The sequence below is a fragment of the Streptopelia decaocto genome (assembly GCF_964273445.1).
Source record: "Streptopelia decaocto genome assembly, chromosome: 1".
Taxonomy (NCBI): Eukaryota; Metazoa; Chordata; class Aves; order Columbiformes; family Columbidae; genus Streptopelia; species Streptopelia decaocto.
In genome coordinates this window covers 26,331,706-26,475,884 of record NC_138663.1, presented here as the reverse complement: position 1 = coordinate 26,475,884, position 144,179 = coordinate 26,331,706, and the positions used below count along the sequence as shown (strand labels likewise).

Genomic DNA, 144,179 nt, shown 5'->3' with positions numbered 1-144,179 from the left:
ATGGATTCTAGCTTTAGGCTAAAAGGCAGAATAACCTTGCTTACAGATACTCTTGAGCAGCAGTTGACAACAGTATTTCAAAATGCTTACCTTAGCCACATAGGCTTCAACCCTGTTTCTTGATAATAATGTGCTCCCAGCTAGGCTTAGGAAGCTTTCTCCTAGACTCAGACTTCCGTTAAGTGCCAAATTGTTGCCAAGATGTTCCCGTTCGGTTGAATACAGAATTGGACTTGCAGCCACACCTCCACTGACGATGCTGCTTCCGATGACCGATTTGTTTGTATGGCGTTCCTGAAGGAGATGCGCGTTGGCTTCTGCGAGTTTCTCATTAGCTCTGAAACATTCAGAAGCATACAAAGAATGACCTGTGGGAGGAACTCTTCCACAAAGTTAACCTCCAGGTCTTTGGCTATTATTTGACTTCTGAAAGTAGAAGGGATTAAGACCGTCCAAAACAAGAATATAATTTGATCCGAGGTTTTTTTGGAGAGCCTATTTCTAAGAAGTCACATTACCTACGAGGACCAGCAAGTTACCAACACTTTGGACTTGTCAGCATTAGGGCTTCAAAGCAACCTGTGAATGCCGTGTGTTTACAGCGCTTCTTCTGAAAGGCATGTCATGTGCCTAAGAACTCTGGGCTCTCTCTCTGAGCTCAAACCTCAGACATGGTGCTAAAATGGAATCCAGAAAAGATTTCTTTTGCTTTTGCTTCACAGAATCAAATTCTGCTGCCTGAAGAGCCTGTCATTCAAGCACCAAGTTTATCTTTTCTGACATACACAGAATAAGAGGAGGAGAGTGTTAGAGATTAGTAAAAAGGCTGCCTGTTAAAGCACAAACAACTTAAAAAATCCCCTAGTAATGCCATGATCAGTGGTGTTATTGCTGGAACACTAAAGAGAAATTAAGACAGTTCTAATAAAGGGGAAGGGTCTTAAGGTACTTTCCTCACAATACACCATCTTATGTGTACATATCTAATACTAAGCAGATATAGAAAAAGGACTTTAGGAGGAAAATGTATGAGGAAAAAGTATCTTACTACCACTCCAAAAAAGCGTGGACTTACCTTTCCAGTTTATTTGCCAGGCATCTTCTAATTTTTACTTCCTCCAGATACAGCTCTTTGTACCTTTTTGCTTCTGCCTGCGTGAATTCTTTTTTAAATATATTGTCTTGTTGAATATTTTGTATCTTGTCCAATTCAAATTCAAGTTCTCTAATCCTGTGTTTCAGCTGTTTTCTCAGGGAAGCGTGATGACTGGCTCTGATCTGTTCTAATCTGTCCTGGGAGGCTGCCTGCATCTGAAGGAGATAATGCACTTTGAACCACTGCAAAGAAAACAGAAGACTCCCCACCGCTCAGTTTCTTGTACGCAATTTTGAGGGCCCACCTTTGCTCAGTGAGGCAACTGTGCCTCCTCACTACCATCAGCAATCAAGGCAGAACTCTGGAACTACCACGTTACATTGCTTTTTTCATTCCAAAAGAAACCCCTTCTTAGAACCATTACTTATCAAAGCTACTAATCAAAAGAACACTGTCTCTGTAGGACAGGGCATATAGAAAAGGATTCCGCCAAGAAATTATGAGGATCCCTCACCTCCACCCCCTGTACAACTTCAGTGACTTCTTTTCTGAGCGCTTTCCCCTGGACAATGACAAAGCAGGACCTGTATGTCTGGCCATGACAACTCTAAGTGTCAATATTGAGTTCAAGGATGAACAGTAAGAACAAGGCCAGACAGTGATACCGCCCAGGAACTGCAAAACAGAAAGCCACCCTGGGCAAGCTTTGCATTCAGCGCCCTGCAGGCACGTTACTCACACGTGAAAGCACCATTGCCCAACCGTATTTCCCGTCTTTGCTGAAGGACAGTAGGAGAAGAAGTACAGCACTAACACACAGAATCAGGAACCAAAAATAACAAACTACAAAATTATCACCACAAGAGAAGTATATAATTGAGACTACAGGCACACACAAGAAATTCACTTACCTGCAAAAATAGATTGACTTCTTGTAGTTTTTGTCTTATTTCTTGTTCGGCTCGTTCTTCCACTTCTTTTTTATATTGTTCTATAAGGTTGTGATCCACCATGCTAGTCTTTAATTGATGTTTCAGGTTAGCCACCACTTCCATCAGCTGGCATTTGCTTGTCTCCAGTTTACGACGGTTCTCACGCATGGTGGACAACTCTTCTCGCAAATCTTTATTTTCAGCTTCCAGCTGCTTGCATTTTTCAGACTCTGCCTCCAACTGCTGGGAAAGTTTTGCAACCTGCAGACAGCAAAGAAAGAAAAAAGAAAAAAAAACAAAACAAAACCAAAGAACAACCAACCAACCAAAAAAAAAAAACCAACCAAAAACAACAAAAAAAAAGCAAACAGGTCGATACATTTGAGTGGAATAGAACTTGCTGATTCCGTTCAAGTATAAAGAATGCAAGTAGACATGAAGCTTTTAGTGGCATTCTCTAAGAAAAAAAAAAAAAAGTCTACTGATACACAGAAGGTCATGAACACCTTAGCACAAAGGCTTAGATAAAAAAATCCTCAGGGTGTACAACTTTCTCAAGTGTCCTTACAGAGTAGGTGAAACACTGCGTCTCATGACAGAAGCTGACATGGTCTCATGGGCAACCTCTGACAAAACTGCCAAGAAAAGATTGGCCTCCTAAGTTCAGTCTCCTCTCAGTTTTCAACCACAGATCTCCCTGCTGCCCACAACATTCATTCTGTCCATTATCTGCCATGGTTTAACTCCAGTAGGCAGCTAAGAAGCACACAGCCACTTGCTCATTCCCCACTCGTGGCATGGGAGAAATAATTCATCAGGCAAATCATGCTGATGAACACAAGTATCTTGCACACCACAACACAGATACAAAACACAGCAGCAGGGGAATGAAGAAATTCACAGCCTTTTCCCTTGAGGCTGCCTTGCCCTAAAACCAGAAGGGTATTTGTCAGCTGCACTGTGCCTACACAGCCCACCTGATATCACAGAGTGGCTGCAGCTGGAGGGGACCTCTGGAGATCATCTAGTCCAACCCACCTGCTAAAGCAGGTACACCTAGAGTAGATCACACAGGAATGTGTCTTGTTTTCATCAATTAGCTGCACACAAAAAATTCAAAGACTAAACCAGTCATTCATCAAAGCCAGTCAGGTACCTGCTGATGGTGGTGGTCCTCTGCAGCTGCCTGTGTTGTCCGTAAGCTAGTTATTAAGTGTTCCAGGAGGTTATGAATCTACGGAAGCATTGTAAGAAACAAGACAACACTCCATGACTTTCCAGGCTGAAGTTTACACCTCATTACCAGAAATGAATATTACATATACCTCTTCACACCTTTATTCCTATAGCATTTACAACCAGCACCAATGATCAAAACAGCCTTAGTTTGATGCCGCTGTAAAATTGTTAGCAATCATCACCTCTGCCTTCTGGTTTATGGAAAGAGAACATCATGTGGGATATGAAGAATCTTCAATGAAAACAAGTATTAAGCTTTTCCCACCCACAGTACATTTGAAAATCATGCCCTGTTAACCAAAGGGGAAGGACCAGCACTGTGACTCCCTTCCCTCCTTTGACAGTATCAGTACGTAGTTCAACTTTCACACCTAGTTATTTTCAAAATCTCTTCAGCACTAACAGCTGGAGTCATAGCAAGAAGCCGAGCTCACTGGTTACAATACAAAAATCATTTGCTTCATAAAGGTCACTGACGAAAGCACCTTCTCTGAGCTAAAATTAACCACTGCATAGAGGCACTGGGAAATTCCAAGGCTCACAATGAGTTCTGCAAATGATACCACAGGCATTCCTCTTCACTGCTTCATGGAAACACATACCAAGTGGCCAAAGGAAAAGCAATCCAGCACAGCAGATGTCCTGGAGTATAATTTTTTGTCCCGGTCTGATGATGCCAGTCAGGCCCCTGGCACAAAGTGCTTGGCAGCAATATCCCTTGTGTGATTTCCGTGAGTTAACTTGATGAGTACCTTTAATAATACACATTGCCACAAGCGCCTGGAGCAGCATCTGATGTCACAACAGGTCTAACGCAGACAATAGTGACACCAGCATATTTGTGCCAAATCCTTACCTCTCAGAGGTAAGAAGCCTGTATTCGGAAGAACACAGGAACTGAACTCCCCTAGGCTCTCCAGGAAAACCTCATCCTAACAGTTCCCAACAGAAATAGTTAACTAGCCTTGGGAGCTCACAAAAAGGGAAATTATTGTATTATTGTATCGTATTATTGTATTAGCCTCAGAAGATGCCAAGAGGAAGCCCTCGACTTCTTTTGCTTTATTTTCCAAGGCAATCTTCCACAACTGCAAAATCACAGCAAGAATCCACAGTAGTCAGGTGAGCTTGTGTGGAGAGGAGTCAACTACTGCTGAAGAATACAAGTACTGCGTGTGTGTATGCACACCCTCTCCTCCAAGAACCATCATCATTTCAAGTACATTCAAACCTTGGCTTCTACTGGCAAATGACCACAAACTGTCTTACTGCAGCATCTTCAAACTGGCCTCTCCCATCCCTACACTGATTTCTTACAGCACATTTCTAAGCACCAACACTGCTCTTCCAAGCCTTTCAGTGACTTGTAACACTCTTTTTATTGTATCTGCTTGTTTGCTCCTCCACTAAAAATATGAATTGAAAAGTTCATCCATCTCCTAAAGTGACTTCACCACTCCCTCATAATAGATTAACATGACTTCTGATTAGATCAGGCCTCTATACTTCAGTGGTCATAAGAACACTGCCAAAGGTGGCCCCTGCCTCAGAAAGTAGCTTACAGTGCATTTGCAAGAAGGCTGCTTAAGGATGGCAAATTAGAGCAGGGCCAAAGAAGGGAGAGAAGAAGAGATAAAAAAATAAAGAAAAGCAAACAAACCCCCCAAACAAAACAAAAGCAACCAACCAACAACAACAACAAAACCCCAAAACCAAACCCAAACAAATTATATGCAGAATAAGCTACAAGAGCATTCAGAATTGACAGCATCTGGTGGCAGGGGAGGGAAAAAAAAGCAGAGACAGCATAAAAAAGCCCAAATGCAGCAGTCCAGGATTCCTAGCGTTCGTCAGAAACCAGACAACCTGCTTGGCCAAACCAAACAAAATAACCTATGGACACATCAGTTTATTTTGCAAAGCAACTTAGGAAACAGAAACCTTTTTCCAAGTAAGGACAGAGCATTCCCATGTCAAAGACTTGGACAGTAACTTCATTAAGCCTCTGACATAGATTGCTTTTTAAGAGCATCAGCAAGTTCCTGCTGCAGCTGTCTGATCATGCCCTAGTGAAACAGGTAGATGAGCATGAAGAAGGTTACAAGAACCTGAAATATGCCTTCACTTATTTGATTATACAATTAGACCTACCTTCAGATTGAACTCAAAGGTAGGAACTCTTGCCTGCCACCAGCAGGCATCTGCACAGATGGTGACCTCTCTTCATCCTACTCAGCTGAGCACCTCCAAACTATCAGCAGCTGTTCATGAGGACTTGTGTTTCCTCATACATACAAAAGGCTCAAGTATTAATCTTCTTGGAACAATACACCAGCACATGCTGCAATAATGTATTTTTTTTTCTAACAAAAGGCAACGAAATCTGTTGCAATACAAGAGCGATAGTTCGACTGCAGATATTACTCTGATGACCAAAGGCAGGACTTTGTATTAGATTGTCCTTTGTTCTGTTTGTCCATTACACAAATATAGTGCTAGAGTTAGGCTAGGTTACGACTGGACTCGATGATCCTGAGGGTCTCTTCCAACCGAAATGATTCTTTGATTCTATAATTAAATGAATACATCTATGTGAAAGCTCTTTTGAGATACACTTTAAGTACATGTTCAAGCACATCCTTTTGCAGTCTTCTTACTGAATTTATTTAAAAATAACGACTGCCTTTATACTGGCAGATTAGATTTACAAAAGTCTGGATGCACTCTCCCATTACCTACAGGTCCCCTACCTCCCTTCCTACCCCCTATATCTCCCTGCCTTTATTCTTTTCCACCACTTTACTCAACAAAAAACATCTGCATGCAGAAATGGGAGCAACACATGGGTCCTGCATGTTTAAGGGACATAATTTTATGCTAGTGCTCTGCATAGGAGCATGTTTCATATTCATGTACTGTGTGAATTTGCAGAAAGACAGTTTAGCAGATGTCCTAATGAGTCTTCTGTCCAGTTAATTAGTCTTTCACAGAGTCACAAAGAAAGAACACATTTAAATATGGCCACACATCATAAAACAGAGAATAGGAAGCTTAGGTCAGTGTCTGAAATGAACTTCTTGAGGACCAGGCAGGACCCTTAGAACCCCCAAAAAACATCCATAAATTAACACTGGACACTACTAATACTCTTCAATTTTGATAGCAACATATGGAAAAGCATTTTTTTTTTTTTTTACTGTAGGACCTTAATATAAATTCATCCCCCACCGCTTCACTTGTCTGCATCTTCATTTCTCAGCCCTTGCATATTGGATTGTTCTTCCCTTTATACCATTCTTACTTGTGTCATCAGTGCAATACATAGATAAAACCCATTAAATAATTAAAATAATTCCAGAGGGCAAAAATGGACTAAAGAAAAGGTGAAAAAAGTTCTAGAGAAGAATCACCTTTCTTGATCAAAGCTTAGACCTAGATACCTGTGTTCTGTTCACTGCTCAGATCTGAGCAGTAACATCCTGTTCGCCAAAACCTTCCATAATTCCAAGAGAAACAAGGCAAACCGGAATAAAACAGCATTATTTGAGCCCATGCACATAACTTATACCTGATACATTTTAGAAACGTAAAAGAATTTCAAGAACTGACAAACTTTAAATTGTTCTTTGTAAGCGTATACTTTACCTCTCTTTCTACTTTGTCAGTCTCATATTTAAAGACTTGTTCTCTTAAATCGGTACACTTGGCATTTAATTCCTTGTTTCTCTCTTCCACTAGATAAACTGGCTTTTCAGTATCAGCTCTGAGTTTGTTTTCCTTCACAAATGCCTTCTTAAAACTTATCCTTTTGCATTACTGAAAGTCAGCTATACAACATAATCATCCCTGGAAAGCCGTCTTTTATTTTTGCCGTTTATTATATATTTTTTATATCTATCTATCTCTCTATCTCTCTATCTATCTATCTATCTATCTATCTATCTATCTGTATATAACCTTTTTTCCACATAAATGTTTTCAGCCTACATTTCTATTCCTACAGCTTTGCTGCCCAATAATGCAAGATTGGTGAGGAGATGAATTGTAAATATGCCCAAGCGACTGCAGCTGGTGTGTAGAAAAGCACATAGATCACAGTAATTTTGTTTTGGCCTTGTGTGCTTGACAAGTAGAACCCTCTGTGGTTGGATAAAATAGGCCTGCGAGAAACTCAATGGCACCTTATCAAATACGCCTGAGATTCCTGCTTTGTTGTGAGAAAGATCAAAGCACATAAAAACTACGCCTGCTTCCATCCTTATAATACAGGTGAAACCAGCAGGTTTGCAGATCTTCTAGCAAGGACTGACCTCTGCAGTGCCAGCGTCCCCACTTGTGGACCAGTGCTGGTTGCTTGGGGGCCTTTTAGAGATCACCCCCATGAGCGAGAGAATGAAAACAAATTTACTCTTTGCATTTCATCTGTGGTTTGTGGTTGCCTCTGTGACTTCCTTGTGTTGGCTCACACAACAGCCAAGAACAAATAATTCTTCCAAGCACTGCATATTTGTAGTAAATTTAGTTAACTCTTTTCAGGATTATTTTTATACAGTGCTTATGATGGCTTTTTCTCCTCCAATTATTCTATCTATAGAGAGTTTAATCCACTGCTGATATTCCTTCACAAAATTTTAGCAGGTGGAGGTGCAAAAGGCATACTTGAAGTAAGTCCGATAAAAGAATAAGTCATTAAAAAAACCCAAGAAAAACCAAAACAAGCAAGTAATGGGAACACAAAGAGTAAGCGCCAAAGAACTTTCTTCCCGGTCACATTCCCTTGACACAAGTAGCTCGTGTTTCAATGCTAGAAATCTTAAGAAGTGACGACAAAATATCTATCAAATGAAAAATAACAAATAGCTTAAGGGAAGCTAATAGAGACACTACGCTGTTTCTACTTGCATGTACAATTCAGGTACGTATAGGACCAACGCTACGTTCCAGAACTTCAAAGGCATAAGGGAAAACAGGAAAGGTGTGTACAAAGTTAAGTTATGCTGGTGAACTGTAAATAATCCATCAAGAAGCAGAAAAAGTTATACAGTATCTGTTATGACTTTAGAGCAAACATGGCGAAATTCAATTAAATTGGAAAAAAATCTGCTTACCTCTGCATTTTTTTCAATAGTTCTTCTTGCCTCCTCCTCTAGTTCCTTTTGCCTCCAAAGGTGGTGGTTCAAAATCTCTTCTTGCAGGGCTCTGGCGCTCTTCTCCTGAGAGAGCTGTCTCCGTGTCTCATCACACTCTTCTTCAACCTACAGAAATACAATTAAACTACTTGCATCTTTAGAAAAATCAGAGCTAGCAGTATCTTCACATTCTCCTTGGTATCCTGGCAAATAGTTTTGCTTCTCAAGTCATGATAACCCTTCTATAAATAATCAATTCTAATTTTCTTCTGAAAAAATGAAGGAATACAAAATGTCTTATAGTAATTTAGAAAAAGAACTGGTTGTCAGGCTTTGCCTGAAATACAAATGAAAACTAAATTTTCAAAGAGAGAAGAGGGATCATGAACTTGCAAAGAAAAACAAAACCAAACCCACCCCACAAACAAACCACCAGACCATCTGTGAACCAACTGTTCCCAACTGCCCTCAAAATTTGGCAAGAGGTATCCAATGCCTCTGGCATGAACAAACTGCCTCCTTTCTTTAGGCATACTGGAATCCAATTCCAATTAAAAAAGAAGCAGTAAATAAGAAGACAAATATGGAACTCATTTAACATACCTGTTTCAAGAGCTTTCTCAGTGTTATTAGCTCCATTTCCACATTCCTTGAGCGTAACTCAAGTTGCTGCTTCTCCTCCATTTCTTTACAATATTGATCTTCTTTCTTTCTGAGTGTTTCACTTGTTTTCTCATATAGAGTTTCCACTCTGAGCCTCTTTTCCTCTTCTTGTTTCAAAGTACGCCTGGGATTTAACAAGAGTATTTGAGAAATAAAGCACCAATAGAAAAAGTTACAGCTCCCCTACCTCCCTACTTACCCGCTATCTACTGCCTTTATTCTTTTCCACCACTTTTCTCAACAAAAAACATCTGCATGAAGAAATGGGAGCAACCCGTGGGTCGTGCATGTTTAAGGGACATAATTTTATGCTAGTGCTCTGCATAGGAGCATGTTTCATATTCATGTACTGTGTGAATTTGCAGAAAGACAGTTTAGCGGATGTCCTAATGAGTCTTCTGTCCAGTTAATTAGTCTTTCACAGAGTCACAAAGAAAGAATACATTTAACTATGGCTACACATCATAAAACAGAGAATAGAAAGCTTAGGTCAGTGTCTGAAATGAACTTCTTGAGGACCAGGCAGGATCTTAGAACCTCCAAAAAACATCCATAAATTAACACTGGACACTACTAATACTCTTCGATTTTGATAGCAACTTATGGAAAAGCAATTTTTTTTTTTTTTTCATATATAGGAGCTTAATATAAATTCATCCCCCACCGCTTCACTTGTCTGCATCTTCATTTTTCAATCCTTGCATTTTGGATGGTTCTTCCATCATTCACTACTTTCTCTTTGAGGATCCCCTTGTTCTGCATATCTTCCAGTTGCTGACGGAGTAACAGGTTTTCACTCTGGAGGTGGGCCAGTCGCTCCTGCATGGATTCCTGCTTTATTATGAATTTGCTTACTTGATCTTTCTCAAGTTGTCGAGCATGATCACATTCCTTTGCCTGACTCTGGGCTTGACTTAATTCTTTTTGTGTCATTTCCAAAAGCAATGTTTTTTCTCTGAGCATTTGTTTCAACTGGTGAAGCTCATTTTCTAGACTATTAGCCTTGCTTTCAGCTTTACTCAGCTGCTGAGACAAGCTCTTGTTGGTTTCTCGCACATCAGAGAGGTCACGCTGGAGACTGTCTTGCAAGCAGAGCCATTCATCGCGCTCTCTCTGAAACGTTCGTTCGACATCACTTTTTGATGACTGATGACGTTCGAGTTCTTGAACTGTAGTGTTCAGGCGGGAGCGAAATGATTCCATTTCTGTCTCTAGTCTGTCTTTGCTTTCTTTCGTCTGCTCGAGTTTGGAACTTAGCACTGCAGATTCTGTCTTTAATAAGCTCAGTTGTCCATTGTACTGAAAAAGTGTTTGTGCTAAGGCTTCCTCGTTCAGTTTAAGTTGCTTTTTGAGATCTTCGTTTTTTTCTTTTAAGGTCTCATTTTCCTCTAAATATTTTCCTTCTTCCTCCTGATGCCTAAGTCTTACTTGATCCAATTCTACTCTTTACCTAGTAATCTGTGGGTGATTTGAGTGATTTTCTTGAAGTTAATGGACATTGTATGGAATTGAACTGAACAGGCCTCTGAGGCCTATGTGTCCAGCAAGAGAGCAAGAGAGCAAGAGAGCAAGAGTCGAGCAGCCTACGTGTCGTGCGTGACTGTATACAACCTTGGGTAAAACAAAAGAAAAACTGTCTAGTGAAGAAAAGAATCAGCAAGTCAGCGATAATATAGATACATTTTGTTTAATATTAGAGTTTATGTAAGAATTGTATAGTCCAATCACCTATTAGTTTGCGGCGCATGAACAGCAGCTATTGACCAATTACAAGTAGCCTTCTGATGCATGGACAGCGCGTGGACAGGTCAAAAAGATATTTAAGGAGAGTTATAACAAGTAATAAACGGCTTCGCTTGAATTCATATTGGATTGTGTGGAGTCCATGATTCTTCGCCCTCGCAGTAATCTCATCTTGTAGTAACTGATTTTTGTACAACAGATCCTTTTCTCTCTCCGTGTCAGATTCCTGAATGACAGGGAACATAAATAAATAGCCAGTTGGGAAATGAACATACAAACCCACTTCAGCACTAAACTGCATTTTAAAATTTCTAATACTGAAGCATGACTGAAACAGGTCTCGCTGAAGGGCTTCAGTCTTATTGCCCTGCTGCTGGACTGTGGCTTCCAACTTGGCTTTTTCCATTTCGAGGCTTAAAAAGAAATAAAGGTCTTGTTACGGAAATCCAGAACACCACTTGTGAAAGAACAGCGTGAAATAACATGATTGAAACCAAAAGCATCCTTGAAAATTGTCTATGAACTTGTTGTGATGCAACAGGCTCTCCTGTTTTTTTTCAGGAGTCCGAGAAAGCAAGAGACATCTGGCTTCACTGAGTTATTCTCTTACCGTTGCACACGTTCTTCCAGTTGTTTTATGGCTGTATTAGCCCCAGAAGATGCCAAGAGGAAGCCCTCGACTTCTTTTTCTTTATTTTCCAAAGCAATCTTCAAGCCATGAACACGATGGTCTGACTGAAGATGCTCTTCTTCCAACTCTCACAACTGCAAAATCACAGCAAGAATCCACAGTAGTCAGGTGAACTGGTATGGAGAGGAATCAACTACTGCTGAAGAATTCAAGTACTGCATGTGTGTATGCACACCCTCTCCTCCAAGAACCATCATCATTTCAAGTACATTCAAACCTTGGCTTCTACTGGCAAATGACCACAAACTGTCTTACTGCAGCATCTTCAAACTGGCCTCTCCCATCCCTACACTGATTTCTTACAGCACGTTTCTAAGCATTGACACTGCCCCTCCAAGCCTTTCGGTGACTCGTGACACTCTTTGTGTGACAGGCTTTCCATACCTCAGTTTCAACCCCGTCCAATTCCTTTTGCAAGCGCAGAGTCTCTTCCTCCAGTTCTCTGCATTAGTCCACAGTAGCTTCCAGTGAAGCTTCTGACATAGTTTGCTTTTTGAGAGCATCAGCAAGCTCCTGCTGCAGCTGTGTGACCAAATCCTAAAGGAATGTTGGTACATGAGCATGAAGAACTTGATAAGAACATGAGAATAGGAGATGTGCGTTTACATCTTAGGTTACATATTTAGGTCAGTCTTCAGAGTGAATTCAAAGATAGGAAATGATGCCCACCACCAGCAGGCACCTGCAAAACTGATGACCCGTCCATCTTTCTCAGCTGAGCATTTCCATGCTGCAAGAGGGAAGCAGGCAGGAAACTTGGCTGCTTCTGTGCTATCCTCAAAATAAAACTCAAAGGCCAGTTGCTATGAGCCCCTGGTCATTTGCTTGACCTGCCTTTGTCCCAGTTCTAACTCAACAGCTGGTCTAGAGCACAAGTATTTCAAGGGCCTCCAGTTACAAATGTGTGGCAGCCAATGAGGTACATAAGCCCAAGAGCAAGCGCACCAAGGGGGACCCTGCTGCATCCCTCACAGAAAATACCTCGAAATTACCAGGTGGTTCAGCATCTTCCTCTTGCTCTGTTCCGCCTGCTAGCAGGGTACCTGAGAAAGGAGGTAAGAAGTTACACACTCGGAGTGTTTATCTCGCTCTGCTTTTTCCTATCATCCAAGCCCAGCATCCAAAGGATGAGGAAGAGCATCTTCAGAGATTACCTAGTATATGCCTATTCCAGGCTGACTACAACATGCATGTTTCTACACAGGTCTGTGTAAAGAATCCTGCCAGATGCCTCTCATTTAATGCATAGGCCATATGTTCCGCTTAGAAGGGCCTAAAGTTCCACATACCTTCATTAGTGGTGATCTCCTGAAATTGTCTGCAAGGTTCAGCTGGCAGTTGGCTTGGACTAGAAATCTAACGACATCCACGTGGCCATTTTCGCAAGCAAGATGCAGAGGCGTCCTAAGAATTAAATTCATGAGCATAACATAGACAATGGAAGAAGGAAAGCTGTGTCACCAACCAGGCCTGGGGACCCTGCCCAGACTCTGCTGCTGCCACTTGCAGCTGCTGCAGCCCTGCACTGGTCACCCACGGGGCAGAAGGGAACTGGCGATGCCTGAGCAACACAAAACAGACTTGCACGGAGATCACGGGAAAGCGACAGGACTTCCAACAGCATTGGAGCCAACCCAGCAGCTACAAGCAATGAAAAGCTCTGGAGTTCAGTCTCCCAGCTGACAAGACAAATCTCACTTCTCAAGCTTTAGCTTGAATGTGATCCCAGACAAAGCTTTAAGGGCGGACGCTTCTACATGGCACCCAAAAGCTGTCAGGGGGTTGTCTGCGCCATGCTGCTCGCTGGAGCAGTCAGCTCTGCATCGTAACAAACTCTTTGTGCTGGAGAGGGGGCTGCTGAGGAGGAGCGGGGCTTGGCTCAGAACCTCCCGCCTGCCATCAGCGGCCTACAGCCCCTCACCGCTTCTCCTCGTCTTGCCGGTCGATGTCAAACTTCTTCGGCCACCAGGACCACCACCTCAGATAGGCCAGGTCGCCGTGGGGAGCCGCGTGGTGCAGCCTGCCCAGGTGGGTGCTGGTGGTGGTGGTGGCAGCGCAGGGCTGCCCAGAATGGCTGCCGGAGGGTGAGCGCTGCCGCTTCTTGCTGAAGAGCCCCATGACCCTCTGCATGCCAGCGGTGCAAGCATGGACTGCTGGGAGCAACCAGCAGGAGGAGGCACCCAGCGAACTCTTCTGGGCTCTGGGCAAGGACTAGGATGAGGACAAGGACTAGGACAAGGATGAGGGCAAGGACAAAGAGAAATTCAAGGACAAGGGTGAGGATGAGGATGAAAACAAAGTGGAGGCACAGGGAGACGAGCTCTCCCCAAGCAGTGGCCATGGCCTGGAGCACCAAGGTGGGCCAAGGACACACCAATGCTCCCAGCGCAGGAAGTGCTGCCACTACCACAGCGGCGGTGACCTTCTTGGGCAACCTTTGCCAGTGCTCTGTCACCCTCTCAATAAACATGCATTTTCTGCTGTTCAGAGGGAACCTCCTGTGTTTCAGTTTGTGCTTATTGCCTCTTGTTGTGTCACTGCGCACCACCTTCAGGTATTTCTAGACACTGATGAGATTCCCCCGGAGCTTTCTCTTCTCCAGGCTAAACAGTGGCAGTTCTCTCAGCCTTTCCTCAAGTGGGATGCTCCGGTCCCTAATCAACAATGTGGTCCTTTGTTGGACTCTCTCTGGTATGTCCATGTCTCTTTGTACTGAGAAACAGAACTGGACACAGTACTCCCCTCACCAGTGCTGGGTAGAGTGGAAGTACCACCTCCCTTGACATCCTGACAATACTTTGTCTAAGGCAGCCCCATAGATCATTTTCCTTCTTTGCTTCAAGCACACATTGCTGGCTCAAGGTCGACTTGGTGTCCACCAGGACACCTAGGTACTTTTCTGCAGTACTGCTTTCCAAGTGGGTGTCCCCCAGCATGTACTGGTGCCTGGGGTTGTTCCTTCTCAGGTGCTGCACGTGGCACTGTCCTTTGTTGAACTGCAGGAGGTTCCAGTCAGCCCATTTCTCCAGCCTGTCAAGGTCCCTCTGGGTGGCAGCACAACCCTCTGGTGCATCAGCCAGTCCTCCCAGTTTTGTGTCATCAGCAAATTTGCTGAGGGTACACTCTGCCCCGTCATTCAGATCGTTTGTGAAGATTTTGAACAGGACTGGACCCAGTATTGACCCCTGGGGTACACCACTAGTCACTGGCCTCTGAGTAGATGTTGCACCCTTGCATCACCACCCTTTGTGCCTGGCTGTTCAGTCAGTTTTCAGTCCACCCTGTTGTCTGCTCCTCCTGCCAGTGTATGCCACAGCTTGTCTATGGGGATCTTATTGGTGATAGTTTCAAAGGCTTTTCTGAAGTTGATATCCAGATAGACAACATCCACTGCTCTCAGAATGTTTACGAGGCCAGTCTTTTCATCGCAGAAGTTTATCAAGCATGACTTTCCCTCGTTGAAGGCATTCTGACGTCTCCTGATGATTTTGTTGTCTGTCATGTTCCTGGAAATGTTTTCCAGGACTAGCTGCCCCATCACTTTCCTAGGGATGGAGGTGAGTCTGAGTGGTTTGTAGTTCCCTGTATCTGCCTTCTTGCCCTTCTTGAAGATAGGAGAGACTTTTCTTTCCTTCCGTCTTTGGGCACTTCAATCCACTGGCCATGATTGATCAAAGGTGACAATCAGCAGCTTCCTCAGCACTCATGTGTGCATCCTGTGAGGGCTCATGGTCTTATGTATGTCCAGTTTGCTGAAGTCTTCTTGGACCTGATCCTCTTCCACCAAGAGTACATCTTCCCTGCTTTAGATTCTCCCCTGGTCTCCAGGCCCTGGGATTCCTGATGGCTGTCCTCGTTCGTAGAGTGGAGGCTCCTAGTCATGGGAGCTATCCCACCATGTCTCTGTGATCCCAACAAGCTCATCGTCTTGCAACAGCAGGTAGATCTCTAACCCATCACCTTTATCCCCCCAGACTGTGTTCATTAGCATACAGGCACTTCAGAGAGGCACCCCAGCAAGTTGAGTTCCTGGAGAGGGTTTAGGGGGTTTCTCCAGAGTGGTTTGTCAAAGCTGTAGTGCTTATGTATCTCCTTCCATTTGAAGACATGGGTACTGGTTAGATGGCTGCTGCTACGGCTACCTGGCCAGACCTGGAACACGACCATCGCTCTGTACTTCCAGGTGTCCAAATGCACAGTAGGATACGGAAGGTACCGAAGTATGAAAATGCAACAGCGTGTGAAATTACATCATACTGAACAAGTCTAACTATAAGCGGATCGGTGCAGCTATGAATGGAGAAAATAAGGAGATACTAGGGTGATGATGAGCTGGTGTTTGTGAAGGGGTTCTGTAAGGGGCTGCCACCTCCAGCAGCTCCTGTGCCAGGAATTCCTCCTCCTCAGCCACACGGTGGGAAGCTCAGGACTGAGCTTTTGTGTTGCTAAAGGGGTCAGCACAAGGAAGGCTGTTAAACCCAAGAAGTATGGAAAGGGCATTTTGTGGTGGAGAAAGTTAGTGGGTGCAAAAAGAGGACCACTGTGTTCTGTAGCACTGTGCCGGATGAAATGAAGCTTACCAGTAACACAGTCCTTTGTAGCACACCTGCTGGGATGTATTGAATGATTCCTTGCTGCCATGGAACTTGCGTACCTTGCAGTCATTCTGCCCCCAAGGACAGCTTGTTTTCTATTCACAGAGATGCAATGGTAGTAGAAATCACTGCCCAGCCTGGTGTTCAAAGGAGACGGTGCCATATAGATGGGGACGACAGACTGGGGAATTTGTTCCTCCATATGTTTGGGAAACAAATCTTACAACACCATCCCTGTGGTGGTTAGTGTTTGGTGCTACTGTTTTCCCAGGTGACTCCCACAGCGCAGTATGTCCCCAGGCCTAGGGTGGGTGAGGTGATTTGTCGTGTGTTAAGCCTCTGTCCACATCACGTGGTGTGTCCCATAATCACTCCACAAGACAACAAGGAGTCTTGTGGAGTAAATCTTTCTGAATAGTGAAGGATTTCTCCCTGACCCCTTCTTTTGCATCTCCTCAGGGCTTTACAGTTTCTTGCAGCCAGACAAGCTTCCCCATGCCCCATGTGGAGGCTCCAGCCACAGCCTTTTGTCTTTTTGTTTTGGTTTTTTTTTGGGTTGTTTTGTTGTTGTTGTTGGTGGTGGTGGTTTTCTTTTTTTTTTTTACAACCCATCTGAAACAGTATTTTTATTGAAACAAACATGTAGTCCAGTTTAGCTGAAAAACAGGTCACCAGTGAAAGCTAATATAGATACTCTTTTTAATATCATTCCTTTACTTTCATAGGAAAAATAAATGGGATTGAAACCAGAAGGTGGACATAGAGTGAAGGCCCTGTTTTAGTCATTCTAAAACAGAAAGCTAGAAAGCAGTTTGTTGATTAGAATGATGACATAAGTCTCTGGATTTTTTTTTTTAAGTGGAAGAGAGTTCTTCAGTAGCGTTACAGATGCAGAAAAGCAGCGTTATATCAATCAGTCTTAGCTTCCCTGATGCGTAAATTATAAGGAATACTTTATGTATCAGGGATTCACAGATGAAAAGCCAGATGTGCCAGAAGGTGATATCTGTACAGATCAAGCCTTGAGGTGGGAGAGGGAAAATGTACCAGGCTTAGATTAAAAACATATGACAGAAGATAGTGAAGAGCCAGGCACCTGTCCAGAAATCCTGTTCCGATAGCCTCTTCCAGTGTGCTGTGTTCTGTTGTAGGGTCCTTTTCAGGGACTTTTTTTTTACTATAATGGCAGAAATGTTGACATTTGCTCCAGTAGCAGCATTTACCCTGAAGAAAATAAAAGCTCCGCTGACAAAGGTAGAAATCAAAGTTGAAAACACAATAGCATTCAGACTTCTGCCAAGAGCTTCTAGCTAGTGCTAAAGCCTGACCTTATCTAGGCGGTGATATCTTCCTTCCTGCAGCCTTGCAGCACGTTCCCGGAACTCTGGAACTTGTGTTGAACAACATGCTGCTGCCGTTCAGCATTACATCACTAATGGTGCTACCTGGTGCCAACAAGTTTCATTCAATGCTGAACTTCTTTCCTGCCACTTGCACTTTTCGATAAAAGCTGTTTGTTACTTGAGGGAGCACAAGGGCATGTGCATGTGTGGCAGGATGCAAACCCCCCTCTCTCCTCCTCCCTCCTTCGATATGGAAGGAGCAGACACAGCTCCCTCTCTCTCTGCTCTTGGAGGCTGACAGCTTTGGTTTGTCCCCAGAGCCCCCTGGCCAGGACCCTTAGGAGAAGGGAGTGCCGAGGCGCCAGGGAGCCACTGGGCGCCCGCGGCCAGTGTGGGGGATGTTTGGAGGCTTCAGGGGCACCCACAGCCAGCGTGGGGGTGCAGAGAAGCTTCTGGAATGCCCACAGTCAGATCTGATCAGCCAATAAAAAACAGGACTCTCGTCGAGACTCCGCCCATTGTCGCGGGTCGCTCGGAGCACGAGCGAGATGCTGCCGCCGAGCGCCCCCCCCGGGATGGAGACTCCGCTTGCCGTGCCCGCACGGGTGTGAGTAAAACTTCTCCTCGCAGGATTGCGAATGTATTTACTTTCCATGCACATTTGCACGCGTAACTTTCCGTGCTCAATACGAGCACGTGTAAATTTAATCCTCGCATAATGGTGGGTGTATTTTCCTCCTGTGCTTCCACATAAGCACGTGTAACTTTCCATGCACGTTTGCACGTGTATTTCTCCTCGCAGGATTGCGAGTGTATTATAAATTTACCCTCGCAGAATCGCGAGTGTGCACTTCCCGTACTCAAGACGAGTACGTGTATCCCTTTAAAATAATCCCACACCGTGTACAGGCAAGTGTGTACTCCTCCCGGACTCAGAGACGGCTCCGGCATTGTTTGGGTGAAGCCGTGTGCATGCGCTCTGTGGACCGCCTGTTGTATTAGTTGCTGCCCCTTAATAATTTTCCTCAACTGATATCCGAACCTGTATTTAAGTCACTTTTGGAGCGCTAAAACCCTGTTTCTCACCGGTTTAATAAAAGTCGTTTTGGACCCTGTTGTCCCTTAAACTAACCTCGGGGTGCCTCCGTGACAGCAGGTACCAGTTTTGTCCACTGAAACATCTTCAGCAGTTGTCCCATCATCTTATTTTTGGTTTATGCTCTAGATTTATCTTGAATGTTTATTTTTCCAGCAGTGGTGATTCCAGTGCTCTGCATAGAAACTGCAGTGGAAATTATACAAGTGGAGTAATCGAAGAAGCTCAGTTTGAAGTAGTGAAATCCATACAAAAATGAAGCAAGCAGGATAGAATCCTGTTGAACGTGCGCAAAGTTAGGTTTTATAGCAACGCTCGTTATAGTGGAGTTCTTTTTAACAGAAATACAGTTAGTGTGCATGTCATTCATATTATGAGAAATTGTGAGAAAACATTCTCAGACATATGTTAGGGCACTAACATTTCATATGGAACCTTCTTATCCTAAAATATAATTTTAAAATGATGGCTCTTGCTTTGGATTTTTGTGCTTAAATCTTTGGGAATTCTCACTTGTATAATTTCAGAGTTCAACTCGGCTTATGATGCAGATGGACGCCACTGTGGATGAACGTTGGGATGTTTCTGCAAACCGTAGTGTCCTCAGTCAGATACAGGCCATAGATTGTCAAAGCTGTATTCAAAGCAATATACATACAAAAGACCAGGAAAAGAATGTAGCAATAAAAACTCTAGCCATTTACCAGCATTTCAAACTCAGTTTATGGCATTTCCAGGGAATAAAAACAGTTCTTGCCACCCGCCACTTAAATAGCACTTCATCTACACAATTTCATGTACACAGGCTGGATCTACGGGACTTGTGTTTTGCTGGGAGTTGCGGTGCTGAACAGAAGCCAAGGCAGGAAGTGATCACGGCTGAGGAGCTGATGCCGATTGAAAATGTGTGATGCTGCCGAGGAAATATCACACAATAGAACCTCAGTTAGTTTGGAAATAGATTTCAAACCCAGGGCACGTGAAGATGTAAACAGTCAATAGGACTGGGGCCCACCTTGCTGCTAACAATTGGATCATTAGTAGTAGGAGGGTGCAGAATGATTTCCATCATTAAATTTCAAGTGCAAAGTGCGTGAAAGCGTGTGCCCATCGACGCCAAACGGAAACAGCCTTCTTGCTTTTTGCCGTGTTTCTTCTGCTGCTTGTCCTAACTCATCCTGGATACAAGAGTCAGGTGTAAGTGCACCTTAAATCTAGGAAGTGCTAATGCTCAACATCTTTGAAAAAGCAAGCTTAAGCTTATTTTGTGTAACTAAAACGCGGTAGGATTGCTCTCTGGAATTGCACTTCTGATTAGTAGGGCTGCTTCCCTGAAAAGTCATCAGCTCACATTCCATTAAAAATTGTCAGGATCTGAGCGGCAACAGTCTCTGATGAGAAATGGAAAAGAATTAAAATATTTGGTAAGGTTAGCTATTGTTATAATTTAAGTGACTATTGTTATGTGGTGAAGGGGTTTTATCTAGAGACTGGTTTAACATCTTGCATAGTTTATAACATCCACCGAGTAATTTTGGAGTTTATGCTCTTTAACTTCTAATTCCACCATTTTTCAGAAGCCCAGCCAGTGCAGAAAGCAGTAAGAAAGACAAACGTGAATCTGAGAGTCATAACATTTTATGTGTGGATAAGACATGTATGACGCTCTACAACCATGTTGTGTATGGTGGTAGTTTTGGGTTCTGTTCTAGTGATGCTTTTTCTGAGTTTCAACAGCAAAGCGCAGGTGCCAGCAGAACTGCCCTTAGCTGAAGGGGAATTGCCGGATGACCACACCGCTAATCACAGAATGTCAGGGATTGGAAGGGCCCTCAAAAGATATCTAGTCCAGTCCCCCTGCGGAGCAGGAACACCTAGATGAGGTTACACAGGAACGTGTCCAGGCGGGTTTTGAATGTCTCCAGAGCAGGAGACTCCACAACCCCCCCGGGCAGCCTGTTCCAGTGCTCTGTCACCCTCACTGAGAAGAAGTTTCTTCTCAAATGTAAGTGAAACCTCTTGTGTTCCAGTTTGCACCCATTACCCCTTGTCCTGCCATTGGCTGTCAGTGCCACGCTGCAGCGCACAGATGCACCCAGGGCAATGCCCTGCAGCAGCTTGGGCCTTTGGGCAGCTGAGCATTATTTATGGAAGCACTGAGGCTTTCATGCACTCTGCTGTGAGCCACCTGAGCCTCAATAACTTAATGGAGAGAGAGAGAGAGAGACTTCTGAGGGATCCATCAATTTTCCCTGTGCTTCTGGTATGTGTTTTTGTCTGTTTGCTCCTGTCTTCATGCCCAGAACATCTACATGTCTTCTGTGTCCAAAGTGAAAGCTGATTTTTCGCACAGTGACTCGGGCCCCTCAGATGGCAGATGGCAAAATGCAGGTGCAGGATTTTGCTTAAGGAATAGAGCTAGAAAGTAATACAGCCAGTCATTTATAGAGAGGAGATTAAATTCAGCCCATGTTTAAAGTAACTTCTTCCTTGCCCCAAAATAAATGGGTAATAAAAAAAAGTCCTTTTATTCTGGAAGAAGGATCAGCTCCATTATGGATGTCAGGAAGCAAACCCGGTTCTAAAGCCCAGCTTCTCCAAAATGTTGGTGCATTTCCAGGATACAGCCCTGCAACTCATGAAAATTAGAGGACAGCATAAACCAATTTGTGTTTCATAACGGTAAAAACAGTAAATACAAAGGCACATTGTTGATGGAGTTCATCTGAAGAATTGTATGGAAAAGGGAGCTGGATTGGGCCTGTGTGGTTCAGGATTCCTTGGTAAGTGATTTCTGCTGTGGCTGCCTAGCTGCTGTGAAAGGCCTGCTGGCTTTGTACTGGGAAATACAGAAATATTCCAGCATGATTGATGCTCTTTTGTGAAAAGCCATTAAAGAGGAACATTTGGGTTGGATAAGAACTGTCTGTTCATTCCTGCAACAGGAATGTGGTTGTATGCACAGCGTTTTGATAATACAACTGAGAGAAAAAGTGACTGGCATTAGAATTCATGTAGAGGCCACCAGTGTTTATAAATGTGAAGGGGAGGTTTTTTTTTGTTGACAAAGATGCCTAGAGCTCCATTCTACATGCAGACACCGCAGTAGACATCTGGGAATGGCCCTACGAGGTGGGAGCAGAATTTGTGCTCCCTTAAGTGGCAAGGGAAGATCAAAAGTGAAAATTGTGCTTGTCATTTGTGATCCACCGCTGTGCCCATAAGGCCTAACTGGTATGTGGTCCAAATTATCCTGAGTAAAGCATGGACTGCCCTCTTGCCTGTGTAACAGTAACTGTGCTAATTGTGCTTGTAGCAGTGATCAATAGTGATTAATTATTATTATTAATAGGTAGTCGAAAGGTCAGCTATAACAGCACCCTCAGCTAAAGCAGTGCTTAAGGGTAGGGAACGGTGGTGCTATCAGTGAAAAGCAATTTGCATATTCACCGTTGGCAGTGTGTCAAGAAATACAGTTATCAACTTGATTTGCGGGTGCAAACAGTGAACACCATCTGCTGCTGTCAATATATAACGGAGGGTGCAAGGAAGCCTAAGTCAAACTGCTGGTACAGTAAAAGCTGAAAAACTGGTTATCAACCCCTTGTCCTCAGGGCCTTTTCCAGCTCTCCTGATACCTCGTGCTGCTGTGCTTCAGGCTGTCATTTAGAAAGGGTCCATTGCAATGCTCATTTCCAGAGTTTTCTCAAACTAACTGCACTAGGAAAAGGCATGCAAAGACATTATAACTATAAGCAGATGAAGACGTCTTTCACACTGCTATTTCTTTAAGAATTCTGAACTGTTAATCTGGTTTAGAAGTTAAAAGAAATCAGTGAGCAAACAGCAACATTAACAAATACTGGTAGGAGGAAAGATTGGGACAGCCACAAAGAGTGTAAATTGACACCAGTCAAAGGTCTTCTTGCCCATTACTTGGGGTTTTATGGGTAAATAATGGGGACAAGCAACATAGTGCTGAGACACCTGATCCCTGTGCACGCTGGAAGGGGTTGAGGCACTGAGGCAGAGTTGTTGGGTTATGTGATGAAAGCTCTTCTGCTTGCGCCCAAGAAAGGAGGCAGAGAGACCATGGTGGTGGCAGCAGTGGGGGTGGGCAGGGACAGGAGAATAATAAGTGGTGGCATTTGCCAGCATTTCATGGCTACCAGAAGCTCAGCCACTACCTTCTGCCCAGGGAACGGGGGTGGAAACAAAAGTCAAGAAGGAGAACAATAAAACAAAGATGTACTAGATTACAAATTTTATTAAATATCAAGTTGTAATGAAATACTGGAATTAAATACAGTGTATTAGCTTCACAAACGTATTCATATAAACAGGAACAGGGTATTGGCTTCACAAACATGTATTCATATAAAGAGGAACAAGGTCACAGCAGTGTTCATTGCTTTCCTCACTGCCTGTTAACTCAAGTCCTTGAATTAGTGGGTAAAAACTCCCGCTTTTTTCCAGTCTTAGTTCATCTCAGTACAACCATTCTTTCTCACAATTGGGACTTCGTTCTCAAATCTTTTGATCACAGACAGGACGTAACAACTGGAGATCTTCAGTAACAACAAGTAACTTCCTGAAATAAGTAAAACTGTTTGTTTTATTGACACAAATGTCCCACAACATGGGTTCACATCTGGGCTACAGCCACTGTATCATCAGCTGGTAGCAGCAACAAAAAGATTGACTCTCCTATCACACATGTTTCTGAAAGTACCGAGGAGACTGAAAGTTGATATATTAACATTTCTTTTTACCCCCATATGAAGTGTTTCAGGTGCACCGCAAGTGTTGATGTAAGAACTACGAACATAGCAGCAATTTTTAATTCAGTCAGCTGGTCGGAGCCAGCCCAGCGAGAGCCAGAGCCGGCCAGGTTCAGCCGACCACGAGGTTCAGCAGATTAGGAAGCTCAGAGGGAAACGTACAGGGACACCACAGCCCCTCCCCTTGCCTTGAAAAAGCCTTTGGGAGGGAAGCGACTAGTCGCTGCCCACCACGTGCAGGGAGGAGCAACCAGCTTGTGTAGCGGGTGAGTCCCACCCACACTGTGCTGCAGCAGCGGGTGTGGTAGCTTGCGCAGCAGGGTGCAGAGGGCACTTGTTGCTTGTCAGCCCCTCTAACTTATTGCCAGCGTCCCAGACTGCTGATGACCATGGTCACCTCCAGAAGGAGAGCTTGTCTCAAACAGACTGTGGCAACGCAGACGGAGGTTCTGTCCCGAACAGTGGCTGTTCAGGTCTCCGGCTGCAGGGAGTGCCAGAGCCTGCTGCTGCCGGGGGAGGGAGGCCAGCACTCCACCTGTGTGAGGTGTGAGCAGGTGCAAGATCTGCTCGACATGGTTGTGAAACTTAAGGAGGAGGTTGAGACACTGAGGACCATCAGGGAGTGCGAAAGGGAGATCGACTAGTGGAGTAACACCCTGACGTGCCAGTCGGAAAGACCCCAGAAGGGTACCCCCCAAAAGGAGATGGACCTCCTGCCCTCTCGACAGAGGCGGAAGTCCGGAGACAGCCCACACAAAAATCAACATACCAAAAAGACCACGTAACAACTTTCTCGGCACTACTATACACACAGAGTAATTATAAAGCTAAGGTGCATAAAGTGCCAGCAAAGTGCCCTGTTCTCCAGCTCGAATACTGGTAAAACTTCCATTTCATCAGCAGAAACATTCACTGCATCAGGACTGAAGCAGCAGGCTCAAAGCACATCACATAATGCCCTAAGCATTGAAATAACACTGAGAACACTGAAAACACAAAGTATTAAACAGAACAAAGGGAATGCTTTTGTTAAAACGCAGAATAAGAGTAGAGCAAAATAATCCATCTACCTTAGCAAGAAACATCTGACAGTTCTGTCAAGCTCAAGAATCAATATTCGTCAATCTGCTAGTCAGAAAAAAAAATAGATATGGTTTTTATTGCAAGTGCAAAATAAAACTTTGCATCAATAAACCAACAGGTAAGTGCAATGTGCTTGACATCCATTTAATAGACTTAGAACTTATATTCAAACCGCAATAAACACGTTTGCATTCAAACTGCAATAAACACATTTTCACATCTGAACCATGGGATGGGAAACCAGAGTGGATTTCCAGAGCCTTTCCCTAGTAGATCATATAATTTTTGGTTAAAACATCACGGTACTCCTGTATTGCCCTGCAAAGTGGATCCTGGTCAACATGGACATTTTTTGAAGATCTATCAGTGGATCCCACAGGAGAAGCTCCAGTAGATCCAGTTTCAAGCGCAGCAGTGGCTGGGGAGAAAAGAGACAAGATTGCTGGTGTTACTTTTCCAGTAGACACAGCCAAATAAATCACTGTAAAAACATTAGGGGTAACTGAAGAAACTACAGTCCAGAAAGAGGTTTGAAAACTTCCAAAGGAACATACCAATGAAAGGGCCAGGCACAAAGGAAGAAATACTTTTTGTTGTTTTTTTCCCCTCATGTGCTTATCAGTCAGCAGTATTTCTAAAGCTGGTGAAAGCAATTCCAGAGGTTCCACGCTGAACATCTTCAGGGAATCCACCTGGTTACGCCAGTGCTGAATTCAGCCCCCTGCAGGCCTCTTCAGCATCAAGTGTCTGTTTTCCTTAAATGTTCAAACCAGTAATTTACTGGAACGCTACTCCTAAAAACCAGCTTCTGCATTCACTGTGACAAACTGGAAAGAATCTGGCTGTGAAAACACCAACGCTTGTCCAGCGCAGCCAGGTCAGGACAAGTCTCCCAGCCTGGCACCTTCTCTGAGGGGCATTTCTGTAACTCACCCTGGCAAAACCCTTTTTCCTCCATGAAAACACATAATCCGTGAAAGCAAAGACACCTTTGCCATCTTTCTCCAGCCACGTTTTTTAGACAAGGTGCCCAAACCAAGCACACTTTATGTCTCCTGTCAGACGCACAACTACGTTCAAAACGCACGCGGACACGATGCAATGACTTTGTGTCCATTCAGACACATGGAAATAGCTCTGAGGCCACAGCTGAACACTCTCTGTGTGATTCAGAGCACACAGAAACAGAAGGAAACGTTCTCAGGGCCTACTTGCTTTCAAATAGCACCAGTCACTGCAAAGTGGTGACTCTGGGGGACCACTTATCATGAAGAGGTGAAATTCCTCTTTGGACACCTGGCCTCATATTATAGAGCACGTATTTTATGCTATGCATTACAAGTATTGAAACTCGTGTGTGCCTAAACACTACGGAATCAACTTTTCCTAAAGAAAGGGTGTATTTTGTCACTGATTATATTCTTCAAAAAAGACTGCAAGACATAAGCTACAAATAGAAGCAATGAATAGTCGACAGCAAACATTAAGAACTAACAGCAGGGAACGTGTATGGTGTGGTTTAGAGCTGAATGCAGTTGAGGTACAGGGAAGAAGTAGTGATGGCCAAAGTTATGAAAATCTTATCCCAGGGCTGTTTTTATGTTTGATGTTTGTGCTTGAGGATTAACACTCGTGAAAGGTGATTTTAGCTTAAGCTGAGTGGATCTGTGTGGGGCAAATGAGTTAGTTGTCTTTGTGCCTTTTTTTCAGGCAACCGCATAACTTCCTGCACAATATTCTGGTGAGCAGGAAGGTCTCACATTCAAGTCTAAACTGGAAAGCTAGCAGAAAAAAAGTAAGAAAATCTGTGCTTAGAACAGGAACGTCACAGCTTCCAAGCCATTCTTTTCAAGAGTTAGGAACAGTCATCTTTTTCCTTCAAAACATGCCTGATATAATGACACATTACCCTGTTCAATTTCTTTAGTGATTCTTTCATCCAGTTCCTGTCGTACCTAGAATTATACAGAAAATATATAGTTAATATTTTAACAGCTACATTTTTGTAACACTAAAGCTCTAGAACATTCTTAAAACCCAAACATAACATGAAAAAGCCTTAAAAGATCCTAACAAATAAAGACGTCTTGGTTTGGGGTCTGATTTTTTAATGAAGAGAAACTCTTGGTCAGGCAGGTTGTAACATTCCCATTACTGAGCAACATTAACTAGCACAAAACAATCTGTAGCTCACCTGCTGGATTATAACTGGGCATTTAAAAAATATACAGGAAGAAAGCACAGGGGAATTATTACAATGAAGGTCTGGCTAAAGTCTGTCATCAAACACATGAGCAGAGTGTCAGCTAAATGCTGAGATATGCACAGAGATCATCCAAAGAACAAATTCAGTCAAGGCTCCCTTCTGGAACTTCCTAAGAGAAGAGGCACAACAGCAGCTGCTGCAGGATTGACATGTCCTATTGTATAGAAAAAAGCATGCCCCAATATTCTTTTCTCCATCTTAAGATGGAAAATGGAAAGAGCTCCTACAGATCACGCCGAGACTTTTCTCTATTGTTATTGCAAATATCATGACATACATATATAGAAAACATAAACCCACACATTTTTCTTGACACCTTTGTACCAAGAAAAGATAGCAACAGCTACAGCTTCCGCACAGCAAGTGCTGTGTATTTTATTATGTTACCAAAATCAAGTTGGACCACTAGAAAGGAGCACTTACTCGTTTCTCCCCTAGAAGGGGGTTATTGGTACCAATTAACTTATTCTCACTTAGGATTCTGACTTCAAAGTCTTCGTAAGAAGAAATAGGATCTTTCAAAGAGTCATAGTCCAAGCACTATATGCCGTTGTTTACATTTGATGAAATGTGTGACTCATACATCTTTTCCCATCAGGACTATGACACATGGAAGTGAATTTTGAAATAGATACCACGCATCTTCCATGAAGATGCTGAAGGGCTTGGACCCGGTGAGCTATGTGGGGAGGCTGGAGAGCTGCGATTGCTTCTTGAGTGGAGTAGAGAAAGCTCAGGGGACCTCATCTATGTGTATAAATAGCTGGTGGGGGAGTTAAGAAGATGGAGCCAGACTCTTCTTAGTCTTGCCAGGTAAAAGAACAAGAGGAACGGGCACAAATCGAGATAGAGGAAATTTCATTTTAACATAATGTTTTGTTTTTCCGAATTGTAAGTGTGGTCCAACACTGGAACAAGTTGCCCAGAAAAGGCTGTGGAGTGTCCATCCTTGGAGATGTACAAAACCTGTCTGGACACGATGGCTCACCCTGCTCTCAGTAGGGATGGGGTTGGACTAGATGACCTTCAGAGGCCACTTCTATTCTCACCCGCTCTATGGTTCTCATCTTATTAGTGAATTCCTGGGGGAAGAAGTATTTTATGAAATGAGGAGGCTATCTAGCAACATACCAACAAAAAACAAAACCAAGCAGAAAAAGAACTGAAACACTGTACAATGTTCCCAACAGGCCACAGAGAGCAAGAGCCTCGGGGGCGAAGCACTCTGCAGAGCCTCACAAGAGGAGCAGCAACAGGCAGTAACTCCAAGGGCCAGAGAAGTGGAGGGGAGGGCCCTCTCTCCAGCGCTACAGGGATGACTGTGACCAAATACACCAGCTCCTCCAGGAGAAGAACCACTCAGTGGTACTTTGTTGGAATAGCCAGTGCCTTCGCCGCTAGAAGAGGGGAGCACAGAGCTGAAAGAACAACAGAAAAGGTCCCCCCAAATCCCCAAGCCTCTGTTTTCAAGCAGGTACAAGCAGCAGCAAAATCCTGGGGAAAAAGAATCCCCTGACACACAAGAAGGGTAAACTGGCAAGAAGGGTAAACCAGACTACTCCTATGGTTTAAAGAAGTTCCATTATAACAGATGAAATCCACACACTGTGATCTTACAGACGGTTAACTACCACAGAAGCCATAACATGACAAACACATAAGGCATGAAACTACTCTGCAGCAGCCATTCCTTCACTTGGACAAACTAACAGGTTCAAAATATTTGCAGTATGAGGAAAATGTGAATGCATCAGTCAGTTTTAATCAAAACCGAGCAGCAGGAATAGACAAAACATTTCCAGTATAAAATAGCAATCAACATTAAACGATAGTGGCTACAAACCTTGTCATGTATCTGGCTGCAGAGAAGAGAGAGAAGAACAAATTTTTTATTAAGGAGCTGAAGAAGAAAGAAAAATGGCCTTAAGTTCAAAGGTCTTCAGGGAGTAATAAGAACATGGCCTACATGTAAATGAAGTGAAAAAAGCAAACCATACAAAGACTGCTACAATACAAGAGTGCCGATGGAAAATGAAATCAGAAAAGGAACGGAAATTGAGAGAACAGGAGGCAGACATTCCCTTTCTCATATTGTGTTGGAAAACTACTTTCACAAATCCATTAATTCACACTGGTTGCAGCTAGCAGAGTTCACTATTATTTTCTATGTCAAGACACCCACTTGAATTTGCACCACCCTTTGGCACAGCTGTTTGGATTTAAGCTTGACATTTGTTAAACCTAACAACGGGATTCCACTCCCCAAAATCACCTTTCAGCAGACATTCCTTGCCTTAGTCTCTGGACTAAGGCAGCAGCGCCAAACTATGAGACACAGACCATTAACAGTCCCTCATATTTGTGTTTCATCTGCTTGATTCAGCTGGTGACATGCCAATTCGTGAGTAGTTTGGGAATGAGTAGACCATATAATCAAAAGACGAAAAGGCCCTGTCAAAGATCTCTGTACTGCTGTAAGGGACGGGCAATACACACGTACATCCTTCTTAGGACAAGTCCTGCTATGAAACAAATTTCAGCCCACCTCCCTCCAGAAGACAGTGAACTGCCAGCTGCTAGTCACTGTTCCTAATTACAGGCACAGAATTTTTCAAGTGCTTGTAATTTATTCCTCATTTCTGGAGCTCTAATAAAAATAAAAACAACGAAAAAACCCAAAGGCATTGGCACATGATGGGGATTTTACTGTCAATGAGGTTGTGTCGATATGGACTTTTTCATATTTTTCAAGATACTTGTGCATTTCCATTTTAAGGTTATTAATGTCTGTAGCATATATATTTAATAAGGGGGAAGGGGCTATACTCTAAAGGAACACCTTTTTTTTTTTAAGAAAAAATGCTCATTTTTTGCTTAGCTTGCAACATGACAATTATCAAAACATAATGCTATATGCATGATCACTGACATTCACCTCTCACGTTAAGCAGTGCTTTAGCAAAACTGCAATCTTTCAAGCCTTTAAACTCCAAATTCCTAACTACGTCTAAAAGATGCAACTGTGCCCACTTGCCAGAGGAACACTTCTTCCTCTTGTTTGCAATCAGCATCATTTACCACAACTTTTTCCAACACAGACAAAGAATTAAAAGCGATATTTTGAATAAGAGCAGTGTGAAGTATTTTCCCCTCCTTGCCCTTGAAGCTATTTCAAAGCTTTTGCACAAACCCAATTTACATAAACATCCTCCGCTTACGAATGGCATCTCTGCTGCTTCAAAGAGCCTTTCTCACCTTGAGTAAGCTACTGGGAGAAACACCAAATCCACACAGAGTGCTCTGACTAAAAAAAAGAAGTCCAACATGCCTACCTGAGGCACGCTGCAATTTAGGCTCCTTAACTCCCTGTCAGGGTGAGCTTCAGTGGCAGGAGCATTTGGAATCTCCAGCCAAGAGACTGAATTTAAAGGCAAGCTGCTCAGCTTGAATTTAAAGGCAAGACAAATTCTGTAGAAGGTTACTTGAAAAAAATCTGAGGCATAACTAAAGCGAACAATGAAGAGAAGGCCTGGAGTCAGAGAAACTCTTCTGTCGTTAAATAACCTGGTGAACAGGCAGAGTACAAGCAGCACAAACGGCAAAGCACCTCAAAACAGACTGAAACGGTCATCTCTGAATTCTTTCCTCATGCTCCAAACTTGTCTCCTGACTGGCACAGGATTCCTGCAGAAATGACAGCACAGACTGTGCATCTGGTAATTTTGCATTTGGAAACTCAATGAGATTCACCCCCCATTATTGCCTGCAGAGGGATACAGGCAGTTTTTCCCTTTTGTTACTTCCCGACTTAAAGCCTTATTTTCCAATTCAGTCCTGTTTTGTTAGATGCACGTGTCAGAAATCCTGGAATTTCAGTTCCTCAGAGGTATGGTATAGTTTCAAACACTGCTCACATCATACTGCACCCAGTTGAGGGAACTTAAGCAGCAGTCCTAAGTGAAATACCTACTTAGATGCATGTCCTCTAGCAACCCCTGCACCTCTCAGAACCCTGTTTTTCTGAAAGAGAATATCAGGTTTTAAGGCTTTATTGAATAAAATGGACATTGAGTGACTTGAGGCTACAGACAGTGCTACTCCAATGAGTCTCAGTTGTTCCCTAACTAGTGATTACAGAAAGAAATATCAATGAAAGGATGTGCAGCTGGATTTAGTAACAGGGAAGATAAATTCATCGAGTCCCAGAGACCAGACTTCTGCTTTGATTGAGGGAGAATATGCATGCTGAGTTTCTCTTTAGCATTTCTACCTGTTTTCCAGCTTTTTCTAAGAAATGAATAAGTTCTCTGAGGTTTCAGCAAGAGTTATACTCGCATTCATTCAAGGAAGAAAACTTTAGAATTTAATACTATATTAGAAGTCAAAATGAATCCCAAGAAGACAAACTGTGTATAGTAAAAGCCAATTATCCTCAGCTCCTCTGATGACAACAACCAACCTAAAATTTGCTGTAGGTAGCAAACGAGATCAGAGAGAACTAAGTCCTATACCTGATATCAGCAATTGGAGACTGGGGAAATGTCATACATATCTTGGAAAGTCTGCTCAAGGCTGAGGGTATTTTTTTCATTCTGTTTTTTAAAACTTTCCAAGTGACACCTCCAAACGCAGTATCAAAACCTAAACGCGTTCCCCAGCACAGCAATCCATCACAAAATGGAAGATGCTGTTGAAGTCAGGACACCGCATGAGAACAGTATCACCATTCTCAATCTCATGCACGCTTTCCTTCGAATCAGCTCAAATTTCTTCCACAAGTAGATTTGGGAACTATTTTTCACAAAATGTTGAAGCAGCCCATACAAAGATTTGAAATATGTATCTGCATATATTAGCAACTGGATAAAACCAATGAGCTATGAAAGAGCCTTTTAAAACATTCAATTTCTGTAACATACTTAAGGGAAACTAGGAAGCTAGTAAAGGTGTCTATCTTGAGACTGACAAAACTTTGAGATGCCCAGAGAGCTCCAGTTTCTTCTGGAAAATTACAACGGAAAGGACTATCTGAAGAGTGGCGCTGTAATTCAGTTAAGAAGCACCAAGTACTCCCGCTTCTTTCCTTTCACTGTCTTTTTTTCCCTGTTTCTTCTTTTTCAAAAAAGGCACAACTGGCAACACTCTTCTTTTCAACTAGGGCAGCTTTGTTCCTAGAAGTGGGATGGTTTTCTCCTTTGCCTTTTTCTTCTTTTAGCCTCTTGCACCCATCTCTGTGCTCTGTGCTTTTTTTTCCTCACTTGTCCCTTGCTCCCTGCCCGTCTTGTTCCGGCCCTCTCCTTATTTCACTTTTGCAGCGCGTCCCTGAATTTTTTCTCCTTTCTACTGCTTGCACACCGAACAGCCCCCGCAGATGGTGCAGTCCTAACTACAGTTTGGACTAATGAGTTTTTTGACCTCAGAACCACATTCTCAGTGATACAGAAAAATTGGTCTCTAGCTGCCACTGCTATGCATAACCTACACTGCTTTGTGCCTTTTTTCTCAAACCAGGTGCACACTGTCTAAATGAGTTCTTTCCAATATGGCTGGGAGCACTGAACTGAGATGGACTCAGAAGTGAACGAATACTTCTCACAATCATTCAACAACTGAATATGCGGGGGACACAACACAGACTGAACAGAGAAGCTCGTCCATGCCTCAGTCCTCTGCTAGGTAGGAAACTGATTACAACTATTGACATCTGGTTTCCAAATCTCATTACATAATGTTCACCATTCTGTGAGGGATCTGCTGTCACAGTGACTGCTGATGGCAGGGCAGACTTCGACCAGAGGTATTGCAGGGGTTGCGGCATTGCTGCAAAATTAGGAAGTTGTGAAGACTTCCTGAGGAGTTGTTAATTTTAGCTTTTTATGTAATAACACATAGCAGGAACTAAAGACCAAATTACTCCTATGCATAGTATACATCCTGCACTGAAGGATAAAGTGGTCCTGCTCATATCACCCTATTTTGAAGCATCCCTTTGGTGTTAATGTACTAAACAAGTTCCACTGAAGAAATTGGTAGAATGAAGATGACTGAAGAAGGAAAATGTTTTGGGAAGAAAGATGTCTGATGGGATTTTGCACTCATCCTCAAGTTAGCCATTTTAAGTAGGTCATAGACACTATACATGAACATTTAATGAAGGGATTAGTTGGGAACTTCCTATGCCATGGTATTCTTTATCACAGTTTCTCTTGTAAAATAATGTAGTAACACAGTTCATTATTTAGATTTCCGTAGTTTTCAGTCTTTGAGCAGTCTTGGGTATTTGTACAACCCTGATGACCAGAAGTCTTCACTTCTACCATGTATAGTTCTGTACTGTTTGGGGGATTAGCAGTTGTTTTGGCTTATTAGACCATATGGTTTGGAACTACAAATGGATTCTAGCTTTAGGCTAAAAGGCAGAATAACCTTGCTTACAGATACTCTTGAGCAGCAGTTGACAACAGTATTTCAAAATGCTTACCTTAGCCACATAGGCTTCAACCCTGTTTCTTGATGATAATGTGCTCCCAGCTGGGCTTAGGAAACTTCCTCCTAGACTCAGACTTCTGTTCAGTGCCAAATTGTTGCCAAGATGTCCCAGTTCAGTTGAATACAGAACTGGACTTGGAGCCACACCTCCACTGACGATGCTGCTTGCGATGAGAGATCTGTTTCGATGGCGTTCCTGAAGGAGATGCGCGTTGGCTTCTGCGAGTTTCTCATTAGCTCTGAAACATTCAGAAGCATACAAAGAATGACCTGTGGGAGTAACTCTTCCACAAAGTTAACCTCCAGGTCTTTGGCTATTATTTGACTTCTGAAAGTAGAAGGGATTAAGACCGTCCAAAACAAGAATATAATTTGATCCGAGGTCTTTTGGAGAGCCTATTTCTAAGAAGTCACATTACCTACGAGGACCAGCAAGTTACCAACACTTTGGACTTGTCAGCATTAGGGCTTCAAAGCAACCTGTGAATGCCATGTGTTTACAGCGCTTCTTCTGAAAGGCATGTCATGTGCCTAAGAACTATGGGCTACTCTCCTTTTCCCAAGGAAAGCTCAAACCTCAGACATGGTGCTAAAATGGAACCCAGAAAAGATTTGTTTTGCTTTTGCTTCACAAAATCAAATTCTGCTGCCTGAAGAGCCTGTCATTCAGGCATCAAGTTTATCTTTTCTGCCATACACAGAATAAGAGGAGGAGATTATTAGAGATTAGCAAAAAGGCTGCCTGTTAAAGCACAAACAACTTAAAAAATCCCCTGGTAATGCCATGATCAGTGGTGTTATTGCTGGAACACTAAAGAGAAATTAAGACAGTTCTAATAAAGGGGAAGGGTCTTAAGGTACTTTCCTCACAAATTTGCCATATTATGTGTACATATACACTGCTAACCAGATATAGAAAAAGGATTTTAGGAGGAAAATGTATGAGGAAAAAGTATCTTATTACCACTCCAAAAAAGCGTGAACTTACCTTTCCAGTTTATTTGCCAAGCATCTTCTAATTTTCACCTCCTCCAGATACAGCTCTTTGTACCTTTTCACTTCTGCCTGCGTGGATTCTTTTTGAAACATATTGTCTTGTTGGATATTTTTTATCCTGTCCAATTCAAATTCAAGATCTCTAATTCTGTGTTTCAGCTGTTTCCTCAGGGAAGCGTGATGACTGGCTCTGATTTGTTCTAATCTGTCCTGGGAGGCTGCCTGCGTCTGAAGGAGATAATGCACTTTGAACCACCGCAAAGAAAACAGAAGACTCCTCGCAAGTCAGTTTCTTGTATGCAATTTTGAGGGCCCAGCTTTACTCATTGAGGCAACGGTGCCTCCTCGCTACCACCAGCAATCAAGACAGAACTCTGGAACTACCACGTCGAACCATTACTCATCAAAGCTACTAATCGAAATAACACTGTCTCTGTAGGACAGGACATATAGAAAAGGATTCCGCCAAGAAATTATGAGGATCCCTCACCTCTACCCCCTGTACAACTTTCTCAAGTGACTTCTTTTCTGAGCGCTTTCCCCTGTACAATGACAAAGCAGGACCTGTATGTCTGGCCATGACAGCTCTAAGTGTCAATAGTGAGTTCAAGGATGAACAGTAAGAACAAGGCCAGACAGAGATACCGCCCAAGAACTGCAAAACAGAAAGCCACCCTGGGCAAGCTTTGCATTCAGCGCCCTGCAGGCACGTTACTCACACGTGAAAGCACCATTGCCCAACCGTATTTCCTGTCTTTGCTGAAGGACAGTAGGAGAAGAAGTACAGCACTAACACACAGAATCAGGAACCAAAAATAACATACTACAAAATTATCACCACAAGAGAAGTATATAACTGAGACTACAGGCACACACAAGAAATTCACTTACCTGCAAAAATAGATTGACTTCTTGTAGTTTTTGTCTTATTTCTTGTTCGGCTCGTTCTTCCACTTCTTTTTTATATTGTTCTATAAGGTTGTGATCCACCATGCTAGTCTCCAAACGATGTTTCAGGTTAGCCACCTCTTCTATCAGCTGGCATTTGTTTGTCTCCAGTTTTTGATGGTTTTCATGCATGGTGGACAACTCTTCTCGCAAATCCTGATTCTCAGCTTCCTGCTCCTTGCATTTTTTAGACTGTACCTCCAACTGCTGGGAAAGTTCAGCAACCTGTAGACCGCAAAAAAGAAACAAACAAACAAACAAAAAATAAAAACAAAAACAACAACAAAAAAACCCCAAACAGATCGATACATTTGAGTGGAACAGAACTTGCTGATTCAGTTCAAGTATAAAGAATGCAAGCTGACTAGAAGCTTTTAGTGGCATTCTCTAAGAAAAAGAAATGCCTACTGATACACAGAAGGTCATGAAAACCTTAGCACAAAGGCTTAGATAAAAAAATCCTCAGGGTGTACAACTTTCCAAGTATCCTTACAGAGTAGGTGAAATACTGGGTCTCATGACAGAAGCTGACATGGTCTCATGGGCAACCTCTGACAAAACTGCCAAGAAAAGATTGGCCTCCTAAGTTCAGTCTCCTCTCAGTTTTCAACCACAGATCTCCCTGCTGCCCACAACATTCATTCTGTCCATCATCTGCCACGGTTGAACTCCAGTAGGCAGCTAAGAAGCACACAGCCACTTGCTCATTCCCCACTCGTGGCATGGGAGAAATAATTCATCAGGCAAATCATGCTGATGAACACAAGTATCTTGCACACCACAACACAGATACAAAACACAGCAGCAGGGGAATGAAGAAATTCACAGCCTTTTCCCTTGAGGCTGCCTTGCCCTAAAACCAGAAGGGTATTTGTCAGCTGCACTGTGCCTACACAGCCCACCTGATATCACAGAGTGGCTGCAGCTGGAGGGGACCTCTGGAGATCATCTAGTCCAACCCACCTGCTAAAGCAGGTACACCTAGAGTAGATCACACAGGAATGTGTCTTGTTTTCATCAACTACATGCACACAAAAAAATCAAAGACTAAACAAGTCATTCATCAAAGCCAGTCAGGTACCTGCTGATGGTGGTGGTCCTCTGCAGCTGCCTGTGTTGTCCGTAAGGTAGTTATTAACTCTTCCAGGCGGTTATGAATCTATGTAAGCATTGTAAAAACAAGACGACACACCATGACTTTCCAGGCTGAAGTTTACACCTCATTACCAAAAATGAATATCACATATACCTCTTCACACCTTTATTCCTATAGCATTTACAACCAGCACCAACAATCAAAACAGCCTTAGTTTGATGCCGCTGTAAAATTGTTAGCAATCATCACCTCTGCCTTTTGCTTTATGGAAAGAGAACATCATGTGGGATATGATGAATCTTCAATGAAAACAAGTATTAAGTTTTTCCCACCCACAGTACATTTGAAAATCATGCCCTGTTAACCAAAGGGGAAGGACCAGCACTGTGACTCCCTTCCCTCCTTTGACAGTATCAGTACAAAGGTCAACTTTCACACCTAGTTATTTTCAAAATCTCTTCAGCACTAACAGCTGGAGTCATAGCAAGAAGCCGAGCTCACTGGTTACAATACAAAAATCATTTGCTTCATAAAGGTCACTGATGAAAGCACCTTCTCTGAGCTAAAATTAACCACCGCATAGAGGCACTGGGCAATTCCAAGGCTCACACTGAATTCTGCAAATGATAGCACAGGCATTCCTCTTCACTGCTTCATGGAAACACATACCAAGTGGCCAAAGGAAAAGCAATCCAGCACAGCAGATGTCCTGGAGTATAATTTTTTGTCCCAGTCTGATGATGCCAGTCAGGCCCCTGGCACAAAGTGCTTGGCAGCAATATCCCCTGTGGGATTTCCATGAGTTAACTTGATGAATACCTTTAATAATACACATTGCCACAAGTGCCTGGAGCAGCATCTGATGTCATAACAGGTCTAATGCAGACAATAGTGACGCCAGCATATTTGTGTCAAATCCTTACCTCTCAGAGGTAAGAAGCCTGTATTCGGAAGAACACAGGAACTGAACTCCCCTAGGCTCTCCAGGAAAACCTCATCTTAAAAGTTCCCCACAGAAACAGTTAACTAGGCTTGGGAGCTCACAAAAAGGGAAGTTTGTGACCAGCTTACTGATGCAGAGGTTTGCTGGTCTCCCTGAAGGGCTTCGATCTTATTGCCCTGCTGCTGGAGTGTGGCTTCCAACTTGGCATTTTCCATTTCGAGGCTTAAAAAGAAATAAAGGTCTGGTTATGGAAATCCAGAGCACCACTTGTGAAAGAACAGTGTGAAATAACATGATCGAAACCAAAAGCATCCTTGAAAATTGTCTATGAACTTGCTGTGATGCAACAAGGCTCTCTTGTTGTTTTCACAAAGTCCCAGAAAGCGACAGACGTCTGGCTTCACTGAGTTATTCTCTTACCGTTGCACATGTTCTTCCAGTTGTTTTATGGCTGTATTAGCCTCTGAAGATGCCAAGAGGAAGCCCTGAACTTCTTTTTCTTTATTTTCCAAAGCAATCTTCAAGCCATGAACACGGTGGTCTGACTGAAGATGCTCTTCTTCCAATTCCCACAACTGCAAAAATCACAGCAAGAATCCACAGTAGTCAACTACTGCTGAGGAATTCAAGTACTGCGTGTGTGTATGCACACCCTCTCCTCCATGGACCATCATCATTTCAAGTACATTCAAACCTTGGCTTCTACTTGCAAATGACCACAAACTGTGTTACTGCAGCATCTTCAAACTGGCCTCTCCCATCGCTGCACTGATTTCTTACAGCACATTTCTAAGCACCAACACTGCTCTTCCAAGCCTTTCAGTGACTTGTAACACTCTTTTTATTGTATCTGCTTGTTTGCTCCTCCACTAAAAATATGAATTGTAAAGTTCATCCTTCTCCTAAAGGGCCTTCACAACAAAGATTAACATGATTTCTGATTAGATGAGGCCTCTATACTTCAGTGGTCATAAGAACACTGCCAAAGGTGGCCCCTGCCTCAGAAAGTAGCTTACAGTGCATTTGCAAGAAGGCTGCTTAAGGATGGCAAATTAGAGCAGGGCCAAAGAAGGGAGAGAATAAGAGATTAAAAAATAAAGAAAAGCAATCAAACCCCCCAAACAAAACAAAAGCAACCAACCAACAACAACAACAAAACCCCAAAACCAAACCCAAACAAATTACATGCAGAATAAGCTACAAAAGCATTCAGAATTGACAGCATCTGGTGGCAGGGGAGGTAAAAAAAAGCAGAGACAGCATAAAAAAGCCCAAATGCAGCAGTCCGGTATTTCTAGTGTTCATCAGAAACCAGACAACCTGCTTGGCCAAACCAAACACAATAACCTATGGACACATCAGTTTATTTTGCAAAGCAACTTAGGAAACAGAAACCTTTTTCCAAGTAAGGACAGAGCATTCTCATGTCAATGACATGGACATTAACTTCATAAAACATTGCAATTCATTCACACATTAAATCTATTCTGTTGAAGTTTTTTCTAGGGTTTTGAGAACAACAATCACTCCTACTTTCAACAGCCACCCTTAGATTTAGTCATATAGTTACAGATATGATGTACCTTGGTTTTAACCTTTTCCAATTCCTTTTGCAGGCGCAGCTTGTCTTCTTCAAGGTCACTGCGGTAACGTGCAGTAACTTCAAGTGAAGCCTCTGACATAGATTGCTTTTTAAGAGCATCAGCAAGTTCCTGCTGCAGCTGTCTGATCATGCCCTAGTGAAACAGGTAAATGAGCATGAAGAAGGTTACAAGAACCTGAAATATGCCTTCACTTATTTGATTATACAATTAGACCTGCCTTCAGATTGACCTCAAAGGTAGGAACTCTTGCCTGCCACCAGCAGGCATCTGCACAGATGGTGACCTCTCTTCATCCTACTCAGCTGAGCACCTCCAAACTATCAGCAGCTGTTCATGAGGACTTGTGTTTCCTCATACATACAAAAGGCTCAAGTATTAATCTTCTTGGAACAATACACCAGCACATGCTGCAATAATGTATATTTTTTTTTTCTAACAAAAAGCAACAAAATCTGTTGCAATACAAGAGCGATAGTTCGACTGCAGATATTACTCTGATGACCAAAGGCAGGACTTTGTATTAGATTGTCCTTTGTTCTGTTCGTCCATTACACAAATATAGTGCTAGAGTTAGGCTAGGTTACGACTGGACTCGATGATCCTGAGGGTCTCTTCCAACTGAAATGATTCTTTGATTCTATAATTAAATGAATACATCTATGTGAAAGCTCTTTTGAGATACACTTTAAGTACGTGTTCAAGCACATCCTTTTGCAGTCTTCTTACTGAGTTTATTTAAAAATAACAACTGCCTTTATACTGGCAGATTAGATTTACAAAAGTCTGGATGCATTCTCCTATTACCTACAGCTCCCCTACCTCCCTTCCTACCCCCTATATCTCCCTGCCTTTATTCTTTTCCACCACTTTTCTCAACAAAAAACATCTGCATGCAGAAATGGGAGCAACACATGGGTCCTGCATGTTTAAGGGACATAATTTTATGCTAGTGCTCTGCATAGGAGCATGTTTCATATTCATGTACTGTGTGAATTTGCAGAAAGACAGTTTAGCAGATGTCCTAATGAGTCTCCTGTCCAGTTAATTAGTCTTTCACAGAGTCACAAAGAAAGAACACATTTAAATATGGCCACACATCATAAAACAGAGAATAGAAAGCTTAGGTCAGTGTCTGAAATGAACTTCTTGAGGACCAGGCAGGACCCTTAGAACCCCCAAAAAACATCCATAAATTAACACTGGACACTACTAATACTCTTCAATTTTGATAGCAACTTATGGAAAAGCAATTTTTTTTTTTTTTTAATGTAGGAGCTTAATATAAATTCATCCCCCACCGCTTCACTTGTCTGCATCTTCATTTCTCACCCCTTGCATTTTGGCTAGTTCTTCCCTTTATACCACTCTTACTTGTGTCATCAGTGCAATATATAGATAAAACCCATTAAATAATTAAAATAATTCCAGAGGGCAAAAATGGACTAAAGAAAAGGTGAAAAAAGTTCTAGAGAAGAATCACCTTTCTTGATCAAAGCTTAGACCTAGATACCTGTGTTCTGTTCACTGCTCAGATCTGAGCAGTAACATCCTGTTTGCCAACACCTTCCATAATTCCAAGAGAAACAAGGCAAACCAGAATAAAACAGCATTATTTGAGCCCATGCACATAACTTACACCTGATACATTTTAGAAACATAAAAGAATTTCAAGAACTGACAAACTTTAAATTGTTCTTTGTAAGCGTATACTTTACCTCTCTTGCTACTTTGTCAGTCTCATATTTAAAGACTTGTTCTCTTAAATCAGTACACTTGTCATTTAATTCCTTGTTTCTCTCTTCTACTAGATAAACTTGCTTTTCAGTATCAGCTCTGAGTTTGTTGAAAATATCATTAAACCGGTCCTGCACATCATTCACTACTTTCTCTTTGAGGATCCCCTTGTTCTGCATATCTTCCAGTTGCTGACGGAGTAACAGGTTTTCACTCTGGAGGTGGGCCAGTCGCTCCTGCATGGATTCCTGCTTTATTATGAATTTGCTTACTTGATCTTTCTCAAGTTGTCGAGCATGATCACATTCCTTTGCCTGACTCTGGGCTTGACTTAATTCTTTTTGTGTCATTTCCAAAAGCAATGTTTTTTCTCTGAGCGTTTGTTTCAACTGGTGAAGCTCATTTTCTAGACTATTAGCCTTGCTTTCAGCTTTACTCAGCTGCTGAGACAAGCTCTTGTTGGTTTCTCGCACATCAGAGAGGTCACGCTGGAGTCTGTCTTGCAAGCAAAGCCATTCATCGCGCTCTCTCTGAAACGTTCGTTCGACATCACTTTTTGATGACTGATGACGTTCGAGTTCTTGAACTGTAGTGTTCAGGCGGGAGCGAAATGATTCCATTTCTGTCTCTAGTCTGTCTTTGCTTTCTTTCGTCTGCTCGAGTTTGGAATTTAGCACTGCAGATTCTGTCTTTAATAAGCTCAGTTGTCCATTGTACTGAAAAACTGTTTGTGCTAAGGCTTCCTCGTTCAGTTTAAGTTGCTTTTTGAGATCTTCATTTTTTTCTTTTAAGGTCTCATTTTCCTCTAAATATTTTCCTTCTTCCTCCTGATGCCTAAGTCTTACTTGATCCAGTTCTACTCTTAACCTAGTAATCTCATCTTGTAGTAACTGATTTTTGTACAACAGATCCTTTTCTCTCTCCGTGTCAGATTCCTGAATGACAGGGAACATAAATAAATAGCCAGTTGGGAAATGAACATACAAACCCACTTCAGCACTAAACTGCATTTTAAAATTTCTAATACTGAAGCATGACTTCAAAGATGAGAGTGAAATTTCAGGTAATACACAAGCTACTCTATGAACCCATGTACATGTACAATGTATGCACACAATGGAAGTGTAACATACCCTTAAAACGTAAGTGAACATCCCAAACATGCAATACATTTTTTCTTAAACCAGCAACCAAATAATAAAATTATTTAAAACATCTCATAAATAAAGCTTTTAAAACCACAATGTTTTCTTTAATGTGCATGCCTTTAAAATATTGCCTTTAAGGCTAATTTAGCTGTGTTACAAATCTCGCAAAAACAAAGCTAAAAAAGGGTATTTTCCTTCTCAAACGCCTTATTAAAACTTATCCTTTTGCATTACTGAAAGTCAGCTATACAACATAATCATCCCTGGAAAGACATCTTTTATTTTTGCCATTTATTATGTATTTTTATATATATATATATATAAAAAATATATATAAATATATATATATAAATATATATATATATGTATATAAGCTTTTTTTCCACATAAACGTTTTCAGCCTATATTTATATTCCTACAGCTTTGCTGCCCAATAATGGAAGATTGGTGAGGAGATGAATTGTAAATATGCCCAAGCGATTGCAGCTGGTGTGTAGAAAAGCACATAGATCACAGTAATTTTGTTTTGGCCTTGTGTGCTTGACAAGTAGAACCCTCTGTGGTTGGATAAAATAGGCCTGCGAGAAACTCAATGGCACCTTATCAAATACGCCTGAGATTCCTGCTTTGTTGTGAGAAAGATCAAAGCACATAAAAACTACGCCTGCTTCCATCCTTAAAATACAGGTGAAACCAGCAGGTTTGCAGATCTTCTAGCAAGGACTGACCTCTGCAGTGCCAGCGTCCCCACTTGTGGACCAGTGCTGGTTGCTTGGGGGCCTTTTGGAGATCACCCCCATGAGCGAGAGAATGAAAACAAATTTACTCTTTGCATTTCATCTGTGGTTTGTGGTTGCTCCTGCGATTTCCCTGTGTTGGCTCACACAACAGCCAAGAACAAATAATTCTTCCAAGCACTGCATATTTGTAGTAAATTTAGCAAACTCTTTTCAGGATTATTTTTATACAGTGCTTATGATGGCTTTTTCTCCTCCAATTATTCTATCTATAGAGAGTTTAATCTACTGCTGATATTCCTTCACAAAATTTTAGCACGTGGAGGTGCAAAAGGCATACTTGAAGTAAGTCCGATAAAAGAATAAGTCATTAAAAAAACCCAAGAAAAACCAAAACAAGCAAGTAATGGGAACACAAAGAGTAAGCGTCAAAGAACTTTCTTCCCGGTCACATTCCCTTGACACAAGTAGCTCGTGTTTCAATGCTAGAAGTCTTAAGAAGTGACGACAAAATATCTCTCAAATGAAAAATAACAAATAGCTTAAGGGAAGCTAATAGAGACACTATGCTGTTTCTACTTGCATGTACAATTCAGGTACGTATAGGACCAACGCTACTTTCCAGAACTTCAAAGGCATAAGGGAAAACAGGAAAGGTGTGTACAAAGTTAAGTTATGCTGGTGAATTGTAAATAATCCACCAAGAAGCAGAAAAAGTTATACAGTATCTGTTATGACTTTAGAGCAAACATGGCGAAATTCAATTAAATCGGAAAAAAATCTGCTTACCTCTGCATTTTTTTCAATAGTTCTTCTTGCCTCCTCCTCTAGTTCCTTTTGCCTCCAAAGGTGGTGGTTCAAAATCTCTTCTTGCAGGGCTCTGGCGCTCTTCTCCTGAGAGAGCTGTCTCCGTGTCTCATCACGCTCTTCTTCAACCTACAGAAATACAATTAAACTACTTGCATCTTTAGAAAAATCAGAGCTAGCAATATCTTCACATTCTCCTTGGTATCCTGGCAAATATTTTTGCTTCTCAAGTCATGATAACCCTTCTATAAATAATCAATTTTAATTTTCTTCTCAAAAAAATGAAGGAATACAGAATGTCTTATAGTAATTTAGAAGAAGAACTGATTGTCAGGCTTTGCCTGAAATACAAATGAAAACTAAATTTTCAAAGAGAGAAGAGGGATCATGAACTTGCAAAGAAAAACAAAACCAAACCCACCCCACAAACAAACCACCAGACCATCTGTGAACCAACTGTTCCCAACTGCCCTCAAAATTTGGCAAGAGGTATCCAATGCCTCTGGCATGAACAAACTGCCTCCTTTCTTTAGGCATACTGGAATCCAATTCCAATTAAAAAGAAGCAGCAAATAAGAAGACAAATATGGAACTCATTTAACATACCTGTTTCAAGAGCTTTCTCAGTGTTATTAGCTCCATTTCCACATTCCTTGAGCGTAACTCAAGTTGCTGCTTCTCCTCCATTTCTTTACAATATTGATCTTCTTTCTTTCTGAGTGTTTCACTTGTTTTCTCATATAGAGTTTCCACTCTGAGCCTCTTTTCCTCTTCTTGTTTCAAAGTACGTCTGGGTTTAACAAAAATATTTGAGAAATAAAGCACCAATAGAAAAAGTATATTCCACATTATGAACTTGCAGAGACAACTCAAGCCATGAAAATGTTAAATTTTTTCAGTTTTCATATTTTTACTGCCATTTCTAATGTTTTAAACAACTCTAACTTCATTCCCTTATCCATGGTATCAAACAATTCATTCAAAAGGAATTTGTTGTCTTATCAGATGAAAGCATCCAACTTTTACTATGATTTCTTTACATTCTCTTAATATGCTGAGCATTGCCTCCATGTCATGGATTTAGTGATTGCAAGTCATACTGATGAAGCAATATGCCACCTATTTGTGAGAGACCCAACAGTTTTTTAGCAAGCCTTCTCTAAGTCGGAAACAATTGCTGACCAGAAGAAAAGCAAGCAGTTTCTCTTTCCTCAAGAATGAGGTCAGTATTCAAAAACAGACTTAGAAATGCATAGGGTTTAAGCTTAATACGAGTAAAACTAGTTTTATACCTCAAGGGACCTATATCTAGGAGAAAGAACGGCAATTTAATTTGGAAGCTCATTTATCACGAAGCCTTAGGGAATGTCAACTTTTTTACTAACTGAAACAATCAGCAATAAGCACCAACATGGTATAAAATGGTTCATGGTGTGTCCATGGAAACCAAACAAGGAAGCAGTTCTATGTTTGTTAATTATTCTCAATATTCTTCTGATATCCTTGCAACAGTCACACAAAAGTATTCACATAAAGAGCTGCCAATTCAAAATTTGCTTTAGAAATTCTGCAAAACAAGTATTAGCAACCACTAATAAATTATTTGAAAGACTGACAGTAACAATTTGTATTTGCATGGTTTATATTGCAAGGAAAAAGCTTTACATACAATTTTTAGTGTAATTTCACAAAACTGATAGCTTCTACAAGTGTAAAATTAACATTACACCTAGACTTTCTTTAGAATGAAAATGTTTATTCTTTGTAGTCGATAGATATTGGAGAATTTTGAGTCATCACAAGGGGGTCTTCCTTCCCAAGTGCTGGGCTCTGCATTTGTCCTTGCTGAATGTCCTCTGGTGCTGCTGGCCACTCTTGTCCGAAGTGATGTGAATGTGATTAAAAACCCCCACCATCCAGGTCTAGCTCAGGAGTATGAGGGAAGGGGCAATCCCAAATTTCACCTTTCCAATAAACAAACAAGCAAGCAAAAAAATGCTCTCAGCTCTGCTCTGAGTCGCACTCTAGAGTTACCAGAATTCCTAATATTATATACCAAGAGAAGCTGCAGAGATGTCATGCAATTCTCTCTCTTATAAACCTCATTTTCCCATAGGTGCTCTCTTTTCCTCTCTGGCTATTAAAAAAAAAAAACAGAAGTCTAAACAACATCCAGAAGTTTTTACATGGAGCAAATAGCCAGGCATTTTTCCCCTTGACATTGTGTCCCTTATAGCAAAAAACCCAAACACAGAAGACTAGAATCTTTTCATCCTATCGCCTGTACCATCAGCATCTTCTGAAACAGAAACACCGACAAGATAACACATTATCAGAACACAAGGTTACATACTTAAGACTTTCAATATCATTCTTCCATTCTTGAGTCTCTTCTGCTCTTAATTGTGATGACTCCTTTTCACTTTCCAGTTTTCTTACTTCTCTCCAGACAGCCGAATATCGATTTTTTTCGTGTTCTATTATCCGTTCATACTCAAGAAGTATGTTTTGAAGTTTCAAGAAAATAGCAGAACCTATTTGGAGACAGAAAAAAACCTCCAAAGCTGCACATATGCACAAATACTTCCCAATGTATACATTATTTAATGCTTTTACTGCACTGGGTGTAGGTGGTGAGGTTTTGGTAGTGGGAAGACTGCAGGTAGTGGGGAGGTCTCTGTGAGAAGATGCCATTTTTGCATAGTTTAATAGATATAGTGATGCCTATTCTTATATAACGTTGTGTGTATATATGCAAGCATCTTATGACAGTTGATTTTATATATATACACCTATATATAAGTATTTAAGCAAAGCCATTATTTTCCTGCACTATTTGTAATTAGCTATTGAGGGGATATAAAGAGGATCTTGGTAGCTATCAATGATGGCATTAGGAGTAGCTGAACAGTACTTTTCAAGAACCTGCTTCTCCAGCTCTGATCAGACAGAGAACCAATGATAAAGGCATGTTTGCTGAAAAGACAGGCAGACTTCTAAGCTTAGGCAAGATAATTTCACATCTTTTGAGAGTGATCTCTAATCATAAAGAACTGTTAGATCAAAATATAAAACTAAAATAGCATACAAAGCAATCGTGTTTGAAAAGAGGAACTTGTAACAGCTGAAGACAAAGTGACTTGAAAACATACCCGTATGATCCACATGAAGCTGTTCTAACAGCAGCATCGCCTCTTTGTAGGTTGAAGTCGGTAACTCAGCATCCGCTGAAGTTGTGTCAGATGAACGAGCTAAATCACGGTCAGCAGTTACATCCATTTGTGTGCTGACCTACAAAGAACAAAATATTTTCTGTATACAGCTATATACTATTACACATCATTACAAATGCATGAATGATGCATTTCCCTCATTCACAGTCCATAGATTTGGCTCAAATATTACAAAGCTGCATACTAGCAGTAATTTGTGCATCTGGTTGATCACTACATAAACACTGTTCCCATCTAAGTGATTGAAAGCTGACACAAGCTATTTATCAAGACATTAATTTTACATTACCTTGTTCTTTTCACTCCCTAGTTTTGCTGCAGGTCTGGAAAACAGAAACATAAGTATTCAGTACTGGAATATTTATATTGCATTATGAACAATATCTAAGGTTGCTCTGAAACTTAACGTCAGTAGTGAATTAAACTAAAAATTATTATGAGAATTTTGTTAGATGGAATTGAAGACTGAAAAAAAATTGTGTAGTATTATGTCTATTGGAAGGCTATTTTTGCCACGAGAAATTAAGCAAATAGCTGAAATTACTATTCTCTGCACTTCACCCAAGGTGACAGAAATCTTACAGCTACAGATATATAGAGAGAGATATGCAGATACAGAGTTAGGTGCATTTGCTATTTAAATCTAGAGGTTCAGCTCTTTTCAGTATTGAGAATCCTTCTCTTACAGGTCAAAGCAGCCTAATTTTGGATTCTCTGGTGTACTGGGTCTGGCTGGGATGGAGTTAATTTTCTTCATAGCAGCTCGCACACCGCTGCGTGTTAGATTTCTGACCAGGGCAGTGTTGATAACACACCAATGCTTGAGCTGTTGCTGGACAGTGCTTGGACAGCATCAGCACCTACTGTTTCTCACTTTGCCTCCCGCAACAGTAACTTTGGGGCGAGCAAGAAGTCGGGAGGGGATAGAGCTGGAAAAAAAAAAATAATTCAAAAGGTAGAAAGAACTAAGATGCCTGCAGTGGAAGAGTAATCTTAGTCTCTCCTCTCTCTTTTGGAAAAGATAAAATATATATATTTATGCACACACACACACTCACACTCAGGTAATTATTCAGAATTTGTGCACGTCTGACCTTATCATTAACTTGGCTGGTATGCTCAAAGCACTCTAAGCTAAAAACAAGTGGTTTTGAATACAAAGGGCATCAGGTAGTATTGTCATATGAAAGAATAAGAATCATTGTGCACTCCGGTTTACAAAACTTCCCGTTAGCTTTTAGGTCAACCTTTATCATGAAAAAGTTTTATTTACAATATTCCTTCTATTCAGTACCTTCTTCCATCTTGAGATGTTTCACTGAAAGTGCTGTCATCCAGTACTTGAAAATGATTCCCAGTAGAAGAGCTCATCTGCTGATCAGCCTTCTTCTTTGAAGCCTGTCTTTTATTTTTCTTTGAAACTTTGGCATTCAGGGAAAGTTTACTACATAAGAGAGAGAGAGAGAGAGAGAGAGAGAAAGAGAGAGAGAGAGAGAGAAAGAGAGAGAGAGAGAGAGAAAGAGAGAGAGAGAAAGAGAGAGAGAGAGAGAAAGAGAGAGAGAGAGAGAAAGAGAGAGAGAGAAAGAGAGAGAGAGAGAGAAAGAGAGAGAGAAAGAGAGAGAGAAAGGGAGATCATCAGCTGAGTAGCTTTACAGAAAAAAGCCCTGTGTAACAGATGTACTTAAGATGCTGCCCAGAAACAACGGAGATGAAAAATACCTATGACAAAATACAGAGTTGACTCCAAAGACCCTGGAAGACAAGTATTTTAATAACCTTCCCCTAGGAACGAGCAAGAAATGTGGAATGTGAGCTAGATTCAGGTAAGCTGAAACATATTTCATATCCCCACTAGAGGAAATACGTAGAGCAGAGATGCCTTTGAAGGACAGATAGGAAAAAAACTGCCTGGTGGCAGAAGATACAGAGAAGGCAGAATTACTGAATGCCTTCTTTGTCTCTGTCTACTCTGCCGGAGGCTGTCCTGGGGAGCCCTGTACCCCTGAGACACCAGATGAAGCCAGGTCAATGGAGGAGTTTGCTTTAGTCGATGAAGACTGGGTTAGGGAGCAATTAAATAGTCTGGACATTCATAAATCCATGGGTCCAGATGGGATGCATCCGCGGGTGCTGAGGGAGCTGGCTGAAGTCATTGCTGGACCGCTCTCCATCATCTTTGCCAAGTCTTGGGAAACGGGAGAGGTGCCCGAGGATTGGAGGAAAGCAAATGTCACTCCAGTCTTCAAAAAGGGCAAGAAGGAGGACCCAGGCAATTATAGATCGGTCAGCCTCACCTCTGCCCCTGGGAAAGTAATGGAACAGCTTATCCTTGGTGCCATCTCAAGGCATATCAGGGATAAGAGGGTCCTTAGGGGCAGTCAACATGGCTGCACCAAAGGGAAGTCGTGCTTGACCAACCTCATTGCCTTTTATGAGGACATAACAAGATGGATGGATGATGGCAGAGCGGTGGATGTGGTCTACCTTGACTTCAGTAAAGCCTTTGACACAGTCTCCCACAGCATCCTCACAGCTAAGTTGAAGAGGTGTGGTCTAGACAACAGAGTAGTGAGGTGGGTTGCAAACTGGCTTAAGGAGAGAAGCCAGAGAGTGGTAGTCAATGGTGCAGAGTCTAGTTAGAGGCCAGTATCTAGTGGAGTGCCTCAGGGGTCAGTACTGGGGCCAATATTATTCAATATATTCATTAACGATTTGGACGAGGGAATAGAGTGTACTATCAGCAAGTTTGCTGATGACACTAAGCTGGGAGGGGTGGCTGACACACCAGAAGGCTGTGCTGCCATCCAGCGGGACCTGGACAGGCTGGAGAGTTGGGCGGGGAATAACCTAATGAAATTTAACAAGGGAAAGTGTAGAGTCCTGCATCTGGGCAGGAACAACCTGCCCAGGTTGTCCTTCAAGAAGGACAGGGAAGGGCAACCAAGATGATTAAGGGAGTGGAGCACCTCCCTTATGAAGAAAGGCTGAGGGAGCTGGGTCTCGTTAGTCTGGAGAAGAGGAGACTGAGGGGTGACCTTATTAATGTTTATAAATATATTAAGGGTGAGTGCCATGAGGATGGAGCCAGGCTCTTCTCGCTGGCAAACAATGATAGGACAAGGGGTAATGGGATCAAGCTGGAACACAAGAGGTTCCACTTAAATTTGAGAAAAAACTTCTCAGTAAGGGTGACAGAGCACTGAAACAGGCTGCCCACGGGAGTTGTGGAGTCTCCTTCTCTGGAGACATTCAAAACCCGCCTGGACATGTTCCTGTGCGACCTCACCTAGGTGTTCCTGCTCCAGCAGGGGGATTGGACTAAATGACCTTTTGAGGTCCCTTCCAATCCCAGACATACTGTGGTACTGTGAAAGAGCATCTGGACTTTATGAAAACACCAACTGCATGAAGATCACTTAAAATAATCTAGAAAAGGGAGAACGCGAAGTAAACTGTAAGTTCCTATTTCCTGGTTGGCCATTTCCTACAAAAATAAGTAGGGAGTTTTTCAGTCTTCAGCTCTGCTTTTGAAGACGCGTTTTGCCTCGGTATTGACAAGGAAATCTGCAGGAATTTGTTTGTTTGTTTGTTTTTGAGCACGCAATAAATCAATACATTTGAACCTCCATTATGAGCTCAGTTTTTAATTTTTTTTAATTTTCTTTTGTTTTTTCTTAAATTTTTGAGAAGCAGTGGACTACTCGGCATGGCTTTCGGCATTGAGGAAACTACTTCAGCTACTACAATATTCGAAAACCTAAAAGATACTTAGAGTAGTACTACAAATAAAAATTAGACATTATTTCCTTAGTTTACCCTTTCATTGGCATCTTGATGCATCTCGACCTCTCCTCAGATGAAAAATTCTTTTCGTCTTTGACTTCTGCAGTGTTTCCAGTCTCAATTTTCGAAGAGTCCTTCTTCCTTAGAGTAACCTTTTGTTTCATTGGCTGATCAGTAATGTTGCCTGGTGGTGGATTTAATTTATCAAGATCTTCCTGGTTTGCCATCACCTCAGTTCTGAAACATCTTAATTTGCTTTTTTCCTTCTCAACCTACAAAAAGAAAGTTAAACTGCATGTATTTCTCAGTATTTCTAGAAGAAACACCATACTCAAGACTGAATAATTCAGTGTTTACCTCCGAAATCACATACAAAGAAAAAAAAATAAAATTCATACGGAGAAGCACTTTCACAAAATTACACTACAAAGTGTGTTAAGCCATTGAAAGTACTTTGAATTCACTCATGATTAAAGAGATAACAAAAACACAGCCCTTAGAAAGAAAACAACAGTGTTTTTTAAAACACGAACAACAAAAAGTGAAAGCATTACTGATGGACAAAGAGCTAGAAGGACTGCACAATGTTAGCTGTAAAAACACAACAACAAAAATCACGTGGAAGTGTGCGGGGCTACTGTCTCCTTAATGAGGGTAAAAAGAATAAAGATCCCAAATGCACAGGCAGAAATGGTTTCACAGCAAACAGGAATTTTGGCCAAGGACAAGGAAGACACACCGTGCAGAAACCACAGCAAATCAATAGATCATTCAAGACCCTGTTCAGAAGCTATTTTCATTCTTTGATTCAGAATCAGAATTGACAGCACTGTGCGCATTTCTTTTTCTGGCAAAGAAGTGAGAATTATTGACACTGGAACTGAGTGCCACCTACTGTTGAACTGGAACAGTAACACAGACTGTTTTCCAAAAACGGGGAAAAAGGACAACTCTCCACTTCTCTCTGTATTCATAACTAATGTATTTCCATTAAAACAAAACCCAATTTGCACAAAGCATCTTCCCTTAATGATGAATAGCTGAAGTGAACAGGACCATTGATATGGAGAAAGACTAAAGAATGAGGAGTAGCAGGTGAACTTCTACCTCTTTTTGCAGCTGTACCTTCTCTTTCTCCAAAGCCAGGAATACTATTTGCAGCACTCCTACCTTACTCTTAAATCTTTCCATATCTTGTTTTAGTTCTTCATCAAGATTCTTTTTCAGTGTGCCACACAACGGCTGAGCATTTGCAAGAAGACTTTCAATTTCTGTTTCTCCTCTTTTATGACTGTTGATAAGGCACTCCCTGGGAACATCACCATTAAATCCAGAGTTTTTTCCAAGTTTCCTTTCTCTTACAAAAAGTGCATTTTCATCGCTTGTAGAAACACATTGTATTTTAGGAAGAACAGTAGAAACATCATCCAAAATACTTGTGTTTAAGTTACGTCTTGGGGAATATTCAGGTCTTCCCATTACATTCCAAATACTTCCATTTTCATTCTCCTCCATTTCCATCGCAGGCCTTTTCTCTTCCTCTCCTTTGGCTAGAGGCACCTTTATATTATCTGTATGGATTGTGCTGTCGTCTTCATCTGTACTCCAGCTGCCTTCCAGATTTGCATTTAAGTTATTTTGATCAGGAAGGACACCAAGACTTGGAATGACAATTTCCATTTTGGATACTTTGCCACCTCGCTTAAGTTTAAGATCTCCAAATTCACCTTTATTTTCTAACTTCTTATCTGATTCTGTTGCATGAGATGAAACAACACCAGAACTCTTCACTTCTGACATTTCTCCCGCAAGGGAAGTAGTTTTCCGAGTTTCATTAATTTCACCAAACAGCTGCTTCAGCTCTGCTGTAATACTTTTAAAATTTGTTTTCAATTCTCTTTTCTCACTTTCAACCCACATTCTTTCGTATCTTTCTTCCCAGGGTTTTGGACTTAACTGCTTGTCAGCACTGTGCAATTCCTCATTTGCCACTAGGGCTTCCTGAGGTGGAATTTCTGCTTTGTCAGTCTGATTTTCCCATGCTGTTTTCTGTGTCAAGTTGATAGTTTCTAAAATATATTTACCCTTAAGCAAACAGGTACAGATAGAAAGATTACCAAGGAAAAGGAAGTTACAGTCAATCTAGGTAATTTCTGTTGCAAACTCAGCATTCAACAGAAATAATAGAAATAAGAAAGTTTGAAAGCAATTTTTATAATAAAAAAATTGAGTGACACTAAATTAAAGGTTCACTGAATCATCATTTTCTTAAAAATGCAAGGACCTACTGTAGTTTCTCTTGGACTAGATATGTTTAGATCTTGGATTAGATTCATTTAGACATTAAGGTTGCTTTTACCTTTTATCCTGCCTGCTTTCCGTATGTGGTAGCAGTTATCAAAATGCAATTCATTTTTTCACATTGTATTGCTTTATTACCATTTTTCATCACAACTGCCTACATTTTCTCACCCTCTTTCCTCCACCATTCTCCGCTGTCTGACATTTTACAGTCCCCTGCCAGCTAAGCTAATACAGCCTGGATGAACATGACAAGCTTTCCACTGTCCAGCACATGCAGAACTGGCAGAGTTAGGACTATATCTTCACCCAATATTCAGAAATATTAAATTCCATTCCAAGCTCCAAAGAGAAGCATTAATTAGGGAAACCTGTCCATTCCTTCCCTCATCCCCCAAAAAATCAGGAACCCAAGCTTGTATGGAAACCGTACCATGCTGTCGCAGGTCCACCCCAGCCCATCTCCCTGACCCCACGCTCTGTTCCTCAATAGCTCCGACTGCTCCAGTCATCTGTCACCCTCCTCCCAACATCCTCACTCCCCATGTGTCTCCTTAGCTCCTGGTGCCTTCGCAACAGGGCCTGCAGCCTTGGGGTCCCCATGGGCTAAGACCATCCAACTCCTCGCTCTCTCTTCTCATTAGCCAGGCCCTTTTCCCCCCCTATACAAATTCCTCCTTCAGAAAAGGGCAGGAGCACCTCAACCAGTCACCACTTGTCTCAGCCTCTCCATTCCCAAGCTCATTGCCCAACTACTACCAGCTTACAGTAGGCTTCAGTTCTCTGCTCTGCCTGTTAAAATTAAGCATGTCCCTCTTTCATGGTGCCTGGGTGTGGGGTGGAAATCATTTGCTCCACTGTCCCTCGAGGTGGTACAGAAGATTCGAGACCTCTCTATCCAGCCCTGTCCTGTACGCCCAACACGAACAGGATGCCTGCCTTATTCTAGAATGTCCTCTGAAAAAAACCAAACCCACAACCTTTTCAAACACTTATTACCATGGTCAAACAAGCATGTATTTTGCAGAGGCAGAGAAAGGATCAGAAAGGTCACCATATTTCAAGTGGTTTTGCTTGATCTTTCTCTCACAAAGAGGAAGAGCAGGCATGTTTAACCAAGCAGATAAGCATATAATAGACTAATCTCCCTCTTCACTTGAATGAGCATTTTGTATAGGGAAAAAATGCATGACTGCACTGTTTGTCAGCACTGCACAAAAGGAAGAATACCGGTCAAAATATAAGCAAACCAGCTGGAAACAAGTCAGTATAACAGCAAGCATCCAACATAATGACAAAGGTTTTACCCCACCCTTAGAAGATTGTATCCAAATTTACTTCAGACTGTAAGACAACTTTCATCTACAGGCCTCTCTCTTCAGCATTATTTACTGACTGTAAGGTTTTTTTTTTTTACCTTGGTGTATAATACAATCAACCAGTTCAGGCTCTAATTCAAAATATTTTGTTTTACATACTAGCATCTCATCATTTTCAAAGGCATCCTTGTTGTCTTCTTTTTCAGCTGCTGATGACATACGACAGGTAGATCCCGAGTCCTCACCTACAGCGAAAAATAGAAGCACTTTTATAACAAGCATGAGTTAGGATTAGTTATTTACACCAAGAGTACATCTTGAATCATCACATTTGTGAGAAAAATCTTAACGCAAACTAACACATCCCCTCAAATCTGGGAGCTCCTAGAGATAAAACTATCATCATACAGATTCAAGATGCATCTGTGTGAATGCCTTTCTTCCAGGGCATTTTAGTTTTTAATGTATAAAGAAAATGTGCCAAAGAAATCGATATACATGGTCACAAATAACAAAATTCCTGTTTCTTAAAGGTGCGTGATATCCCTCTCTCTTTCTCTCTGACACACTGTGTGCTGTGCAGCAACTGGCTACATTCCACCAGCAATTTTAACCTCCCTGTGTGTTGTGCACAGAAAATCACAAGCAACGAAATCACAGCCCGAAATCAGTAAGGCCCCAGGTTTTCTCCATGCATGAAACAAATCTGTCTCTAGACGTGGATCTGGAACGAGTATTTCAGTCAAACTGCTGCCTCATCTCTTGCAGAAGAAACAAGTGAGGCACAATCAAAGACGGGCCTGTGAAATACCGAGAAACATTTCACTTGTACTGTTGAAAACTGGATTCACCTTTCCTCTCCCAGAATCTCTAAGGAATATTGGACAAGTCACAAACACCTCAGAAGAAGTCACTCAGTCTGAGCTCCCCATTATGGGGTGTCTGCCTTGAATCTCTGTTACATCTGAGAATTGGACTCCAAATAGTCCCAGACACAATTTAGAAGCAGCAACTCATTGCCACTGGTTTTGTGGAAGGCACACAACACTCTGAAGTCTCAAGTATTCAGAAAGAAACAAGTCCCAGCAGCTTTAGTGTGGCACCTAAAAACAGAGATGGAGGCTTTTCACCTTGAGCACTCTGCACCTCCTTTCCCTCTCCACAATTCTATGGGTTCTATACAACAGCCTTTCTATAAACAAAGCTTCACTGCTAAAGAGGTACACAGTATTCTTCCTACAGCAAAAGTGATCAAGACAGGCAGAAAATAGGTATTGTCGTAAGAATACAAAAGGGTCCAATATTAATAACTCACAGGGCCAAACTCACTTCTGGCATTTTCTGCTTTAAGTGACTCGTTTTGCAAGTTCCATTTCTTGAAAGGGATTACATTAGATAGAAACTTAGAGTCACAACTCATATGTCTGAATTGGGAACCTAAGCTCCTCAGTCAGTCATATAGGTTTCCAGAGGTCAATCCTAACCTCAGGTTGCACAGTGTGAAATAAAAATCTTCTCCTCCCACCTCAGTCACTGATGGGTGCAATTTCCTGGATTTTTTGTAAATTTATTTTTTGGGTATTTTAACATAAGGCATTTCCCAACACACATTAGTCATTACTGAGCTGATAGCACTTATGTCAGAGTTGTTATGATGATCTATTGATGAACTATTGATGACTATAATGTATTTCAGACAATCTGTCAGGTATTAAAGATAATAATAACGATACTTGATTATCTAAGGATAATATTCCATAAGGAAAACAGACACTTTTACTCTGCAATCCTGAAAAACAAGAAAAAGTCAGATTTAGCCTTTCCTGATGCTTATAGATATCCCAGTACCAAGCTGTTCGCTGGTGCAGATGAAGGCTCCAACCAGTAGTACAAATAAAGGACAGATGTGCAGGTAGTCAAGGACCATTTGTAGATGGCAGATAGGTACCGTAGGGAGTGTTATAAATTATCAATACCAGGACACCTGGAATAAGTAAACACTTAGCTTCTATACAAATAACATCTATAATCTGGAGGTCAAAATCTTCATTTCCTCCAACAGTTATGCATAGTTTTTGTAGATGGGTCTTTGTCCCTCTTACTAGCATTGTAACATGGCTGGATAACTGGAGCCAGCAAGTCCAGCTATGGCACATGCTCAGGGAACCGCAAATATCAGGAAGGGTTTTTTTGAGAAACTGGAAGGAAAGCAAACTTCAGGACTCCCCTGAAAAGGGGAGATGACAGCAGGTATAGAGGAGGAAGCCCACATCATGGAAGGGTATTTGCAGTGTTGAATGGCAGACCAGAGGAGGAGCACACACATGCACAGAGGCGTATTTCAGTAGACCTTCTTTTCCCAGAACACCTTGCTAGAACCATTAATTTCATATTAGGAAAAAAACATGCCAGTACAATGTGTCTGGCCACAAAAAAACCCAAAACACTACAGAGACTGCTATGAATACCTTCAATATCGTCTGCATCTCCTAAAACTAATTCCTTCAAGAGATCTGCAAAACAAATAAATCAGATGCTTTATTAAATACTCCTCTCCAGAAAGATTATGAAGCTAAACCCAGAACCACATGAACTAAACGTTACCTGATTCCTGCTGCCTTTTTTTAGGAGAGGTTTCCTTCATTTCCAAAGCTGACTCTGGAGTCTTCAGCTAGAAAAGACACAATCCAATGACAATAAGCCAATTTCAAAGTAACCACATACTATGTAATGAGGACAACAAGTAGCCAATCTGACATGAACAAATACTTACCTGCGAATTGCTGGGTTTCTCTGAAAAGCCTGGAGGTTAAAAAAAAAAAAAAAAGTTTTGAAAAATGTGATTTTATTTAATTGAAGGTCTCTTTTACTCCATTCAACATCACCGGTTTTACAGCTAAGTATTAGTTGAAAGCATTCTTTCATCAAGAGTATGATACCTAACATTCAATTTGCCTCATCATATAGCATTTGTAGGACTATACCAGAAATGGACACCACACACTTCCCATCACGCACCTTGGATTTAAAAAACAATAATCACAAAACTAGGACAATTCATGTAAAGCAATAAGGTCAGGCTTGTTGAAAGAACAAAATCAAAATACTTAGTCCTTCTGAGGAGCTGAATTCTGTTTTCTAAAAAGATTATTTCAAAAGCCAAGTCCGGTCTGCTATCGGGAATGATCACAAAACAGTCCAACAGCGCTACGACTGCAATTCTGCAAGTGGTTTGTGTGAAGGAGTATTTTCCTTTCCATTGATGGGACATGGCAAGCAAGGGTGCAGACACAGAAACCTCACACGTGTCATTCAGCGAAAGGAAAAAAAATTAAAAGCAAACAGTATTTCATTTCACTTCACTCGGTGGTCTAGCACTATGGAAACACCTTAGAAATATCACCATAATGACCTTTCACCCCCTTCCCACAGGGATTTTAAACGTGCCTTAGTGGAATCACACAAAGCAGACTTCCATGACAACTACTCAACAAGTAGATTTACAACTTCCAAAGAGATTGTCAAGTTTTGCTTCTAGCTTGCTAAACTCAAACTGGATTAGCTTCTTCAGTTGTCCTATTGTACCTATCCTAGAAGCAGGATCCTCAAACCACTTGGTAAAGGAGAAGTTCTTCTGGAAAGAGTTCTACCCCAAGAGCAAAACTTCCCTGCCATCCTATGCTCAAGATGCTAGGGAGACAGTATCACAAAACACAGGCAGAAACCCTTAGCAACAAAACCTGAACTTTCGGTCCCATTTTAGCTCCTAGGCAAAGCAAAACAGAAACCTATCAAAAATTAAGCTGGGGCTAAAAATGTTTAGCCAGATCACAGCTTTCTTCTGATGCGTTAGCATCCAGTAACGTTTAAGTGTTCAGGCAGGTCAGTCCTAAAACACATACACTTTCATCATCATGCAACAAGAACCTGAATCCAAAAAAATACAAACACGTCCAAAGAACACACAGAATGCAAACAAGACAACTTCCTTTACAAAGTGGCCAGCAAGCGCTATGATTACTGGTGTTAATTCAAAAAGTAAGCACTTCATTGCTATAGCATGCACCCACATCGGAACAGCATTGCTAAGACAGACACTGATAAAAGTTCGCTTTAGTCTATAAATGCCTACAGACAAACATCTAGTCCCCCAGGAAGTTACCGTTGTTGCATTCCTCGGAGACAATCTTGGAGTATATTCCTTGTCTGTCTGCAGCTGGGAGAAACACACCGGACGATACTTGCCTCAGACCTTCACAATCCGACTCTATAATCTAAAACATATGCATGACAATTGGTACAAATGCATTTTCAACTCATTTCTACGCAAAAAGCCAACTTGCACAGCATGGTATCAAGTATATTAGAGGTACAAACACCTTTTATAAGACCCCAGGAAAGGACACACCAAGATGTATTATACTGGAAAATCACAACAGTTGTGTGTGTTTTCAGGTCTTAGGCAAAAACCTTACAACTCACCTAAACTATTCTGTCACACTGAGAAACTGGACAGCCAGAAAGGAAAACTAACATGGCAACTCAAGATGTGGGTTGCGAACCAATAGCTGCAGGTCAGTGGTGATCCAACTTCTGTACTGAACTAGTACCTGACATTCAAGTTTGTGCTTATGTTTCTTAGGCACGTATCCTGCATGGTGATGGAATACATCGATACTCCCAGTCACAAGGCCAATTTGGATTGAATGAAGACTAGCAAGGCAGAGCTTACAGAAACTCGGGCTACCCCCAAAAAAGAAAAAAATAATTTAGTCCTTATTCCTGTATTTTTAAGAAGGGGCTAGGAAAGAGTTTGGTTTTCTTTCTCACAAGCAAAGCCAGAGGGGGTTAGCTACAGACCCTGCTTGTTTCCTTCTAGCTCGCCTATTACCACAGACAGAACTAAAAGGACACATACAGCCAGGATGTGTGATATCTCTGTTTTACCCGACTTCTAAAAAGGGCTGCAGTACATCTCCAAAAGGTAGAGGGGATCTGATCAGAAGCAGCTAACCGTCTAGGTTATAGAGCCTAAGGGAAATCACTGACTAGGTTAGCAGAATAGGGCTGTATGGTGAAAAATCAACAATCCTGACAGGCCCTGGTTACAAACGCAAGTAAAAGCGGTAGAAGATATGAGCCTTATCAGCATTAGGGCTCAAGGCAACAGCAAGCTCTCAAGTGCTTCTGGATCTTACTCCTCCCCTCCATGCACCCCTTCTGGTGGGGACCCCTGAGTCTTCCACAGACAGTACCTCGGAATCCCAGGGAGAATCATTATCTTCCTCTGCTCCCTCGGCTGGCAGGGCACCTATAAATGAGGTAACAAGTGAGACACTGAGTGGTTTTAGTTCACTCTGCTTTTCCCCATCGGTCAAGCCCTGCATCCAAAAGATGCGCAGTGGTTCTCTTGCTAAGAACAACCTAAGAAGTGAGTGTTTCTTCACGCCTGGTCACATCATGGTATTTCCTTTTCACTGCCACCTCCTCTTGCCTCCTTTCCAGCAGAAGATGGATCTGCACAACAGCTGACACAGCTACAAGCAACATCCAGCCCAATTCAGGAAGACACTCCTGCATGCTGCAGTCCGGTGAGATACAGAGTTTAGGTCACCCGCTCTCCAACCCACAGCTCCAGAATTTGGCACTTAATACTACTTTCCACTGCACAGGAGGTAATGTAGAAACACTGTCCAAAACATCCTCACACTAAAATCATGAAGCAACAATGCGCGTTTTGTAGTGCCAGCAAGAAAGCTCTTCCTGGACAGAGGGGTGTTACCCTGCACCTTCCCAGACGCTCAACACCTCAGCATTGCCACTGAAACACAGAGTATGGGCTCACAGCTCCAACACACCCCAAACACGCAAAAGTTGTTTCTATCTTAGGGGATTAACATCCAAATCTCTTCTCTACCAGACAAACAAAAGGTTCAGTCTCAGTGGGTTCCTGGCCAGATGCAACTATGTTCATTTAGCTCTTTTAAGCTACTCCATTAGGTAAAACTGACTCAGGATTCACTCATGTGACTTTTAGTGCTCTCTCCAATGAGCCTTTACCACTCCTCTCTCCTCTGAGATTTCCCTCCTCATCAATTGTCTTCCATAGTGACTTAGTGCAGATTACAGTGCAAAGCAGCTACTCTTCTATACAGAAAAGATAGGAACAACACTACTGATCCAAGCTGACCCAACACTCTTGACCCAAAAATATATTTTAATAAGTTCTGATGAGTAGTAACAAAGTAAATAGATCGGGAAATCTAATCTCTCATTGAACACTCAGATGTGCAAGATACTGCACCTTTTTTCCAGATTTATGAAATAAACTTGTGAAGGATGGCATTCAGGCCTTTTAGAGTCATACAGCTTTGTGCCGCAGGAACTGTGATGCTTTGCTGAAGCAATCTAAATTGCTTAAACCAAAAGCCAACCATAAAAGTTGGAAGGAAATTGTCACATGTACTTCTTAACACTTGATCTTCACGATAACACCTGGGGAAACACTAACATGGCACAAATGAATAAAGACACACCAGAAAAGTAGCTGACACGAAACGAGCTACGAAAAGGTGGTTGTTCTGTGTTTGTAATATTATACAAACGTATATATAATGTAATGATCCGCTATGGGGCTACATCTCACATTATTGTGTAATACAGACAAAACCAGCACTCATGCTTGAACAACTTTTAACAAACCTCTATGCATCTTACAAAAACGCTATCACCACAAAACAAAGGGCACAAGAGGACCTGCTCTTGCTTACCCACTGCAAAGACATGAGAGAGACGAGAAGAGCGAGAGGAAGAGGTGGTGGAGAGGAGGACTGGAAGAGCAAGAGGAGAGAGAGAGAGAGAGAGAGAGGGAGAAAGGGGGAGGGGGAGAGAGAGAGAGAGACAGAGCGTGTGAGAGAGAGTGAGAGAAGTTTAAGCTCTATTATTGCCAAAAGAAATATGGTACTTTTTTATCCCCCTAAAGTGAGGATGGCAAGGTACTTGGAACCATTTGTATTCTATACTTCAAAGTTACAAGTTCAAGTACTTGCTGACAGATCTGTTCACCTCTCTCTCATTTCTATTTTCGATAGCTGAATGTAGCAACTCTTAAAAACTCATCTCAATAGTAGATATGGAAATCAATAAACGTTAAAACAAGGAAACTAAAAAACCACTGAAGTCATATATCCTCCCTCCAATTTATAGTGGACCAACTAGCTGTGTCACTTTTATCCTTGTTTCCAAAAACAGAGAATTCCTGGCAACACGCTGACACTGTCATTTCCTCCCACCTTGTCTCTCTTCCCCGCTTCCTTCCCCTGCCTCTGAACCTGCTGGGCAGTTTCCAGCCTCAAAGGAATGTATTTGCTACACGTTCCAAAGCAACTGCCAGACAGGTAGAGAAAAGCCAGGGAAGCAATCATTCCTGCTACGTACAGCTACCGGATGAGCCCAAGAACGATCCTTTCTGTCTCACCTGCAGCACCTGGACAGCTTAAATTGCAGATCCCTAGCCCGGAATCAGCTACGGCACATGCTCGGGGAACCACAAATATCAGGAAGGGATTTTTTGAGAAACTGGAAGGAAAGCAAACTTCAGGACTCCCCTGAAAAGGGGAGATGACAGCAGGTGTAGAGGAGGAAGCCCACATCATGGAAGGGTATTTGCAGTGTTGAATGGCAGACCAGAGGAGGAGCACACACATGCATAGAGGCGTATTTCAGTAGACCTTCTTTTCCCAGAACACCTTGCTAGAACCATTAATTTCATATTAGGAAAAAAACATGCCAGTACAATGTGTCTGGCCACAAAAAAACCCAAAACACTACAGAGACTGCTATGAATACCTTCAATATCGTCTGCATCTCCTAAAACTAATTCCTCCAAGAGATCTGCAAAACAAATAAATCAGATGCTTTATTAAATACTCATCTCCAGAAAGATTATGAAGCTAAACCCAGAACCACATGAACTAAACGTTACCTGATTCCTGCTGCCTTTTTTTAGGAGAGGTTTCCTTCATTTCCAAAGCTGACTCTGGAGTCTTCAGCTAGAAAAGACACAATCCAATGACAATAGGCCAATTTCAAAGTAACCACATACTATGTAATGAGGACAACAAGTAGCCAATCTGACATGAACAAATACTTACCTGCGAATTGCTGGGTTTCTCTGAAAAGCCTGGAGGTTAAAAAAAAAAAAAAAAGTTTTGAAAAATGTGATTTTATTTAATTGAAGGTCTCTTTTACTCCATTCAACATTCACCAGTTTTACAGCTAAGTATTAGTTGAAAGCATTCTTTCATCAAGAGTATGATACCTAACATTCAATTTGCCTCATCATATAGCACTTGTATGTCTATACCAGAAATGGACACCACACACTTCCCATCACGCACCTTGGATTTAAAAAACAATAATCACAAAACTAGGACAATTCATGTAAAGCAATGATGTCAGGCTTGTTGAAAGAACAAAATCAAAATACTTAGTCCTTTTGAGGAGCTGAATTCTGTTTTCTAAAAGGATTATTTCAAAAGCCAAATCCGGTCTGCTATAGCGAATGATCACAAAACAGTCCAACAGCGCTACGACTGCAATTCTGCAAGTGGTCTTTGTGAAGGAGTATTTTCCTTTCCATTGATGGGACATGGCAAGCAAGGGTGCAGACACAGAAACCTCACACGTGTCATTCAGCGAAAGGAAAAAAAAAGAAAAAAGAAAATCGAGCTAGTTCTCATCAAATTGTTCTGGTTTAGCTTGCAAGGAAACAAACAAATGTTGTTTGGTTGTCATCTGCATTTGTAGTATAGTTCCAAATACTTTTTTTCCTTAAATATTGTCCAACATTAAATCATTTCCAAACCCACACAATCTACTGGCCTACCTATGTTTTTAAAATCCTCTGCTTAATTCTTTGAGTTTGAGTCCTCTCATGAAATGAGTCTGTGAAGTGTTACTAAGAACGGCTCCACAGCAAAATTTATGGATCAGGAAAAAAAAAAAAAAATTAAAAGCAAACGGTATTTCATTTCACTTCACTCGGTGGTCTAGCACTATGGAAACACCTTAGAAATATCACCATAATGACCTTTCACCCCCTTCCCACAGAGATTTTAAACGTGCCTTAGTGGAATCACACAAAGCAGACTTCCATGACAACTACTCAACAAGTAGATTTACAACTTCCAAAGAGATTGTCAAGTTTTGCTTCTAGCTTGCTAAACTCAAACTGGATTAGCTTCTTCAGTTGTCCTATTGTACCTATCCTAGAAGCAGGATCCTCAAACCACTTGGTAAAGGAGAAGTTCTTCTGGAAAGAGTTCTACCCCAAGAGCAAAACTTCCCTGCCATCCTATGCTCAAGATGCTAGGGAGACAGTATCACAAAACACAGGCAGAAACCCTTAGCAACAAAACCTGAACTTTCGGTCCCATTTTAGTTCCTAGGCAAAGCAAAACAGAAACATATCAAAAATTAAGCTGGGGCTAAAAATGTTTAGCCAGATCACAGCTTTCTTCTGATGCGTTAGCATCCAGTAACGTTTAAGTGTTCAGGCAGGTCAGTCCTAAAACACATACACTTTCATCATCATGCAACAAGAACCTGAATCCAAAAAAAGACAAACACGTCCAAAGAACACACAGAATGCAAACAAGACAACTTCCTTTACAAAGTGGCCAGCAAGCGCTATGATTACTGGTGTTAATTCAAACAGTAAGCACTTCATTGCTACAGCATGCACCCACATCGGAACAGCATTGCTAAGACAGACACTGATAAAAGTTCACTTTAGTCTATAAATGCCTACAGACAAACATCTAGTCCCCCAGGAAGTTACCGTTGTTGCATTCCTCGGAGACAATCTTGGAGTATATTCCTTGTCTGTCTGCAGCTGGGAGAAACACACCGGACGATACTTGCCTCAGACCTTCACAATCCGACTCTATAATCTAAAACATATGCATGACAATTGGTACAAATGCATTTTCAACTCATTTCTACGCAAAAAGCCAACTTGCACAGCATGGTATCAAGTATATTAGAGGTACAAACACCTTTTATAAGACCCCAGGAAAGGACACACCAAGATGTATTATACTGGAAAATCACAACAGTTGTGTGTGTTTTCAGGTCTTAGGCAAAAACCTTACAACTCATCTAAACTGTTCTGTCACACTGAGAAACTGGACAGCCAGAAAGGAAAACTAACATGGCAACTCAAGATGTGGGTTGCGAACCAATAGCTGCAGGTCTGTGGTGAATCCAACTTCTGTACTGAACTAGTACCTGACATTCAAGTTTGTGCTTATGTTTCTCAGGCACGTATCCTGCATGGTGACGGAATACATCGATACTCCCAGTCACAAGGCCAATTTGGATTGAATGAAGACTAGCAAGGCAGAGCTTACAGAAACTCGGGCTACCCCCAAAAAAAGAAAAAAATAATTTAGTCCTTATTCCTGTATTTTTAAGAAGGGGGTAGGAAAGAGTTTGTTTTTTTTTCTCACAAGCAAAGCCTCCCCCTCCACACGGGGGTTAGCTACAGACCCTGCTTGTTTCCTTCTAGCTCGCCTATTACCACAGACAGAACTAAAAGGACACATACAGCCAGGATGTGTGATATCTCTGTTTTACCCGACTTCTAAAAAGGGTTGCAGTACACCTACAAAAGCTAGAGGGGATCCGTTCAGCAGCAGCTAACCACCTAGGTTATAGAGCCTAAGGGAAACCACTGACCAGGTTAGCAGAATAGGGCTGCATGGTGAAAAATCAACAATCCTGCCAGGCCCTGGTTACAAACGCAGAGTAAAAGCGGTAGAAGAAATGAGCCTTATCAGCATTAGGGCTCAAGGCAACAGCAAGCTCTCAAGTGCTTCTGGATCTTACTCCTCCCCTCCATGCACCCCTTCTGGTGGGGACCTCTGAGTCTTCCACAGACAGTACCTCGGAATCCCAGGGAGAATCACTATCTTCCTCTTCCTCTGCTCCCTCGGCTGGCAGGGCACCTATAAATGAGGTAACAAGTGAGACACTGAGTGGTTTTACTTCACTCTGCTTTCCCCGTTGGTCAAGCCCTGCATCCAAAAGATGCCTTCTGCTCCTACTCTGAGACCTGAGGTAAGGACCAAAGTGCTCAACTCTGAACAAGCTGGTAATGCTTTCAAGCACACACAGCTGTGGCACTGGAGAGACCCTCTACATTTTAAAACTGTAGAAGGTGAGGTACTAGAACAAACAGCTCTCAGCTTAACTCAAATCTCTCCTAGCCTTCAGCTAAGAACAATCACAGCTTTTCAATCCAACAACATGGGCCAGTAAGGGGAATACTGCTGTTACACCCAAGACATTTTCTTAGTCCTCCATTTTTTATCATGTGTGTGTTGTGTTCAGATTAATTCAGGGACAACAGAGCAATGCAAGCAAGAATGGTACTTGCTTCCTATAGCATTATTGGGAATCCAAAATCATAATTGCAGTTCTTCAAGAATTAATGAAAAGGAACAAAAGCTGCTTTCCTTCTCTGCCAATGCCCACTAGCATTCACAGGCAAGGGAAACATTTGCTGTCTTAGAGGTCAATCACCATTTTCTTTCATTTAGTGTGCATTAACATTTAGAGAGGAATAACTGGGACTAGTATTTACTAATTCATTTCTCTCACCAGCATTTTCTTTTGAAGCGTTGTGGACTTGATGGTTGTCATTACAAATAGAATTCTTCACTCCCTCAAGAACTGCAGTTTGTAGCTTTTCACCAGTGTCTTCTTTCTCCTGCTCCTCCTCCTTTTCTTCCCATTCAGGTGATTCTCCCTAAAAGAAATGGATGAAAGCAGCTGGAAAGAGCAGAAACAAGCACCTTCTTTGCCACCCATCGACAACTTGAAAAATACTTTTCTTGTGTAAGACAACAGGGAAAATTTATTGAGCTTTGTTTTACAAGATTTTCAGTTTTTCCATGGGAATCTGCATGAGTAGAAAGCAATGCCTAATGTTCTAAGTCTCACCTCCAGTTCTGCAAAGCCCCTGAGAAAAATTCAATTGATTCCAGAAACAGTCTACCGCCTATTCTTTTTACTGCAAAACCACTGCAACCAATATAAAAAAATATGGAAAATGTTGCCTGATATTATTCTTATACCTAAGAAACTGATTTGGCTAGCAGTGAGACATTTTCTAATACCAAAAAGGATGATTGAAAGATGGGTATATGTGAAGAATAAGTATTAAGAGAAATCCAGTTTACTATTTGTTTCTTACCTGTATCACCCTTAGAAAATAATGTTGTCATTGGATCATCCCTATATGCTTACTTTGGTGCTTGAGTGAAATGCTGCTCTTAAATTTTCTTGACTGCTATTTAAGCACAAGTTTTCCCTTTCTTGCTTCAGGGCTTCCTCAGTATCTTCATCACCCACACATTCAAGAACAACAGAGTTTGGTCTTTGGCTTTCAAGCTTTGGGCTTTTTGCTGCATTTCTGTGAAACTTCTCCTGAATCATGCTTTTCCTATTCTGGCTTTCTTGTGAATCTTGCCAATTATTTAGATTTTGAAAGACAGCTTGTTTTGGCACTGACTTGCAAGATACTTCATTATTCATTATCTTTGGAGACACAGAAGTTACATTTTCATAACACCCAGCTATAAAAACACAGGAGTATCAACAGCTTCCTCCACCTTTTCATCAAGTTCTTTACTTATTTTATGATCATCATCACAGACATCTCCAGTTCCACACCAAGCTTCCCCTTCATACTTAGCATTACTAAAATACTTCAATTTCTCATTAATTTCCCCTTTAGGTTTTGTTTTCTTTCCCTGCTTCTCCACCTGTATGTCTTTAGACTGAGTTTCTTCATCTTCCTGATCTTCCTCCTCCTGTTCTTCTTTGAGGCTTTTCTTTGGTGACTTAGGACTTTCAATTGTAGAACCATCACCATCGTCTTAAAGCATAAGAAAAGGAAAAATGCATGTGAACGAAAGGAGTTATGTAAACAGAAAAAAAGAAAAAAAAAGAACACCCACAAAAACCAAAACACTACTTATCAAGTCTACTTTTATATATCAGGATATCATACAATCTTTTCCAAATAGCTTACTCTTTTTCCTGAACTTCTGGGAAGCTTTCATTAACAGTGTCAAGTTTGGCTTCTGCAGCTTCTGTAAATAAAGATTTATTTAAGCAAACCAATTTTTTTAAAACGGTAACAAAAACAAATCCTTTGTTCACATCAAATCTTGAACAGTAAATACAATTGGCTTGTCCTTTTGATAGTGCTCAGGTGCTTCCTCCATCCTATAGTTCTAACTACGCAAACACTTCTCACATATGCAATTCAGTAAGTATTTCACCCAAAAACACTGCGCAAACATCTTTTGCAAATTCTTTCCAAAACTATGTTGAGATGCATAAGAGTTCTAATGTCTGGTTTTAATATTTGTAATATTTAATTAAAAGTCAGCTGTAGTTACGATTGCAGTTTCAGGATGCTTGCTTGCAAATACACATAACACAAGTAACTGTTAAGATCCCTAGACTGAATGCATAAATTAGTACCTGCAAGTACACTTACTAAAATATCCCTAAATTTAAAAATCATGCCAGAAAAATGCATCATTTCTATTTAAATCAGTGCAAGAAAATTAAACCATATTTAAAACTAAACATGCTTGTATCTCTACCATCACAGAGAGGGTTCAACTAGTACACTCAGGTTCCTCACCACTGCAGAGTCCCAGTGCAACAGATTAGATGCTCCGGACATCACTGCAGAAGTTGAAAACCATTCAGAACTTCAGTAAAAACAGCTATGAGAGCTTGTAGCTGACAGAAAGAATACTACCGAAGCATTCAAAAGAGAGGGAAAACATGCAGTGTGAGATTACATGCAAGCATGGAATGCCATCTCATAGCAGAAAAAAGATGACCCATTTGAATAAGTCATCTATTGAGTGCTCTTGAGGAACCTGACGAGGAGGAAAGGAGAACTAGGTGATGAAGGATTTCAGTAGATCTTGGTAAATAAATGCCCTTTTTCTGAGCAGTTAGGATTCTATCACCAAATTTACAGGAAATAATAACAATGTTTGGAGAAGAACAGAATAGGTTAGCATAGTAACTTATCAACTTGCAGGGTCTGCAAATCTGACTCAAATGAACAAGAATAAATAAAACCATGTGGTTGTTTATCCCGTCACCTATTGCTCTTTTGCCCCAAACCACAAATCTACTGCATGCTTGGCCACAGTTACAGGTCTTTTAGGGAAAAACTCACAGCAGAAGAGAGGCTGGCAGGCCAGAGGCTGCTTCTAAGGAGAAAAGAATATTGGCTGGAACTGCAGCTTCTGTCAATCCCAGAGAAAACTTGCCTTCAAATCACTTATTTTTGCAGAACATTTTTCCTGTATAGGCACCGTACCTTGGGGGTAAAATCGAGTTCTTCTTCCTCAGAGGTATGCCAACTGTCATCACCCTCCTCTTTCTCAGAGCTTCTTAAAAAGCAAAGCAAAATGAGTGCTGTGTCTCTCAAATGATTCCTCAGGTACGTGCTAGGTATTTTCAAAGTCTTACCTTATTGAGTCTCCTTGGGAAGAGTCATCTATTGCTGTGTAAAAATTCATTGACATGTTGAAATTAGATTTGGCATGCGAAAAATTAACCAATACATATAAATATCTCACATGGACAACTCTAAAGGTCATAAGAGAACGAAACTTTGGGCAGTCAATTCAACACAAGACAACATGAATGAATCTATTTCCAAAGCGACTTATTTTTCAAGCCATACTGAATTAAAAAAGACAACAAAAATACCAGAGTTCTCTCTCCTTTGGACTCTTATGTCCTACGGTTTAAGAAACACCTCTAAACTAAAAAAATAAGCATAGTAGGAATACGCTATGTTTCTTAACCGTTAACATAATGCTGGTGGTTTAGCAAAATACTAAGTACATGAACCTCTGAAGTACTCATATTACACATGAGAACACATCACATGCAGAGATTTTACTACTCTATGTAACATGTATAACATTATGCTACATGCTACACTACCTAATGCTCTACCCAGTTACAGATTAATCTGAAAATGTAAAGAAAAAAACCACAAAGTACAGTTAAGATCTCAAGCTTATCCTCAGGTAGAAGAATCACCAGCAGTTCTCTATGCTGCACAGAAAAGGGCATTCAACAGACAAAAGGGGCATAATAACCAGGGCATTCTATGCTACACACCAAGCTTTCGTCAGCGGTATGAAGGCAACTTGGATATAGGATCATAGGACAAATCAGGTCAGAAGGGACTTCAGGAAGTCTCTTAGCCAACACCTCTTCAAGACAGGCGTAGTGAAGAGGTCAGATAAGGTTGTTTAAGGCTTTATCCAGACCAGTCTTGAACACCTCCAAGGAAGGAGACTGTACAACCTCGCTGTTTGACTGTCCTTATCACAGCGCAGCTTCTCACATTCAGTTAGACACTCTCTTGTTTGTGTTTATGCCTCTGGTGTCTCCACCTCCTGTCATGCAGCACTGGGAAGAACACGGCTTTGTCTTCGCCTCATATGTACTGGAAGCTGTGGCAAGGTCCCCTTCAAAGTCAGTTCTTCTCTAGGCTGAACAAGCCCAGTTTCCTCAGCCTCTGCTCAAAGGGCAAGTACTCCTGCCCTAGACAAACTGGATGGCCCTCCACTGAATTTGCTCACTGTTGAAAGACCAGTCCCTCTTGCACTGGGGGCTCAAAATTGTACCCAGGGAGCTGGACACACTCCAGTGAGTTGCCAAAGAGGATGGACAATCACTTTTCTCAGTTTCTTGGCTATGCTGCTCTTAATACAGCCCGGGACACTGTCGAGCTTCTCAGTCGCCAGGGCACTCTGCTGGCTCACGCTCAGCTCACTCCCTGCCAAGACCCTCTGGTCCTTCTCAGCAAAGCAGCTCTCCAGCCAGGCAGTCCCAACATGTTTTGTAGCAAGAGGCTGTTCCTCTCTGTGTGCAGGACTTGGCATTTGTCCTTGCTGCATTTTGTAAGACATGCCTGACAGTCCTTTTCTCCAGCTCGCCAAGGTCCCTCTGAATGGCAGCGCTGCCCTGGAGCGTATAGAATGATCCCCCCAGTTTGGGGCCATCTGCAAACTCAATGAGAGTGCCCTCTAGCACATCGCTGATGTCCTAATGAAATCTGCACTCAAGGAATCCAGCCTGAAGAGTGCTAACATCTCAACTATCAACAACTAAGATGAAACAAAAGGGCTCTTCAAGTCCCAAAACGAAAGGGAAAACCAAACAAATATAACCTCCACAGAGCAGCTATTTCAGCACTCCTCAAGTTCTCAATAACTAATTCTTGTTAACTATCATAACAAAATGAAGTTGTTTATAAACAGGAGATGGAGACAGGTGACCTCCCATGAAGTCACATGCTGACAACCAAACTGAGGTGTTGGGCAAAGTCATTGAAGACAAAAGAAAACAAAGGCATACCATGCTGGAAGACATCTCTTCTACTACCAGTAAACCACAAACAAGCATGCAAATTGTGTCTGTTCTAAAGACAGGGTTTATGTAGGAACTTTGATGAGTACATCTCCTGACCTGAACAAGGCTTTCAGACCATGAAATACAGTAGACATGTTCAGTGTAGACACGTCACACAGACAAAACCTAGAGGCTGAAACTTCCAGTGCAAGCTAAACTAGCTAAAATACTAACACAGTCTCCGATTTTTAATGTTTCCTATTACAAACACATAATATTTTAAAAGAGTAATTATTTTTACGTTCTGCAGCTTCCTGTAAACTCAGTGCTCTACAGTCTAATCTACCTGCTAACGTCCCAAGCTGAATGAAAACATGCCTCTTAGAACTGGGGGGATAGGGAGGAACAGCCAGTTACAAACTCTTGACACAATACTTCAGATATATTTTTGATTAGTACAGTTATAATTAATCAAATCAGCTAAGGAAGTTATCCGAACTTCGGCTTTCAATGTACAGTAACTTTAAGCAATGATCGAAACCAGGTCACATTGCCTGTTAGAAGGCAACAGAGGAAGTTCATGAGCATGCTTTCAGACAGACCTTGATGCCCTGCCACAGAAACGGGATCTAGAAAAGCTGTCTCTGGGGATTACATGTTTCCCCTTTAACTGAAGTCTATTTCCATTTTGGAGCAATCAAAGAACATATTTAAAAAAAAAACAAAAAAAACTGTCACTGATGACACAAAGCAAACGATTCAATAACAAATGTCTCATGCAAAACATGCAAACAAACAAAAAGTGCCCAAAGACTGCTCACAAATCTGATTTATAAAAGCAAACCCATCAAAATAGGGTCCTCCAGGATACAAAACATCATACATGTATTTGTACATAATACAACATGTTTCATATTTGAAATGCTACTGTACAGAATACCTTTCCTTGATTTTCCTGTTCTTGATGTGTAGTTAGGAGATTGTTGCATTTCTATATCCATTTAGGAAAAGGCATGAAAAGGACAGACGAAACAGTGACATCAGAATAAAGTTCAATTCCCAGAAATTTGGAAAACATAAGCAGCACATCAACAAAGCTACAGCAATGGGAGAACGTACTACAACTACGAGTCTACTCTACAGTTTTAAGTGCTAGAAATGAAAACAATCACAAACGGCAGAACTCTACTCTCAAGGGACAGTGTCAAACAGTGTAACTTAATTTACTAGCTCCATGTAAAATACCTACACTCCAACATTTTGAAATACTGCAACAGATTACCAGAAATGTACTGCTAACTTGACTAGTTCTCATCTAGCATAGACTGCAAACGCAATTCCTTCGTATTTGTAGAGTGCTTTATACATACAGCACACTCAAAACCACTCCCTCTAAGCATCCCAAAAAGCCCTAAGTGCCAACAACTAAACTTTGGACATACACTATCCAGACATTTTGAAGGAAATCTTGGCTCCACCACTACACAACTTCCAGCCATTATGTTATCTACAATCATTCAAGTTACAGTTTTAGCATGCTTGTTATCCCTCACTGAAAAAGCAGCCCAGAAACATGTTGCCTTAAACCAGCTCACCTTAAAAGCTGTGTCAGTTGGTACCTGATACATAGGCCCCTCCTACATCAGTGAAGACAAGAGAGTCCTGCTTACATTGATGTGACCATGCTAAACTGCTGACATGCGGCAGCCTACGCCACCAACCAGAATGCAGACATGACAAGCAGTCTGAATGAATACCCTGTTCCCTCAGCACTATAGGGCAGGCCACAAGTGGACCAAAACAGGTGCGTTGACTGTTGTGAGTGTCACGCATGCGTGTTTCTGTGCCTGTGCATGTCTGTGTATTGTGGGGCAGAAGTTTTAGAATATAAATCACCAACCACCTGCTCCACCCATCCTATTTAGTAAATTTTTTTTATTTTAATAGTGAGGTTCTGTTATTGCAGCTACCTGACACCAAATTTCTCTGTGGTAAGGAAACATTTGTCTCAGAGCAGAAGGGTGTCCTGCTGATATTGATTTTACTCTAAATACATGTAACGGATGTGGCAAAAGGATTCCTACCAAAAAACATACACTTAAAGACCTCAAGATGGTTTCGCATCCCATCTCCATTTCTTGGTTTTCTTCAAAAGTGATACAGGACAACTTTTCCTGACCTCAGGAGATGTAAATCACACTGAAGCACTCACTTATTTTCCAAGAGCTCTACGATTAAAAACCAACAGTGTCTGAAGGGACTCAGGGAAACACTGAAGGAACAATATGCTAATAGGCAGTGCAGCAGCTAAAACAAGCTGCCACTGCAGACACACAGGAAATCTGAATCCTGGCCTTTAGAAAAGTTGCAGAATTGTTATTTTTGCCAAAGAAATTCCAACTTCAAATCCAAAAGGTCTGCCATTCAATATGCTAGGGCTGGAAGCCATTCATTTGGAGGTTTTTGCAAACTCGCCTGTGATTAATAGAAAGGTTCATGTTCTGACAAGAAGTAAACAATCAAATAAGCTTGTGCCAACTTCTTAAGTATGCTGACTTGCTCATTAGAGGAGAATATTTTGAAGAATGTTTGACAAGTACAAAACCAGCAAAAGGGATAAGGACAACACTGAAGATGCCAGGAAAACAATAGAGAAGAGCAAAATAAAGTAATTCTGAAGTGGTTGTTTCTCTGGTCGGTCAAGATCATCCCAGCTTCTCCACTAACAGAGGCTTCAAAGCCTGTTATGCAGCATATCAAAGGGACTATCATGATGCAGGACATGTGCTTTGCAGGTGCAAGCCAGACACTGCAGAATTAACGCCAACGAGTGTCCTCTATATGCTACTCATGTCTCTCAACACGCTGAGGTCATCTTCCAAGAGACTGAGCACAAGGTCAAAAGGATCCATGCTACTCAGAAGAAAACCAAGCCTTACTAGAAGCAGACTGAGAACAGCACACACTTTCTCCTTCCAGGTCCTTAACTTGCATAACATTCTCTTCGCATTTATGATGCCTCTTCAGATGAACATAAGAAGTAAAGACTTCCCATAATACTGGGGACTTGTATTAGTAGTATGATCATTTTCAAGGAATGGGGCAAATTATTTTCACTGAGGGTATGTCAGTTTCAGAATCACCCAATAGTATTCTTCAAGTCATATTTTAAAATAATAACTCAGGCCTATCAGCCACTACAATGTGGTATCACAGCAATTATCTACATTCACAGGAAGCAGTAACAGAGAGTGCTGTTTGGCTGAAAGCAATATTTTGCTGATTAAACTACCTGTACCAAGCCCTTAAAACAACACCACCACCACCACCACCCACAAAAAAAGCACCGCACAATGAAAATCTTCCTTCAGTCTATGAAGAAACTTCACAAATCTCCAACTAGATCTAAGCAACTGCTCTAAATTAAATTCCCATATTCTCATATCTTGGAAAAGTCAATGAGGAAAAATATCCCATGTCTTGCTCATATTTTAAAAAAAGGAGTAATGAACTGTGTTTGAACAGTGTCTGCTGCCCATTTGCCACATAGTTCTGATATAACACCCTTAAAAAACCAGAAAGAATAAAACCTCCCACTGTAGGGCCTGAGTTATAAAGTTCAAGACAAACAATTTTGTTTACATGAAAATATTAATTTTCTAAGATTCCTCTACAGTTATGCTCATAAGCATAGACTGGATTTTAAAAACTCACTGAAAGAGTTAATTATTTTTTATCACAGGTCAATTTAGCTGATTTTTTCTGGATCATGAGGTAATACAGATTTTTTAAGTTTATTTCATAAAATTACTGAAAGTGAAAGAAACCCATTATTTTCATTGTAAATCAAACGATGTCCAAGAAGATACAGTATACACAGTGCATTGTTGTTGTTGTTGTTAACAAAGACAACACAAAGACACACAAACTCTGTGGAAATCAACAGGACTTATCTTCCTGTTAACTCATCTGTTACTTCCTAACTACAGAAAGATGAACAACTACTCAGGATGAACCTACTGCTTTTACGATTGGATTTTCACAATCTGAATGGCCATCTACAGGTAAAAGTACACATCTGAAAAACAAAACCACTCCCGCCTAGTTTCTTCCCTGTCCCACTTCTCTCTTTCTCTAGAAAAACAATCTAGAGATGGGCAGTCTGGCAGGCGGAAGGGAACAAGCCCTAAGTGGACACGTAACACAAAAATCCCAATTCACAGTCTGACGAGAAGCATCTCCAACTAGCAACAAGTAAGCGCATTCACAAAACTTCTTGTCCTACTCTCACTGACACCTCCACTGAAGTCAATGGTGAACACAACAAGCGTTAACATACAAAACACCTAAAGAAAAGGCCATAGTGATTTTCCTCCTGAGCTCCTCCATGATTAAGGATCCTACCTCTGTCCACAGCAGGTGCACCCAACATAATGCCAGCAGTTCCTGCCCAGGGAGGAATGCTAAGTACTGGGAGGCCTGGCACAGCACCTGCAGAAGCTTCTGCTGTGTTTTCTGAGTCTGCGTGTTGTGCCAGTAGTTCACTAAGACTGTAGAGAGAAAGAAAGGAAATATATTGGCAAAAATAACCATATACTTGCTTATACCATCTAACAGAATAGTTAGCAGCCATTTATTATCCATCCTGTGCACATTCATAGCCATATGAATTAATATACTTGTATGTATTTGCTCAGGGTAATACACACAGAACTTATGGCATGACTATTACATACTTCAATATCTCTTACAGTCATATTAATTCTAGAGACGGATATTCATCCCAACAAAGTTATTAACTCCTGCTTGGTACATTTTTTTCAGCCTGGTTTTTGAGCACACATAACCACCTTAGAGAAGGAACACCCACATGAACAAAGCTATGCAGACAGGATTAAAACTGCTTAACATTTTAACAAAAGGGATATCAGTTAGACCTCCTCTAAAATAAAAGGCTGGTAGTTCGTGGGCATTGTAATGGAAGTCAGTAAAGACAGTAGTGCTGGTCTGGAGAGAGGGTTTACATGCATTTCAGTTTGCCAAGTTCCACCACTGGATAACAGTAAGACACAGACACTTTTTAGAGCTTTTATTGGTCAAATGGAAGCTTGGCAACAAAACTTGAAATCTAAGAGAGAATTCTGGGTGGAAATTTTCCTCAACTTCCAAATTAACACTAGACACAGGAACAATACGTATTGGAAGATGCCACTGAGCACAGCATCTAGACAGGTCTCAACACACCATTAAACCTTTGAGCTGTTACCAAAGATGTTCCAAAGCCACGCTGATAACTGACAACTTTATCATTAGAAAAAGTTAAAAAATTACCTAGAATATCCATGAATAACAGCATAATCTTCAGCTGTCCATTCATGAGGGTCTGTATGGGAAACATCAGCACCATACCGAAGAAGCAGCTTGACCAAATTAAGCTCCCCATCAGAAGCAGCAATCATAAGTGGTGTTCTGAAACATCCAAAATATGATAAAAAAATAGATCCTTTCACACAGACACTGTAATTATTTTTATTCCTATTTGCTCTCAAAAAATAGTATTGTCCAATTACTTCAAAATGAACAAAAGAAAAAGTGTTTTTCATTAAGTATTAAAAACAACAGCAAAACGGGAGAGGAAGTCAAAACAAAAGTTCAATCTTCACACAGAGCTTCCACACAGACAACACTTATGCTGCTGCACAGATGTTTTTTTCAAATTGAGGCAACACTGCTGAGCTAATGGCACGTTTCCTGCCAGAAGGGACATCACAGCCAATGCCTTCTTGCAAACTCAATGCAGAAAGCATCCACTGAGGTATGACAGCAGTCAAGTGCAGACCTGCTTTCAAAAGTCACACAGAAATAGCCCTTTCCGTGTGGTTCCCTGATTTTTTTCTTTAAGAGCTCATTCTCATGCCTCTCATCAATCCAGCTTAGACAGTACTAAAGAGACTCATGTAGTGTTCTGACTAACCCCTCACCTTTCACGCTGATCTCGAGCATGCACGTTAGCTCCGTGCCCAAGGAGAAATTCTACTATCTCTTCCTGGTGTTCAGAGATAGCAAGAGCAAGTGGAGTAAATCCCTCCTGAAAGGACAGATAAATAAATAAAGTTCAAAATAAAAAAAAACCTGGAAGAGAAATATTAATGCAATTTCTTGAAAGAATTTCCTTAACAAATACAAGAATTTACCTTATTCTGGGCCTCAATATTGGCATCATAATCAAGTAGCAGCTCTGCCACAGTTGTATTAGGAGAGATGACAGACAGATGCAGGGCAGTGTTGCCATCAGCATCTGGCAGGTTTGGTTCAGCACCATGTTCTAGTAGAATAGCCACACATTTTTCTTGCTGGCACTGTACTGCCTGGGAACAACACACAAAGGAAAAACTTCCAGCGTTTACATTTCACTCTGTTACCATTCCCCCAGCTTCCCAATGCTGGAAAATAAGAGCACCTTCTAAGATTAGCTCATGCACTCTATTCCCTAACAGTAATATATGCCTATTCCATGCCAATCCACCACAATATGCATGTTTCTCCATAGGGCTGTGTAAAGAATCCTGCCAGATACATCATTTAGTGCATAATCCATAAGCCCCACATACAAGCACATAACATATTCCACATACCTTCATCAGGGCTGATCTGTTATCACTGTCAAGAAGATTTAGCTTACACTTGCTTTCTACCAAATATGTAACAACATCCACGTGGCCATTCACGCAGGCGAGATGCAGAGGTGTCCTAAAAATTAAATATATTAAATTAGCACAGGCAGACAACTAAAGAAATATTTCAGGCTGGGATAAATTGATATGACCATGAGTTTCACTTTGTAAAAAGTAAGCTTAAAAAAAGATTTTGTAACAGCAAAAGATTACAAGTAACAGCAGCTGCACACCATATGCCTGAGGCTGGCTAGCAAAAACCTTCCAGAGAGTCCACTTTGTAAGGTGACATTTCCCTCACCGTAAAACTGACCCTGCACAAACAGATTCCTGTGCCCAGGCAGTGGTCACTGCATCCAGCAGGACAACACACAAGGCACAACAGAGACCAAAGCCTGAGCATCTGAGAGCTATGGCAAGAAAAACTCTTAAGTTCTTCCGTGATTATTCACATCCCGGAAGCGTATCAGAAATGTAGAAGGTGGGTTTTATAGCAAGAATATTAGTATTTCCCTGCGCTTTGAGAATTTATGCTGCTTTTTTTTTTCCTAGTGTGTTTACTACTGTACCAAACAGGATGCACATGCACCGAAGTGCCTCTGATAACATGTAGCAAACCAGAGAGCAAGACTCTGTAATCCTGACTACAGGAAAGTAATATTTGACCACCCTGACATGTTAAACTATCATAGTCATAAAAAGCCTTGTCAGAAAGAAAAGAGCTCCTTCAAGCCACAGAACATTTTAGGTCTCATGTCAATTAATCAGCCTAGTTGTACCCAAAGACACAATCACCCAGAAAGTCCTTGCATGTGTTTCCCTCTAAATCACAGGCAGAAAGCAGCACAAGCTTCACTCTGTGCAGAAGGTAAAGCTCCTGCTGCTCTGCAGGACACCTGTCCCAACGGAGAAGGAGACAATCCACAAAACACACAGGACCTTTCTCCCTTGAAGGTGATGCAATAACAATCCTGCAGTTCCTCTAAAACCGAGGGGGATGGCAGCACCAGTTTTGAACTGCAACACTGTGGGTAGGTCCTTGTCTGTATTTAGAAATGCTCAACTAACATTGCAATTGCTTTGGTACCTTGCTGAGAAGCAGAGGACAGCAGCTCACTGGCTAGGTGGGAATGAAAAGGGAGAGGTAAACAAATGCAGTGGTATGTGATGCAGAAACACAGTAATTCGTAATGCAGATTCTTCTCGTTACAGTGCAGCTGATGAGCCTCCTCCATGGCAACAAGGACGAGGACAAGAAAAACACGCAGAACACAGAACTTGCAATATCTTGCTACAGATGGGGAAGAGACAGAACCATCAACGGAGGAGTCCCTCAATGGTGACTACCACCACTTTTTGAGAAATTCCCATGTAAGTATACAGGATCCTCCATATCTGAGGAAAGGACTGACTAAGATTATCTGGGAGCGATGACCATAACTGGCTATGAAGGATTCCACCATCACCTAAAAGCTGCTACTAGCAAGCACTATGAAACATGACAAACCTCAAGAAGTCACTATCAGCTCTGCAAACCGAAAAGCCTTCAGGAAACCTGCAATTGGTTGCTGCCCTCCTCAACCAAGCCTCTCAGCAAAGATGGCTCTGCTTGCAGCAAGGCCTGCTGAGCTCCACAGAAGATCCACTTTAGGGAACAGGCTGGCAGGGAATATCACAGTTTCACGTACCTGCAAGAAACCTCCAGTAACACCAAAGCTGCTCTGCCACCCAGCCGTGGGGACCCTGCCCAGACTCTGCTTCTCCTGCTGCTGCAATCCTATGCTGATCAGCCATGGGGTAAAAGAGAACTGCTGATGCCTGAGCAGCTGCAAAACCGCACCAGTGGGATACAACAGGGAAACAGCAGGCTGGCGTCATGCATTTCCAACAGCACTTGAGCCCATGACCCAGCAGCTACAAGCTAAGCAATGAAAAGCTCTAGAGTTCACTCTGACAGGCAGCTGACAAGGTAAATCTCTCTTAGCGATTAGCTTCGACCCAGGATTCATGACTAGCTGGCATCATGCCTACAGTGCTTCCAACTCCCTGCTAAGTTTTGCCCATCTCGTTCAGTAAGGCTGAAGGCTTTGCTAGACCAACTCTGAAAAGCCGCCCGCTCCTAACTGATACTGTTCCAGGTGCAGTTTTTGGGAGGTCCTGTGGGCTACAGGACCTACCTACTTGATGCAAGGAGCCTATAGGTCTGATACCTGCCATGTCCCTGGTACAAGATTTTGGTTTTGGAAATCCTGAGGAGCAGAACAGAGATACTCATATGAACAATGCACACCTTAGCCATTACTAGTCACGTTTCTTATTCTTTACATCTCTTTCCAACTATGTCAACTCTTCTAGTCCCTGGAGGACACAGTGAAGCTCTGAAACACAACTGCATGTGATGGTCACTCACAACACATATCACAGCCACAAGCACTTAAGAGGGCACAGCTGGGCCTTCAACCCTCATGGCTGGTATAGTGTACAGGGGTTGCAGCAACCAGCCAGACTGTCCACTGAATTCCTCTCAGGTGAGCTTTTCAGCACTGGGCACTGTCATGCCAAAATCATCACAGTGTTCTATGTACGTACACTACTTTCTCTTGTGGGTTTTTTTTTTTTTTTTTTGGTTGGGTTTTTTTGTTTGTTTGGTTGGGTGTTTTTTATTTTTTAGAGTGTGTTACTTTATTTGCTCATGAAATAAACAACTTACAATTTTTCTATGTATAAACAATGTTTAATCCAATTCCTTAATTGTATTCCTTAAACACATGTTCATTAGAGCATAAGCAAAACAGCGCTGGGTGCGTGGGGGATTCGCTCCACCCAGCACGCATACCTTTTAACAATAAGAAATGTGCTTCAATACAGTAAGGTATTACATATTCATAATAACCCCAGGAATGCCTATACATATTCATAACCTTTCCCCGCCTCTTCTAAAATCAGTCTCAGATAACCATTTCCATAGTCTCCTCCTTGACCCTCCCCTGTTGCACCTGTGCAGTGTCACTTGGTGATTTTGAGGAGGGGTCTTTGGGGGTCTTTGGATGAAGGCTCCTTCAGCTTTGTCACAGTGAAATTTTCAGCATTGGCTCATTATGATGAATTGGCTGGAACCCAAGCTGCCAAGTCGACCGAAATCAGACTGGCACTCCCTTTCTGCTGGAAATCTTGGCTATCTTGTCTCCTCAAGGTTACAGCTGGTGCTGTAAAACTTATTTTGGCATTCGATGAGTTTCTGTTTTTTTTAACACAACTGGTTACATACAGCTCTAAACTAGATATTCATTATGTGGCTTAAAGTGGTGGTTCGTTAGTGGGCCCTTATTATGTGGTTGGTTAACCCTTAAAATGTTAGTTTCCTCTATCAATATAACTTCATAAGCAAGTTTCATAACTTTTTACATAGAACTTAACCACCTTTTCCTTTTTCCAGGTTCACAGTCCGTGCCTCCTTTGGTTATATCTGTAAACATTAAACATCTTAGCACAAACCACAAGAGCACTTCTCACACTCAGTTATAACACTGATAGTAGCACGACACACAGAAGGAAACCTTTCCAGAGGAAACAAAGCTTTCTAGATAAGATAAACTTAAAATCTAAAACCCAGCCAAATTTCCTACCAGGGTCTGCTAAGACCTGATGACAGACTGAATCAGCCACAGTCAAAGAGAAGGGGTAGTAAGAAAAAAAGATAAACATTCAGCAGCTATTTCCACAAATGTCATTGGGCACCTTGACTCAGGAAGCTGGAGTGTGCACAAATAGCACTCAGACCACCTTAAACTGCATCCCCCATCGCCAGCTGCATAAACAAATCCTAACTGGCAACACAAAGACACACAACACACATTACTGAAGTGTATGCTTACCATGCTCTTTCTTGCTTCTCCTACAAATATAGGTGTATTTAGGTGCTTTCAGGGCAGTATGCTAGCTGGCTGGCAAAAGTCCAGTCTTTGGGATAGATGCTGAGCTACTCTGATAAAACCAGCATGTCTTCAGAATGTCATAAAGGTTTTGACTCTGAGACTTTTCAAAAAACAAGGCATTAGAGAACTGACACACACATGACCCAAAACTTCAGCTGATTCCTTTATGCTTATGATGGATCACTAAGAGCTATGCTGCAGCCCAGGGCTTCTCCTTAAGATAGAATTGCAAGCACTTGCTATGCTTGACTCAAAAACCCACAGAGTAACACCCACCAGAAAAAGCAGTTTCTCCTGCAAGTTGCTGCCCAGATCTTCCAAGCCAAGGCACCGATTAGCTGTGCCAAAACCTCAGAACAAACCACTAAGTACCTGCCACCCAAAATCAGACTATTGTTTTGGCTGACACATCACAGTCATAAAAGACGTATCAGGCAACTGCGCATGGAGAACCAAGATAAAACACAGTCATTTTGCACTAGAACTCTTTCCTAACTGCAGTGCCTACCTCTCCACAAGTTACTCCCTGGTAAGAGAATGCAGCTTTTTTGGCTCAACTGCTAAACTTGCACGCCGAGCCCTTAGAGATACACAGAGATCTATGCCATTGCAGTTTGACTTTTGAGTGTGGCTGGAGAATGGCTGTGATGTCCCTTGTGCACCCCGTCTTTCTGCTGCCAGCTCCCCTCCACCCCTGCGCCCCCGGCAGGGAAATACGACTCCGGGAAACGAGACCGGGACAAAAGGCGACAGTGGGATGCTAGGTCGAATAGAAGTGTTTCTGGCAGCACAAGGGCCGAGCTCGGTGACAGAACCAGCCCTCCCGCCCCTCGCAGCGACGCGGCCGTTTGTCCCCAGCGCCGCGTCGCTGCCGGGGGCTGCGGCTGCACCTCGAGGCTCCCGCCGCTGCCGCCCCCCGCCCTGCGGCGCTGCTCCCCCCTTACCTCGCCTCCTCGTCCCGCCCGTCGATGCTGAATTTCTTCAGCCGCCGCCGCACCTGGGCCAGGTCTCCGCTGGCAGCCGCGCGGTGCAGCTTGCTCAACTCCTTGTACTGGATGTCGTAGGCACCGGCGGGGCAGGGCAGGGAGGCGTCGCCGGACGGCGGCTGCCCCTTCTTCTTCCACCCGAACCCGAAGATCTTCTTCATCCCGCAGCGGGGGCGCGGGCACGGTCCCGCCTCAGGCGAGCAACGGCAGCAGGCAATCGGCCGGCAGAGTCGGGGACTGGGACAGGGGAGAGTGGAGCTCCCGCAAGCGACTTCCGCCCACTACCACCGCTGCGCGGCGAACTGCGAGGGGCGGGTGTCCAGAGAACAGCGTCTCGCTGCCCCGGTAACGGCAACAGCGCTAACGGCCACCGCCCCCCACGCGACGGCGCAGGCGCGGTTGGGCGGTGACGGGAGGAACGGCTGGCTCTGCCCGCCGCGCGGGCGGCTCTGCGCATGCGCCGCCTCGAGAGCGTGGTGGCCGTTAGCGGCGCCGTTAAATGGCCAACGGGCGGCCGCCATATTTGTGTGTGAGCTGTTTATGAACATAAACTCCAATGCAATTCATGTCCTGGTTTATTGATCAGTCCTACCTGTACGTATCTCAGTAGAACCACTCCTTGTTTTCTGGAGTTGGGACTTTGCCAGCATCTGATTGGTAATGGTGTCTTCTGTTCAGCTGTGAAAATAGGGAAAGACAGTTGACTTCTTCTACAGTAATACCTTCTACAAATGAAAGGAGCTCTGAAAAACAGCTGCTTTAGCAAGGAACCTGAGGAATGAGTGGAGAAGCAGGGATTAAGGGAGTGGAGCATCTCCCTTATGAGGAAAGGCTGAAGGAGCTAGGTCTCTTTAGCTTGGAGGAGACTGAGGGGTGACCTCAAAACTCTCTCTAGTATCATAGGCTTTTGGTATTTCATCCATCTTGCAAAGCTCTGAATCCACATCTGATTCAAATAACTTTGATTAATCATCCTGCTTTACAGGCCAAGTCTGAAGAAAACCAATAGATTCATCACATTTTCTTCAACTCCTCTGTCTACCTGGTGCCAAGGGAGAAAGGGTGATGGGTAGTGAGCTGGTTTTCAGCTCTTTCCTTTGTCTGGCTGGTTTCTGCCTCTTCAGGTGCTGGCTCTGCTCTGCAGAAGGACTTTGAAGGATCATTTCACTGCCGTGACACCCACTGTAGCTCGTGCCTGCTCAGGGTGCACATCATCGTGCTGGGGAGCCCTGTCTTAGCTCTGCCCTGGCAGCTTTGACTCTGCTTTGAGGCAGAGCTTGCAAGCATCTATAATGGAGCCACCTAAGAGCTTTCAGTGACTATACCTGTATTGTCCCTGTTTTTACCCAGGTCACCTACATCAACATGTCGTTTATTAAACATACCTTTACTTTTTCTGGTTTTAACTGCAGCTCTTCCTGTATGATATCTAAAACTACTGCAATCTTGGTAGTTGCCCATTTTGTTGTAAAAAAGTGATACTGGAGTAGCAAAAGGCTACATGCAGTTCTATACGGTACAAGAAGAGAGTGTTACAGTCCCTGAAGTATACTTGTTTAGTGCTAGGCAACCGATGGTAGGAGAAGGAGTAATGGGTTCAACATGGAACACAGGAGGTTCCACTTAAATTTGAGAAGAAACTTCTTCACAGTGAGGGTGACAGAACACTGGAACAGGCTGCCCAGGGAGGTTGTGGTTGAATGTCTCTCTGGAGACATTCAAAACCTGTCTGGACGCCTTCCTGTGTAACCCTAACCTCTAGGTGTTCCTGCTCCAGCAGGGGGATTGGACTAGATGATCTTTTGAGGTCCCTTCCAATCCCTAACATTCTGTGATTCTGCGAAAAGGTTACACACTATTGAACAGTCAAAGCAACCTCAAAAACACTTCTGGAAACTCTGCTTTTGAGTCAAGGTGACTAAGGAAAGATGGGCAGAGACCACTACTGGTGGCAAATGTTACAGATTTTTTTTTTTTTTCTGCATCACCTCTACCACATTGTGCCCTGCAAAGCAAGGACACCATTCAGAAAAGCCAAAGCTGAACTGCCTCCTGCTCAATTCATGCCTAAGATGGGGATCAAGGGCTGATCTTGGGCAAAGCCAACTTCATACCGTTGTTCTGAGTTATGGCGGTGTTACTTCCCTCTCTTCCTGAGAAGGAATTCATCTGCCAGGCCTAGAAGAAGCTGGCGAGCCCTCAAGGTGCAGCCGGGCCTGTGCCAGCCTCACTGCTCTCAGCCCTGACCCTCACCCATGGACGTGATGTCCTGGTTGAACTGTAGATGTGCCCGTCCCTATGGCCTGGCTTGGTGACCTGTGGTCATGGCGGCCCTGCTTACTGTCACCAGACCTGTTCTGCTTTTTTTGCTGAGGGCCTGTGATGCTGCTCCGTGGCCCCCATGAGGTCAGAGACCCTGCTGGCCTTGCTGTGACTCTTGCTCATCCTTGATGTGCCTTTGCAGGTATTGCTCTGTACATTCATTTTTACCCATGATGGCAACTGCGGCAGTGGTTATCATCAGCTACTGCTACTACTGCAAGAGAAGAGGCATCAAGGAGAAAACAGATAATTGACCATACCAAAAAATGGATAGGAAAAGGGCAACGCAGGTCTCAAAAGAAAACAAAAGATCCCAAGCAGAAGCAGCAAAAGAAAATCACCAAGAAAACCCCAAATAAACCAGAGCTCTCCTGGGTTCTTAACGTACCACGCCCATAGACCATTTCAAAGCAGCTGTTTTTCATTTCTCTCTGTAAACTAAGCTGGGACTCTTTTTCCTCATACGCACTTAGTTTCTTCATAACTCTGTTCAGAAGCTTATTCAACCTACACATCAAATTAGTCAAGAAAACAATGAAGCAAAGGAACAACTGGCCTTCTTCACGCACTCACGTAAAAAAGCACAGGCATGGCTTGCTCCATCTGTAATGTGCTTGACACACCAGGAATTACTGACAGCAGGCTGGCTACGGAGACTGAGACGGAATATGTGTGGAGAGTTTCTCTGACTGGTGGTGATAGAATAAGGCTTTCTGAGGAAGAATCTCAAGGATATTGGGGTCCTGCTGTATTTCTAACAGTAGAAGATGACAGAGAGCCTTGGTCCCTGACCCAGAGAACTGTGTATTGTGCTGGTGGTTTAGACCCTTTGGAGAGGGGAAACCCGCTTGCTATCCCTGCCTCTGGGGTAAGCCAGCTTATTGAGAGCATTCAGAAAGCAGCTTGTCTTCAGCTGATGCATGATAGGCATTTGGTTCCTCGCCAGCCCTCTCCAATGTTGCTGTTTGCTGACCCTGACAGGATGACCCCCTTAATTAGAGAGTTACCTGACTCGTTAAAAGTCTATGCCATGCAAATCCAGGATCATCTGAGAGCTACCGCAGCAGGGGGGCCTCAGGCTGGACCGGGTCTCTCTTGGGGAGAGATTGCATAGGAGTTGATTAATTATGGCTGGCCTATGGGGTTCGTCAGTAAAGAGGTTAATTCTCAAGTAGAGGTGCGCCGAACTGAAACAGAGGTAAAACTCCCTCGCCCCCCGAGATAAGAATTTTACAGTGGTAGGTTCGAGGCATCAGTGTTGGAAATTAGGTCTGCATAAAGGTATTCCCCAGGAACTGATGGATGGTTTGCCACTCCCCAACTTACAGCTGCTCGTAAAGATGTGGAAACCAGCGAAAACAGATCAACCAGGAAAGCAAGACACTCCCACAGCCCCTGTAACTCAGGTGTCAGCCACGCCAGTCATTCCCACTGCTCCTAGAGAGGAATTCAACAGCCCCTCAAAGCCGGGAAACCTCCTTCGCTGTCTCCAATAAGTGAGCCGGGGGACGGCGAATGGATATATTTCAGACGGCTCACTGAAAATAAGGAGGATCTGCTAGTAACTGGGACTCCCACAAATATTCTGGATTTGGATTTACTGAAGGGCCTGGTGGGAGCTCAAAGCACCAAGCACCTGGACTAACAAACAGAGCAACAAATGGTGAAGGTCCTACAGGACCAGTTAGCTGCCGAACGCAGTATCACTCAGCAGCTTCTCAGAGTTTTGTTAGATGCGTTAGAGCAGCAGTTGAGAACAGTATTTCAAAGTGCTTACTTTAGCCACATAGGCTTCAACCCTGTTTCTTGATGATAATGTGCTCCCAGCTAGGCTTAGGAAACTTCCTCCTAGACTCAGCCTTCCGTTCAGTGCCAAATTGCTGCCAAGATGTCCCAGTTCAGTTGAATACAGAACTGGACTTGGAGCCACACCTCCACTGACGATGCTGCTTGCGATGAGAGATCTGTTTCGATGGCGTTCCTGAAGGAGATGCGCGTTGGCTTCTGCAAGTTTCTTATTAGCTCTGAAACATTCAGAGCATACAAAGAATGACCTGTGGGAGTAACTCTTCCACAAAGTTAACCTCCAGGTCTTTGGCTATTATATGACTTCTGAAAGTAGAAGGGATTAAGACCGTCCAAAACAAGAATATAATTTGATCCGAGGTTTTTTGGAGAGCCTATTTCTAAGAAGTCACATTACCTAGAAGGACCAGCAAGTTACCAACACTTTGGACTTGTCAGCATTAGGGCTTCAAAGCAACCTGTGAATGCCGTGTGTTTACAGCGCTTCTTCTGAAAGGCATGTCATGTGCCTAAGAACTCTGGGCTACTCTCCTTTTCCCAAGGAAAGCTCAAACCTCAGACATGGTGCTAAAATGGAACCCAGAAAAGTTTTCTTTTGCTTTTGTTTCACAAAATCAAATTCTGCTGCCTGAAGAGCCTGTCATTCAAGCATCAAGTTTATCTTTTCTGCCATACACAGAATAAGAGGAGGAGATTATTAGAGATTAGCAAAAAGGCTGCCTGTTAAAGCACAAACAAGTTAAAAAATCCCCTAGTAATGCCATGATCAGTGGTGTTATTGCTGGAACACTAAAGAGAAATTAAGACAGTTCTAATAAAGGGGAAGGGTCTTAAGGTATTTTCCTCACAAATATGCCATCTTATGTGTACATATATAATGCTAAACAGATATAGGAGAGGGATTTTACGAGGAAAATATATGAGGAAAAAGTATCTTATTACCACTCCAAAAAAGAGTGGACTTACCTTTCCAGTTTATTTGCCAAGCATCTTCTAATTTTCACCTCCTCCAGATACAGCTCTTTGTACCTTTCCACTTCTGCCTTTTTGAAACATATTGTCTTGTTGGATATTTTTTATCCTGTCCAATTCAAATTCAAGATCTCTAATTCTGTGTTTCAGCTGGTTTCTCAGTCAAGCATTCCTCCAAGAAATTATGAGGATCCCTCACCTCCACCCCCTGTACAACTTCAGTGACTTCTTTTCTGAGTGCTTTCCCCTGGACAATGACAAAGCAGCACCTGTATGTCTGGCCGTGACAACTCTAAGTGTCAATAGTGAGTTCAAGGATGAACAGTAAGAACAAGGCCAGACAGTGATGCCGCCCAAGAACTGCAAAACAGAAAGCCACCCTGGGCAAGATTTGGATTTAGTGCCCTGCAGGCACGTTACTCACACGTGAAAGCACCATTGCCCAACCATATTTCCCGTCTTTGCTGAAGGGCAGTGGCAGAAGAAGTACAGCACTAACACACAGAATCAGGAACCAACTGTGCCTCCTCGCTACCATCAGCAATCAAGGCAGAACTCTGGAACTACCATGTTACATAGCTTTTTTCATTCCGAAAGAAACCCCTTCTTAGCACCATTACTCATCAAAGTTACTGTACTGGGTGTGACAGGAGCCTGCACTTACCAACAGGCACACCTTAGGTTTCTGATGAACTCTTTTTATTGCCTCGGCTAGTCCTTCTTGCACTCAGACTCCGTGGTTGGTTGTCACTAGGGGTCTTCTCTCTTTCTCATTGGTTCCTTCTTCCTCAGTGTCAGTTTCTTTGTGTGCAGTCTCCAGGTTGTTGCTAAGGGGTCTTTTCTACCCGGCTCACCCCCATTTCATGGAGGTCGCCCCGGGGGGAGAAGGTCATCCTCTCCTTCATGTCACCCCCGCACCTTTCCTATACACATGTGCATATGGTGCATTTAATTTCATAAACAAGTTCCACAACTTTTTACATAAAACTGAACTATCTTTTCATTTTCCTCAGATTCAGAGCTTCTGCCTTATTTGGTTATATCTGTAACCATATTTATCTTGTGGAAATTCCCTTTAAACGTTTTCTTGGCATTAATCACAACTGCATTTCTCACAAGAGTTTAGACAGATGCATGGATACAAGCTCAAAGAATGGGGCAGGGGGAGAAGACAGGAAATCTGATTTAAGTGACAGTTGGTTTTGAGCAGATGCTGAGGGGGAAGACAAGGTGTGTTCCTATGCGTAACATAGTGCTTTCAGCTGGCTACCACCAAAAAGTTTCATAAACCAACACAGACAGTCTGGCAACTCAGCCCCTCTGACAACGTAAACTGTTTACCCAACGTGCCCAGCCATGCCAGCACAACCCACAGCCATGAGGCCAGAGTTCTCTTTATATGAATATTAGCACTGAGCCAAAGAAGAAGTTGGATTGCATTCATAACCCTGGCAAATGTGGCAACCGTAAGAGCTGGCCTAAAGCATCCAAAAGGTGAATATGAAATATTGCCACTTTGCAGGCTCCACATTGTCATCATTTTAATCCCTGCTTGCTCTTTCCTACAAGCACAGTGAAAACAAATACATGGAAGCGTTGGAGGATTCAGGTTGGAAGGGACCTCAGGAGGTCTTCAGGCCAACTGACTCCCCAAACGAGACTCAGCCACAAGGTCAGACCACATGGCTCAGGGCTCCTTTCACTTTGCTCTTCAAAGCCCCCATGGATGGAGGCTGCAGAAGCTCCTGGAGCAAGCTGTTTGGCTGCTTGACTGTCCTCATGATGAGAAGTTTTCTCCTTATGTGCGGTTGGAACCTGTCGTGTGTCCCTTTATGCCCCTTGTCCCTCCCACAACGTTGCCTCTCTTCTCCCAATGCTTCCATTGACAACATTCTGCAACCTCTATGTCTCCACTTAAAAGATGCTCTCCTGCAGAGCAGTGGTGCTGCTGAGCTGATAACAAGATTTCTTGGTGGGTCTGGGTCTGTGTGGGAAGGGTGCACCACAGACAGTGCTTTCTTGCAGTCCTCAGTGCAGAAAGAATGAGAGCAGTTGAGATATGAGAGCAGCCAAGTGCAGACCTGATTTTCTCAGTCATCCAGGGAATTCCTTCCTTGTGGCTCCTTCTTCTTTCTCAAAGTTGATTCTCACACCTCTCATCAGTCACACTGCAGACAACTGTGGCAACCTATGTGCCATTTTGACAAACCTCTCAACTTTCACATGGATCTTCAACATGCCCATCAGCCCCTTTTTTTCAAAGAAGCTCTACCATCTCCTCATGACGGTTGGAGACTGTGGCAGGATGCAAATCCCCCTCTCTCCCCATCCCTCCTTCATCATGGAAGGAGTAGACACATCTCCTTCTCTCTCTGCTCTTGGAGGCTAACAGCTTCTTTTGTTTGGCCCCAGAGCACCCTGGCCAGGGCCATTAGGAGAAGGGAGTGCCGAGGTGCCAGGGAGCCGCTGGGCGCCTGCGGCCAGTGTGGGGGATGCTTGGAGGCTTCAGGGGCACTCTACAGCCAGGGTGGGGGTGCAGAGAAGCTTCTGGAATGCCCACAGTCAGATCTGATCAGAAAACGGGACTCCGGTCGAGATGTGAGATTTTTACGCACTGTCTTTTGGAGTTACGAGCTTAGCCACTGCTGCCAGGAGCCACACCCCCACCCCCCATGACTGAGACTCCGCTTGGTTTGCCGCCACATGTGTAAGTAAAATTAACCCTCACAGGATTGCAAGTGCATCTACTTTCCGTGCACATTTGCACATGTATTAATACTTTCACTGCACATCTGCACGTGCATTTTCCGTGCTCAATACAAGTACATGTATACAGGATTGCGAGTGTACTATAAATTTACCCTCGCAGAATCACGAGTGTACACTTCCTGTACTCGTATAGGGAGTACGTGTATCCCTTTGAAAATAATCCCACACTGTATCAGGCAAGTGTGTACTCTTCCCGGACTCAGGGGTGGCCCCGGCGTTATTTTTGGTGAAGCCATGTGTATGGACACTGTGGACCTGTGTATTAGTTGCTGCCCCCTAATAATTTTCCTCAACTGATATCTGAACCTGTATTTAAGTCACTTTTGGAGTGCTAAAACCCTGTTTCTCACTGGTTTACCCTCTTGTCCCTTAAACTAACCTCAGGGTGCCTCTGTGACATTTTTGGTGTAGTTGAGCAGGATATCAGATATGGAGGAATTATTTAGAGCGTTGAGTAATGTCTCTGCAGTAACCTGGGGTCTTGCCATAATGTGGATTGTGGTGTGTTTCAGTCTGGCCGTTTGCTTAAAGGTAGCACAGGATCTGTCTAAAGTTAAGCTCTGAATGGAGGAAAACCTTTCACGGCAAAGTGAGCAGTCTGACTTTTTTAAGCAGGACCTTTCGCGGCAAAGCGAACAATTTGACTCTTTAAAGCAGGACCTTTCATGGCAAAACGAACAGTTTGACTCTATAAAGCAAAATCTTTCGCGGCAAAGCGAACAGTTTGACTCTCTAATACAGGACTTTTTGCGGCAAAGCATACGATCGGATTTTTTAGAACAGAGATTTGGCATGTTAGAACAGAAACTTGTTTTTTTTGGAACAAAAACTTGAGTTTTTGTTAATTAATACAAGAGCTTCCCCTAGCGGCCCCCCAGTTCAGGTGTGCCCCTCGCCCCCCCTGCTTCTCGACAAAGATACTGATTCTGAAAACAGTGTTGATGAAGGGGGGGTAGAAACAAAGGATGTGCATCCTCCTATTAGAACTGAAACACATAAGGAAGGACGAGGCAAAAATCCAAGCACGGCTACCCATAGCATGCCATATTCAGGATTGGAGCTAGGAGATTTACAAACTAAATTCTCACGCAAGCTGGGCGAGACAGGGACCGAATATCTTTGGCGCGTTTCACTTAACGGGGGTGACAGAATATTATTGAGTAAGGACAAGGCCACAGGCTTCTGGGGCCCAGGGGTATTTTTAAGTGATGGTCCGGATGATAATCAGTCCATCACATCTCGTGTAGCTTACTGGGCTGGTGGTATAGCTCCCAGGGGACGTGGGGAGCCAGTTAAAATTGTTATAAAAGATTTATCAGATCTTGCTGAGGGAGTTCAAAAGGCGGCTTTTATACAAGCAATGTATGAAAGAGGCCACCAGTCCCCCCCTATGGCGGCGCTGGTGGATCCGGTCCACCTTCGACCACTTATTAAAGGATTACCGGATGCCTTAAAAATATATGTCCAGTCCCTTAAGGAGAAAATTCAGGGGTCTGTCGATCGTAATAAGCAAAATCCCTGAAGCCCTCCTGAGCATGTATTAACCTGGGCGGAAATTTTACACAATGTGGTTACACATGGGCACGAGACGGGGTGGGTATACGCGGGCGGCAGCCCATGCAGGAGGCGGACGGTCCGGAAGATGAGCCGAGCCTCTTCCGGGGCCGCCCCCCCCGTTACAGAAACCGGAGAGTTTTGGGTGCCGGTCAGATTAGAGCAGCAGCGTGCAGCGGAGCAGCCTCTGGCACCGTGCGTTTGCTCTGGGTGTGTCTCGAACACTGCTATATAAGCTTTCCACTGAGCAGATATAGGAGCTGGTGGAATATTTAGAGGGAACATCAGAGAGCAAAGAGGAGGCACCGGTAACCGCCCCCTCCCTGAGGACAAGCGAAACATTAACCCTTTCGTATCCTCATAAAGGGAGCCAAAAAATTAGTAGAAGCGGATGGGAACCAGGGCTGCCTCACCCGCTTTGTATTTTCTTGCCAATGGTCCAGTGATAACCATACATACATATTCCCGTCGGTTCAAGGCGGATAAGTGTGAAATTTCTAATTGACACGGGCGCACAAATGAGTGTTTTGAACAGGTGGCAAGCTGACAAACTCGGGATTAAACCATCAAGGAAAGCCATCAATATAGTAGGGGTAACAGGTGTAGCAGAGAGATGTCCTTTAGCTCGAACCCACCTTTTGCTGCCTGGGGAAAAGCGGATGACGGCTTTGGAAGTTGCCATGAGTCCTTATAAGGCAAACATATTGGGATTTGATATTTTGGCAGGTAGACGGTGGTGCTTACCTAATGGGGAGATTTGGAGCTTTGGAAGCCACAGAGCAGAGGTAGCCCGTGTTAGAATATTGCCACTCACCTCTGCACCCTTGCAGCTCAAAGGAACTACTGGCATTAGGATTTTGCAACTTGCTCCTGCTCTACCCACATCTACAATAACCTGTACTCCACAATACCCCCTGCCAAATGCGGCAAAACGGGGCATTACAGAGGTTATTAATGATCTTGAAGAAAGACAAATAATTAGCTGCACCCATTCTCCCTATAATTCTCCAGTTTGGCCCGTTCGCAAGCCTGATGGGCGATGGCGCCTAACTATTTGTCACGGAGGCACCCCAAGGTTAGTTTAAGGGACAACAAGGTCCAAAACAACTTTTATTAAACAGGGTTTTAGCACTCCAAAAGTGACTTAAATACAGGTTTGGATATCAGTTGAGGAAAATTATTAAGGGGCAGCAACTAATACAACAGGCGGTCCACAGAGTGCATGCACATGGCTTCACCCAAAACAATGGCGGAGCCATCCCTGAGTCCGGGAGGAGTACACACTTGCCTGTACACGGTGTGGGATTATTTTTAAAGAGATACACGTACTCATAGTGAGTACAGGAAGTGTACACTCGCGATTCTGCGAGGGTAAATTTATAATACACTGGCAATCCTGCGAGGGTTAATTTAATTACACGTGCAAATGTGCACGGAATATTACACATGCTTATGTGGAAGCACGGGAGGAAAATACACTCGTGATTGTGCAAGGAAATAATTTATACACGTGCTCATATTGAGCACGGAAAGTACAAGTTACACGTGCAAATGTGCACGGAAGGAAAATACACCCGCGATTATGTGAGGATTAATTTTACACGTGCTCATATTGAGCACTGAAAGTTACACGTGCATATGTGCACGGAAAGTATAAATATACTCGCAATCCTGCAAGAAGTTTTACTCACACACATGGTGGCAAGGCAAGCGGAGTCTTCATCCCGGGGAGGGAGGCTCTCAGCAGCAGCATCTTGCTCGTGCTCTGAGAGACCCGCGACAATGGGCCGAGTCTCGACGAGAATCCCGTTTTTATATTGACTGATCGGATCTGACTGTAGGCATTCTAGAAGCTCCTCTGCACCCCCACACTGGCTGTAGGGTGCCCCTGAAGCCTCCAAACATCCCCCACACTGGCCGCAGGTGCCCAGCGGCTCACTGGCGCCTTGCCATTCCCTTCTCCTAATGGCCCTGGCAAGGGTGCTCTGGGGCCAAACAAAAGAAGCTGTTAGCCTCAAGTAGCAGAGAGAGAGGGAGATGTGCCTGCTCCTTCCATACTGAAGGAGGGAGGGGGAGAGAGGGGGGTTTGCATTCTGCCACACTATTGATTATCGAAAACTGAATAATAACACTGCATCCCTAACAACTGTCATCCCAGACATAGCCTCGGTGGTGACTGTAATACAAGCAGCAGCCCACCCATGGATGGCTGCCTTAGATGTTAAAGGTATGTTCTTCATTATTCCCCTAAGGGAAGAAGACAAGGCACAATTCGCTTTTACCTGGGAAGGGAAGCAATACACTTTTAATCAGCTTCCTCAGGGGTACAAACACTCTCCTACTATTTCCCACAATGCCCTTGCTGCACTCATTGACACTGTACAGGTAGCCTTGGGCATTTGTATATATCAATATATAGACGACATCCTAGTGGGCCGAGACAATAAGGAACAGGTGGGGCAAGTAGCAGAAACTCTTTGGAATGTATTGACATAGAACAGATTAGATATTCCACCGTCCAAGTGCCAGGGTCCTAGCCAGGAAGTTAAATTCCTAGCGGCTTAGTGGATAGGGGGAGCCATAGCAGTGCCTGATGATGTCCTGGCCACCGTAGAAAAGGGGCACACCCCAAACAGCAAAGTGGACTTGCAGTGCCTGTTGGGTACATTAGAGTACTGGAGAAAGCATATCCCAGGATTCTCAGTGATTGCCCGTCCCCTATATGACCTACTCTGAAAAAACAAGAAATGGGATTGGACTCTACAACATACAGAGGCCCTTAATGTTCTAAAAGATGAACTTAAAGCCTATCAGAAATTGGGCCCACAGCATCCACAAGACCCATTAAGAGTGGAATGGGCGTTTGCAGAACATGCCTCCTATTGTGGAATATTCCAAAGGGCACCAGTAGGGCCAGCTAGACCTTTGCTATTCTCTTCAGACGTATTTAAGGAAGCTGAACAACGATATTTGGAGTGGGAAAAGGGGCTTCTTTCACTTACCTGAGCAGTTAAGGAGGCAGAGCACCGAGGTGGGCCAAGGACACACCAATGCTCCCAGCGCTGGAAGCACTGCCACTACCACAGCGGCAGCGACCTTCTTGGGCAACCTTTGCCAGTGCTCTGCCACCCTCTCAATAAACATGTGTTTCCTGCTGTTCAGAGAGAACCTCCTGTGTTTCAGTTTGTGCTTATTGCCTCTTGTTGTGTCACTGGGCACCACCTTCAGGTATTTCTAGACACCGATGAGATTCCCCTGGAGCTTTCTCTTCTCCAGGCTAAACAGTGGCAGTTCTCTCAGCCTTTCCTCAAGTGGGATGCTCCAGTCCCTAATCAACGATGTGGTCCTTTGTTGGACTCTCTCTGGTATGTCCATGTCTCTTTTGTACTGAGAAACAGAACTGGAAACAGTACTCCCCTCACCAGTGCTGGGTAGAGTGGAAGTACCACCTCCCTTGACTTCCTGACAATACTTTGTCTAAGGCAGCCCCATAGATCATTTTCCTTCTTTGCTTCAAGCACACATTGCTGGCTCAAGGTCGACTTGGTGTCCACCAGGACACCTAGGTACTTTTCTGCAATACTGCTTTCCAAGTGGGTGGCCCCCAGCATGTACTGGTGCCTGGGGTTGTTCCTTCTCAGGTGCTGCACAGGGCACTGTCCTTTGTTGAACTGCAGGAGGTTCCAGTCAGCCCATTTCTCCAGCCTGTCAAGGTCCCTCTGGGTGGCAGCACAACCCTCTGGTGCATCAGCCAGTCCTCCCAGTTTTGTGTCATCAGCAAATTTGCTGAGAGTACACTCTGCCCCGTCATTCAGATAATTTATGAAGATTTTGAACAGGACTGGACCCAGTATTGACCCCTGGGGTACACCACTAGTCACTGGCCTCTGAGTAGATGTTGCACCCTTGGATCACCACCCTTTGTGCCTGGCTGTTCAGTCAGTTTTCAGTCCACCCTGTTGTCTGCTCCTCCTGCCAGTGTATGCCACAGCTTGTCTATGAGGATCTTATTGGTGATAGTTTCAAAGGCTTTTCTGAAGTTGATATCCAGATAGACAGTATCCACTGCTCTCACAATGTTTCCCAGGCCAGTCTTTTCATCGCAGAAGTTTATCAAGCATGACTTTCCCTCGTTGAAGGCATTCTGACGTCTCCTGATGATTATGTTGTCTGTCATGTTCCTGGAAATGTTTTCCAGGACTAGCTGCCCCATCACTTTCCTAGGGATGGAGGTGAGTCTGAGTGGTTTGTAGTTCCCTGTATCTGCCTTCTTTCCCTTCTTGAAGATAGGAGAGACTTTTCTTTCCTTCCGTCTTTGGGCACTTCAATCCACTGGCCATGATTGATCAAAGATGACAATCAGCATCTTCCTCAGCACTCATGTGTGCATCCTGTGAGGGCTCATGGTCTTATGTATGTCCAGTTTGCTGAAGTCTTCTTGGACCTGATCCTCTTCCACCAAGAGTACATCTTCCCTGCTTCAGATTTTCTCCTGGTCTCTAGGCCCTGGGATTCCTGATGGCTGTCCTCGTTCGTAGAGTTGGAGGCTCCCAGTCATGGGAGCTATCCCACCATGTCTCTGTGATCCCAACAAGCTCATCATCTTGCAACAGCAGGTAGATCTCTAACCCATCACCTTTATCCCCCCAGACTGTGTTCATTAGCATACAGGCACTTCAGAGAGGCACCCCAGCAAGTTGAGTTCCTGCAGAGGGTTTAGGGGGTTTCTCCAGAGTGGTTTGTCAAAGCTGTAGTGCTTATGTATCTCCTTCCATTTGAAGACATGGGTACTGGTTAGATGGCTGCTGCTTCGGCTACCTGGCCAGACCTGGAACATGACCATCGCTCTGTACTTCCAGGTGTCTAAATGCACAGTAGGATACAGAAGGTACCGAAGTATGAAAATGCAACAGCGTGTGAAATTACATCATACTGAACAAGTCTAACTATAAGCGGATCAGTGCAGCTATGAATGGAGAAAATAAGGAGATACTAGGGTGATGATGAGCTGGTGTTTGTGAAGGGGTTCTGTAAGGGGCTGCCACCTCCAGCAGCTCCTGTGCCAGGAATTCCTCCTCCTCAGCCACACGGTGGGAAGCTCAGGACTGAGCTTTTGTGTTGCTAAAGGGGTCAGCACAAGGAAGGCTGTTAAACCCAAGAAGTATGGAAAGGGCATTTTGTCGTGGAGAAAGTTAGTGGGTGCGAAAAGAGGACCACTGTGTTCTGTAGCACTGTGCTGGATGAAATGAAGCTTACCAGTAACACGATCCTTTGTAGCACACCTGCTGGGATGTATTGCATGATTCCTTGCTGCCATGGAACTTGCGTACCTTGCAGTCATTCTGCCCCCAAGGACAGCTTGTTTTCTATTCACAGAGATGCAATGGTAGTAGAAATCACTGCCCAGCCTGGTGTTCAAAGGAGATGGTGCCATATAGATGGGGACGACAGACTGGGGAATTTGTTCCTCTATATGTTTGGGAAAGAAATCTTATAACACCATCCCTGTGGTGGTTAGTGTTTGGTGCTACTGTTTTCCCAGGTGACTCCCACATCACAGTCTGTCCCCAGGCCTAGGGTGGGTGAGGTGATTTGTCGTGTGTTTAGCCTCTGTCCGCATCATGTGGTGTGTCCCATAATCACTCCACAAGACAACAAGGAGTCTTGTGGAGTAAATCTTTCTGAATAGCGAAGGATTTCTCCCTGCCCCCTTCTTTTGCATCTCCTCAGGGCTTTACAGTTTCTTGCAGCCAGACAAGCTTCCCCATGCCCCATGTGGAGGCTCCAGCCACAGCCTTTTGTCTTTTTGGGTTTTTTTGGGTTTTTTTGGGGGTTGTTTTTTTGTTGGTGGTGGTGGTGTTTTGTTTTTGTTTTTGTTTTTTTTTGGTAGCTAGCTTTACAACTGTCCTGATTTTGTTAAAAACAAGTTTCTCTTTTAGTGAATTTGCCTGTCAGCTAAAGCTGCTTTCCTGAAAGCCAGATGCATGTTTTGGTAGACATAGCAATGGTATGCAAGGTCGCTGGACTGATAAGATTTGCTGTAGGTCTTGCAAGAGGGGCAATGAGAAACAGGTGATCAGAAACTGACCAACGGAGTATAACATCCCATTCACGTGAATACTTCATATAAAAGTGGGAGATCACAAGGATCTTGTCCATTTCCTTCTTTCCCTTTTTCCTTATGGCCGACATTAGGAGAGGACCTTGCGAATCATCCCTGCAAACTGAGGCCTAGTGACAGACTGAATCCAGTTCTGATTGGCTGCAGAGTGCAGTCCAGGACTTCAGGTGCCGTCCCTTCAGCTGCCGGAGCAGTTGCCGGGACTTTCAAGATCGGTTTTGTATATTTTGTATAATTTCCTCTGTTTTATTAGTAGCACTAGGAAAACATTTTTAATTTTTCCAGCTCTCTTCTCTCTGTCCTACTTTCCCTCGTGATCGCCTGTCCTTAGTGGGATGGGGGGAGAGGGAGGGGCTGAAAGGGGAAGGTGGGGAGAGGGGGCTAACAATACATCTGCCACAGTTTTATTGTCACCCTGCAATCAAACCTTGACAACAACACAACCCAGTGCAGAGGGAGGTGGATAATTAGGCAGCGTTGGGACTGAATGCAGCTTTTCCAAAGGCACAGTGTGTGCTTGGACAGGGCTTTTGTGCTGTGTTGTTGCCTTCCTGCATGTGCTGCCCAAGGAAGGAATGAATTCCCCTGAGTGAAGAGACTAGAAGTTGTCCTCTCAGAAATGTGTTGCTGCTTTCCATGTGTGCTTTTTGCCATCTAGTGGCAGCAACCTATTGGTGTACAGTTTTCCTCTGATAATTGCACTTTCTAGGCATGATGCAAAATTATCTGTGCTGTAGTATTCCTTTGTCAAGCAGCAAGGTGCAACTACCCATCCATGCTACTGACTAGTGCTGTGACAAAGGGCCAGGAAACTAGCTTTTCCTGGAATAGTCAGATTGAAGGAAGTATCCACTGTCAAGTAAAACCACAAGAATGTTCAAAATTGGTGCTTTTCCGAAACTTAATGGAGTTGTGAGTTATTTAAGCAAATACTCATTATCTGATCCCATGAATGCCTTGTTGCTGATTTGGGGATGAATCCTGGAAGGTAACATAGTGGGACCTCTGAAATGAAAAGTCACATTTCCTTGGAAATGTTTGTTCCATAAGCACAGTTAGGTATGCTGCACCTCTGAATTGCAGCAGTTGTGTTGGGAATGCAGGTAGATAAACCAGCTCTGGGACACTGTTGCCAAATTGCTTTATAGGAATTTCCCTTACTGAACTACAGTCTGCAGATCTGTGTGGACTATCTGTGGCCACCTTCCTGAGCTTCTACCCACTTTTGAAGCAGGCTGTGTCTTGGAAATGAGTTTGTCTTTATTGATGGCTTGTTCCAGCTGCTGATGTGAGGCCATAAAAAGTATCTTTTCATGTCCAGGAATTAGAGTCCTGCTGCTGGTCACCCCACATCTGAAGGATCCTATGGTCCGACCAGCTTGCAAGTGTGATAGGAATAATACCCATCCATATTACTGCTGAGGCACTGAGTCCTAAAGCAACCACAGCAAACTTCTGCATGGGTGGTACATGCCAAAAGGCCATAGCAGGTATGTCCCAGGTGCTTCAGGATAGATGTTTTGCAGAGGAGTAGACATGACACAAAGTGTGGCTATTTGTGGAGTGTTTCAGCATGTCCTGATGTGCTGAAAAGTGACGTTGGAGTGGTCCTTTTTCTGAATAGTTTACTGGGTCAGCCCTCAGGAGCAATCTTGCAGAACAACACTGAAATGGCCAAATACTCTCCAGTAGGTCATAATGTCTGAAGAGTACTATGCAATGCATGCCTCTGTTAAGCAGACTTTTTTGACAATGCATTTTTCTTTGCTCCAAGACAGGCATTATTTCCCAAGATATAGAAATACTGTCCAGAACACAGTCTGGTCAAACGCAATATTGAAATCGCAGCTGAAAGTAGCATTGCACTTGGAGATGGGGAACTAAGGTGGATCTACACTCCATGTTAGGATGGCTTTCTTAGCATAAACAGATTATATTGCCATAGCTATATTTGCTCTCATGGGGAAGTGAGCTTGTTTAGTAGTATCTTCACCCCGTTCAACAGGACACCACGACGACAGACCCTGAATCCTACCTCATTTGATGTGTGTCTACAGAGCTGTTTCCGCTCTGAGCTTTAGTAGTTCACATCTCCTGTGTGTGAAACCTGCTAATTTGCTTTGCCCTATGGAAGCTTCGCAGATGGCTACTATGCAATTACTACAGAGTTTCCAGATGTCTAGTTGATAGATATTTGTTTAGAAACCATCTGAGGTGATTTAAGGTGGTCTTGCCTCCAGCTGCTTGTTATTGCCTTCCACTCAGAAGGAAAGAGGTTGCCTTTCACCTCTGTGGTGCAAATAAGCATTCCCTGATGGGCTTTCCCTTTTAAAGTGATCGACTGGATTCTGCCTGAAGCAGTTGAGGAAGTGCTCAGCAAAACAATCCACAGGCTAGAGGTAGTAGCTTTAGATGGGGATATTGGCTGCTGCTTGCAAAACTACTCTCTGCTTACACCCGGCTGTGGGATAGTAATTCTCTGAGAGGGACAGTAACCAACAGCTGGAAATGGAAAAGTCCTTCACCACTTCAGCTGAATCCAGGAGGGGGTGAGTTGCCATAGCCCCAAAAATGCACAATATAAAAAATTCAGGTCTTTTCCATGCACCTTCTTGAGACAAGTGTTTTATTTCTAAAAAATTCTTTACTTCATGACAGGAACTTAAGCTGAATTTTACGAAGGCTAGCAAAGAAAGAACACCAATAGCAAAGACATCTTGAATGTATATTTTATTATTGAAATACTACATTTTTCATAGTAAGTCAAAGATTTAATATGCTAATACATTATGAGCTCAAGAAATATAAATCTTGCATATTTACCCACAGAAATAGTCCCAGTAAGTAAGACAAATTGCCTACATATGCCCTTTTTTTTTTTTTTTTTTTTTAACTGCATGACATGGTTACATGCCTTTTCCTTATCTTTAAGTGGTGTGATGTGATGTGATTAAGGAATGATGGTCTTTCATCTCCACCTTATGTTTGGAAGTTTTCCTGTCCCACTAAAGCATTATTCTGTTTTGTCAAAGCCTCTATGCATATGTTTAGATTCTGAGGGGGTTTTGCAATTGAGCGTCAGTTTCTTCTGTCCAAGGAAATTTGGTTTACTTTTAAAATAATCTTCCCTTATAAATAATTTTCAAGCTGCTTGGTTTGGAATTATAAAATCATAGAATGAAAGTGAAAGGCTCATTTAACCGCTAAACCTTGTTTTGGTTTAAGCTTTATCCTTCATTCATTGCCATTGACTGTGATAATGGTCCTTTAAGTATCTGAGAGAAACTGAGAAAGTGTCAGGTACCTCTAGGAGTGATATAAAGAAGTCATAAATTCTTCTCTTGAAGTGAGGTTTTTTAATAACAAATTAAAATTAGTAGCTAGAAATGGTAAAATAACCGGTGGCTGGTGCTCACCTGACTGTATTTGATATTCTCAGAACTAGACAATTGCTCTGCTTTTTTGGTGTTTGGCTTTCTTTTGCAATTGAATAAGGTCCTGAATGTGTTAGCTCTTTGCTACCACCTTTCCCCATCTTTTCAGTCCTTATAAACACTTGTTGCTTCTGATTTCATATTTAAATAGCAAACTGGCTTGCTATATCTGTACAGAGTGTGTTGCAAAAGGCACTGAGTGTTCCACTGCTATTATACAATTATAGTAATTTAGATTTTTCCTTATACAAGTCTAACTGATAACTAGCGGAAAAATAGACACTTATAATTTTGTTAGCCTACCACTAATTATTCGAAGGACTGTATTTTCAGTAACTAGAGTATGAGGTAAAGAAGCAATGAATACTAAGGTATCTAATAAAAGATAGTGAAACATTTCTCAGATTGGAGGATGGCAATTGGCCATTACGTTTTATCAGTGTAGTTAAATGGCAGATAAGAAAAGAATCACCATGCAGTATACACACTGGAAAGTGTAGATTAAATTTATTTTTCAGGTTTTTAAAAACAGTGATTACTGTAATTTCAGATGACTCTAAATAATGTTATGTTGATGAAAGACTGAAAGTACAGGGTGTGAATTTTACACGAGCTAATGAAAGGATTACTTTTGGTAATGCAAATATTAATTGTCTAAGAAAAATGTTTTATAAGGATGTGAAATAACTGGATGCATTTCTTTCTTTCATCTCTGGGTACCACTGTTACGCCATATATATACTTTTTTGGCTAGTTAGTTTCTATGAGTAAGATTTTTTAGTGAATAATCACAAATCAATCATTTACTTCCTTTTACAAAAACTGGAGCTTTCCTTGCCTGTTGCTATTCATTTCAAATTACAGTGGTCTATTGCATACACTTTGCACTATGTGTGGCTTTCTTTATATACATAATGGATATGCATATATATAGTTGAGTAAGTATGTACATAAAATACCATTGATAGGCTATTTAAAATGTGTAACTAGCTTTGGAATATAAACCTTGTTTGTTTCCAGAGGAATTATAGTTGTAGACTGCTTGGGAATAATCTTCCCTCCATTTTTGTTTATACAGGAAACAAACAGACAAACAAACAAAACCCCCAAATTCAGTATCATGATAATTAATTATAATTCAGCAAGGATCAAATCTGGAAGAAAGTAATTTTTCTCCTTGTTCTAAGTGGGGGGAAAGGGAAAAAGAAGTAATTTTTCTTATATAAAAGGCAGAGTGGGATAGTTGAAGTGCGTTGTTCATCACTGTCCCTTGTTCATCACTGTTTATCACAGATAACATAACTATCTTAGAGTAACATCACACATCAGGAGGTTCTCCTCTGCACCCAGCAGCTCTGTGCGACAGAGGGTGGGTCGGTGATGAATCCTGGTGCTGCTCCCAGGGATCTGATGGCTGTTGTCCACCTCTTCACCAGGCTGCTTGTCTTTGGTCCCAAGGAAAGATATTATGGATAATCCTTTCAGAGGAATGTGACACATTTTACTTTCCTACCCTCAGGCTTGATCCTACTTGATCTCAGTAATATGTCTCTAGGCTTGACCACAGTAATGAAAATACCACCATTATTGTCACTTTCCTCTAGGGAGAGTTTCTCTGCCTGGTTCACCTCTTTGCCTTAGTCGCATCCCACCCTAGCAATAGGAATGCTAGCAGGGTGGCTGAATTCCTCCAGTTCCCACTGGAGAGTTTTGTTTGTATATTGCACTTTTGTTTGTTTTCTGAATTTCTGGTGAGTTCCAGCTGTGGGTGAACCTCTGTGTCTACTGAAGAACCACTAGATTTCCATATTATTTAGCATCAAGTTGATGCACCTTAGTACTTCCTGGGTTTTTCTTGGTTGACCACTTCTCCTGTCTCACAGAAGCACAATATGTAGACCTCAGTAGGGTATATAAGTTTAATGATTTCTTCCTGATGCATTTTTTTGCACAGGTCCCCAGTGATTATGATCTGACACTGTGCTATACCTGTCACACACCTCTGGAATAATTGTTTATGGCTAGACAAATACCTATACAGCAGATCTGTCTTATCTTGTACATTGTATATTCAAGTTCGGCTGGGTGGCAACACAGGTGACTTAACAGGTGCACTGGTCTAAAGAGACAGACAACAACAGGTAAGAAGAAAGAGACACTGGAAGAGAAGAAATTAGATTCAAGGGTACTAATGAGAAAAATGTTTGAAAAAAACCAATAAGTACAAACTGTAAAACATTAGTCATTTGGATCAGTCTTAATTGTAAAGATGAGGAACAGTGGGTTTGTGTTTTCACCTAGGGCAGAACTGTTCTGAATTTTAAGGGAACAGCCTATCTTCTTCAAGGTTGGCCACTTTTTAAGTAAAACCCCAAGCACCTCAAACACAGTGCAATTGGGTACAGCCTGAACATATGCTTTGGAACTCAGTGAGTCAGAGACAAATGGGAATTAAAATGTCCAGGCCATTCAACAGCAGAGTAAAATCAGTTTTTGTCCACGGAGGCAGCAGGAGTAACCAGTGGGGTTACTCTGGCCCCCACAGTTTCTGGGATCTAGTAGGCAGGCCACCCATCCTGTTTTCGTTGGGATGGTTTGAGAAATGGGTCCCTTTGTCCCCGCTTTGTTTGACATGCAACCACACAATCTAGATACCAAATTCTCCAAATCAGCATTCCCCTTGTCTCTGTCTCCAAGACACCCTCCCTCAGATCTGCAAATGGTACCACTGGAACAGCCACAGGAAAACAATCTCCTTTGTCACCTGGTGATGGCTAAACCTGTCACTTGTCATGGTCACTCTTTCTGCTTCCAGGAAACCTCGCCACCCACGAACCCCAGCGAAGATCCAATTCCCCTTTCCCTTCAGCAGCTCCCCCTCACCCCCCTCCAAAAAACCCTCAGTGCCGTCGCTGCCTGCAAGATCACTGAGCAAAACTCCACTTACATCACAGCCATCTGTATGACCTCTGATCTCTTCTGCCTTTGCTCTGGCTAAAAACTCGGGATGAAAGAGTTGCAGGAACTCCTACATCAGAGTTGGAAGAATGGAGCTATGGTTCTTTTTGGTTTTATAATTATGAGAAAAAACAGAGATAAAGCAGATCAGTCTAGGGCACAGCACAGAACTGTCAGTGAAAGAGCATTGACTTTCATATGAAACAGTTACTGTAAAACACTTCCTGACCACTTCCACAATCTACAGAAGGTTTGGAACAATGATACCCATGTATTTTTTCACGTACAGAGAGAATTGTGTTATCTTGAGAGAATTATTTGTAATACAAATTTGGAACCAGTTCCACACTTGCTTTAATAAATAGTGCTAACAGGTGCTTGGAGGCAAACAGCTGTACTGGGAGCTGCATCACATGTCACCTATGAATATCTATACAGCTCTGCAGCTGGGTGATGAGAAGGACAAACCTGCATTTGTTCAAACTGTTTCACTGGAGCATTACAACAGAATTTCCACGTGCAAAATACTTTAGTGGCTAAGGGTCTTCTTCTAGAGTAGACTAAGCCACTTTAGTGGCTAAGGGTTAAATACTTCTAGAGTAGACTGTTGCTAGTGGGATGCTGGGTTCTGTCACTGAGCTGGCCATTTTCCCTGGACATGTGACAAGGGCTGAGCTCTCATCTCTGACCCTTTAGCTCAGCTTTTTGAACATCTCAGATAGTTAATTATAAGCTCTTTCTGCATCAGTAGATCTCATAATTTCCCATGCAGTGACCAGTGGTAAACTATAGAAAAGCCATTTCACAAACCTATTCCGCTTAGCCAGAATAAAAGGAGCATGGTCACAGCGGATCAATTGGAAGGGCAGAAAGGTTAATTATTTTTGCCTGTTTGCTCAGTACCAGTCTTCTCAGGCCTCTGGAAGGAGAGGCTGTAGAAAAATTGGTGACACAGAAAGTAATTTCCCTGGCAAATTCGTTTATTTACAGTCCATGCATATGCCCTGTTTAATGAAGAAGAGAGGGGATTGAAGCTCAGGTGCACCAATTCATCTCTGCTGGAGCACTGTGAAGGCCAGCGCTGCATAGGAGCTGTTTCTTGGGGCTGGGGAGCAACACCAGGTGAGTTGGGAGCCTGGGCAGGCACCGCAGCTTCTGCTGACATGGTGGTGTCACCCAGCAGAGAAGTCGCTGGTGGAAGGTCCAAGGCAGTCTGGGCCAGGGCCTGTTCCTGTTTAGAGGGCACAGCTGTGTCTGCTCCTGTGGCCCACACCTCTGCGTTTTACAGATACAGCTGGTTCCTGGGGTGAGGCTGTTCATGGCTGTCACAGTTTAACCCCAGCTAGCAATCAAAACCATATAATCGCTTGCTCACTCCTCCCACTCCAAGTAGGGGAGAGACTCTAATGGAAGGGAGAAACTGATGAATTGAGATAAAACCAGTTTAATGAAATAACAAAATAATGCTAATATACTGCTACCACTGCTACTACTGTTATATATAATATACTACTACTATTACTAAAAATATATATATAAAGTAAAAATAAAATATAAAATAAGGGATACTCAATGCAATTCCTCATTAACTCCTTCTGCGCTGAACAGCTGATCCCGGGGACAGAGAGCAAAATGCTGTCCTGGAGATGGCTGAACACCTGCCTGCCCATGCGAAAACAGTGAAGGAATCCTTTGTTATACTTTGCTTGTGTGCGTGGCTTTTGCTTCATATAATAAACTGCCTTTATCTCAACCCATGAGTTTTCTTACTGTTCCTATTCTCTCCCCCGTCTCACAGGAGGGGAGTGAGCGAGCAGCTGGGTGGTGCTTAGTTGTTGTCCGGGGTTAAACCATGACCCCGGATAGCACTGAATTCTACTGTATGGGAATGCCAGCTTATCTGGAGATAGACCAAGTGTTTCTGCCTGACACTAGCTCAGACAGGGCAGTGTAACCTTTGGTAGGATGCCAAAGAACTAGGGCAGTGTACATTTTTTCTGCATAAATATTTTCTTGCATTCAGATGTTACTAGAGGATGTTTTCAGTTTTAACAGACTGACATTTGCCACTGTGAAAGTATTTTGCCAAAGTAATAAAAAAGAATCCTATTTGACTCTAATAATAAATCATCGCACAAGAAATGAAACAGTTCTCAACAAGTAAATTAATGAACAACTTTTGTTGATATGTTACCTTGCTTTGTTCATGTGTTTGTTCCATTGTTCACTAATTTGATCCCTCTGATCATTGGTGTTAATTAGTGAGGTTTTGCTATTCCAGGATGTCAGTGAGAGATTTTAAATATTTATAATTGGTTAACTGCTACAGGATATTTTCAGCAATACTGAAAATCTACTTTTATAGGGTAATATCAGCAGAATATCACAGAATCATGCATTCATAATAAAGATAGGATATAATTTCTTCTTTATATGCCAAAACACAGTGACACAAGTTATGCAGGCTTTTTACCACAGATGATGTGTGTGGGAGAGGAATTTTTTTCTGGCTGTTAAGTCATTAAGAAGAGCAGGCTTATAACTTGATCATAGGTGATAGATAGGTTTTGAGACACTGAAAGAAAACAGAAGATAAGCATGACATCTTTCTCCATCTCTCTCTTGGGCTGCTTGGATATTAGCTACTAATCTATAATAAGTAAAATTTTATGCTTCTTTTCCCACCTTCCTTAACGCTCTATTATAGTTTTCAATTGGGTTTTCGTCACCTCGGGTAATAAAAAACAGCTAAGATGAAAGTGAAGACTCTTGTGTTACTATTTCTGATCCTGCGATAACCTCATTCCAGAAGAGGAGCCAGCATGCTATCAGGCTGGAGATACAGGAGTTACATGCCTCTTTCAAGGAAAAGAGTGTCATCTCACCTCCAAAATACATGTTGTAATTTTCAATTATGGAACATGTTTCTGAATGTATTTTCTTTTACTGCTAAGAAACATCATACATTAGGAACACTTTATTGGCTATACAGAGATAAGTATCAGAGCACCTGCAGGTCAAAGTCTTCCTCCCCTTCGTGCGGTGTCATCTCTCTGGAGTGCCAAATGCAACAATCCTGAGGTTGTTTTACAAATGCAAAACTTTGTGTTCAACTACAGGGCACATTGACTTAGTGGCTCCATGGAAGGCACAATTTAGTGCAAAGGGAGAGGTGAAATGCTGAACAAATAGTGTAAACTGCAGCCAAGATGCCAAGTTAAATAAGGAGGTAAGTGTACAGATGTGAGGACATGATTTTGAAAAAAGAAAGCTGCCAAGGTATCGAACATCAAAAAACCCTTCACTGCAGAGGCTGGGACTTCGAGGGGCACAGACACTGAGCTCATGGTGGCATTAGTCACTCCAGAACAGGATTCACTCTGGTTGCCAGATATAGTAGAAAATTGGGACAGCTATCGTTATAATTGATGGATACCAGACACAAAGCAGGCTTTAGTGGAGGTCACAAAAGTGCACATAAGACAATAGGGGCCAGTAGATACTGGCATCTGAGATACCAGAAACTTCCCTTCAGAGTGTGATTTCTTAAGGTGACAGAGTAATTTAATCGAGAACAGAGACACCTTAAGACTCACTAATATTGTCAGTGATTCATCTTATTCACAATAAATTCTTCTATTGAGATTTCTTCTTACATAGATGCAGTTAAATGTTTTGAATCTTGTTAAATAGCTCTGTGCAGTATTAGCTGCCTGTTTTATTTGAAGCTATGGAAGCATAACATGGAACATCTGCCCACTAGTGACAATGAGTAAAACAACACAATTCCCTAAGACAGAAAACAAGACTATATTATGTACCTTCTGAAAATACTGTAATTATGGTGACATGACCTATGATACAAATTAGATTATTTCTAGTATTCTAATGACGTGAGTCCTATTTTTACCCTCTAGTGAGTAATGTGTTTCTTTCTTTACATATAAAATATTCTGTATAGATCAATTTTGTCTGACTTGGCAGACAAATAGTATCATTCTGTTCCCTCTTCACTCCTACTGTGCATAAAATATTAACCCTAGCATTACACAAAGGCAGATTCGTTGCATTTAATTATTACTCAGTTGCAGCTTGGAGACAGTATTAAGACAAAGTATGATACTACTCCTTCCCAGTGTATGCATTTTGTCTACCAAATTGCTGATATGAGGGTCATACTGGGATAGTGCTTCTCTATTAAATTCTTCTGTATTTCATGGGATCGTGAAGGAATTCACTGGGGCCAGGGAATCTTAAGAGAACATGGTCCAGACGTTTGCTGTGGGGCAGGAAGAATTTTCGCTCCCTTATTAGTCTTCATTGATTGGTTTTCCTTTGCAGTGCTGACATCTGACCCAACTCACCTTCTCTCTAGCTCCTCTGATGTGAAGGTGTGTAGGTGGAGGGCATGACCCTCTTGTGCTGGGGCTGTTTCTGCCTCTACATCCCTGTGAAAATGACAGCTGGGAAGGGACCATGGATAGTGAAAGACAGAATTACTTGGAGCAGGTTACAGGATTGATGCACTTTCCAAGAATGGAAAGGACATTCTTCGTCACTGGGCCCCAGGCTCATCACCGACCTTCAGGGAGGGTTTCTTGGAGCTGGCTCAGGGCTGGCACTGATGTGGTGCAGCCATTCAGCCTTGGAGCACTCTTAGTTGACCCTGCTTGCTGTCACCGGACCTGCTCTGCTCCTCTTCCTCAGGGCATGTGGGACTACTCCCTGGCCCCTGAGGCCACTGACCCCAGTAGCCTTGCTGCAAGTCGTGACTCCTGTCCCACCAGCCTTGAGGCTCCTCACACTTACTAGTTAGTTTCATCAGGGAGGAGGTATTTCCAGCCAGACTGTCCTATAGCCAGGGGGCAGAGTGGCTAATTCAAAGTGAGGGATTCTGGTTTGAGTCCATGGAGGCTGCCAGAGGAGCTGACCCCAGGGCCCTGAGGCACAGAGGCTGAAGCCAAGCACTGCCCTGTGGATCCTGAGATGCAGCTCCTTCTTCATAAAGAGGCCTGAGTAGATGCATGCTTTCAAACGCTGTCTGGTGGCCACCATTTCTTGCTGCTGGCTAAGGCAGCTCTCTAAGTGATGTGCTGCCTAGTTTGGGTCGTTCTTTGAAGGTATCTGGCCTGCCGTGACTCCCATGGTATTCTTTCAGGTTCCTCCTGCAGTGGGAAGTTATGCTGGTTTTGCCATGGCCAACAAATGAACATTTACACATGTTTCAGGATGCCACAGGAGAAACACACACAGAAGACACTCTACTGCCATGTAGATGCCAAGACAATGACACATCAACATGGTGGGAAGGTCTAAACAACTTTCCAGGGTTAGGTGCATATGGTAATTGTAACAGAGGAAGCTTGGAAGCAAGTAGAATAGACTAGAGATTTTGGCAAAACCACAAAACCCAGTGATCCAGTTAACAAGTCATAGGTGTACACTGGAGCAGGAACAAGATTATTGTGTGTTTATTTCAAAGTTGTAAAATTGCTTATGTCTCTGACATAAGCCTGTATAGAAAACTACTTCCCTGAGAGCTGCTCTGCTTCAAGTGATGCTCCTTCTAAGCACTCTGAATCCTAAATTTATATAAATCCAAAGCAAAGGATTTCCATCACGGTGTTTATATATAAGCTCCAATTTAGTTATAAGGTTTGCCTTGCCTTCTCCAAAACTCTTAGTGTGCTAAGGCTTAATTCCAACTAGGATTTCTACCTTGAGAAGAAATGCAGAATAAAAATGGAAAGGCATATTTTCCCCTCTTTTGCCTTCAGCATTTTCTCTTCAGTTTGATAAAACTCCCAGCAATTCTCAGTGAAACTAGGTTTTTAGTATGCTAAGCTTAGTAAAAGAACAAGAGGTTAAATTTGGGTCCTAGATTTCCTTGTGTGCAGGTAAAATTTCCCTCTTCTTTTCTGGAATGAGTTCAGGTGACAGTAACACCCTGCAGTAGGATCTATCTCACCTGACTTTATATATAGCTTCATTTCACCTATACCTTTCAGCTAGCCCTTTGCAGTCAAGAAGAAACATAGGCACGTCTAGAGCATGAATCATCAGACCTATTTTAAATACCTGCTTTAGGGAGCAATGAATCTCCACTGACTATCAGAGAAATCTTGAGTGACTTACTCAGATGTAGCATAAGATGATTTCCATTCATTGCCCCTTCTCTGGCAGACAGAAATGTCAATGCAGACATTTCTTGAAGCCTATTGCAATAGTTATGGTTTAAAATGCAGTTAAGAAAGAAGAGGGTGAGTGCCTAGATTTTTTGTATTTTTACAAAATAAGAGCCTGAAATTATTGCCCGTTTTCTCAAATCTGCATTTCAATGAGTGCATGTTTTATATTCTCCTTTAATAAAACTTTCAGTCAAGTTCCTGAATTAGGGAAAAAAAAGGAAGGGAAAAAAAAAAAAAAGAATGTTTTATTTATTTCCTCAGTCCAAAATGCATCTTTTGGACAAACAGAATTTCAGAACCTACTAGTGCATCTTGGTGTTTTTATTGTTTTTATATTAGGCTCTTGTTACTTTCTAGGGAACATATACTTCAGATCTAAGGAACAGGAAAAGCTTTGCTCAAGTGCAACCAGAGGAAGTGTTTCCTTCCCCAGGTTTCCTGTGTGACACGCTACCACCAGCTGCTCAATCATGTCATGTATCATCATGTGGAGTAATAGATGTTGACTGTGACAGCTAGATGTGACGTGGGCCTCAAGGAGACATTGCTTGGGGGAAAATGCTTATTATTTTGAAACCCATGACATTCTTCAGAAATTAGATTATAAAAAAACCCCACAATACCCAGCAACAGCTTACCCCTCCTCGTTCACAGAGATGTTGGCTGATTATTTCTGCAAAGATCGTAAGATACCAGACACTGGTACACAGTTAATCCATTCATCTAATCAATTTTAATGAGAACATAAAGGGCTCAGAATTCCGTCTGCCTAATCAAAAATGTAATGAGAATAAAACACAGCGTTAAGATTACTGTTGTACAAACTATTTCCATTTGACTAAGGTTAGAATGAGAGTACCAGGACAAGTGCATATTTAATCAGTTCAGTTGACAACGTCAACATGGCAATTTGATTGTTCTCTACAGATGCTGTGCCAGCTCTTGAGAGGCATGGTATACTATAGGCTGGGCTAAGTAAGGAAGACACAGACAAAGAACGACTAAGAACAACACATATAGCAGCTTATGTAAGAAAAAGCAGAGCACACAAAGATACTCAGGAAAGAAGAAAAGTAGTCAGGGAGATGAGCTGTGTGATAAAAACAAATATTTCCTTCACTGCCAAAAGACTTATGAGATGCATCCAGATGAGTTACTGATGAGAAAAGTGATTTTGTACCTAGTGAGCAAACAAGTAGCTAATGGGAGTGAGCACCTCATGTCAACTGGTGTTCCTAGATATGATAAAGTGTAGCTGAGTCTTGCTGCTTAGTAGGAGAAACATAAACTGTTTAGTCTGACATCACTTGCAAATAAAATTGTAACACAGCTAACAAAAAATTCAGCTACCAAATAACATTACAAAATGTAGTTAGAGTGAGTCAAAAGGGAGATATAAAAAAAATAGGTCTTGTCATGTAAAACTGTTTCTTTTTTTTTTGAGAAAATTGCAGGTCTAACTGATAAAGACTACTATGATGATTACATTTTTCCACTTATTACAACATGATTTTTCAAATAAAAAATCCTCACTGCATTAGGCAAGAACACATTTGCATCAAAAACTGGGTCACTAACAGATCTTTAACAGTAGTTATTAATGGACAGGTACAAACATTTTACTGGTAGTGTCCCCACAGGAATGAACTCTTGGTCCAAATCTAGTGTTTTCAGAAGAGAAATCGATGATATCAAGCCTGAGATTCTCTCCTCTAATTGGGTCCTACATTCACAAGGACTTCAGGTTTTGGTAGGACCCTTTCAAATAGAGAATCAGCATCTGTAGTTCTTCCCTCCGTTCAGTATTTGCCTTTGTAAGACCCAAAAGACTACTCTTAACACTAGAGGTTCACTCACTAAGCATCTAACAGGGTGGGTGTCATCTCAACTGACTTAAACAATCCAGAAGTTACTCATTTAGCCTAAACTAAATTAGGCTTGTCTAACTGATCCTATTGTATAGCCAACAGAAGGAGAAAGGCTCCACCAAAGAATAATTAACACTTGTTAACTTTGAATATGGTCTTTATTTTAAAGGCTTTCCTCTCTTGAGAGGGAAAAGAGCTTCTATGTGACTAACTCAAACTTAATAACTAAGGTTTAGAGTGCTAAAATTAGGTGAGATGAATCTCATCTAAACTGAGCAAAAGTATCATAATCTTTGCAACAACCAATCCCACTTTCCTGTTCTTTCTTCAAAATTTTTAGTACTTCTGTTCTGACACTTAAGATACATTCTTAGCAACAGGCGTCCTTACTCTATCTCAACACTTCATAAGGCATCCTACTGCTGCATAAAAGCATGGTCTTTAAAAACATGGTAGTGGCTCACAGGATTTTGCTAGCAAATTTTGAACAAGTATATAAACCTTCTCATTACACTGGTAGTATTTAAATCCTAAGCATAAACCTTAATTAAAATTCAGTTTTCAAGAGAAATTGTCCATTGACTTAGAATAAATTGATTTTGCAGACAAAGAGGTTTTGTTTGTTTGTTTGCTTGTTTGTTTTTAAATTCCACCTGTGTCCTCCTCATTCTCTGTCTCCACAGCTGCAAGTAAAATAACTAAATTTATGGAGAAATGAAAATGTGCAGGCAAGGCCAGCTCTGTACTCATTTATATAGTTGCTTTGTTCTCTCCCTATTGATTCCTGATGATTTTTTTTGCCTCTGCTTTCATAAGATGTGAATGGTAGATGAGAGTGTGCTTTAGTTACTCTCATTCTTCATCACTTAGTTCTCTGGTAGATTAATTTATTTTGACTAAACCACTAAGAAAACAGCATCCCACTCAGACTTATTAGGCAGCCAGAATCTGGTCCTGCATTATCCAAGTACAAATAGGCAGGAAAGATAAACAGGAGATGATCTAGATATATGGAGAAGTAAGATTTATGTTTAAATAATATGCCTATTTTCCATATTCTGTGTAGGAGGAATAAGAATATTGTCTTCCTAGAGCTATGGCAAATCCCAAAGCCTTAAACAGACAACTTCCTATGCTATCAAAGGCATCAGTACATCAGCTGTATACCGACTTCAGAACCTGTCCCCTAACCTTAAGAGAAAAAAAACCCCTACCTATTACCACATGTAAAAGATAAGGGAAGGTTTTTGATGACAGTAATGGTTTTGATGTGATTTTCAGTGGCATAGCAGTCAATTCCCTTTCTGAGTCCATGGAACAAACTTTCAGCAAATTTGGAAGAGCCAGGCTTGTGTTTCCTGCTCACGCATTTGGAACCACTGAAGCTCAGGGTTTACTTGTCAGAGGAGTGGCTCAATGCTTAAGACCAGTATACAGATATATTGCCTGTATACAGAAATACTGTTATATGTACACAAGCAAATGCTCTGTGTATATCACATTAAAGCAAAATTAGCTTGGAGGTTAAGAAAGGGCAAATAACCATCATGGAGAAGTCTGTATGTTTTAGAAATACATTTGAGTAATAGCAATTGTCCCATTTAATGATTTCAAATATCATCATATTGCAGCAGCTTTTGGAAGATGAGTACATATTGCGAAAGTCCTTACCTCTTAGCCATGACATGTTACATGTATGGGACATACATGAACTACAGGGCAGATGAATTATCTGTGTTGATTCTTTTGGGGTGATCCAAGTGATAACCAGACACAGATTCGCCAGCAGGGATAAGAAGTGTTTATTCTTTCCATTAGCATCAGCTGACACAAACCATATTTCTATGTTGATGTCTGCTGTACAGATGAACAGCTGCACAGCTCTTCCTTCTCCTTCGCCTCCTCTCCCCTGGTTTGGACCAGAGCTCTCTCCATCCCCCTTATTAAGCTGCAGGCTGTCATGGCCTGTGCTGAAGGTGCATACAACTGGGCATAAAGTGTCAGAAACAGCTGAGGATACAGTCAGATGTATTTAATTTAAGACATTAGTATTCTCCATTGCTGTAATCAATCTGGTAGGTTGTTGTTTGTTATGCTGCAGTTTTTTTGCTGTTTCTGTCGACTGGCACAGCACTGTAGTGGATTCAGTGCAGTTCACCCCTGCTGCATATCCCTCACTGCGGCACTCCGACCTACAATGATGGATGGCTTGGAGGACATTTTAAACAGCAGTGAAGAGGGAAGAGCTTTTGCAGTTTATAACAAGAAAATGGGAAACATGGGTCAAAATATGATATTCTTCTGGGAGAAAGGGGAGAAAGGGAGAAACTGTAAATTTAAAGTAGTCAGAGAATATCAAAGACTGTGTTACTGGACAAGTATATTTAAGTTTGTAGACTGGCATTAATAAAGAAGCAATAGTGGGAGAGAATGGGACAGTTTAGAGACTATTATAATATACTATCTATCAAAAATGATAGAAATGGAGGAAAGCAAATACCTAAATATATTATTAGACATCAGTGACAATTGCTAGGTTCAGCAAAACTCTTGCTGATTAACAAATTGGGCCACTAAGAAATTTGACATAATTGATTTGTGTGAAATGGAAATAGATCAATGGTAAATTCACTGAAGTGATTTTTCATTGTGCTGCCTGTTACAGTTTAATCAGACAGAGAAATGCACTGAAACAGGCAACTAAAACAAATTAGATTACCAAGCTATGTATGAATAGGGCTGTTTGGAGCTACCAGATTTAGAGTGAAATAGTTTTAATATTAAACACTGTCTTCCAGTAACAAAAGAAGCAATTTTGGTCCCTTGTAACAGGCTCTGGGGCTAGAAAGTGAGCACATTATCCTTCCACAGATTTTCATCTTATAATTACATGTTGTTTGTACAGCTCAAACATCCCAGACGTGCTTGGCAGAGCTACTGGCCACATTTACTTCATGAAGCTTAAACGAGAGAAAAGGAAAAAAAAATCCCAGCACAACCTAAACACACAAAACAATCATCACAGGTCATCTTATTTCTAAAATTCCTGCTCCTAAATTACAGACATCAACCCTGATCCTTCACTTGACACCCCACTCTTTCTGCGAGACAGGGACTGTAGGAAGGCTCAGCTAAGCCTGATCTGTTCCCACCTGGGAATGTCTCCCTGAGCTACTTCTGAAAATCTGTGCTGGGATTTAGCACAAAGCCTCTATCTGGCTTGATTTATGCAGTCAATGCTTATAGCAGTTTTGGATTTAAGCTGCACTTACGAAGTCTGCTTGACACTCTAGGTGACATATGCAATGTTGGGGGGCAAGTACTCTCAAGAGCCAAAGGGAAGAACATGAAATTCCTCAGCTTCTTCATTAGAGACTTTCTGGATCTTGAAGGGAGCCACAAAGGATGCATTTGCGGTATTAAAAAAGAATGGATTTATATCCTCAGGGCAAACAGAAGTCTTTTGTCCAACACCGAGGGACAGAAGTCTTTTGTCCAACACCGAGGGCTCTGACGATCCGAGAACACAGCCCTGTGGCTTCTCTTCTCAGGGCTAATAGCAAATGTGATAACGAGACCCTATGTCACTTTGACTAAACACCTTTTCAATCTGATGTCCTTGTTCATATCCAATGACTGGTAATGGTCTCTATAAGAAGTCCCAGGGAGGCTTCCTGGGGCACAAGAGGTGTCTTTTCCCAACCAAAGGTGTCAGGCCCAGCACCCCATGTAGGCAAAGCACAACTGCAGTGCAGCAGCCTCATCTTTTATGCTGCAGTTTGTTTTTCTTTTTCTCTTGCCTGTGCTGGCTCTAAGCAGTGTGCTCACCGCACCAACTGCAGCGGGATGAAAGCAATTAAAAGTTTGGGCGGAACCTGCTTTTTCTTAGACTTGCTCAGAAAGGTCCCTGTGTAATTCTAGGACATGTGCACTCAGCAGGGCACTTCAGAGTCCTTGTAGTCTTGCCCCATTTTATTGCTGTGCAGCCACCCTGATTTCAGTAGGTAAATGGGTTTTATCCTGTCTTAGCCCTAGAATTTCTATTCCCCAGTGAAGCCCTGGTGTATATGGCAGGGAGCTGTGCAAGAAGAGAAAAGACGTGGTCAGCATGGCCTGCTGTAACCTCATCGCTGGTTGTGTACCCTTTAGTGATGCATGTGGCCACGTGTCAGACTGATGCTACCAACACACTGCACTTCTTTGCTTGTTCATCAGTGAGTTTGAGAGTTCAGAAGTCATTAAATTGACTAGAGCATTTGTAGCTCAGACTTACACTGTGAAGGAGCAGGAACTCTCTTTGTCATCCTGGGCAAATAATTAAAAAAATCTTTGTGCCTCATTCTACCCACCTGTGAAAATGGGAAAAATACTACTTCTCAGACCCAAAGAGTTTAAGAATAAATGCTGCTTAGATTAGAAACTATATCAGTATGAGTCAATAAGTATGTTAAATAGATACTGGAAAAAGTAGATTACAAAAATGCCAGTGGACCCAACACCTATACTGGCAGCTCAGCACTCCTCTGTCATAAATATAGTCCTTTTTCCCTGCAGGAGAATCAGTCCCAAGACTTACTTCTTCTCAATGGGTGGCATGAAAAGCAGTTAAGGAGTGAACCAAAACTGGAAGCTTAGTTACCATCAAACACAGAAAAGTGTATTAATCAGGGCATATAATCATTCCTCCTCCTTTTTTTTTTGTTTTGTTTTTTTTTTTTTTATAGATTAGGTAATTTTTTTTAAACCCAGGTGATTTTCATATGTATATACTGATAGATACCCCCACCCCCTTATGTATAAAACAATCAGAAATATAAAATAAGTAGTGTAGGTAGGAGTAAATGGCCATAGAACAAGATTAATTTTGTTTCTTGTCTCTGCATGATCAACCCAAACCCCAGAAATGGATACCTGTTGAGAATCACAGAATGTTAGGGATTGGAAGGGACCTCAAAATATCATCTTGTCCAATCCCCCTGCCGGAGCAGGAACACCTAGATGAGGTCACACAGGAATGTGTCCAGGTGGGTTTTGAATGTCTCCAGAGTAGGAGAATCCACAACCCCCCTCCCAGGCAGCCTGTTCCAGTGCTCTGTCACCCTCACTGAGAAGAAGTTTCTTCTCAAATTTAAGTGGAACCTCCTGTGCTCCATGTTGAACCCATTACCCCTTGTCCTGCCATCGGTTGCCTAGCACTAAACAAGTATACTTCAGGGATTGTAACACTCTCTTCTTGTACCGTATAGAACTGCATGCAGCCTTTTGCTATTCCAGTATCACTTTTTTACAACAAAATGGGAAACTACCAAGATTGCAGTAGTTTTAGATATCATACAGGAAGAGCTGCAGTTAAAACCAGAAAAAGTAAAGGTATTTTTAATGAACGACATGTTGATGTAGGTGACCTGGGTAAAAACAGGGACAATACAGGTATAGTCACTGAAAGCTCTTAGGTGGCTCCATTATAGGTGCTTGCAAGCTCTGCCTCAAAGCAGAGTCAAAGCTGCCAGGGCAGAGCTAAGACAGGGCTCCCCAGCACGATGATGTGCACCCTGAGCAGGCACGAGCTACAGTGGGTGTCACGGCAGTGAAATGATCCTTCAAAGTCCTTCTGCAGAGCAGAGCCAGCACCTGGAGAGGCAGAAACCAGCCAGACAAAGGAAAGAGCTGAAAACCAGCTCACTACCCATCGCCCTTTCTCCCTTGGCACCAGGTAGACAGAGGAGTTGAAGAAAATGTGATGAATCTATTGGTTTTCTTCAGACTTGGCCTGTAAAGCAGGATGATTAGTCAAAGTTATTTGAATCAGATGTGGATTCAGAGCTTTGCAAGATGGATGAAATGCCAAAAGAGTGTGATACTGGAGAGATTTTTGACTTTGTCCTGGTTGTCGAGGAAAAGAGGGAGAAAGAGGTTGAATGGAAGAAAGAGGCCTGAGATCATAAGCAGAGGCAAGAAAAAAGAGATTATGGCTGAAAAAAATTATTCAGTGTTAGAAAGATTTAAGCCCTGAGTGCGAATTATGAAGAAAGGAAGTAAATATACAATCAGATCTTAGGGGCATATGGAGTAAATAAAAAAATATTTAAGATTCAAATAAAATCAGTTAAAATTATTCAAAAATAATCAGCAGGGTGCATTTTATTCTGTCGTTTTTTTTTCTTTCCCCCCCCACCCTGCATTTTAATTTTACTTCTAGCCTGAGAAGAACACAATGTAATGGTTGTAGCAGAACACCAGCCTACACTAAAATGAGCAAATGCTCCTTTTTTGTTACTTGAATTTCTATACCCTTTTTGTTGGCAAAGCATATTAGTGTCATGAGCAGAGGTGCTAGAACTGTTGTGTATTTAGCAATTTTTTCCCATGGTTAGCAAAGCCCAGGGCAAGCACTGGTATCTTTATTGATATAAATCTGGTTAAATTCCATTATTTGAGATGAGCTTGTTAGGGAACAAGGAATTTTCAGCATTCAATATCTCATAAGCTTTCAGTACAAAATTGGAGCTTTGCCTTTTTTTTTTTTTCTGTACCTGCTGTAACAAGCAGTTCCGAGAAATGTTTGTTCATTAAAGCTCCTGGAGATGTTTGTTTGAGTTTTTTGTATACTTACTTGCTTTGTCCTGCTTGATGCATTTACCTGACAAGGAGATGTTTGTTTGTATGTTTACTTGCTTTGTCCTGCTTGATGTAATTACCTAATAAGGAGATGTTTGTTTGAGTTCTGAGAAGTCTTTGTATGCTTGCTTGCTTTGTTCTGCTCGATGTATTCACCTAATAAGTAACCAAAGTAATGGGACCGAAACTGGCTACACAGCAGTCAACCTCACATGATTGAAAAGGCACACCGTGAGTTGGAAAGTTACACCGGAAGCTGTGGACCAGAGATGGACTATAAGAACCCAGAAAACTGAATTAGTGGTGTGCACGTGCCATGAGAGAGACTGAGGTCTCTGGGCCGCACCCAGCGCTGTCTTTGCTTATTGCCGGATTCTAAATAAATTCTTGTTATTTACCAGATCGAGTCAAAATTTATTACACCTGCAAAACCCATAATAAAAGACAATAATGAGAGCAAAATTTTAATAAGTCAAAACATTAATACAAATGCAGAGTCATTGCTTTATTCGAAGGAGATAGTATGGAAAAAATGCATGTCAGTGGTTCGTACCAATTTCGGTACTAGACCCACTTAGTTGCATGGCACAGCTCAGGAGCTGATAACTGCTTTCCTTTCTTTTGAACCACAGTGATCTCTGAAAGGGAACGATCTTCAAGATGTTTTCCATTCTCTTCCATTCTTTTTGTTTTTCACAGATTAACATCTGCGGGCACCACTGTGAGAAACAGTCCTGCAGTGCTCAGCCCCTGGGCTCCACTCTGTAGAAATGCTCTAATAGCCTGGCTTCTGCTGCCCCTCCTCTTGCCTTTTGTAACCCAACAACAATGTGAAAGGAATGCTTATTTTTAAAACATCAAATGCACATTTCAATAGTGAATATCCTAAGTGCTTCTTTTTGTCAATTCAAAGCCCTGGCCAGTGCTATTTCTTTAAGAACATTAAGCTGTATCTTTTTGACAGGTTTGTTAGAAGTTTCTCATGTGCTGCCATTGGGAGCGGGAATAGGTAAACGAGCAACAGAAATTAAAAATATCTAAAAATTGGTAACCCAGAAATTTCAGTTTTCCAAAGGCTGTTTAAATTAGTGTTGCCAGTCTCCTACAAGTAGTTGCATCTTTCTAGCAGGTTTTCTGCTATGCAGCCAAGAGGAAATCTGGAGTACAGGCAGGGAACTCTGTTTCTAGGACTGAGAAAGGGAAACTGAGAGCTTGGGTACATAGGAAAAGATGCCTTTTTGCTTAGAATTGTCTTTCTATCTGCATACTAACATATCTGGACTGCATGCTGGCTAGATAAGCAGCTGAAAAAGACAGGAGGGATCTTCCTCTGGGTGTTCTTATTCATGGAGACCCCTGCAATCCAAGCTATCCTGATCCCAATCCCACATCATATGGGGCTGCAGTCTTTCTGTCAGGACATCTCAGGAAAAAATGAGCTTCAAGCCCCCACTGCAACAGATGTAGCTCTTGTGAAATCAAGCCATCCCCACTCTTCTGCCAGAATCCTCTCTTATCTGTGGAGGCAGAGCGTTTTAGCCTGTGGCTATGTGCATGGCAGCATCAGTGCAGCCAACCAGCTCTACCCAATTAACCCTAATTATCCAAACATTTCAGTTGTCCCAAGAGACCTGCAGGTAACTGAGATTCTACTGTAATTTGTTTTACAGGAGGGATTTAGCAGTTACAAAAATCCTCTCAGATGATTAGCCCTGTTCCTTTTATAGGAATTTGTATTGGAATTGACTCAGGAAAAGGGCTGATCTACTCAACTTGTCAATGGTTAAGTATGTGGTACTCAGAGAAATAAGCAAATAAATAGCCTACTAAGTAGAGCATATAAAGGATGAAAATATACAGAATGTTTAACAGTATGTTTAATCCTTATGTAAAGGTAGCTAAGTAGCTGAAGTGAGTTGCTAAAACTAATTCCAATGCAAATTCTATTGGAATAAAGGAGTAAGAGTGATCAAATGTCTTTTTTCTTTTTCTTTCCATCACACAGCCTGAAGATGTGTCCTGCCTAAAATACTGAAAAGCATGAACTGAAGAGTTCATTAACTACAATCAAAACACTTATAGCACAAGCCAATATTACGAGTTGTAGACTCATCATAGAAGTGCAAGTTTATATCCAACTGAATGCTTCCTGAATGAGCCATAATTACCAAATCAGCTGTACTGATTTGAGTAATCCTGACTTGGAGGTGTACATTAGTCTTATGCATTTAATCTTGAGTTATCGAACTGTATGTTTGCAGAGTACGGTATAAGTAGATGCTTATATCTTATTTTCAGCAGCTGAGTCATCTGTCTCTGATTCCAGTAGGACTAGTCTTGAAAAAATGAGCTCCGCTGTTGACGAGTACTGTGTGTAGCTCTTGCTGTAGAACAATACTTTGCTACAGAGGACTGTAACATAAGAATGATGCTACAGCATTATGAATACAATAAAAACTGTGATAATTTAACAAAAGGTATATAATTAATGTAAACATTTTATTATAAGTTTCACTGTCATTATGCAGATCATTAGGATTTCCTGAATGACATTTCAGCATAATAGCCTGCTGCAATTAAAAACTGGAAAGCACTGGAGCTATTTTGTATATAGCCTGTTGCTACCATGGTATCAATACCAGCTCTGAAGGTCTTATGGCCTGGCTCCAACAGGTTGCAAGAGTAGTTTTGCCAGCTTTTGATCCTAACAGATCAAAGGTCTATAGACACCTAAAAAGTAACTGGGGCTTCAGGTAGCTGTCAGGAGCAACAACTGCTCAACTACCTTTTAAATGACATTTTCCTATATCTGGAAAAGAAACTCAGTTCCGAACTGAGTGAAGAATCTTTCACCAGACCCTACTGTGCTAAGACCAGGGGTTTCTAGGAAGCTGAGAGGCACTGAAGCAACAGGAGAGTTAAACATATCCTGCCAGATAGATGAAGATTTACTCTACTCTATCCAGTCCTGAGCTTCTCAGTAAAGATACGAGTGAGTCCAGCACAAGAGGCAATGGTCACAAATTAAATCTCATGAAATTCCACCTGAAGGAAACACCTTAATACTATGAAGGCTGTCAGACACTGGGACAGGTTTCACAGCGAGGTTGCGGAGTTTCCTTGGAGATATTTAAAGCCTAATGGGAGATGGTCCTGGACTACTTGCTCTAGGTGACCTTGCTCGAGCAGGAGTGTTGGACAAGATGATGTCCAGACGTCCCTTCCAACCTAAATGATTCTGTGATTCTGTGAACCTAAACTGAAATAATTTGGTTTGGTTTTTTTAGGTGCCCCCTCCTCCCCTTTTGTATGTGCTTTTTTTTTTTTTTTTCTTTAATAACTACATGGGTTTTTATCTTAGATCAATTATTAAATGTCTGTAAAATATTTTTGTCATTACACTGAAAATAATTTTCCCACTCATATGCAGAAAACATGTATTTGTCAAAAGTGGTTGGTACATCATGTAAGTAGACATTTTTTTCCTAGAAAAAAACCCAACCTTGGTGGGGGAGACTAGGCAAAAGAAGGATATAGAATGAAAAAAATAGTAGATGAAAATAAAAAGAAAAAAATTCTTAAGAGTGCAAATGTAGTTACTGCAGAGATGGTAGCAATAAACTGAAGAATGCAGTAGATGAGCCTGAATGAGTCATAAAAAACAATCTCAGTGACAGGACTGCAGTAAAAAGCCTTTATAAAAGGAATTAATTACTCGCCCTTTCACAAGAAAAAGAAAAACTGACGCATGCACGAAGAGCACTTAGTGTCACACAACCATGATTCTAAGAGAAAAGAAAAAAAAAAGGAATTATTTGTTTTGCTTATGTTTTATCAAACCCTTATACTCTTTATTTTTTTTTTCCCTGGTACTTGTTTTATAGTTTAGTGGAAATACTGGGCAGTTTCAGAATTGAAGCTGCATGTTATACCTGAAAAATGCTCAGTAACATGCATTCCTTTGTCCTAATGTTTTTTGCCACAAAGGACTGCAAATGCCTTTTGGTTTCATTACATTTCACAGAGATTAAAAGTTGATCTTGCTGTAACAGCTTGCTGTCCTGTTGCAATGAGGGTCAAGAACTCAATGCTTAAAAAAGAATCAAAAAAGCCATGCAACATGCAACATGCAGAACTTCTCTCAGCATGGTAGATGCAAAACTGATTTTTTGTATGTCAGGTTTTTATTTTTTAATAATTTAGTATTTTATAACAATATTACATTGCTGTTTTTGCTAGCATTTGTAGATTTGGCTTATGGATCTGATCTGAAAAGTGTATGTTTAAATATTCAAATGATCTTGTTGTAGTTATTTGGACTGCTTGTGTGCTTAGATTAAGAAACACTTGGAATGGTCATAGCCCCTTGTCTCAGCACAGTCATTCCTCTCTGGAGCTCAGCATGGGGAGAACAATTAGGTTAGTGCTTGCAATCTCTTTCCAAAGCACTTAAGCTTAAATACTCTAAAATCTTTCCAGTAATAAACCAAGAGTTGCTTGTAGATTAAAACATTAAATGTTCATTGAAAAAGTATACAGAAAAGTTGCTGTTTATGTGTTCCCATGCTGTTAATTTTTTCCTAACGCTTTTTATGGTTCATGACATTTTGAACTTTTAAGTGGAAGGCTGTACAAAGGGTATGGATATCCATACACTTAGAGCTATTTTAAGATGTTTTATGAGTTTTATTACTTCTGTTTCTAGCATTTTTACTTTCTTCCTGAGTATCTGCTCTCCCATCTCTCTCCCTGATGCCCGAGTGAGGAAACCTACAACCAACTGTCTACCAGTTGAGGCACCCTAGAAGGAAAGTTGTCAGAAGTTAAATTCATGGCAACTACAGCCGGAAACTTGTCTTGTTGCTGTCATGTGGGGAAAGACTAATGCAGACATCTTCACTAGATTTATAGACTTATGTTGATCTATCTCACCAGTGTTTCAAGATTTTTAACAGTATAATACTGCCCTGATAGCCAGAGAGAGGTTACTGCCTGTCACAGTTTGTAGTTAAATATACTCCATTATTGCCTGTCATAGTTTGTACTTCAAATATGTTCAGTTTAATACTGCAAACCAGTGAGTTATAGCACAGATAGATCCAGAGCTCAACTCTTCAGGTAATGAAATATAATATAATCTCAGCAGTGTTATGATTAAGGGTGAATGTTTGTTAAAGCTGTGACTTTACCAAAAAAAAGTGTCTTTTAAATTGTCAGTATATTTTGTAGACAGCTTGTAGCTCAGCAAGCTTTCATTATGAATGCCTGTGAGTTTGACTGTAGACATGCTCGGTGTAGTGGGATAAATGTTTGCAATTACAAAAATATTTAATCCATTGCAAAATAGAATTTATTTAGTCTGGTGTCTTAATTTTCTACTAAAAACATTAACATTAATTACATTCATTTACAGGTGTTTTGTTTGTTTGTTGTTTGTTTGCTTTTTTTCCCAATCTGTTATCTTTTGAAGAGAAGTGTTTGGTGTTTTCCACCGTGGAGCTGGCTTTTCTGTCAGCACGTGCATACTCTACCACATAATAGGATGAATTAATATTAGTTTTTCAAAGCAGTGTGCAAACAGTGTACTGATGACTGTATTTGGTTCATATATTCTAAAGAATCATCACGTTTACTCTTATTCTACACTGTGTGATGGTTTTGCTTGAAGATAAAACTGGCATACATGTTGAAATGCAATGCTGTGTTGGATACATAGTGAAGACTAAACAGCAATTTCCATTATAGAGCTTCACTCTAAAAATTATTTCGATTGAGATGGAAGCTCCAGTGCAATGTCATCTGCCTGAAATTTTTCTGGTCCCTATGCCTATTTGCCCGTTTCAAAACCGTGAAATGTTCATGACTTAATGTCTGGATTCAGTAGTGCCCAGTTAGTCACTGTTGCAGGAAAGATCATCCATTATTCACAAAGACAATGTAGAAAGCATATTTAATTGCTTCCAGGCACAAATCTTCTTGGTAAACAGTCCTTTCCATTCAGTTCTCTGCATGTGGGAGGGGGACATGTTGCAAGGAAGATGAAGGGACAGAAATTAAGAAAAAAAAAAAAAGGATTTATAACATGAAGCAATGTGTCCTCATCACTGTATTGCCCTTGGGACTAACATTACATCTTTTGGAGGACCCGGTAACAATATTTTAGATTTCAGTTACAAAATCCATTTGCCTGCCTCAGATTTTGTGAACTTCTGTCATTGCACTATCAGAGTGCCTCCCAGGGATGTAAAAATAGAAATGGTGAAGATTGACGTTCCCAGGATTGAGAAAAAAAAGCTGAGTTAACTGATAAGTTTATTGTATTTTAATTACAGTAGTGCTTAACAAGATGCACCTTATGACAGGAGGCTGATCTAGAGAAAGAGTTTAAGTAGAAGTTTTGCTTATATGTGAGCATAGTGAACTGCTGCTGTGCTGCATCATCTATAAGAAATACCCTACTGGTTTGTGATTGCTTGGAACTGTTTAGTTTTTCTGCAGCAGAGCTGGTAACAGATGATTTATTGCATCACCTATTTCATTACACACACCTGCCCTTTCTATTCTTTTTGTGCCTTAAAGCTATTTTGATGACTGTGTTGCTGTTTGCATATAGGAAAACAAAAATAAACTTATGTATTTTTTTTTTTTCCAAAAAAGATTTTCTGTTGCTTAATTGAGAAACAAACAAACAAACAGCAACCATTCTCCTGAAAGCCTCTGAACCACATGCATCCAGAGGAGGTGGATCTGGGAGGGCGGGGTGCAGATCTCCTTTCTGCCCCCTCTGCTCCCAGCTTCTAGTGGGAGGAAGAAGTGCCTGAACCATCACCACCACCTGGAATATGAGGCTCTTGAAATGCCTGGGGGTTTGAATTAACTTGGAAGGAGTACTCATGTAGAATCATAGAATAGTTTGAGTTGGAAGGGGCCTTTGAAGGTCATCTAGTGCAACCTCCCTGCAATGAGCAGGGACATTTCAACTAGATCAGGTTGCTCAGAGCACCATCTAGCCTGGTCTTGAATGTTTCCAGGGATGGGGCTTCTATCACCACTCTGGGCAAACTTCTCCAGTGTTTCACCACCCTCATGGTGAAAAAGGCTTTCCTTACATCCAGTCTGATGTAAGAACGTAGGTGAGCTCAGGAGACTTCAGCTATTTTAGAGGAACATTTCACACATTTTCATTTCAACATCCTTAGATCTGTGTTCAAATTTTCTGCAGTCTGATTTTAAACTTTATCATTAAGCTTAAACTGGCCTCAAATCCAAATCTGAATGTTACCACGCTCTCTGACTCTAAAGCAGATTTCTGTGTGACTCTAAGTGGAGGCAGTTTTTCATAATTTTCTTCCATGAGTCAGTAAACCAAAAGGGAACCATGAGAACATTTGCTAAGTCGACAGATAGTTCTCTGTATCCATACTGATTGCTTAAATCTCCAGAGCACCTTATGAGCAAGTGTATACTCTGTTGTGCAGACCTGTGCCATGTGATGTTTAGCACAGCATATAATACAGCCTATATTGAAGCAAAAACAGAGACTGAGATATGTGAGGCTAATACCAGGTGTATCTCTAAGGAAATGAATGGCTCATAAAAACAATTTTGCAATGAACACCTTTTTATTCTCTAAGATATGCCAGTGCAATGTGCATTGAAGCTTGTTCTCCTTTTAATGACACAATGCAATGGTAAAAGTGTACATGCCACTGGTCCCTGAAGAAAAGGCTTAAAACTCCACCGTGTACTGCAGCACATCAGCAATCTGTGATCTGCTGGTGGCAGCCAAGAGGAACCCAGAGGAGACAGCAAGAAGTGCTCTTTACAGTGGTGCAATGAAGGTTACATTCTTTGTAGGAAGATAAACCTTTTCAATTATGTTGGGAGCTGTAAGAGTCTAACAGGGGTCCCACTGGTGAGATAGTTGCTCCAGAGCATGATGCAATATAGAAGTGCTGTGCCTATTTTAAGAAGTGCTGTGCCTTTCTGACACTTCACTTGTACTGAGGGCTTTCCCCAACTCCTCCCCTATTGAAACATAAACAATTTACATAGCAAGAATTTGAAAAACCCTGAGATTTAAATCTTGTTTGGTGTTGATTCCAGAACAGGAGCATAGAAACATGTCTAAAAGACAATTTCCTCACCTATTTGATTTCCTGTTCGGTAACTTCTTTTGCAGTGATGACCCTTTACTGGTTCTTATATTCATTGTCAATTTCATCCTCATATTCACTGAAAACACTTTTCTTCTGTAGTATTTTTATTTGACATTGGCTTTACATGATGATGATGATGATGATGATGATTATTATTATTATTATTACTATGTATAAATATAATACTAAAGTATCTACTCTGCAAAATTACATGGGTGATTGCAATGTTTTTTGTGCTTTTCCCTGTGCTAATGCCCCTATGTCATTTAGCATATCTTGGATGAGATGACACTCTTTATTGTTGTCTCCTCCTACCTGAACAATTGTTTCTAGAAATTAGACTGTGATGGGGACTGCAAGTTTATGAATTGTTTCTTTGGAAGGGCCATGTGTGACCTACAAAATTTGGTGTTATCTGAGGATTTATAACATCTCCATTGAGAACTGAATCAATAACTTTAACTTCAGACTAGTAATAAGCACTTTGCTTTGATAAAGTAGAGCTCAGGTTTAGTGGGCTCCCGCAGAATTGCATTACGCAGGCAATTTGCTATTAGGTATCGAAGAGACAACCCAAGTGTTGCTGACAGAATGAATGAAAAAGAGTGGGAGACATTCCCAGAGTTCCTTCTAAAAATTATAAAGAAGCAGAGTGCATTTCCATCGTTCACAGCGGCAAAAATAACTTCTGACTCATCTATTTGATTAATATATTGCTTGTCACATTTAATGTAATATGCCAAGTTTTTTTCACAGTTAGGCTGTCAACTTTTGTTGGCGTAACCAAGAATATTTTCTTACTGAGTCCATTTGTCTATTAACAAAGTCTAACACTCTGGTTCTTAATAGCGTATAAGCCCCAAAGAGTTACGTGCAAAGTGTAATTGAAGCTGAACTTACATCTAGGTCTGACCTGTTGCTGTTCAATGTATTTGTCCACTCTTGTCTGGATTCTGCTCCCACTGAATGCAAAAGCAAAATGTCAGTGATGTCAGTGGTGTGTTAACGATGGAAAGCTGGTGGTCTATCTGACATGGAAAACTGTAGTTATGTTTCAGAGAAGAATCGAGGTCCTGAGCATGTTTAAGTTCTCACAAGTCTGGTGATGACTGCTCCCTAAACAGAGGAGAGAGACCTCCATTATTGAGGGAAAACCTGGTGGCTTCAGCTTGGCAACCCGTGGGCTGCTTGAGGCCAACCCCAGCCCGCACCAGCAGCGGGTATGTGGAAGGTGACATGAGGTCTGTGGAAGGAGTCATGAGGAAGGCTGGGCGTACACAAAGCCGTCAGAAGCCATGCATTGATGTTCTCATTGCTTAGACAGCAATTTGTTTACAGGTGTTTCCTTTTGGTAGCTTCTTAAAATTTGGCCATATTCCTTACTCAATGACATCTAAGGGCTACAAACTGTGCTGATCTGAGTGTTGCCAGCTGAATTGCCTTCTGATCAAGTGCATAACCCAGACGTCCTCAGTGACAATGCTCTGGAATGCAGCTGGAACATCAGGAGGTCTCCTGAGGTGTGGTGGGGCACACAGGATGGGGGCAGTCTCTGCCTCTCATGACTGGAAACATGCAGAATGGCAGCAGTTGTGGGGCACCCATCTGACCTGGCTCAGGTTCTTGCCTGAGGATGTGGCATAGGGATACCAGGTCACTGTGATGTTAGTCTTTAATCCCAGTCTCTCTGGTGTGAAGAGAATATATAGGAAAAGACACACTGTCCTGAAGATCTGTCCTCAGTCACAGCATTTACAAGCTGGGCATAGTTCATGCTTCGTAAGCATGGTTCATACCTAATTGGTTTGATAAGACTGATAAAGGAGGGACATATATTCTCCTGAATATTCAGCCAGTGAAGGACAGAGTAATCCAATGAAGAGATCAGTCTGGAAAAAGTTCAGGTTTAGGTTTATCATTTTCATAAAAGAAATAACTAGAGGAAAGGAAAGAGAAAAAAAAGACAAGAACAGCTCACTTCAGAACTGTTAAAGTTTGGAAAGAGGAAAAACAAATGCATGATGAAGAGAAAAATGAACTAGTTCTTCTCCTACTTCCATACTTCTTTTAGAAAAGTGAATTCATGTCATTGAGAAGTGTCTAATTGAGTGGTATACCACTTTAAACAAAACCCATGCTATTTTACTCCTTGGTTTGATGGTATGCTTCACAGATAAATCCCCACTAAGTTAATATCCACAGTTCTGCACTGACAACTTGATGAGTGGGTACCCATCTACACAGAGCTGTAACTCAGCATGTGAGCTGACAAATAACGAAGGAACCTAAGTGCTGGATTTTTGCTCAACATAAATGAAGCTTGGAGTTTGCAATGACAGTGCTGACAGAGCCTTGAAAGTACCCATGGTAATGACTCTAAATCAAGAGCTATGGTCCTGGTGAGTTTCAGAAGAGATTTCATTAGTTTGAGGGAATGAGCACAGAAAAAGAAAAAGAAAGGCAAACTCTCTGGTAACAGATTGGCAGTAAGTGTACAGCAAGTCTGGGGGGAACTCTGCGACATCTTCTTATATGTAATTGTGACACTTTCAACTGAGAGAGAAAAGTTATGTCACCACATTCAGTATCCCATCAATTCTTATAAGCAGATTCATCTGTAAATGACTTCGACACTCCACACAGAGCCCCAAATCGAGTACAGTTTTTTATCACTGTAAGGGAATAATGGATTTTCTGATGAACTCTCTGTGAGACATTCCTTGGAAGTTTCTTCCTCTTTTACGTTTTTGTACATATGGGGTAACGTGACCTATTTTATTTGGCAATATGTAGAGACTGCCTGGTGTTACAGCTCCAGCAAGGAAATAACTTTGACACAGGTTGTCTGTGTAATTTGTCTTCTTGATAGCAACATGCCTTGAGAAAATGAATATCTTGCCAAGCAAAGTTGATCCTTTTTATGCTTCTCTATGGAAGAAAGCTTGCTTAGTTCAAAATAATCAACAACCTTACCAAATCCTTTAGTATCAGTTGTCTGGGGAGTCAAAAGGATATTATCATACAATAAAAACCCCCTCTTGATTGGAAAAGCACTCAACTTTAACAAAAAAAACATATTTTGAAGTCTGGACTGATTTCAGCAAGAGCAGACATGGCTGCAGCAAAGTTTGAGCAAAGGAGGCATCTGCTTTATACACCTGTCAGAGATGGCTGTTGAAAGAGGGAAATGTCTTGACAGAGCCAGGAGCTTAATGCTGACTATCAGCTGCCCCAGGTGGCTGGGCAAAGTTCTGCTGAACACATTCCTCTGGTTAGGCCAGGCACTTGGTGACCAAAATACTGCCCTGGAAACTAAATGAAAGGCAGAGGTAGGCTGAAGATGCTTGCTTCTGAATTTCATACCCATTTGTCTTGAGGTAAATTAAATTAATTTTAAAATGTTGATTAAAAAAGTCTGAAGTAGACTGATGTTTACTACATAATACTGTAATACCCTCTGGAAATCCAGAAAAGATAATTCAAATTATGGTCTTAGTTGTTTTATTAGTCAATAATGAATAATCTAGAGTTAATGGAAAAAAGTTATTTTTTACTATTGGTAACTAAATGTCACATTTCCTTTCCAGAGTTACTTCATTATTATTAAATTATGTTTTGGTTGATTTTGCACATGACAAACATATATAAACAACAATAAAGCCTTTCCTAGAAATAGTTTTCAAATAAAAGGAATTACAAGGCTATACTGTATGCTTGCAATAACAAGGTATCTTTTGAAATTTTTGAAGCTAGCTAAGGTTAAACTTTAATAGATGTGTATAAGCAGTATATAAAGGTGTTTTTTTTTCTTAGTAAAAATAATGAACATAGCATTTTGACAAATGCTCATGTTAGATCTTGTGGTACAATAGTCACTAGTTTAATTAAGCTCACTGCAATTTTTGTTCCCCTGTGTAATACCATTTGTAGTAGGGAGAATTGTGGTATCTTCTTTATATTGAAAATCTGAAAGAAAATCAAGATTCTTGCTTGCCAGATAGAGTGACAGAAATACTCTTGAAGCCTGATGTTAAGAGATTTTCTGTAATGAATGGCAAATGAACACAAAAAAAATCCCACATGTGGTGTCTGCCACTTCAGATGGCAAAAGAAAGAGTTTTTTGGCTTCTAGTGTGTAATCTCCAGAATAGTAATTAGTTCTGTGCCTCAAAGGCACACTAAAATTAGCAGATATTTTTATTTTTGCTTCTATGTATTGGAAAGACAAATATCACAATTAGCCTTTCTCTGCTAAGGTAAAAACAAACCAATACAAAACAAACCACCCAACAACAACAACAACAACAACAACAAAACAAAACACTTTTCCCTAGCAAATGTTAGTAACCTGTGTTTAAATATCATAGTGCTCTGGGTGATAATGACAAGAGAATAAACATGGAGTAAAGAGCCACATTGCTGATAGTCCTGGTGAGTCAGGAGATGCAAAACTCCTCAGTTTGTAAACTTGAAGGTTGTAAAACCTTGGCCTTAATAAAATCAGAAATTCACTCTGAGTGATTTGTGAAATGCACCACACAAATAATACTACATGAAGAGCTGAGTTATGCAGATCTAAGTCATATAAAAACCAATGTCCAATAAATAAGAAAGCAGAGTTCTCTGCTGTGTTCTTAGCAGTTTCTTGATTACATCATATCAGATTATTTTCCAGGGATATAACTAGAACAAAACAAGTATATGACATCTCTAATTTAGTTGTTTATCCCAGTTTCAGATCTGTTCCTTCCCTGGTGCCTAATTACCAGTAGAATAAGAAGGCATGATACATAATGAGGTATCAGAAAATATCTCCTCTGAGCTTTGCTGAAGATACTAATATTTATTGAAATATGTTTTATGTTTTCGGAGGTACCTTTACCTCTGTACCACTGCAGACTGAGTAAGTTTTACTGAGCAAAAGTCTCCATGGAGTCTGATAATGAATACATGATTGCCCTAAGCACTATTGAAAAGGAAGATCCAAAAATAGCTTCCATCTTTACCTGGAGTGACAGCATTAATATTCAATTCTTTTTTCTTCAACCTCATACTATTCTGTTCATGCCACTATTAATGTATGGGTTTGTGTCTTCTGAAAAACTAACAGCAATGTTTTAAATTGTTCTCAATGAGAAACATTTACCACATCCCATAAAAGAAGTCATTGGCCTTGTTATTTGAAATGAGGTACTGTATATTAGTTGAACAGTATTGTTGATGGAGCCTAGAAAACCCTTTACATATTTTTTTTTCCTTAATTTTATGGCCTACACTTCAAATACAAAATAACACTGAAAATATACTTTTCTATAAAGCAATAGAAATAGGACAGCTTTTGAGGAAGATTTATATTATCGGGGATCCACATGAACATACCTGTAATTTCAATTGCTGCCCTGGGAAATGCATTTATAGAAAGATGGGTTAACCAGTTGACAGGCAATTATTCTTTGAAAAATGTAGACTAATTAGACAGTTCTTCTTTGTCATAGATATTCAGCTATTGTTCTCCACAGAGTGGCATGCTGACGGACATATTGCCCCGTTTATAGTCTGGTGACAAGGAAAAGCTTTTAAGATAAATTACTAATGTTGATATTATTTGGAAGACAGTTTAATTTATCAAGAATTAAAGTTACTTTAATTACTTAGGGAAAACATAAACTTTTAAACCAGAAAAACTTACCTGAGTCCCAGGCAGTGGTTCTGCTGGCACCAAAGGTGCTATTCACAGGAATCGAATGACTGTATGCTACAGTGATTTTTTTCCAGATCTGTGGGTGGTTCTCATTTTTTCTGAAATAGAAACTATGCTGCTATATCTTTCCTCTCACTCTGTGAGAAGTGTAATAGGAAGTCAACAGCTGAACTGAATTTTTCTTATTTTACTTTTGGTTTGATTCAACTCAGGCCCACAGGACCACTCCAAATGTGTTGCATTTCACTTGAGAAGCTATTATCTTGCTGAGCAATAGGCATCAGACTTAGCTGGACACCTATAACACTTGCATGTCAATTGAGAGCCTTAGGCAGTTCAGATATCTATGATTTATTGACTAATGGAGTATCCTCCTAGACTAAATTAGGATCATACAGCTGGGTGCTATGGATACACTTCCTCAGTATTTTTATTCCTGCATACACAGATCTTATGGGAACTGTCACTCTCCATGTGTCAGGCACTATATACTACATAACACTTTTTAGTTGCCTCAGCCCATTTGCAGTGAAAGAAAAATGGACAAAGCTTCAGAAGAACAAGGTCACGAAGTCAAGATTACACATCAAGTCATCGCCACAGCTAGGTAGAAAATCCACATTTCTTTGTGCTGAACACAGTATCTTGCCTGCTAAAGTGCCTGAAACAGAACAGTTTCTGTTTACAGAATTTTGGTTTCTTGGTGAAATATTAGGCATTGCAGTAAACTCATATTTTGCCTTCCAGCATGTCAGCATTTTGTACAGACAACACTAGGATGGACAGTTCAGGACCACTGAAAACAAAACCTTAGAATTTCTTTCCCATCCTGAATATCTCCTCGTTTCCATGGAAGTGTCAAGGATTATCCAGTAAATCTTATCTAGTAAATATGATGCACTTCTTTGCTAAGCTGAAGTCTGGTGAATGCCAAGATATAAAAAAGTTGAACCAGGCATAGTCTATAAATATTAACAGAACAAAGTAAGGATATTAATAGAAGATTTTACTAGGTTCGCTAGCACTGAGTGTAGTAATGAATTCTGTAAATGCTGCTTGGCAATAAAAAAAGCCTCTTATGCTGAATTAGTTGCCAGCTTGCTTTATTTTCCTAGTCTATCGAGACTTGCCATTCAATAGGATATTTTTCAAATTCTTTGCCAAAACAACTAAAGAGGGGTCTGAACTGACCATTGAAACCCAAACCACAGTGAAGAATGTTGAATTCAAGGCTGGATCTGAACATATTACTGCAGTTCTTGCTTCCAGATGGAAAATATAGCAGTTTCAGGATTGGGTCTTCTGGACATGAGCACCCAAAAAATTCTCTTCTTTGAGCTGAAGCTTCTCTCCTCGTCCTCCCAGCCAGCACCACACGCACTGCCTCAAGCCATGCCCAGTTGCTCCAAGGCAAGAGGATGAAGCTGCTCCTGTCACTGTCTGCCTTTCTCTTTGCTTCTGCTGGGGGGAAAGACTCTCCATGATCTTCATTTGCTTCCTCTTAACAGCTGGCAAGGAAGATGGATTTCAACATAAGCAAAGCATGTGCTTCAAAGGCTGAATTTCTGCCTTTCGGACCTTGATCTCTACTTACGCTCTTTCTGAAGTTCAGTCATAAGAGGAAGATGCCACACCAGTTTTCTGTGGCATCCGTGATCAGAACGGTCAAAATTAGGATGAGATTTTGCCATGAGGTACACATACAAAGAATCTCATCATCTTCAGTGAGGTTCCTAGAGAGGGAAAATGAAACATATACAGAACCCTTTCAGGAATGAGAGTGGAGGAATAATGCTACAGAAGAAAAGGATGATTTTGGAAGCATATTATTTTATACTTTCAGGATATTTGGAAAATACAAAGCAGTCTTTAAAATATATAATTCTGTATGTAAACAACGTTACAGAAGAAAAACTCTATGGTATTAAACCCAAATCTTTCACCTACATCCCTGTAAATGTCCTGTCAGAAAAATGTGAAAATGGATATTACAACAGAAAAATGTATTCTGGATTATCCAGTAGTGTCTGTAAAAGAGCAGATGAAAATTATTTTTATTCTACTCACCCAGCACATTTATACCTTGTGTCTTATGTCCTTTGGCCTCTGTTGACAAGGTGAATATTTATTTGTGTTCACCTATACAGTCATATAGCAAGCATTCTCCATATCAAGAAAAACAGAGATTGCAATGGACTGTTTTTCCTTCCTGTTGTGCTTCCCTGCATTTAAATTCCCTTCTTTCACTTCACTTTCTCTTTTTTCCTCTTTAATTTTGTATTTTTACTCCCTTTTTAAAAAAGTGCTTTTCACTTTTTCAGATTTTCTCAAGACTGAGAGACAGATTAAAAAATTAAGAAATACGACCTAAACAGAGTGTGGGCACTGGCCTATAAAGATATTAATTTAGATCGACCTTTTAAAAAATTTTGACACACAACACTATCTTACTTTTTTTTGACACTTTAGAGACATTCTCAAGTACATAGTACAGGAACCCAGATACTGGGTCACTTGTAACATAGAGTCATACTATAGGGGCTATAGTGTTTTTCATTTATGGAATGGCCTTAGTTTTAGCTTTTAATTTAGAAAATAATACAAGAAATAACTAAAAAAAAAAATCATATATCATCTGAACCTCCATAGACTGATTCAATATACCCACTGGTGAGTGTCTGACATTGCAGAACAATAGTTGTGCTGAACTCAGCGGCTTGTGGGACATGAATATTTTTAAAGATTAACCTGACTTGTGTATTGAACGTCTGCCGGTACCTTGCTGGTGGACTACGCAGCTTTTCTGCTTGTTTACTGTTACCCCAGAGATCACTTCTCCATTTTCTACTCCTCAGCATCTTTTCTCCCTTTTATATGACCTGTCAAGTCTTCCTTTCTTTTTCTGCTTTGTTTTTACCATTTTGTGTGTTTATCTTTGTCATGCTTTCCTTTCAGATCAGACCTTCTTCTCCCTCATTTCTGTGTTTTGCTAGATGTACCAGGGATAAGTGAAATATACGTAGGGATCTATTCCGCTTTGAAATGTCCTTGGAAATCTTCACCTGCAAGTCCAGAAAAGCTCACTTGCATCCTGTATTCTAGCTGCCAGTTTCATGAAGATGTGTGAAGTACCATAGAGTATCTCAAATACCATGAAATACCTGTGTTCAGGAAGTGAATTTTACTTACCATCTCTTCCTCACCCCACGGCAGGTTTCATCACCGTATTCTCCATTTCCTGAAATCTTGCCTTACATTGTCTCATCCTGCTCACCAAAGCATTCCTCCTAACAGAAGTATGTCCCTCAGGACGTTGTCTCACACCTCTGCCAAGAACAGCCTCTTTGTGCTAGGAACATCATCCCCAATCCCTTCCTTGCATGGTCCCTCAATAATGCTCCCATCAAAGTCCTGCCTCTGTGCAACTGGAGGCAAACATAGGACAGAGAGAGAAGATGAAGATTTTGTTCAAATTACAGAGCAAGCTGAGATTTTGAAAAATCTCAGTGTATCAAAAAGCATGAGGAGGACGCTAAACAAAAAAGTAATCTATATTTACACAGAGTGACAGAGATTGCCCCTTGATACTTCTCTTTTGAAGTCTGACTGATTGGAAGAAAAATAATTCCTCAAGGAGATTCAGACAAGCAGCCTGAAATAGCAGAGCCTCTGGGGAATAGGAAGCAGATAACCAGTTGTTTGTTTTTAGAAGGAATGGAGGAGAATTAAAGAAAATCATGTTTGGGCCTGAGAACAGCAAACTAAAACCACATTGCACCTCCTCTCCTGCAGGGATTAGCTGTCCTTGGCTGATAAAAGAGAAAGAAGCCTGTAAACATTTGTAGGTCTGAATGTGCACGGTGCTTTCCTACACTTCAAGAGTGGTGAGGAAGCAATGAAATTTGCTAAATGCGACTGCTGTCAGTATTTAGCATACATAAGGGGGTGATTCATACAAGTAGAGCTATGGTTTCCACCGTACTAAGTGAATGAATGAACTACTGGTAAAAGGCTGTTCCAATCTAAAAAATAACCCCAAACATAACATGCAATATGCAGCTCTACTGCTAACAAAAAAGCAAGTCATATCCATGAGGAAAAAATATGTATTTACTCCCTTTTCCAACATTTTTTTTTGTACAATGATACTTTTACTATTTTCCTTTCAGTTCAATGCGTCACTTCTGCATAATCAAAGGAGGTGTTGAGGGGGCAATATTAGCACAGGGGTTTGGGGGGAAACATTCACATTTATGGCACACCCTGTCTTGCCATTAAAAAAATATAAAGCAGAAATAAGTACCTTGTCTGTCTTAGTGTGTCCACAAGAATTATGCCAAGGGAGCACTTATGCACCTTCGTGTTATGTCTGGTCCTATGCAGTTCTCCCACAACTTTTGTTAGCAATTTTTAATAATGTTTGCTGCTGATGTGAAAACAGAGTTAGATTGCTGTTGGGCCTCACGATGAGTCTGCACAAGACACACTTGTACTGTTTCACAGACCCATGGCTCAGATCAGATATTCTAGTGCATTGTTACAGCCAAGGCTAAAGATGCTGTAAATAGCTGTAATGAGTAAGGTATAAAAATTACTCTTTTTTGGAAGCAAAAGACACCTTGAGTGCTTGGCTGCAGAGCTCAACCTTATCTGAGTCCAGCTTGCCCACACAACTGAATTCTCATTTTTATACCCTCCCTGTAAAATATATATATATATATATATATATATTTTGTTTACTGTGGCTGAACTAACAGCCTGTGTATTAATTTTTACAACATTATTCACAGGGTAAATTTTATAACCCCTATGTTCAGTGTGTATTTTTGTATTATGAAATATATGAGTCACATAACAGTGTGGTTCTTCAGCTATGCCAGTCTGTTCTGAATCCTGCAATGTATAATTAACTTTGCAATCATTAATAAAAAATGTAATTATTGCTTATAATATATGACCATAATATAATAAAGACAATTTTTTACCTGACTATAAAAGAGAAATGAAGATACTACAAATAATCCTGCAAATTTTAATTTAATACTTAGCTTACTGTTCTTCTTGGGAACATGCTTCCAGCAGATAATTTTACAGCACATATATATAAATAATATTTTTCTAACTCATTCTCATGTCTTTTTATCCCCTGCTCATATTCATAATAAAAGGAACAAGAATTAAGGCTTTCAAAACTGTTTCAGTAGCTTAACATCCTGACTCACATTAAAAAAAGAAAAAAGTTCCTGCCTGGCTTCAAAAGCATCTATCTGTATTCAGGTGGCCCTATGTTTCAGCTAATCAGTTTTCTTAGCAGAGCATATTAGGGGGAATCAAGCAATTTATCTTCTGAGCTGGGCGAGTCCCTTTGGAAGCAGCAGCAGCAGCACTGATGCTCTGTTAGATGCTCTGGACTAGCAGAGTTGTCAGGACTGGTACATAAATGCACAAACCCAGAGCTGCCATTGGCTTTGCACCAGACAATTATATAAGGAACCTTTAAACAGAAACATGATAAGAAAGTAGTTCAAAAATCATCAAAAGTTCCCATTTGCAAGTTGGAGGAAAATAAACAAACAAACATGAGAAACTGACAGAAACATTTTACTGACTAAATTATGTCTCTAAAGAATTCATGTGCTAATCTCCATTCTAATTCTTCTGGCAAACAGCTTATTTAAAAGTATTTGAGATTTTGAAATTCTTAGTTCATGGAAGCACTTCAGACAACAACCATAAGAGATTATGGTTACATACAGTGATAAAGGCCATTGTCAGCCCTATTGTCAGACAGTGATGCTCATTGAAAAATAACTGGCTCTTTAGCTAGTGCCATTTATTTCAATTGCAAACTGAGGAGTTAATGGTTTCTAGGAAGTATTTTAGATCTACTAACTGAGAGCTCTACCTAGCTCTAGATAATAGTATTATTACCATTATTAACACTAGTTATAAGAGTAAAAACCATATTAGCAGCCAGTCAGTAAGAATGCCAGTGTGCGACTAAGTGGGGAGTCACTCTTGGATCCCCCTCGCATACCTGCACTCATGTCTAATAAGAAACAACATAATTTATTGTGAATGTCTTGTGATTTGAATGTCTGCTAACTCTGAAAGCATCAGATTTCAGTTATACAAATGACCCTCAATCCTCTGTTTCAACCCCTCCCAACTTCTCCTATATGTCAGAGATCTTTCAAAGATTAGTTTGAAAGATACAGTTGACATGAGAAATGTACTCCCAACTTCTCCTATATATCAGAGATCTTTCAAAGATTAGTTTGAAAGATACAGTTGACATGAGAAATGTACTAATAGTTAATGGAGGTACTCACAAAACAAGACTGAGACTGCTGAGCTAAAAGAGGCAGAACTGATGCTCAGGTTCTTAATAACACATAGAAAGGAAAAAAAAAATGAGACTGCTAGAGAACATTTTGTTGCTCAGGGAGCAGTAGATTTCCCCACTACCACAGCAGGGAAAGTAAATTCAAAGGGAAGAGGGAACTGTCACTTTTGGATAACTGAAGGAGCTATAGGGGAGCCTTAATCAACCAGACCTGGATCTCTTAATTTCTTTTTGGCTCTGGATCCCCAAACTTTTACCTATAACTTTACTTCTTGGCTGAAGGAAGGCAGAGGCAATGTGTGTAAGAAAGATCATTTGTCATGGAATTAGGAGAATTTTTTGCTGGGAATTTATACAGGTGCAGATGTATGTTTAGATGTTTATCTGTCTGCATGTGGCACTTAGGGATATGATTTAGTGGTGGACTTCTCAGTGTTAGATTTAGAGTTGGACTCGATGATCTTAAAGGCCTTTTCCAACCTAAATGGTGCTATGATTCTACAATTTGTTTAGCTTTGCTGCCTTCTGGATTTCTGGTTATGTAGCACAGGAACAAGCACGTCCTTTTCCATGACTGGCAGTAGTGAAGTGCTCCGGATGAAGAAGATAGCTCTGGGAGCCAAAGATTTGCTGGCACATAGTGCCTGTACTCACTTTTCAGATCAGTTTCCATTAGGCAGAAGAAGGACAAACAGCAGGAGGGTCTGGCCTTCATACTAGTGCAATGTGACTGAGAGCTGCTGAGTGATGGCCTGGTATTTTTCTGCCATGCTGCGTGGTAAAGAGGAGAACAGCTCAGACTGGGATCGGTGCACTGGGATTAACTTGAAAACTTTGGATCCTTCTCACTGACTCTTGTAAACTGTTAGTGATTTGGCCAAAGAGTTATTTGTATTAAATACCAGTGAGCTGCACAGTTCATAGCTTCCTTTGGCTGAGCTCACTGAAGTTACTGGAGGCAGCTTAAACACATATTTCTCCCACGCCTTTCCAACTGCTGCCTCTCCCTGCCTCCCTGCTTTAGAGACTCTCTGTCTTCATACCATCCTCTTCCTCAATTCTGGGGTACCTCTGTGGCCCCTCACCCCCGTCTTTAAATGCCAGGGACATAGTGCTTGACTCTCTGTGGCCCTATTTCTGTTTTGATTGTGTTATACCCTAACTCCATTCCTTCTCCTCCCCTTGTTTCCCTCTCTGCCTGTTTCCTCTTGTCTTCTGACTGTGCACCCCTTGCCAGCCCTGCACGTGCACAATTACTCTATTTCTCCTGGTAGAGGATGTTCCTGAGATGCTGGCCCTGGTGATGGGCTTTATCTGACTCACTGTCAGCCATGAAGGCAAAGACTGTTCCATGATTTGGAAAGACATTCAGAGAAGTGTCTGTAGGCTGTGGCAGCTGCAACCCTTTCTATGGAGCATGCTGTGGCGGGCTTGGAGGACACAGCTGGCAGAGGGTTGTGGAGTGAGATGCAAAACATGAGTTACCTGTTTAGTCTGTGGCACATAAGATGAAAGGCTGTGTGGACACGACCACTGCACTGCAAAGGTTCGAGCCCTTTTCTGTGTGCATGTCACTAGGGCAGGCCAGTGTTTCCAAGGACGGGTATACCAGTGCAGGTTTTGCTGCCATAGAGAGACAAACAGCTTTTGTGTCCACTCAGTTTTTCCACTCATGTGTTTTTGACTGTTACCAGGATGGATGAGATTTAGCCAGTAATTCCTTACATTTCTGACACTGATCTGATACAACTTTCAAATACTACTGTGTAATGAATAAACAAGAATACACCATCAGACAGAATGGAGCACCTTGCCTTACCCAATTGATTATAAATTAGTGTACACTGCAGATAGCATTGGTGACTAGCATGAGGTTTGACAACTCAGAACTCTATTTTAGCTGAAATAAGCAATTCTCTATTCTTGCCATGCACAGTACAATGCCAGTACAACTCAATGCACACTTCTCCTTTGAACATTTTTGAGCATTGTCTCTAGAAAGTGCCAAACAGCCACATTTTCCCCAGAAGTGACAGTGCATATAAATTGCAAAATGATTTTGTCATTTCTGCTAGAGATGGGGAATATGATCTCTTTAGATGCTTGAACAATTTTGATAGCACTAATTAAAGAGATTTTAATTTGATTTTTAGGAATTACTTCAAGCTATAAGAAAACATAATTTCTTGATTAAATTTTGCATAATTAAATTATATTTTGTGGATCCTTGTAACCTACAGTTCTTAACTTGTAAGCTGAAAAGGTGGATGAATTGTACAAATAAGATGCTTATTTGGCCATAGAAATAGTCTCACAACTAGTTTTAAATGTCCAGGGGCCTGGGAGTACTAAGTCAAATATAAACTTTAATCCTGAATTTATTCTGTTGTATGCTCACAGTCATTATAGAGCCTAGGGGAATAAATTCCTCAGTTCTGAAGAGCTAGTCAAAAGCAATTAAATGACAAAAGAGCTAGTAATGTAATATGTAGGGGACAGAATTCAGGACATGAATTGTTAATAACACAAAGCCAAATTAACTTTAGTCTCCTTGCACAGATATAATACTTCAATCAAAAATATTTTTAATGACATCCTGAGAAGGTGTAGGACATCAAGCTGTCATTTGCACTGAATGGAGGATAACCACCTCAAGAACACTTTATGTCTAACTGTCTGCTTTTTGGTGAATAAACAATTCCTTTTTAATTTAAGCAAGGTATATTCTTCTTGCAGAGTCTCTCTGCATGTGGCTAAAGATGTTGGAACAAACTGACCTGAATGAGGGTGTTATCATTTAGAAGCTGGCCATGATTTTTGCTGATGGACTGGATACCTTGAATGAAAGCTGTTCCTCCCATGGTTTGCTCCCAAAATGTTCACGCTGGTAGCCGCCCTGTTACTATTCACAGAATCACAGAATCACAGCATGTTAGGGAGTGGAAGGGACCTTGAAAGATCATCTAGTCCAATCCCCCTGCTGGAGCAGGAACCCTAGATGAGGTTACACAGGAAGGTGTCCAGGCAGGTCTTGAATGCCTCCAGAGTAGGAGACTCCACAACCCCCCTGGGCAGCCTGTTCCAGCATTCTGTCACCCTCACTGAGAAGAAGTTTCTTCTCAAATTAAGTGGAACCTCTTGTGTTCCAGTTTGTACCCATCACCTCTTGTCCTACCATTGGTTGTCACCGAGAAGAGCCTAGCTCCATCCTCGTGGCACTCACCCTTTATATATTTGTAAAGATTAATGAGGTCACCCCTCAGTCTCCTCTTCTCCAAGCTAAAGAGACCCAGCTCCCTCAGCTTTTCCTCATAAGGGAGATGCTCCACTCCCTTAATTATCTTCGTAGCTCTGCGCTGGACTCTCTCCAGCAGTTCCCTGCCCTTCCTGAACTGAGGGGCCCAGAACTGGACACAATATTCCAGATGTGGTCTCACCAGGGCAGAATAGAGGGGAAGGAGAACCTCTCTTGACCTACCAACCAGCCCCTTCTAATACACTCCAGGATGCCATTGGCCTTCCTGGCCACAAGGGCACAGTGCTGGCTCATGGTCATCCTGTTGTCCACCAGGACCCCCAGGTCCCTTTCCCCTACGCTGCTCTCTAATAGGCCATTCCTCAACTTATACTGGAACCTGGGGTTGTTCCTACCCAGATGTAAGACTCTAAGCTTTCCCTTGTTATATTTCATTAAATTTTTCCCCGCCCAACTCTCCAGCCTGTCCAGGTCCCGCTGGATGGCAGCACAGCCTTCTGGCGTGTCAGCCACTCCTCCCAGCTTGGTGTCATCAGCAAACTTGCTGATAGTATACTCTATTCCCTCATCCAAATCACTGATGAATATATTGAATAATATAGGCCCCAGTACTGGCCCTTGAGGCACTCCACTAGATACAGGCCTCCAACTGGACTCTGCCCCATTGACCACGACTCTCTGGCTTCTTCCTTTCAGCCAGTTTGCAGCCCACCTCACTACTCGATCATCCAGACCGCACTCCCTCAATTTAGCTGTGAGAATGCTGTGGGAGACTATGTCAAATGCCTTACTCAAGTCAAGGTAGACCACGTTCACCGCTCTGCCATCATCCATCCATCTTGTTATGTCCTCATAAAAGGCAATCAGGTTGGTCAAGCACGACTTCCCTTTGGTGAAGCCATGTTTACTGCCCCTAAGGACCCTCTTATCCCTGATATGCCTTGAGATGGCACCAAGGATAAGTTGTTCCATCAGTTTCCCAGGGGTGGAGGTGAGGCTGACCGGTCTGTAGTTACCCGGGTCCTCCTTCTTGCCCTTTTTGAAGACTGGAGTGACATTTGCTTTCCTCCAGTCCTCAGGCACCTCTCCCGTTTCCCAAGACTTGGCAAAGATGATGGAGAGTGGTCCAGCAATGACCTCAGCCAGCTCCATCAGGACCCGCAGGTGCATTCCATCCAGACTCATGGATTTATGGATGTCCAGATTGCCTAATTGCTCCCTAACTCAGTCCTCATCAACTGAGGCAAACTCCTCCATTGTCCTGCCTTCCTCGGGGGCCTCAGCGGTATGGGGCTCCTCAGGACAGCTTCCAGCAGAGTAGACAGAGACAAAGAATGTGTTCAGTAACTCTGCCTTCTCTGTGTCTTCTGTCACCAGGGCACCCACCTCGTTCATCAGTGGGCCTACATTGCCTCTGGTGTTAATTTTATCTGTCATGTATTTGAAAAAGCTCTTCCTGTTGTCCTTGACCCCTCTCACCAGGTTTAATTCTAAGGAGGCCTTACCTTTCCTAGTTGCCTCCCTACACCCCCTGACAACAGCCTTATATTCTCCCCAAGTGGCCAGCTCCTCCTGCCATGATCTATAAACTCTTCTCTTCCACTTGATCTTACCCAGCAGCTCCCTGTTTAACCACACAGGTCTCCTGGCTCCCTTCATGTTGGGACTGGGCACTGGAGTCATGCACTATTGTTCCTGCTTCTCATTTGAACACCTAAAACTTTTTAGGGAACAAATGGATAATGAGTAGCCTGATTAGTAAGAGCAAGTAATAAGTAAATAAGAGTGAGTGTTCTTTGTTGTGCACAGATAAGTTTTGATAGCTTTTGTAAGCATTTTCTAGGGAAAAATCCAACGCATTTTTTATTAAAACATTTACCCAGTCTGAACTCGTGTGTGCTAATGGTTTTTTTTTTTTTTTTTTTGAGAGCAAGAATGCAGCCTCTGGAGTTTACACAGAAGTTTCCAAGTAGTGTTTTGATTGTATCACTCTCATTCTCTTCTGTTCATTGCAGAATGGATAGTAGTGGTCCTCATGAATGCTGTTAGGGTGTCTGTGACAACAACTGATGATTGCTGTCAGTGGTTCCAGGAGTTTGTAGTCACTGAAGAATACAGAATTCCAGAGCATTATTATATCTATCTCTGTTTTTCTCTTTCTTAAGCATGAAAAATGACTATAGGAGGAATGCATAAGCATCAGTCTCTAGATATCAAAAAGTTTTTTTATCTTTATTTCTGATC

The 144,179-nt window shown here is 41.8% G+C and overlaps 4 protein-coding genes across 4 annotated transcripts in view; all 4 read right to left on the bottom strand.

Annotated features, from left to right (window-relative positions):
• LOC309453159 (uncharacterized protein) overlaps nucleotides 1-9,146 on the bottom strand; it is a gene marked incomplete at its 3' end in the record, with an annotated part of 16,120 nt that extends 6,974 nt beyond the window's left edge. The window contains exons 1-7 of the mRNA XM_082076365.1: nucleotides 9,000-9,146; nucleotides 8,376-8,522; nucleotides 4,245-4,355; nucleotides 3,185-3,262; nucleotides 2,008-2,289; nucleotides 1,076-1,311; nucleotides 91-337 (exon numbers count right to left, since the gene is read on the bottom strand). Coding sequence (XP_081932491.1) covers nucleotides 91-337; nucleotides 1,076-1,311; nucleotides 2,008-2,289; nucleotides 3,185-3,262; nucleotides 4,245-4,355; nucleotides 8,376-8,522; nucleotides 9,000-9,080 — 1,182 coding nt within the window. The 5' untranslated portion in view covers nucleotides 9,081-9,146. The remainder of the gene's footprint in view (nucleotides 1-90; nucleotides 338-1,075; nucleotides 1,312-2,007; nucleotides 2,290-3,184; nucleotides 3,263-4,244; nucleotides 4,356-8,375; nucleotides 8,523-8,999) is intronic.
• Nucleotides 9,147-9,743: 597 nt separating this feature from the next.
• LOC309453157 (ankyrin repeat domain-containing protein 26-like) lies at nucleotides 9,744-13,611 on the bottom strand (the record flags this gene model as incomplete). Its single annotated transcript, XM_082076363.1, has 4 exons — nucleotides 9,744-10,503; nucleotides 11,413-11,510; nucleotides 12,783-12,897; nucleotides 13,415-13,611. The coding sequence occupies 4 exons, from the start codon at nucleotides 13,609-13,611 to the stop codon at nucleotides 9,744-9,746; spliced, it is 1,170 nt and encodes a 389-aa protein (XP_081932489.1).
• Nucleotides 13,612-22,776: 9,165 nt separating this feature from the next.
• Nucleotides 22,777-82,224, bottom strand: LOC309453156 (ankyrin repeat domain-containing protein 26-like). Its single transcript, XM_082076362.1, has 39 exons — nucleotides 81,822-82,224; nucleotides 76,904-77,018; nucleotides 76,463-76,636; nucleotides 76,250-76,356; nucleotides 75,600-75,737; nucleotides 74,673-74,818; nucleotides 71,209-71,259; nucleotides 68,367-68,400; nucleotides 68,215-68,287; nucleotides 66,895-66,955; nucleotides 66,626-66,738; nucleotides 65,460-65,607; nucleotides 64,743-64,804; nucleotides 63,637-63,748; nucleotides 61,949-61,977; nucleotides 61,780-61,846; nucleotides 61,644-61,688; nucleotides 59,051-59,106; nucleotides 57,958-58,069; nucleotides 56,569-56,597; nucleotides 56,400-56,466; nucleotides 53,955-54,040; nucleotides 50,209-50,447; nucleotides 47,687-47,836; nucleotides 46,682-46,715; nucleotides 46,312-46,450; nucleotides 45,513-45,693; nucleotides 43,766-43,949; nucleotides 43,142-43,288; nucleotides 40,449-41,402; nucleotides 38,713-38,865; nucleotides 37,550-37,704; nucleotides 37,258-37,351; nucleotides 36,172-36,249; nucleotides 35,034-35,315; nucleotides 34,135-34,370; nucleotides 33,139-33,385; nucleotides 26,301-26,346; nucleotides 22,777-24,809 (listed from the first exon to the last, which is right to left on the bottom strand). The coding sequence occupies exons 1-39, from the start codon at nucleotides 82,022-82,024 to the stop codon at nucleotides 24,658-24,660; spliced, it is 5,499 nt and encodes a 1,832-aa protein (XP_081932488.1). The 5' UTR covers nucleotides 82,025-82,224; the 3' UTR covers nucleotides 22,777-24,657.
• LOC309447087 (uncharacterized protein) lies at nucleotides 51,250-52,988 on the bottom strand (the record flags this gene model as incomplete). The annotated part of the gene is made up of 2 exons (XM_082067382.1): nucleotides 51,250-52,244; nucleotides 52,910-52,988. The coding sequence occupies 2 exons, from the start codon at nucleotides 52,986-52,988 to the stop codon at nucleotides 51,250-51,252; spliced, it is 1,074 nt and encodes a 357-aa protein (XP_081923508.1).
• Nucleotides 82,225-144,179: the final 61,955 nt, after the last annotated feature.

Excerpts from the sequence above, each read along its gene's own strand:
- LOC309453156 (XM_082076362.1), bottom strand. The coding sequence starts at position 82,024 with ATGAAGAAGATCTTCGGGTTCGGGTGGAAGAAGAAGGGGCAGCCGCCG. Across the intron at positions 71,260-74,672 it reads TGCACCTGCTGTGGACAGAG|AAATGCAACAATCTCCTAAC; the intron begins GTAGGATCCTTA and ends AAATGGATATAG. Across the intron at positions 24,810-26,300 it reads CACTAAAGAAATTGAACAGG|CCACTGCTGCGCTTGAAACT; the intron begins GTAATGTGTCAT and ends TTTTCTCCCCAG.